Raw genomic sequence first — 106,268 nt, forward strand, 5'->3', positions numbered from 1 at the left:
TGTGTGTGTGTGTGTGTGTGTGGGATCGTATTTGGTTATTTCGTGAACAGCATTGTTTACGGTCCTTGCTTTCCCAACACACAGACCCGTCGCAGTGCCCAAAACATGCATGTAACCACAAGCCAACTTCAAGCTCGGCCAAAACTCAACGGCATGCAAAACCATCTGTGGGAATTCTTCACCGCAGCGTTTATCTGAGCAAACATTTCCGAATTTTGTAACCTTCATGTCGAGTTACAGGAAATATATTTTCCATGATATCTTGTTCGTAGCTATTTTCTCATTTCGTTAAGCAGAGTTTTGATTGAGTGATATTCCACAAGGGAGCATTAAGCCCAGAGCCGTCAGAACATAAGATTAGTCCAAGGAATTAGCGAAACCTCATCAATTGTGTGCAGTTTTGGTCCCTTAATTTGAGGAAGGACATTCTTGCTATTGAGGGAGTGCAGCGTAGGTTTACAAGGTTAATTCCCGGGATGGCGGGACTGGTCATATGCTGAGAGAATGGAGCGGTTGGGCTTGTACACTCTGGAGTTTGGAAGGATGAGAGGGTATCTCATTGAAACATACAAGATTGTTAAGGGCTTGGACACACTAGAGGCAGGAAATATGGCCCCGATCTTGGGAGAGTCCAGAACCAGGGACCACAGTTTAAGAATAAGGAGTAAGCCATTTAGAATGGAGACGATGAAACACTTTTTCTCACAGAGAGTGGTGAGTCTGTGGAATTCTCTGCCTCAGAGGGCGGTGGAGGCAGGTTCTGTCATATGCTGCGAGAATGGAGCAGCTGGGCTTGTACACTCTGGAGTTTAGAAGGATGAGAGGGGATCTTATAGAAACATATAAAATTATAAAAGGACTGGACAAGCTAGATGCAGGAAAAATGTTCTCAATGTTGGACGAGTCCGGAACCAGGGGCCACAGTCTTAGAATAAAGGGGAGGCCATTTAAGACTGAGGTGAGAAAAAACTTTTTCATCCAGATGCTCCCAGATCCACAGATGCTTCCTCACCCACTGAGTTACTCCAGCATTTTTAGTTTTGTTTTTTATGTTTAGTGCAGAGATACAGCATGGAAACAGGCCCTTCGGCCCTCTAAGCCCGCGCCGACCAGCACACTAACATTTTCCTACACACTAGGAACAATTTACAATCATTACTGAGCCAATTGACCTACAAAGCTGTACGTCTTTGAAGTGTGGGAGGAAACCCACGTGGGTCACGGGGAGAACATACAAACTCTGTACAGACAGCACCCGTAGTCCAACTTCCTAGTCTTCCTGGTTTACGACATTTCATCAAGATAAATATGTAATTATTCAAAATTCACAGTTTCACAATCTCATGTACATAGCAAGAACAGCTTCTAGAGGATAGACACAAAATGCTGGAGTAACTCAGTGGGACAGGCAGCATCTCTGGAGAGAAGGAATGGGTGACGTTTCAGGTCGAGACCCTTCTTCAGACTTGACCTGAAACGTCACCTATTCGGAGTGGGAGATTGCAACCTTCACGTGGTCTGCCCTGCTTCGCCAAATACAATCAACCTGGCGTGCACAATCAAATAAGATAAAATAGAACAAGTTGTCCTACAACTTTAAGCTGTGCACGGCATACGCAAGAAGAAGAAGTCGCCTATTCCTTTTCTCCAGAGATGCTGCCTGACCTGCTACTCCAGCATTATGTATCTATCTTCGGTTTAAACCAGCATGTGCAGTCCCTTTCGACATGTTCTATGTTGTCCCACTCTCTCATCCATATTGACACACTACGAGCAATTTACAGAGGACAATCGACCTATAAACCTGCACGTCTTTGGGGCGTGGGAGGAAACCCACGCGGTCACAGGGAGAATGTGCAAACTCCGTGCAGACAGCACCCAAGGTCAGGATCGAACCTGGGTCTCCGGCGCTGTGAGGCAGCAACTCTACCAACTGCGCCACCGTGCCGCCCTTTCATGCTCAAGGTGCAGTGGTAATATTGAAATAATTCAGATAAAATTGTCGGTAAATACAAACTGTGGGTCAAACCCGGAGGCTTGAATTATAATTCAGGAGCAATTATAATACATTTCAGGAGCACTTTCATTTTATTGTGTTGCAACAGATTGATTAGCTCCCTGCCTGGTCTTACAGCAAACTGTGAGCAGGGGGATGGAGGGTCAAGTGTTTAACGGAGCAAATTTAGTGAATTGTGGAACCTCTCCATCCTCACCATCAGCTGACTGGATTTTTTTGTATTCAATTTACAAACCTATAAAAGAAAAATGTCAGTGTTTTTTTTTTGTTTTGTTTGCCTTGAAGCTGGGAAAGAAAATTGTGACGAAGTTTCGAGAATCAGCTGAGCCCAAGAGTTGCTGCGTTGCAGAATGATGACATGAATTCACTGCAAGAGACTTCACAGTTTCAAATCTCCTCCCGCACAGATGATCCCATGGCGTTGATGGTCATAGCAGGGAGGTGTCGGCTAGGAGCCACTGTCAAATGAGGCTGAAACGAAAGAAAGACATCCTGGATGAGTAACACTGACAACAGGAAGCCATTAATGTCCACTTAACTCTAAGCGTAGATTTGCCAAGCAGAAAATCGGATGCATTTTGTGATGCCACAGCCGAGGGAAATAATTGATTACCTGATGATCACCTTTTGATTGATTACCTGATGATCACCTCCAACTTCGAGACTTCTAGACAGGGAGCGGGGCCGTAAATCGCCCGGCACGGCCTAAAATGTCCGTGGGACTTATCATCGCCCGCCTGGGGCTTCGACATCGGGAGAGACATGGAGAACAGGGGAGAGAAAAGACTTTGCCTTCCATCACAGTGGGTCCACTGTGATGGATGTTTGTGTGAACTAAATTGTGTGTATGTCTAGGAATTGTCTTTGTTTGTATGGCTGTGGAAACAGAATTTCGTTTGAGCCTCACTGAGGCTCAAATGACAATAAATTGTATTGTATTGTATTGTATTGTATTGATAATATTGCATCCAGTCATCTTGCTTTTAGTTACAGTGGAGTGATTTATTGTGGAGTTCAAGTCAAGGTCAGGTCAAGTCACTTTTATTTCTATAGCACATTTAAAAAACAACTCTCGTTGGCCAAAGTGCTTTACATTGGTGGAGGTACTAACGTTATACAACAGTGGTTCATAGATTAAGTACATACATCACTACATACATATAGCCCTCGCTCAGAGGACGTCAAGAAAGGCTTGAGAGTAAAGATGAATTTTAAGTCTCGACTTAAAGGAGTCGATGGAGGGGGCAGTTCTGATGGGAAGAGGGATGCTGTTCCACAGTCTAGGAGCTGCAACCGCAAAGGCGTGGTTGCCCCTGAGCTTATGCCTAGACTGCGGGATGTTCAGTAACTCCAAGTCGGCCGATCTGAGGGACCTGGAGGTGGTGTGGTGGGTAAGCAGACTTTTGATGTAGGTGGGGGCAAGGCCTGTTAAGGGCTTTGTAGACATAAAGGAGGAGCCACGTCAAGAGAGTTTATTGTCATGTGTCGCTGATAGGACAATTAAATTCTTGCTTTGATTCAGCACAGCGGAACATAGTAGGCATGAATACAGAACAGATCAGTGTGTCCATATGCCATTATATAAATATATACACATATGATTAAATAAACTGATAAAGTGCAAATAAACAGATAATGGGCTATTAATGTTCAGAGTTTTGTCTGAGCTGAGTTTAATAGCCTGATGGCTATTTATTTATAAAGGACACAAAGTGCTGGAGTAACTCAGTTGGTCAGGCAGCATCTCAGGAGAACATTGTTAGGTGATGTTTAAGTCAAAAATCTTACTGTCCCTAATATCAGTTTAGTTTAGAAATACAGCATGGAAACGTGCCCTTTGGTCCACTGCCCGCGCCGACCAATGATCACACATACACTAGTTCTGTCCTACACTCTAGGGACAATTTACAGAAGCCAATTAACCTACAACCCTGCACGTCTTTGGAATGTGGGAGGAAACCGGAGCACCCGGAGAAAACCCACGCGGTCACGGGGAGAACGTACAAACTCCGTACAGACAGCACCCGTAGTCAGGATCGATCCCAGGTCTCTGGCGCTGTGTGGCAGCAACTCTACCGCTGCGCACTTTTGACACTGGCTGGCGAATTACCAGTAAACTCAGACAGAAGGAACCAAACTTCACCAAACAATCACACTCAGCATGGAGTTCACATTTCCACGCTGGGAACAAGGTTCTGTCCACCCTATTTACGTCTCCGCTCAGCCACTGATGCTCCAGAGACTCTTTCCCAGTCATTCTTAATTTTTATCAAATGTATCAATTTCAAAATCAACTCATAAATAGTTGTTATTAAGCCTTTCTGATAAGGGTTTAAATGTAAAGAAATTTCCAAGATTTTGGTTTGATGTGGTAACGGAAAAGAGAGTAGCCTTCAAAAAATGTCTAATTTGTGAATATCTAAAAAAGTGTGTTAATAAATTATATTTATTGGAGAGTTGTTCAAAAAACAACCTTCCAAAAACAAATCACGAAAAGCTACTAATCCCTTCCTCTTCCATAACAGAAAGGCTTGGTAGGAAGAAAAAATTAGATATGATAGGACTTGATAAGATTCAATCCAAAAAACTTACGAAATTGACACCATATTCGGAATGTATGTCTTATAATTGGATTAATCATATATTTATTCAATCTCGTAATTGTAAGAGGTAACGAGGCCCCTAGAATAGAAGCCAATGATAGCCCTTGCATAGAATCACGTTCAAGATTTATCCATCCTGGGCATTGGGTATCTTCTAAATCGTTTGTCCAAAATGTTAAATAACGAGCATTAACTGCCCAATAGTAGAATCTAAGGTTCGGCAGTGCCAAACCACCGTCTTTTTTTGATTTCTGTAAGTATTTTTTACTTAGTCTGGAATTTTTATTGTCATATATATGAAGACATTTTGGAGTCAATAATATCGAAGAAAGATTTAGCAATATAAATTGGTATCGTCTGAAATAAATACAAACATTTCGGTAAGATAAACATTTTAATAGCATTGATTCGGCCGATTAAAGATAAGGACATTGGTGACCATTTAGTAAACTGTTGTTTGATATGGTCAATTAGAGGCGTAAAATTAGCTTTAAATAAATCCTTGTGTTTCTTGGTAATCTTAATACCTAAATAAGTAAAACATTTGGTAGTCAATCTAAAATTGTTAGAAATTGTTCGGCGCGGACTTGTAGGGCCGAGATGGCCTGTTTCCGTGCTGTAATTGTTATATGGTTGTTATAAATGGAAACTGTCCATAATTCGAAACTAGATTGTTTAATGGAAAAAGCTCACTCTTACTAAGATTTAGTTTATAACCAGAAAAACTAAAATTGATTAAGTAATGTTAGTATTGCCGGAATAGATTTCTCAGGGTTAGAAATGAATAATAACAGATCATCTGCATAAAGAGATAGTTTATGTGTCTTATTCCCGCGGACAATACCAAATATTTTAGGGGATTCCCTAATAGCGGTGGCCAAAGGTTCCAAACGATATCAAACAGTAAAAGACTTAAAGGACAGCCCTGTCTAGTACCTTGAAAGAGCCTGAAAAAAAGGGGATCTCCGATTATTGGTAAGTACAGAAGCCTGAGGTATATGATATATCAGCTTAATCCAAGAAATACATTTTGGACCAATTTTAAATATTTCAAGTGTATTGAATAAGTATTCCCATCCTACTCTATCAAACGCCTTCTCGGCATCCAGTGAAATGACACATTCTGGAGTTTTATTTGATGCTGTATATACGATATTCAACTTTTTATTTCACACAGAGTGTGGTGGGTGCCTGGAACGTGCTGCCAGGGGTTGTGGTGGACACAGATACAATCGTGGTATTTAAGAGGCTTTTGGACAGGCACATGGATATAAAGAGGGGATTAGTTTAACTTGGCATCATGCTCGGCTGGGACATTGTGGGCCGAAGGGCCTGTTCCTGTGCTGTACCGTTGTGTGTTCTAACTGTGCAAATTCTACATTCACATAGAAGTCCTAAAGTCAATCTTGGTTTAGTTTAAGTTTAGAGATACAGCGGGAAACAGGCCCTTCGGCCCACCGAGTCCACACCGAACAGCGATCCCCGCACACTAATACTATCCCGCACACACTGGGTACAATTTACAGTTATGCCAAGCGAATTAACCTACAAACCTGTGCGTTTCTGGAGTGCGGGAGGAAACCGGAGAAAACCCACACAGGTCATGGGGTGAACGTACAAACTCCGTACAGACAGCACCCACAGTCACAGTGTGTAAAAAGGAGCTGCAGATGCCTAAACCGAAGATAGACACAAAAAGCTGGAGTAACTCAGCGGGCCAGGCAGCATCTCTGCAGAGAAGGAATGGGTTGGCGTTTCGGGTCGAGACCCTTCTTCAGACTCTCAGTCACCTACAGACATGATCGAACCCGGGTCTCTGGCGCTGCAAGGCAGCAACTCTACCACTGCGCCACCCTGCCGCCCGATGAAGCATGGAAATATCATCAGTTACACACAAGCCAGGTGGGTTACAGGTCAGTGTACAACCAGTAACATTATACCCCCCACAAACTTCCCATCTCATTTATGACTTTAACAGTTTATGGAACAGTGCGAAGATTTTAGCCAAGGAAAAATAGTGAATGAAAGTAAGTGCAGTGCAGCTGTTCACCTTACAGCTGTGCTAAAGCAGCTCTGTGCGTGCCCAGAGTGTCATTACTGAGATGATGAGAGTTTTGAGCAAATGATTCCAGATTCTGGAAATGCTGGCACCTAGTCCACGGTGGAAAGGGGTAATTACATTGAATTCCTGGCATACAAACCCATTTTAGAGCTTGACGTTCACTTCATAATGATTGGACATGGAGAACTGATGCCGACCCCAGCACACAGATGTTTTTCTGTGCAATAATCTGCAGTCAGAGGGTGGTGAATCTGTGGAATTCTTTGCCACAGAAGGCCACTGTGGAGGCCAAGTCAGTGGATATTTTTAAGGCAGAGATAGACAGATTCTTGATTAGTACGGTAGTCTGGGGTTGTGGGGAGAAGGCAGGAGAATGGGGTTGAGAGGGAAAGATAGAACAGCCAGGTTTGAATGGCGGAGTAGACTCGATGGGCTGAATGGCCTGATTCTGCTCCTATGACATGAAGTAATGAACATAGGTATACCATCTTGTTCCACCACCACTCGGGCCAATTCCATCTCTCCTGCTCCCTTTTATTCCCTTCACCTCTCCTGCGTTTCTCTGAAAACTCTCTAAGGTTTCCCACATCCGATGTCAAGGCTTTGACCTGAAACGTCCCTTCTTCTTCACTCTCTCTCTCTCTCTCTCTCTACTGCTATCCTGCAGTTCCCTTCTCTCTCAAGGCGAGTATGGACAGGAGAAGTTGTAGCCACAAGGAACTGCAGACGTTGGTTCACAAAAAAAAGACACAGAATGCTGGAGTAACTAAGTGAGCCGTTTGGGGAACATGGATAGGTGACGTTTTGGGTCAGGACCCTTCTTCAGACTCTCCAGGAGAGTAGAGCTAAGCATAGTCTAAGTGGGGCTCTTAGAGATAGCGGAGTCAGGGGATATGGGGAGAAGGCAGGAACGGGGTACTGATTGGGGATGATCAGCCATGATCACATTGAATGGCGGTGCTGGCCCGAAGGGCCGAATGGCCTACTCCTGCACCTACTGCCTATGGTCATATAGATCCCTCCTGGAAACACGTGAAACTGCAGATGCTGGAATCTTGAGCAAAGCACAAAGTGCTGGAGGAAGGAACACAGTGGGTCAGGCAGCATCAGTGGAGGCAATGAAGAAGGGTCCCACCCCGAAACGTCACCTATCCATCCCGCCTGACCCATTGAGTTAACCCAGCACTCCATGTTAGAATGCCTGATACACTGCTTCCATTTTCTTCATTTCTTAATTCCGTTGCGTCGCATGTAATTCTTTACCATTTATATTTTTTGACACTTAAATTATTGGAAGCGAGCAGCTATAAAAACACATTCAGGCACAGTGTCAAAGGCAGTGTGTGAATCCCGCGGCAGAATAATTGCTGTGGCCAGCCGCAAAGCTATCAGTTTTTCTGGCAGCTCAATATCATTTGCCCAATATTTCAAAGTGGAGGCTGCTGGAGTTATTTCCTTTGTGCGTTAGTTACAGCTGTAAATTACATAATAATTTCAAACAGTTCTCACTGGAGCATGAATGTGGCATTTCCAGTAGGAGTTACAGAAACAAAATGTCATGTCATTTTTATGGGGTGACACTTTGCTGTTTCTCATTTACATCTCACATCTGCATTAACTGGGAAAGTAAACAGGGTGTGTGCGAAAGGAACTGCAGATGCCGGTTTGTGCCGAAAATAGGCGCAAAGTGCTGGAGTAACTCAGCGGGTCAGGCAGCGCCTCTGAAGAAAAAAGGACGGGTGACGTTTCAACTCGGAAATCTTCTTCAGACAGAGGAGGAGAGCAGACGTTGGAATCTGACCAGAGGACTATGTGTCCTTCAGAGAGGACTTGTTGAAAGTTCCTCTTGTTCATTTAAATAGTTGAATGAAACTGATTTATGCAAATTTATGATGATTTATGCTGCTAATTAGGTGGAGAAACAATCAGAATGGTGGACAGTATGAAGTAATTGGAAGCATTTAAAAGGATGAGGCCAATTAAAAAGGTGAGTTTTAATTAGGAAATGAGTCTGTAGAATATGAATTGATTTTAATGTCAGTTCTTCCTCAAGTTGGGATGTCATTGTGTTGCAGCAGTAGAGTTGCTGCCTTGCAGTGCCAGAGACCCGAGTTTGATCCTGACCTTGGGTGCTGTCTGTATGGAGTTTGCAGGTTCCACATTGATTTTGTTCGGTTTCCTCCCACACTACAGGTTTGTAGGTTAATTGGCATTGGTAAGTTGTAGACTAGTCCCCAGTGTGTACATGAGTGTTAGTGTACAGGGTGATGATCACTGATCGGTGCGGACTCGGTGGGCCGAAGGGCCTGTTTCCGCAATGTGTTTCTAGTCAAAAGTCAACCATTCCTTCTATCCAGCCGCCGCCTGTCCCACTGAGCTGCCCCAGCATTTTGTGTCTACCTTAAGTCTACCATGTGGATCCAGAGCCAGGCAGCAGTGGTAAGAACGTTCAGACGAAAGTGAAAATGGTGCAAGTAGTGTAAGTGTTGCCCTTCTGCCCTTGTGTCTGAGGAGCAGCAAGAATTGGCTGGAGCAAAGTGATGTATTAGATGGGAGTGTAGGAGCGACAATCCCAGTCTAATCCCAGGGAAGGATCCGATCTTTGGGTGTCAGATGCTTCCTATGTTGCTGTTCATAGAGTCACAGAGCCATACAGCATGGAAACAGGCCCTTTGACCCAACTGACCCTCACCAGCCAACATGCCCCATCTACACTAGTCGCACCTGCCTGCATTTGGCCTACATCCCTCTAAACCTGTCCTATCAATGCACCAAAGGTAGACACAAATTGCTGGAGTAACTCAGCAGGACAGGCAACATCTCTGGATAGAAGGAATGAAGGACATGCGTGATGATGTCAGGGGAGAGGAAGACAAATAGAGATATGGAAGGGTAAGGTGTGAAAACGAGAGATCAAAGGGGACAAAGGGTTTTTCTCTTCTGTCAGCGCGTACAGCCATCACTCGTTGTGGGTTGGTTGCATGTTTACCAAGAAGATCTGGAATGCCACACCCAGTGGTCTTGGTCAAGGTTCATCCCAAGCTGCTGCAGGATGCAGGAATCAAGCTCTTCCAGCTGGTCCCGGGGATGTATAATGAGACAAACATTGACTGCTGCTGGAAGATCATCAACTGAGTGAAAGATGCAATTTGCTCTGCCTGGATCTTTCTTCTGGATCCAGTTCAGTTTACAATGGAGTACTGATGCCTGGGGCATTCCCAGCAGCTGTAGAACGTGTTCTGGAGCGCAGTGAAGCACGCTACACAAAGGCTGTCGGGTAAAGCCATGGGAAAGGGACCACCAGACTCAGGAACACTTTCCCGTCCGTTATCAGGCTTCTGAACGGCATTCCTTCAATAAGCTGGGTACTGTCCGATTCACCTCTACCCCATTCATAAGGTCACAAGGAATCGGAGTCGAATCAGGCCATTCGGCCCATCAAGTCTACTCTGCCATTCAATCATGGCTGACCTATCTCTCCCTCCTAATTCTCCCACCTTCTCCCCATTCATGACATTGGCCTTAGTCTATGGAACTGGTGTTCTACCATGCTGAGAACTATATTCTGCACTCACTATCTTCCCTGTTTGCTCTATCTATTGTACTTGAGTTAGAACTGATTGTAACCAAGTATGGTTAATATTTGATCTGTTGGACAGCATGCCAAGCAAACTCTTTCAATGTACCTCGATACATGAGACGATGACAAGCCGAGAGCTGAATCTTCCTTACGGTGCTGACCCAAAATGCAACCTATCCATGTTTCCCAGAGATGCTGTCTGACCCAAGTCAAGTCAAGTCAAGTCAACTTTATATGTCACTTACACATACAAGATGTACAGTGAAATGAAAGTGGCAATGCCTGCGGATTGTGAAAAAACAACAGAACAGAATAGAACAGAATAGTAATATTAAACGAGAACTTACCAGTTTGAAGTTTGATCTTGATTTTATGAGGAGTTACGATGAGCGATTACGTGAAGAAGGGCCGTCCGTCTGCGTGCGCGTCAATCTTCAAAGCAGCGGTGTTAAATCACAGATAAAAAGAAGACCTGAGAATAGTAAGATTGAAGAAACTAGAACTTCCATGTGACCTTGATAGCATGAGGGTGGGAGCGGTGGGCACGTAATCGCTCATCGTAACTCCTCATAAAATCAAGATCAAACTTCAAACTGGTAAGTTCTCGTTTAATCTTACTATTTTACTTCGGAGTCACGTGAGTGACTACGTGAAGATTTCAAAGCTCTGTGATTTTACGCCGGTTACGAATCCAGGCGTCACACACTGAATGGATTGACCATGGATGCGTGTAATCATTAAAGCATCCAGACATTACGTAGTTAAGTAAGGACACTGATGCTTTAAATGAAAGAAAAGTTTTTTAAAAAACTAGTTTCCCCTCCCAACTTTGGGGGTAAACTATGGGACAGAACTTAAAATGGTACGTGCAAACACCCCCAGTCCGTTAATAGATTTGTTATAAAACCGGTGGACCGTTATTTCATTCGTCCATCCTGCAGCCACTAGGATGTTTGTCAAGAGGCACGTCCATTGCTCTTGCTGCCGACGTAGATGCAGCCCTGGTGGAGTGAGATTTAACCATATGAACGTTCACTCTGTTACCGCCATTACCCCCTTTGACCATCTGGAGATGGTTTGTGTTGACACCTTCTAGTCTGTTCTGAGCCTCTGCGGTTCTCCGTAACTCTCAGATAGAGGTGTTAGTATGTTACCACACACACAACCGTAGGTACTCTGGATATGCCAAGAACTGGATCTCCATCCCTGGCATTCCTGGCCTGCTATGTTTATATCAGGTTCCTGATTACGAATGTTGTGTTGTTCATATTGGTGGTCATGTGGTCCAACCGTAGCTTTTGCAGTGTCTGGATTCTTTGTCAGCATACCACCTTCAGGGTTAGTTATAGGCGGTCCCCACTGTCAAAGTAGGGTTAGTACCACGCTCACATCCCATGTGTCCGTGTACCTTGGTCTTAGTGTATTAGATTGTAAATTCTCTTCATGAATTTTGTTGTAAAGGGGTGCGTTCCTATCGACCCGTGCCCATGCTCGCAGCATCAGATAGGAGGAAAGTGCGCCTCTGGCACTATTGATTGCACTATAACTTTGTTTATAGTTATAGTACTGAGTTGATAGGAAACTCCAAGACATCTGTTATCCGAACTGTGTTATATTTGTTCAGACAGTCCTATGCCTTGAAATGGCCTCCTCAGAATCTGCAGACCAACAAGTTAATACGTTCGTGTAGTGGATGATTACTCCCTGTAACTGGGTTCACTAGGAGGTCCCTGCTCTTGGGTACAGCCATAACTGGCTGGACGATAGTTCCCAAAATGTTTGGGGACCAGGCTTGAGTAGGCCAATCTGGCACTACCAATATGCCTGTGGCTTAGTCTTGCTTGATTTTGGTCAAGCATCGGTTTGTGGGACAAATTTGTGGAAAGCATGCATAAACAATCCTCCCCAATTGAGGGAGAAAGCATCCACTGCCTTTGTTCCTGGATCCTGCTTGCAGGACACATATCTGGGTAACTGATGGTTTAGTCTAGATGCAAATAGATCAAAATCTGGTATGCCAAATCGTGGTTATTTCGTTAAATACTGCATGATTCAACATCCATTCTGGGTTGTTATTAAACATCCGTGATCCAGCATCTGTCAACGTGTTATATCTACCTCGTAGATTTCCCAAATATTCCTCTTGATACACCAGTGCCAAATGAGGTTCGACAATCTATCGTAAGATACAGATTTTACACCACCCTTGTTAGTGGATATGTGCCACCGCAGTGGTGTTATCAATCTGAATTTGAACAAGCACCGGTTGCATATTGCTACAGAACCCCTTGAGTCCAAATTGTGCCCCCAACAATTCTGGGTAATTGATTCCATGTGTTGGGGAATTACAGACGCCTGCTCATTCCATCTGCCCCCACAGCTCTAGACTGTGTTAGTGGCTCCCCATCCTTAGCCGCTAGCATAGGTCTGAAGAACCCTCGATGGCTTTCAAGCAAATTTACTTTGAGCTTTCTCACGTTCGTTATCCACCGTAGTTATTCAACAAAGGCCTCTGCTGGCAATCCATAGTTTTGCCAATTTTGCCTGCATGGAATCTGAGTGTTCGTTCCTTTGCTCGTTGTAATTCTGGTAATGCAAAGGCCCGTACGTACTGCTGGAAATGCGGCTACTATTTGCCAATTACACTCGCTGTTTGCCTGATAGATGGCTAGTATTTGACTATCAGGTCATAGCAGGCTTGATTAATATTTACTGTTTTTGATAGTAAATTCTAGGTAATCAATTACCCTTGTAGGTGTCAATTTTGATTTAACTGGATGGATGAGGTAACCAATTCTATCAAACAGGGTTTTGGTTTGCTTTGACTGATGCTTCTGCCAATTCTTGGTGACTCCAAAATGAAATTGTCCAAATAGGCCATTACAATGTGGTTCTGAGACCTTTGTAGGCCCAGAATTGGTTTCCGTAGTTTAGTCAATGGTCTAGGAGCTGATGTCAACCCATTTGGCAGATCCATACCATCCAGTTAAACTTCAAATATCTCCTGTTCTTAGTGAATAGACACCGAATAGTATGCATCTTTGAGGTCGATGCATGCCATGTGACCATTTTATAGGAAGCTCCTATAAAACAGTAGTTAAACCGTAACAAAATTACTGTTTCTAAAAGTCTATACTGCACAAATGAGTTACACCTGGATGAAGTGACATCCTCCATCTGTCACATGTCCTGAATGGCAATCCTGCCCAAAAATACTGGGCCTGCCTCGAAGACAATTCCAGTCCGAGTTCCAAGTCTGCTTGGAACCTGTGTATGCTTGGAGCCTGTGCTGTCCCCTCCCCTTCCTTCACCCTCTAGCTGTCTCCTCCCACCCTCCCATCCGCCCGCCCTCGGGCTCCTCCTCCTCCCTTTTTCCTTCTTTCTTTCCCCACCCCCCATCAGTCTGAAGAAGGGTTTCGGCCCGAAACGTCGCCTATTTTCTTCGCTCCATAGATGCTGCTGCACCCGCTGAGTTCCTCCAGCAATTTTGTGTACCTTGGAACCTGTGTATGTTGTGCAGTAGAATTATCACGTTATTATCTGTTTTTAAAAACCCAGTTCTGAAATTTCTTGTTATTGTCATTTTGAACAAGAACACAAGAGTAAATTACCAACATGTAACTGCTCCACAATCCCTTGTTTCAGTAAACCCAGACCCACCTACCTCCATGGCTACCGGTGGTCTTGTGGTAAGCCCAAAGGCCCCTGATGCGGATTCCTTTTCTCTCCTTGATTGGGAGTAGGACTGGTAAGGAGTGTGGATTCTATGTTTCTCCCGACCTCTGCTTGGGTCTGGTCTGAAACCTCATCATACTGAGCCTGCCTTGTAGGACAATTCTGGCCATTATTTTGAGTCTGCCTTGAAAGACGACTCTGATCATATTTCCGTGCCCAGCTTTCAAGCTACTACCGGATTCAGTGAACCGCTTACCCCCTATGGAGGCGTGGGGTGTGTTGTCGCCTACTGATGATTTGCTTATCGTTGTACGGATATTCTGCCAACTGCTGGCTCTTGAGGCCATATGCATGTGCTTCAGTATGTTCATACTTTAAATTAGAGATCAGTTACCTACTGATCATTCACACTCCCCTCCACTGAGAGTGAGGTTCGTAGGCAGCCCTGAAAACAGGTGCTGCCGCAGGCCCCTGAGGATACCTGTGCTGACATGGCCCTTCCAGTGGACCTAAGTGAGATTCTAGCTTTGGTCAGACTGAAAAGGACCATGAATGCTCCTCTCCTTAGAGCAGGAGACATTTGTGCAGCCCTGAAAACAGGTGCTGCTGCCTGCGGGTTCTCCATAATACCTGGGCTGTTAAGAGCTAGATTCCATCCAGGGAAGCACCCAGTGGAACCTGGATGATTGCAGAAGTACTTTTTTCTGTTTGTTTGTATGGAAGCATATTATTCCTTTTATGTAAAGCATTTTGGTGTTGACTTAAACAGTGCAATATAAGTAAAACTTACTTACTTACTTCCTTTCTTCCACATGTAGTTCCCCCTCCAATGGGGAAGACATTGGGCTGCCCCATGTGCGAGGCTCCCGGCCCCGGCACTGCTGTAGAGGCCCGTGCTGATACTGCTCCCTCCCTTGGAGCAGATTATTGTTGGAGCAACTTCTCCATAAGTTGCTCCATGTGGGAGAAGTCGTCCTCAGACGCTCTCCGTTGAGGGAGGGTATCCCTCTTCCCCGGACTCATCTGAGTCAACGGGTTTGTTTAGACTTGCGGGTGGCATTATGTCCCGCAGGACAACCACGGAGCTCCTGCTCCTGCGCAAAGTCTCCTGCCGATTCTGCTGTCGGCGCTAATGTCGGGAACAAGACCGTCGCCCGCTATTTGGAAAGCTGCGGTCTTCGGCAGCCGACATCCCCGCGGGCCGTCTCCTCGACATCTGACGCGCACGCAGACGGACGGCCCTTCTTCACGTAGTCACTCACGTGACTCCGAAGTAAAATCAGTATTTACATGTTAGATAAAAACCCAACAATTTTAAAAAGACACAACACAACAGTAAATGAGTCCCTGGTAAGATCAGAGTTTACAGTCCTGGTGGCCTGTGGGAAGAAACTCCGTCTCATCCTCTCTGTTTTCACGGCATGACAGCGGAGGCGTTTGCCTGACCGTAGCAGCTGGAACAGTCCGTTGCTGGGGTGGTAGGGGTCCCCCATAATGTTGCTGGCTCTGGATCTGCACCTCCTGGTGTATAGGTCCTGCAGGGGGGTGAGTGTATTTCCCATAGTGCGTTCGGCCGAACTCACTGCTCTCTGCAGAGCCTTCTTGTCCTGGGCAGGGCAGTTCCCAAACCAGATTGTGATGTTGCCGGATAAGATGCTTTCTACAGCCCCTGAGTAGAAGCACTGGAGGATCCTCAGAGACACTCTAAATTTCCTCAGCTGCCTGAGGTGGTAAAGGCGCTGCCTTGCCTTACTCACGAGTGCTGCAGCGTGTGATGTCCATGTCAGATCCTGTGTGATGTGAATTCCCAGGTGTTTAAAGCAGCTCATCCTATCCACATTTATCTCCAGTGGCGTGTACGTCCTCGGATGTTGTGCCCTTCTAAAGTCCACAATCAGCTCCCGCTGAGTTACTCCAGCATTTTGTGTCTTTCTAAATAAAGCTAGCCCTGATCTTGAGAGCCGCTCTAACAAGATGACTTGCCTGGTGCTTTTGACCAGGAGCCAGCAGAATTATAAGCAACTGTAAATCTACAAACTTTCATCAGTAACGGTAATTAGTCTCCATTTGGCTTCATCATGTGTCTACTCACAATGATGAGGCGAGAGGACAGGCAAGATTAAACACATTTTTTAAAGTGGAATTTGCATTACAAAGTACACACTACTGTCATTAAAATGCAGTCAATCTTCAAGCCTACTGTGGAGAATATACTGGGGATCCTTTATTGCAAGAGAGAGTTAGATAGGCCTCTGAAAGATAGCAGAGGCAGGCCATATGGGGAGAAGGCAGGAACGGGGTACTGATTGTGGATGATCAGCCATGATCACATTGAATGGTGGTGCTGGCTCGAAGGGCCAAATGGCCTACTCCTGCACCTATTGTCTATTGTCTATTTATTAGATTTAAAACTCTGACGACAACTCTTAATGATAACCTCGAAATAAAGGTTAAAGCAAGTGGGGTCACACAGTGGCTCAGCGGTAGAGTTGCTGCCTCACAGCGCCAAAGACCGGGGTTCGATCCTGACCACAGGTGCTGTCTCTACGTTCCATGTGACCGTGTGGGTTTTCTCCGGGTGCTCCGGTTTCCTCCCAGAAAACGTGCAAAAATGTATGTAGGTTAATTGGCTTCGGTGAAATTGTAAATTGTCCCTAGTGTGTAGGATGGTGCTAGTGTACGGGGGGATCGCTGATCGGCAGGGTGGATCGTAGGGCATGTTCCCGTGCTGCATCTCCAAAATAAACTAAACTAAAGTGAGGCAGAGGTTCACTTGCACCTCCTCAAACCTCATCTACTGTATCCGCTGTTCCAGATGCCAACTTCCTGACATCGGCGAGACCAAGCGCAGGCTCGGAGATCGTTTCGTTGAACACCTCCGCTCAGTCCGTCTTAACCTACCTGATCTCCCGGTTGCTCAGCACTTTAACTCCCCGTCCCATTCCCAATCTGGCCTTTCTGTCCTGGGCCTCCTCCATTGTCAGAGTGGGGCCCAGCGCAAATTGGAGGAACAGCACCTCATATTTCGCTTGTGTAGTTTACACCCCAGCGGTATGAACACTGACTTCTCTAACTTCAGATAGCCCTTGCTTTCCCTCTCTCTCCATCCCCTTTCCCTTCCCAGTTCTCCCACTAGTCTTCCCGTCTCTGCCTACATTCTATTTTTGTCCCGCCCCCTCCCCTGACATTAGCTGAAGAAGGGTTTCGACCAGAAACGTCGGCCATTCCTTCTCTCCAGAGATGCTGCCTCACCCACTGAGTTACTCCAGCATTTTGTGTCTATCTTCACGCAAGCTCCATGTTATCCCACCTTTGCATCCACTCCCTGCACGCCAGGGGCAATTTACAGCGCGCAATTAACCTACAAACCTGCATGTCCTTGGGATGTGGGAGTAAACCTGAGCACCCGGAGGAGACTCAGGCGGTCACAGGGTAAACGAGCAAACTCCACACAGACAGCACACATGGTCAGGATCGATCCCACATCTTTAATAATAATAATAATAATAATAATAATGGATGGGATTTATATAGCGCCTTTCTAATACTCAAGGCGCTTTACATCGCATTATTCATTCACTCCTCAGTCACACTCGGTGGTGGTAAGCTACTTCTGTAGCCACAGCTGCCCTGGGGCAGACTGATGGAAGCGTGGCTGCCAATCTGCGCCTACGGCCCCTCCGACCACCACCAATCACTCACACACATTCACACACATTCACACACATTCACACACAGGCAAAGGTGGGTGAAGTGTCTTGCCCAAGGACACAACGACAGTATGCACTCCAAGCGGGATTCGAACCGGCTACCTTCCGGTTGCCAGCCGAACACTTAGCCCATTGTGCCATCTGTCGTCCCAATCTTTGGCGCTGTGAGGCAGCAACTCCACCATTGCTCCACCGTGCCACCCAAATAATTAATCTAAAATAACTAGAATTACGCCTGTTCTCTGTCTGCATAGCTCTTAATTAAGTTGCTATAAATATTCTATCTTTAAATTACTTTAGAATTTACTTCACTGGTAATAGAGTGAGATGGGCATTAAGGCTCTTGAGGCAGTTTCACATTACAATGCAACAGCAGTTTATCTCAATTATATTCAAGGAAGTAGGCTCCATAATCCTTCATATTCTTGTCCAACGAAAAGATATATTGATTTCAGATGTAAAATGAGCAATAGAGCTTGTACTCACTCGGTAGTTCTGGGAGTTTCATCGCCCTTGGCACAAAGGAGAGTTTATGTAGGTTAAGGGTTATTAATTTAAGGATACAACATGGAAACAGGCCCTTTGCCCCACCAAGTCCACGTCAGCGGTACACAAAAAAATCTGAAGAAGGGTTTTGGCCCGAAACGTTGCCTATTTCCTTCACTCCATAGATGCTGCTGCACCCGCTGAGTTTCTCCAGCACTTCTGTCTACCTTCGATTTTCCAACATCTGCAGTTCCTTCTTAAACACTTTAAACTATAAACTAAATGTCAGGCAGGGTGGTGCCCTGGTGGGCCCATTGTTGGTTAGGGAAGGTGTGAAATCAAGATGGGTACAGTGCGGAGAGCTGAGTATGTGGTTTCAAGCACACTCCTTTTAGGAAGTATAGAATAAGGGGCAGGGATAATGCATGGTTCATGTCAGAGTTATCCATTTTACTCCATGAGCGCAATGTGGCATGGTCTAAAGCCAGGAGTACTGGTCTTGGATCAGACTGGTTGCTCTTTAGGCAGCTGCGAAATGCAAGCACAGTTGCAATTAGAAAAGCTGATCATTTCCTTACTAAAACTTCAAATAACCTAAACAATCCGTTGAAATTCTGGAAAACCATTAAATCAATAACTGGAAATAAAAATGTTATTGAGCTACCTCCATGCATTGTCAAAGACTCTACCCAAATTTATGAAAAGGCTGACATGCTTGGTTGTTTTAATGAGCATTTCATTGCCTCTGGTTCACTTTTCAACTCTCAAAACACAGCTCAAGGCTCCTCTGCTTGCTCTGATAGTAGTTGTTTTTTTGAGGGACAAGCCTTTACTTTTGACGCTGTTACACTTTCAGAGGTGCATAAGGCCCTGAGATGTTTAGACACAAAAAAATCGGCAGGTCCAGACAACCTTGAGCCTTACTTCCTAAAGTTAGCCGCTGATTTTATTGCATTGCCTCTGACTTATCTTTTTAATGCTATCCCTGGAGACAAACTAAATTCCCCTTATTTGGAAATCTGCCTTTGTTCTCCCACTGTTAAAAGGGGGGGGGGGGGGGGGGGGGACCCCACTGTGCTAAACAACTATAGGACCCATCTCCAAACTGTCTGTTTTAATTAAGGTGCTGGAATCCATTGTAAACCAACAACTGAAGGACTTTTTTATCAACTAACAGTATTTTATCTGAATTTCAATCTGGTTTTAGGAAAAAATATAGTACGTCAACAGCTGCTTTAAAAGTAGTAAATGATTTTATTGAATTTTTAGACAATAAGCAACACTGTGCAGCCCTTTTCGTTGACCTATCAAAGGCTTTCGATACTGTGGATCATGCCTTATTGTTACAAAGACTATGCAGCATCGGTTTGTCTGATCAAGCTGTCTGTTGGTTTAAAAACTATCTATCAGGCAGATCCCAGTGTGTGCGAGCAGAATGTTTAAACCTTGTTTTAAATGCTGACAAGACAAAGCTCATGCTGTTCACTAAAGCTAAATCAAAGCCCTCGGACCTCCCTCCTATCACCACTTTGCAGGGCTCTGTGATTGAATCTGTGTCTCAATATAAATATCTGGGAATTATAATTGACGATTCTCTCTCTTTTAAACCTCATATCCAGCAACTTGTGAAAAAACTAAAGATAAAATTAGGTTTTTACTTTAGAAACAAATTTTGTTGCTGCAACGTTTATGTCTGTGTTGGACTATGGTGATGTTTTATATATGAATGCATCTTCAAAATGCCTACAGTCTTTGGACACGGTCTACCACGGAGCACTGAGATTTGTTACTAATTTTAAAACCCTCACGCACCACTGCTCTTTGTATGCTCAAGTTGGATGGTTTGCCCTGTCCACCCGCAGACTCCATCATTGGCATATCCTTATTTATAAGACTATCTTCGGTGTTCTTCCTTCATGCCTGCAGAAGTATGTAATTCGAAAAAGCACAGGAACTTATCAGCTCCGCTCTGAGGACTTGTTCTTACTAACTGTACCTAAAGTCCGTACTGAACTGGGGAAAAGGGCATTTAGTTATGCTGCTCCCTTCGCATGGAACCAGCTGCAGAATGAACTGAAACTTAAGGAGCTGGTTTCTATAAACAGATTTAAATCCCTTCTTAATGATGTTGAAGCGGCTCTTCTGTCTGTACATGCTTTGTTTGATGATGTTCTGACTGTGACTCTATTTATATGTTCTCTGTTGTTTTTAAATTATTGTCTGTAACTGTGGAACTGTGCTGCTGCCTGTCTTGGCCAGGACTCTCTTGTAAAAGAGATTTTTAATCTCAATGAGACTTCTCCTGGTTAAATAAAGGTTAAATAAATTTTTTTTAAAAAGGGGCTATGGGGAGAAGGCAGGAGAAGGGGGTTAGGAGGGAGAGATAGATCAGCCATAATTGAATGGCGGAGTAGACTTGATGGGCCGAATAGCCTAATTCTGCTCCTATCACTTATGACCTTATGACTCAGCCGCCCTCGTGATTTAACCAGTTCCTTAGCTCTTTACATTGTATCCTTGAGTTGAAGAAGAAGGGTCCCAACATGAAACGTCACATATACATTTTCTCCAAAGATGTAGCCTGACCCGCTGAGTTAAGTACCTGTTCCACGAGCATGCGACTGCATGCGACAAGCGCGACCAAATCGGAAGCGGGGGCCGCGCGGAGGTCGAGTGATCCCGTACGAGTTGACGTGAAGTTCGAGCGAAGGCATACGCCGTCAAGGCGCTGCGTACAGCGTCGAGACGCTGCGCACGCCCGTCGAGGCGGTGCGTACGGCCTCAATGCGGCTGCGGGACGGCAGGCCGTTGCCGCGAGGGATTTTTGGACAGTGTCAGTTTTGCGGAGCCCCGCGCGATGTCGGGACCAGCTCCGCACAACTCCATATGGCTCCGGCGATCGAAGTGGGACCGGCCCCGCGAGGCCGTACGACTCAAGCGACCACGTTAGGTCGCGCTTGCCGCATGCAGTCACATGCCCGTGGAACAGGCCCTTTACTCCAGCACTTTGTGTCTATCTTTGGTATTATCTAGCACCTGCAGTTCTTCGTTTCTACAAATTAATGACGCCAGTTGATTTAACCTAAGATTACGGCTGTAGTTTTTAATCCTAGCCTGTTTAGACTTTCACTTCTTTTGCTCTCATACAAAACCAATCCAAATTGTAGACAGACACAAAAAGCTGGAGTAACTCAGCGGGTCAGACAGCATCTCTGGAGAAAAGGAATTGGTGATGTTTCTGGTCGAGACCCTTCTTTAGACCCGAAACATCACCTATTCCTTTTCCTGTCTGACCTGCTGAGTTACTCCAGCTTTTTGTGTCTACGTTTGGTTTAAACCAGCATCTGCAGTTCCTTCCTACACCATCGATGTATTCAAGAGAGAGTTAGATTTTGCCCTTCGGGGTAATGAAATCGAGGGATATGGGGAGAAAGCAGGAACGGGGTACTGACTTTGGAGGATCAGCCATGATCATATTGAATGATGGTGTTGGCTCGAAGGGCCGATTGGCCTTACTCCTGCATCTATTTTCTATGTTTCTATGTTTAATCCAAATTGCAAATTGAAATAGATAGAATAGGGTAAATATTGCAGATTGAAATGGAATGAAGCCAGGAGAGCTACTTAAGTGGCATCACACTTCCTAAGTAACAAGGGTTGAAAGCCAACTTCAAGTGCCAGTTGACTTTTGTCACATCCACAGGATCAAATAAGATACTTTAGCACAACTAATAATTATCTGCATGCACTTTCATATTTAGTTTGAATTATCATGTCTATGCCATTTCTTTCTGCTCCACAAACTCGACAAAATAGACCGATAGGTAACGACAGAATAATAGACAATTGTAACATTCATCTGAACGCAAATTAAAAATTCTGGAATACAATGAAATAAAAGAGAATTTAACATTCACTTTAAGACCGTAACCTTAGTGTTCTTATATGAATCATTTAACCCTTTGACACCATATCCATTGCTGTAGGAAATCTATTTTATATTATTACATTTCAATTATTGCTTCTGTATTGAAAAGGCCTGGAATCTCATCAGGATTCTTTGCCATGGAAAAATGGCACGGCACGGTGGCGCAGCGGTAGAGTTGATGCCTAACAGCGCCAGAGACCCGGGTTCGACCCCGACCACGGGTGCTGCCTGTATGGAGTTTCTACATTCTCCCCATGGCCTGCATGGGTTTTCTCCGAGTGCTCCGGTTTCCTCCCGCACTCCAAAGACGTACGGGTTTGTTGGTCAATTGGCTTGGTAAATAAAAAGTAAATTGTCTGTAGTTTGTGAAGGATAATGTTAGTGTGCGGGGATTGCTGACTGGCATGGATTCGATGGGCCGAAGGGCCTGTTTCCACGCTGTATCTCTAAACCAAACTAAAAGTTGGATATGGCCAATCTTGAAGTGATTATTTTATGCAAATGCTCACCATAGGGACATAGTAACTTGATAGTTTCTTGCCGACATTCAAGTTGGTGGGCAGAGAGTGATGATATGTATGGAGATAGACAGTCATAGAGAAATATAGCAAGGTAACAGGCCCTCCGGCCCACCTTGTCCATGGCGACCAAGATGCTCCATGCATGCTGGTCATGCAAGCCTGAAGAAGGGTCCTGACCGAAACGTCACTTATCCATGTTCTCCAGAGCCATTCGACCCTTCCAACCAGCACCAACATTCAATATGATCATGGCTAATCATCCAAAATCAGTACCACGTTCCTGCTTTTTTGCCATATCCCTTGATTCCGTTAGCCCTCAGAGCTAAATCTAAAGGGCCTGTCCCACTTTGACGAGTTATTCACGAATTCTCCCGAGTTTTCCCCTTATTTCAAACTCGCAGAATGTTCGTAATGAGTCCGTAGGAGGTCATAGGAGTTCATAGCGGCTCATAGCGCCGGCCGTAGGTACTCGTGGCATCAGGTAAGTCGGGACGTTTCTTCCAGCCCGATAAAAAATGCCCACGAGTAAAATAATGATCGGGATGAAAGAAATTGTAACTTTTTACTCGAAAGGAGGGCGTCGAAATAGTCGTGGGAATTCGTAGACATACTCGTAGGAGTTCGTAGGAGTTTGTGAACATAGTCGTGGAAGGTCATAAGAGTTCGTAGATTAACACGATCGTGATTTTTTTTTTAGATGTTTTAAACTCGGCAGAGGTTTTGAATTAAGTCGTGAAAGTGGGACAGGCCCTTAACTCTCTCTTGAAAACATCCAGTGAATTGGCCTCCTAGGGCAGAGAATTCCACAGATTCACAACTTTCTGGGCGAAGAAATATTTCCTCATCTCAGTCCTAAATTGCCTACCCCTTATTCTTAAACTGTGAAATCAGGAACATTTTTCCTGCATGAGTCTACATCTTTAGCTGCGTATTTCAGGAGCAACGTGTATGAAGCTCGTAAAAAACGCCCTCACACACACACACACGAGCCACACTCGAAGTGGTTATAAACTGACCCAGAAATACATGGTTAAAGATGTAGACTGAAGTTTTGTCTAAACTGGCCTTAGACTACATAGAACAATTCAGCACAGAACAGGCCCTTCGGCCCACAATGTTCGTGCCAAACATGTTGCCAAGTTAAACTGGTCTCAATTGGCTGTACATGATCCATACGCCTCTATTCCTTGCACTTCAATGTGTCTATCTGAAAGCCTCTTCAACGCCACTATCGCGTCTGCGTCCACCCCAGGCAGTGCGTTCCAGGCTCCCACTACACTCTGTGCAAAAAAAAACTTGCCCTGCACATCTCCATTAAACTTTCCCCCTCTCACCTTATAGCTGTGCCCTCTAATGTTGGTCATTTCCACCCTGGGGGAAAAAAAGGTTCTGACTATCTACCTCTTTTTATGCATCTCATAATCTTTTGACAATGGTCAAAATAATTAAGTATTTATGTTTAGCAATTTATATCGCAAAGCGGCCACTGTTCAATTTTTAATATTGAAAATTGAAATAAAAACTCACTATGTAGAATGTTCTTTTAAATTGTCAGCGACAATGATTGATAGATGTATGGAATGATTTACGCGATCGAGTAAGAGTTAGAACGCACTCCTTCCATTTATTTTGTTGAATATGTGCAACGACAGGTTTACAATTAACCGTAAATGGATTTGAAAACCCATTCATGAACATTTTAGACTTAATGTATCTCTGGGATGTGGTTGTAATATGACTGATTGGTATGAAATTGTTCTGTTACTTTTTAATGAAGGCAATGAGGAAGAAAATCATACAAATTCATTAATTACTGACACATTTCCCACCCAGCTGATATGTACCCATTACTAGATTCAAGTTATTATTCATTACTAAATGATCTTAGTTTACAATTGTGGATATGTCTCTCAAGATATATGAACTATAATGAAAATAAATGATTCAATTTTCTTGTCACTTCTTCCTCCACTGATGCCTATATTTCAAGTTCAAGTTCAAGTGAGTTTATTGTCATGTGTCCCTGTATAGGACAATGAAATTCTTGCTTTGCTTAAGCACACAGAAAATAGTAGGCATTTACTACAAAACAGATAAATGTGTCCATATACCATGATATAAATATATACACACATGAATAAATAAACTGGTAAAGTGCAAATAACAGAAAGTGGTTATTAATAATCAGAGAAGAAGAAGAGAAGAAGAAGAAGAAGGAGGAGGAGGAGGAGGAGGAGGAGGAGGAGGAGGATGAGGATGCGGAGAAGTCGTCTTCTTCTCTTCTTCTGGGTCTTCTCTTCTCTTCCTCTCCTCCTTCTTCTCTTATTCTTCGTCTTCTCTTCTTATTCTTCTTCTCTTCTTCTTCTATCTTCTCGTCTTCTTCTCCTTCTCCTTCTTCTTCTCTCTTCTTCTTCTCTTCTTCTCCTTCGTCCTCTCCTCTCCTCTCCTTCTCCTTCTCCTTCTCCTCTCCCTCCCCTCCTCCTCCTCCTCCTCTCCTCCTCCTCCCTCCTCCTCTCTCTCCTCCTCCCTCCTCCCCTCCCTCCTCCTCCTCCTGCCCCTGCTCCTCCTCCTCCTCCTCCTCCTCCGCCTCCTCCTCCTCCTCCTCTCCTCCTCCTCCCTCCTCCTTCCTCCTCCTCCTCCTCCTCCTCCTCCTCCTCCTCCTCCTCTCCTCCTCCCCTCCTCCTCTCCTCCTCGAAGCAGCAGCAGCAGCAGCAGCTTATTATTAAGTTGATTTTTTTAAATAATAGTGTCCATTAAATGTTTTGGGGGTTGGGAATTACAAATGTCACATGAACAACATGCATAAAATGAGGCAATATCAAGGTTTTGGTCTCCTAATCTGAGGAAAGACATTCTTGCCATAGAGGGAGTACAGAGAAGGTTCACCAGACTGATTCCTGGGATGGCAGGACTTTCATATGAAGAAAGACTGGATAGACTCGGCTTGTACTCGCTAGAATTTAGAAGATTGAGGGGGGGTCTTATAGAAACTTACAAAATTCTTAAGAGGATGGACAGGCTAGATGCAGGAAGATTATTCCCGATGTTGGGGAAGTCCAGAGCTAGGGGTCACAGTTTAAGGATAAGGGGGAAGTCTTTTAGGACCGAGATGAGAAAATCATTTTTTACACAGAGAGTGGTGAATCTGTGGAATTCTCTGCCACAGAATGTAGTTGAGGCCAGTTCATTGGCTATATTTAAGAGGGAGTTAGATGTGGCCCTTGTGGCTAAAGGGATCAGGGGGTATGGAGAGAAGGCAGGGATGGGATACTGAGTTGGATGATCAGCCATGATCATATCGAATGGCGGTGCAGGCTCGAAGGGCCGAATGGCCTACTCCTGCACCTATTTTCTATGTTCTATGTGCTGGAGGAACTCAGTGGGTCAAGGCAGCATCTGTTGAGGGAAATGGACAGACGACGTTTCGGATCAAGATCCTTCTTCATTGTCCTGCTTCCTCCACAGATGCCGCTCGACCTGCTGAGTTCCTCCAGCACTATTTTGTGCCCAAGGTTATGTAAGAAAATAGATGGGGTTTATTGACGAGTTAAAACTTAAAGGCATGGCTGTTATTTGGATGCAGCTGCAAATCTTGTGCAAAGGATGCTGAGTTTTCGTTAAAGAATATAGCATGGAAGGGCTTCGGCCTGAAACGTTGCCTATTTCCTTCACTCCATAGATGCTGCTGCACCCGCTGAGTTTCTCCAGCATTTTTGTCTACCTAGCTTGGAACAAGGCCATTTGGCACACCACGTCCACGCTGACCATCGATCACCCGTTCACACTTGTTTACTTTAGTTTAGAGATACAGTGTGGAAACAGGCCCTTCGGCCCACCGCGTCTATGCCGACCAATGATCACCGTAGACTAAAGATAGACACATAAAGCTGGTAGACAAAAATGCTGGTGAGGCAGCATCTATGGAGCGAAGGAAATAGACAGTTTCAGGTCTAGGCCCTTCTTCAGACTCGAAAAGTCACCTGTTTCCTTCGCTCCATAGATGCTGCCTCACCCGCTGAGTTTCTCCAGCATTTTTGTCTACCTTCGATTTACCGGCATCTGCAGTTCCTTGTTAAACACAAAAAGCCGGAGTAACTCAGCGGGTCAGACGGCATCTCTGGAGAAAAGGAATAGGTGACGTTTTGGGTCGCGACCCTTCTTCAGGATCACCGTACACTAGTTTTATGTTATCTCACTTTTGTATCCGCTTTCTACCCAGGAGGGGCAATTTTACAGAGGCCAATTAACCTGCAATGATCTCCCCTGGTCCAAGCTCTCCCGACCTATGTCCAAGATACCTCACACGCCCTTTGTCTCCTTAATGACTTCCGCTTTCCGAACCTCTACTCCCTCATCTTTACTATTTAAAAAATTACTACCGCCATGGAACCTACAAACCCGCACGTGTTGGTGATGTGGGAGGAAACCCTCGCGGTCACAGGGAGAATGTGCTAACATTGCTAAACACTTTAACCCCCCTCCCATTCGCACACTGACCTTTCTGTCCTGGGCCTCCTCCATTGTCAGAGTGAGGCTCACACAAATTGGAGGAACAGCATCTCATATTTCGCTTGGGTAGTTTACACCCCAGCGATATGAACATTGACCTCTAACTTGCTTTCCCTCTCTCTCCATCCCTCCCCTTTCCCAGTTCCCCGACCAGTCTGACTGGCTCCGACCACATTTTATCTCCGTTTGCTTTGTTGTGAACTTCTCCCTGCTAACAATGATCTATTCTACATTTTCCATGGTTTCCAGTCCCTTTGTCCTGTTTTCACACCTTCACACTTCCTTATCTCTGTATCTCCCTCTCCCCGACGTCAGCCCGAAGAAGGGTCTCGACCCGAAACGTCACCTATTCCTTCTCTCCAGAGATGCTGCCTGTCCCGCTGAGTTAAGGGTCTGTCCCACTTGGGCGTCATTTACGCGACATCCTAAAAATTGGTTGGCGCATGGTGACACGCGCATGGCGCGCGGCGAGGCGTGGTTGCGTATGAGGTGACGCGTAGTAACAGACGGCGCCCCAGGATTTTGGAATGCTCAAGATCCTCGCGTGCCACCTGCGTGACGTATCCCTTGCGCACGCTGACGTACTGACGGCGTACGTGTAGCGTGTGGTGACGCATGGTTACGCACGGTGACGCACGAACATAGCCTATGCTGATTTATTATGCGTCACTGAGCGTCAACGCCCGTAACCATGCGCCGTCCGTACACAGTCTGCACGCCATTTACACGTCATTTGAACGCCGCACCACGTGACCACCCGGGTATAAAGCGCGCGTAGTTTTTGAAAAATTTTCACTGGGAAAATCCTTGCCACGGAGATCGAACTAAGTACGAACGACATCGCAAATGGCTCCCAAAAGAAGCAGGGCCCTCTTGAGCACTTGGTGCGCGAATGTCGTACTGCTAGACAATTTTCACGCGTCAGTCACTACCGGCCTGTCGCGTAAATGACACGCAAATGACACCCAAGTGGGACAGGCCCTTTACTCCAGTATTTTGTGTCCATGCACTTACAACAACTGGGACTTGAAAATGCCGCCAAGACTGGCGACTCTGTATACCAAGGGTTCCCAACCTGGGGTAAATTTACCCCCAGGGGTTAACTTTTGCCTACCCAAGGGGTAAATTTGTTGATTCTAGATTTGTACATGTTTTTTTCTCATTGACTGGACTGTGTTTGGTTCTGGTATATCAGTATCTGTTCATCGTTAGTTGTTCATAAATAAGTGAAATAACATTGTTATGTGCTATTAAAGTTGCCAGGGGTAAACGGGACGATAAAGGTTGGGAACGCCTGCTGTGTTCTATCTCAGTGTCGCACTATTGTGTACTAATACAGTGCACTACTATCCCAATGTCTACAGATCCTTGTGTCTCCATGCATCTCACCATGGTTGTTGCAAAGACCCACTGTGAAAGTGCAGAGACCCTAGCTTCTAGTCGAGTCTCTAGCTTCCAGTCGAGTGCTGAATTTACCTTGTCTAAGTAGTTGTAGGTTCCTCACTTCCTCTCGTACCTGCAGCTGAAGAACCTGTTGAAGTACCTCTTGCCGTTGCCCGTCTTGCATTATTCCCATCCGTTCCAGCTTCTCACCATTGAGCCGAAGGAGGGCCCGACCTGGGGAGAGAAGAGGTTTTCTTTTAGAACTAAGATTTTACTGAACACTCATAATGTAAGCAGAAAGCACAAAAAGGGCTGGACTTACTCAGTAGATCAGATCATAAGTGATAGGAGTAGAATTAGGCCATTCGGCCCATCAAGTCTACTCCGCCATTCAATCATGGCTGAGCTATCTCTCCATTCTTCTGCCTTTTCCCCATAACCTCTGACAACCGTACTAATCATAATTCTATCTATCTCTGCCTTAAATATATCGACTGACTTTGCCTCCACAGCCTTCTGTGGCAAAGAAATCCGCCGATTCACCACACTCTGACAAAATAAATTTTCCTCATCTCTTTCCTAAAAGAACGTCCTTTAATTCTGAGGCTGCGACCTCTAGTCCTAGACTCTCCCACATCCACTCTATCCAAGCCTCTCATTATTCTGTACGTTTCAATGAGGTCCCCCCTTGGTCAGGCAGGAAACACAGTGCTGGATTAGCTCAGCAGGTCAGGCAGCATCTGTGGAGGAACAAGAATGTTGGAGTAACTCAACAGGCCAGGCAGCATCTCAGGAGATCACTGCGACCATTCCCGACTGTAAAATATCACCTACCCATGTTCTCCTAGGATGCTGCATGGTCTACTGAGCTACTCCAGCACTCTGTATCTTCTTTTGTAAGCCAGCTTCTGCAGTTCCTTGTTTCGGCAACTCTCGAGGACACGGAGAGGCGATTCTTCCTGACCGAAAAGTCACCTACCCACGTCCCCCAGAGATGCTGCCTGACCCGCTGAGTTACTCCAGCACTTTGTGTTTTTTTGCTCAAGATTCCATCATCGGCAGTTCTACATAAGCTTTTCCCTGAAGTAAAATTAAGATGCAATAATATCTGTGGAAATAAGTGTGTGTAATTAGTTAGAAAATGTCATAGTGACATTGAAATATGTTTTCCCTTTATGTTCACTACAGTATTAAGAACTCCCACTACAATGTGAATTCTGAAAACAAAAGCCATTAATTCATCTTGATTGCACTAAGGTCTTTGTTTGTTCTTTGTACCGGTATTACGGTTATCAGTTTATTTAATTTAAAAATATTATTATATTTTATTTGCACGCATGCCTGTAAAGCTGCTGCAAGTAAGAATTCCATTGTTCCATCATTACTACATTTGACAGTAAAATCCCTTAATTTTATTGCTAAATGCTTTCAAGAGAGAGCTAGATAGGGCTCTTAAAAATAGCGGAGTCAGGGGATATGGGGAGAAGGCAGGAACGGGGTACTGATTGGGAATGATCACATTGAATGGCGCTGCTGGCTCGAAGGGCCGAATGGCCTACTCCTGCACCTATTGTCTATTGACTCTTTTGAATTACCATCACTGCCCAATGAGGGATTGCTCCATGTTCTGGGCTAAATGAGGGTCGATGAAAAAGCGTTCACATCGCGGCCCTGTTTCCACCACCACGCACAAGAAGCACAAGAAGCGACAAGACAGACACCATTGTATGCGGAGGCCGAGAAGTGCGTTCAGCTCTGGCTGAACAACTTCTAATCTCGTGTGTGGACTCGATAAGGAGAAGACATTTCTAACTCGTTTTTTCTTCAAGACAGCAAGGGATTGGAATACCCTACCAGCCAGCATCAGAGATCTACAAAACATCGACACATACAAAGATGCAACTCCAAAAGCATCTCCACTCTGACTAGATCGTCCCCCACCATCAGAGTGCTGAGTGATGCTCTCGTTAGAGTTTTTCAGCATACTACATCCAGATCCTGATCCAGATCTAAATGAAGCAATTATTCAATGTGCGTAAAATCATCATGGATTATAGTTCCACCGTGAGCAAGTGTTCTGTTGGTCTTCATTCGCTACTCGTTCATTCAGACACACCACCCTTGCCTCGTGGCATTTTCAATTCAGTAAATGAAACAGGGATCAATTCGATCAAGTCGATTTCTTTCAGAACGACAGGACATGCCTTGTGGTAACTTCTACCAACACCGCACACTCATTTCAGTACAAGCTGACGAATGAATGAGTCCTGGAATATATTGAAATCATTCTAGAATGCAGAAATATGTCACATCTGTCAAGAGTCAAGAGTGTTTAAATGTCATATACACACACAACGGAACAATTAATTTCTTACTTGGAGCAGCATTATTGTAGAAGTTGGTGAGAGTTCTTGGGAACATGCCGAACTTCCTGAGGGAGTACTAAGCCTTCTAAGGAAGTATCCACGTTCACCAGAGATGCTGCCTGATCTGCCGAGTTACCCCAGCACTTTCTGCAAACCAGCATCTGCAGTTCCATGCTTGTACTCTCTAGGCATTGTGTTTACAGGCCTGTTATGGGCCTGTCACACATAATCGACTTTTTCGGCGACTGCCGGCACCCGACATAGGTCGTTACAGATCGCCGAAATTTTTTAACATGTTGAAAATCGAGCGGCAACCAGAACAAGGTACGACTCTATGGGCGACTACTCATGACCATACAGGCTTCACCCCGCGACATGTCGTCAAGGTGTCGCCTGTATGGTCGTGAGTCGTCTTCTCAGTCGCCCAAAGAGTCGTAGCGTCTTTCTGATCGCCGCTGAATTCTCAACATGTTGAAAATTTTCGCCGACCTGCAACGACCTATGACGGGTGCCGGCAGTCACCGAAAAAGTTGCGTAAGTGGGACAGGGCCATAACAGGCGTGTAAACACAATGTATAGAGAGTACAAGCATGGAACTTCAGATGCTGGTTTACAGAAAGTGCTGGAGTAACTTGGCAGATCAGGCAGCACATCTGGAGATCCTGGATACTTCCTTAGAAGGCTTAGTACTTCCTCAGGAAGTTTGGCATTTCCCCAACAACGCTCACCAGCTTCTACAGATGCGCCGTGGAAAGCATTTTATCAGGCTGTATCACAGCCTGGTTTGGAATTCATAAGTTCACAGCTTAGAATTCGCAAGTTCATAAGAGATAGGAGCGGAATTAGGCCATTCGGTGTATCAAGCCTACTCTGCCATTCAATCTTGGCTGATCTATCTTTCCCTCCTAACCCCATTCTCCTGCCTTCTCCCCATAACCCCTGACACCCGTACTAATCAAGAATCTATCTATCTCTGCCTTAAAAATATCCATCATCTGTGGCAATGAATTCCACATCCATGAATTGTGGACGCAGTAGGAAAGAGGTACAGAAGTGTGAAAACGCACACCTCCAGATTCAGGGACAGTTTCTTCCCAGTTGTCATCAGGCATCTGAACCATCCTATGACCAACCAGAGAGCGATCCTGACCTACCATCTTCCTCATTGAAGACTCTCATCAGACTATCTTTAATCAGACTTTACTGGACTTAATCTCACACTAACCATTATCCCTATTATCCTGCACGTGCACAAGGCCTAATTGTAATCATGTATCTGTAAGCAAGACAAAAGCTTTTCACTGTACTTCGGTACACGTGACAATACTAAACTAGGTGATGTTTCAGGATGGGACCATTCTTCAGACTATTGGGTAAACACAATAAACAATAGACAATAGGTGCAGGAGTAGGTCGTTCGGCCCTTCGAGCCAGCACCGCCATTCAATGTGATCATGGCTAATCATCCCCAATCAGTACCCCGTTCCTGCCTTCTCCCCATATCCCCTGACTCCGCTATTTTTAAGAGCCCTATCTAGCTCTCTCTTGAAAGCATCCAGATAACCTGCCTCCACCGCCCTCTGAGGCAGAGAATTCCACAGACTCACCACTCTCTGTGAGAAAAAGCGTTTCCTCGTCTCCGTTCTAAATGGCTTACTCCTTATTCTTAAACTGTGGCCCCTGGTTCTGGACTCCCCCAACATCGGGAACAGTGCCGGATTTAGATGAAGAGAGGCCCTAAGCTGTTCCACTTGTGAGGCCCCCAACGACCGGACAGCCATGGCGGCCAAATCTCCCACAATTCAAAGCGAGGGAGAAAGTGCCCAGCGCCGACCAGTTGCCTTTGCAGTGCGCATGCGCAGGGCGACCGATGATGCGCTGGCTGTGGGTGTGCGCATGTGCAAGGCGGCCGGCCGCGCTGGCGGATGAGGAGCGAGTGGAGCCCGGCGGCCCGGACACGGATAGCGGGGGGAGATGGAGAGAGAGAGATAGAGAGGGGGGCCGCCTAGAGTTGAACGGTAGGTGTTCTGCCTTGGCCGGAGGCCCCCCTAGACCTCGAGGCCCATCAATTTTTTCGGGGGGCCCCCTAGAAAGTGGGGGCCCTAAGCTATAGCTTGTTTAGCTTATACGTAAATCCAGCACTGATCGGGAACATGTTTCCTGCCTCTAGCGTGTCCAAGCCCTTAACAATCTTATACGTTTCAATGAGATACCCTCTCATCCTTCTAAACTCCAGAGTGTACAAGCCCAGCTGCTCCATTCTCTCAGCATATGACAGTCCCGCCATCCCGGGAATTAACCTTGTAAACCTACGCTGCACTCCCTCAATAACAAGAATGTCCTTGCTCAAATTAGGGGACCAAAACTGCACACAATACTCCAGGATATACATAGAAATACATAGATAAGATATTGTTCGATCGTGTGTCAAGACGATGTAGCTCGCTGTTGGCTTCTTTCGTCTTCCAACATGTTGACAGAATAGTCGCCCGACGCGTCACAGAGTGCGTCGTGTCGTCGCTTCCAGGGATCGCCACCAGGAGGCGTCTGCCATGATCCCCAAGATATATAATAAAATTACTGAAGATTCCCTGTGAGCTTCAAGATATATAATAAAATAAAACTGAATAAATAACCACAATACTAGTGCAAAACCCCCCCCCCAAGGCCACAGCGCCACGAAAGACAGTCTATAGTTCACGGTTGAAGTTAGTGTTGTGTGACACCGGGAGCCCGCGGGTCCCCGGTGGGAGACTGCTTTGCGGGGCACCGGCAACGGCGACTTCTCCCGCTCGAATTGCGGGGTTCAGAGTGACCTGGAGCGGGGCCTTACAACGCCCGGCGCGGCTTTAAATTGCCGCGGACTTGCTAGCGCCAGCCGGGGGCTCCAACATCAAGACCCGGGGCAGGGCCTTACATCGCCCGGCGTGGCTTTCAGTGGCCGCGGACATGCTAGCGCCCCTTCGGGGCCTTTAACCTCGACTTCGGGAGAGGAATGGAGAGCAGGGGAGAGACAAGACTTTGCCTTCCATCACAGTGAGGAGGAGACTCACTGTGATGGATGTTTGTGTGAATTGTGTTGGTGTGTGTCTTGGTTCTTTTCTTGTATGGCTGCAGAAACCAAATTTCATTTGAACCTCATGTGAGGTTCAAATGACAAATAAAATGTGTTGTATTGTGGTGTTTAAAAGCCTGATGGTTGTTGGGAAGAAGCTGTTCTTGAAGTTGGTGGTCACGTTTGTTTTGTTTGTTGTCATTGTCTCTTTATATCCAGTCCTAAAAAAGTAACTTTCAATAACGTTTCAATCCCTCGTTCAATATCGCCAACTAGACATGGAACTCAATAAAGCAACAGTACTTGCTGTAACTGGAGAGGTTTTATTACTAATATTTTACAGCGAGTTGGCAACAGGATGATACATTCAGAAACTAGATATTCCAAAGTAATACCAGGACAACTCAATTAGTCATGCTGGAACATATCCTCCAAGTAAGGGCTGAGCTCACGGAGAATCTTCAGTAAATTAAATGGAGCTGGAAGATCAAAGTGAGAGTGAGGTTGTCGGCCTGGTATCATGGCTGCCTAATGATTCCATTAGATTATTCTCCAGCTAACCTTGGAATGCTGCAAAAGGACCGAGTTCCAGCAAAGTTCAAATGTGGAAAAATGATCTGTGTCTTATGTAGAAAGTCTGATCGATGGAATGGAAGATAAAATCAAAACAAAGACATTCAAAATATATTTGCTAAAATGGCAAGTGTACAAAATCATGCGAGGAATAGATCGGGCCAATAGACAGAGTATTTTGCCCAGAGTAGGGGAATCGAGAATCAGAGGAAAGTTGTGTAAGGAGAGGGGGGAAAAGATTTAGTCGGATATCTATTCCCCCTCCTGATTTTGTACTCCTGGACAAGATCACCTCTCAGCCTCTTGCGCTCCACGGAATAAAGTCCTAGTCTGCCCAACCGCTCATGAAAGCTCATCGCTTCAATAGACAATAGACAATAGGTGCAGGAGTAGGCCCTTCGAGCCAGCACCGCCATTCAATGTGATCATGGCTGATCATCCACACTCAGTATCCCGCTCCTGCCTACGCACCATATCCCCTGACTCGGCTATCTTTAAGAGCTCTATCTAACTCACTCTTGAAAGCATTCAGAGAATTGGCCTCCACTGCCTTTTGAGGCAGAGGATTCCACAGATTCACAACTCTCTGGGTGAAATAGTTTTTCCTCATCTCCTGGAAACCTCCTCGTAAATCATCTCCAAACTCTTTCCAGCTTAATGGCATCCAGCGTAGTTTAGAGAGAGCGTACGCCTTAACAAAATTCACAATTCTAATTACTGCTGCAACGGCTCATTAAGTGCTGGCATCGATTTCTTGGCTGCTATCACCCTATGAATGAAGCAGTGTGGTGCCTGCGAACCCTGTGTTACAGTTCAGTTTAGTTTATTGTCACGTGTACCGAGGTACAGTGAAAAGCTTTTGCTGCCTGCTAACCAGTCAGCAGAAAGACAATGCGCAATTACAAACTATCCATTACAGTGTATAGATACATGATAGTGATAAGGGAATAACATTTAGTGCAGGTAAATCCAATCAAGGATAGTCCTAGGGTCATCAAAGAGGTGGATAGTAGTTCAGTACTGCTCTCTGGTTGTGATAGGATGGTCCAGTTGCCTGATAACAGCTAGGAAGAAACTATCCCTGAATTTGGAGGTGTGCGTTTTTAATTTCTATTCCTTTAGCCGGATGGGAGAGGGGAGAAGAGAGAGTGGCCAGGCTGCGACTCGTCCTTGATTATGCTGCTGGCCTTGCCGAGGCAACGTGAGGTATAAATGGAGTCAATAGAAGGGAGGTTGTTTTGTGTGATGGTCTGGGCTGCGTCCACAATTCGCTGCAATTTCTTACGGCCTTGGATGGAGCTGTTCCCAAACCAAGCCGTGATGCATCCTGATAAAATGCTTTCTATGGTGAAACTTTCTTCACTCTGCCCACTGTATGAATGCCACCCTGTAGCTCTCAAGGCAGGGGCAGAGTCACAGCATTACAAGTGCCAGCTGACTTATCAAACTACCAGAGAGAAAGAAAATTCAGAGAAAGGCCTGGATAGAGTGGATGTGGAGAGGATGTTTCCACTAGTGGGAGAGTCGAGGACCAGAGAGTCAATTCCACAGATTCACCACCCTCTGTCTAAACAAATTCTTCCTCATCTCCTTCCTAAAGGACGTTCCTTTAGGAAGGAGATGAGGAAGAATTTGTTTGGACAGAGGGTGGTGAATCTGTGGAATTCATTGCCACAGACGGCTGTGGAAGCCAAGTCAATGGTTAATTTTTAGGAAGATTCTTGATTAATAAACATGTCAGGGGTTATGGGGAGAAGGCAGGAGAATGGGGTTAGGAGGGAAAGATAAATCAGTCATGATTGAATGGCAGAGTAGACTTGATAGGCTGTATGGCCTAATTCTGCTCCTATCACTTATGAACTGATGAACAATATTGGAAAAGTCATTTGCATTTTGCAGAGTCATCTTAGGACATTGGGAAGGGTAAGTGACTGTAAAAGGTGCTCATGTTGATATGAGAAAGATCTGTATGGACGAGAGCCTAAAAAAAAGTAATTACAATACTTAGAGACTGCAGGTGCTGAAATCTTGAGCAAAACACAAAGTGCGGGAGGAATTCAATGGGACAGGCAGCACATGTGGAGGGTATGGACTGATGATGTTTCTGGTCGGGACACTTCTTCAGAGTCTGGAATGTCGTCTGTCCATTCCCTCCACAGATGCTGCCCGACCCATTGAGTTCCTCCAGCACTTTGTGTTTTGCTCACGAAAATAATGACAATGGCTTTAAGAGATATTATATTAAATGTCAGCCTCCACAGTCCCACAAAGCTGAATTGAATTGAATTGAATTGAATACCTTTATTGTCATTCAGACCTTACGGTCTGAACGAAATTTCGTGCCTGCAGTCATACATACAATCATACAATAATAAACAACAATAAACACAAATTAACACCACCACAGTGTATCTCCAAGCACCTCCTCACTGTGGTGGAGGCAAAAATCTTAGGGTGCCTCACAGCGCCAGAGACCCTGGTTCAATCCTGACTACGGGTGCTGTCTATACAAGGTTTGTACGTTCTAAATGTGACCACATGGGTTTTCTCCGGGTGCTCTGGTTTCCTCCCACACTCCAAATACGTACAGGTTTGTAGGTCAATTGACTACAAGTTGTTAAAAGTTGTAACGATTTTCCTAGTGTGTGGGATAGTGTTAGTGTACGGGGTGATCACTGGTCGGCATGGACTGGGTGGGCCGAAGGGCCTGTTTCTGCCCTGTATCTCCAAAGTCTAATCTGGTTTAAAATGTGCCCAAGGGAAGAGGAATCGTCTGGGAACACCAGAACATGTTTGAACACTGGCTCAGAATTTAGCGAAATGTTTAGTAAGTGTAGGAATGTTGCCCAGACTCCGAAACACTTAGATTTTATTGCATGAGAACCCAAATATGCTCATGAATTGATCATACACAAAGCACTCTCATGAGGAGAAGAAAGTAGTTCTAAGCAGAATGCAGTAGAAATGAAATTGCAGAGATCTATGTTGACTATTATTAGATTTGTGCCGCTGAGCCTTTGATTTCACATAAAGAGGACATGCTAATTGAATGTAAAATGACCACCAAGCGAACAGCAAAATGAATTTCTCAGCATTTATTATCTCCTGGAAGCAAGCAATATTACATATAACCTTTTGTCCTCAAAACCCCACTACATCTTGTCCTTAGTATCGTTTTTCACAAGAAGGTTTAGAAATACATTGGTTTGTAACGTCCGCTTTGCAATTCATGAAAGTCACATAAATTATAGATCCACCTTCTTCTAAAAGCAGAGAACTTTGTGTTATTTATTTCATCAGCAATAATAATGGAAAGTATTTTTTTTAAGTTCATTTTATTAATATCCGCTTCTGTTATAAAATTAGTGACCAGCAGTTCCTGTGGCTATGATGAATATTCGAAGAGCAACCTGCACATTTTGCATTAAGTAGTAGCATTTCAAGTGCGCAAAAATAAATTTTCAATTTCAATTTGCGGAAGGAATGCTGTGAGGTTCCGGTCTATATACATTTAAAGAAGAATCCATCAAACTCTGCAGTAGTTTTAACAGCTTTAAAGAATTACTGATCAGGCACTCTGATGAGGAAAGTCACCATTGCATTACTGGCCTTTGCAAAATTAGCTGGAGTAAGATAGCTAGCTGGCTTTCGTGTCCCCATGATAACAAAGGCATGTTCTCAAAGCAAATTTAGTTTGGTTTAGAGAAAAAGTGCTGAAACAGGCTCTCCGGCCCCCCCCCCCCCCCGAGTACACACCGACCAGCGATCACCCGTACTCAAGTTCTACCCCACACACGAGGGAGTTCTATCCTACAGAAAATTTACAGAAGCCAAGTTGGAATGTGGGAGCAAACCGGAGCACCTGGAGAAATACCACATGGTCGTAGGGAGAACGTACAAACTCCACACAGACAGCGTCCGTAGTCAGGTTCGAACCCGGGGTCTCTGGCGCTGCACCACTTTTTGCCAAGGTTGCAGCCAATAACCTTCTTAGCTGATCGGACAATTTGCTGCAGCCTCCGGATGTCGTGCTTGGTGGCTGAGCCAAACCAGTCAAACCAAAAAAGCAACCAGACACACAACTACACAAAAGTTAACATAAACATCCACCACAGCGGCTCCCCAACATTTCCCACTGTGATGGAAGGCAACAGTCTTATCTTCTTTCCTCTTCATTCTCCCGCGCGGACTGGGCAGTCGAACCATGCGGAATCGATTATTGTTGATAATATGACAATATATTATATTATTGTTCATTATTATACTTAACAATATGACATTATAATATTATATGATATTGTCATGTTGTTAAGAATAATGATTGAAGATGATCATTATTAATAATTAATGTAAATTATAATATTGATTACAATTATATTATATTTACATTATAATATTTAATTCTTCATATAAATGAATATAACTCTTCCTCTATATAAATAATCACATGATTTATTATTTATATAATGTTACATTGTATAACGAATAATTTAATATCTAAGAAGGGTCTCGACCCGAAACGTCACCAATCCCTTCTCTCCAGAGATGCTGCCTGTCCCGTTGAGTCACTCCAGCATTTTGTGTCTACCTTCGATTTAAACCAGCATCCGCAGTTCTTTCCTACACAATTTAATATCTATAATATCCTTTATATGGAAAGAATATATAAATAATAATATTTTATTCGTGAGGATAACAGGATATTTGTAAAGATCAGTCAATTAGCTTGCTCAAAGGAAGGGGATTAGCCTAACAAGTAGAAAATGTCACTCGTATTAAAGTCTGAGTTGGAACTAAATGGCCAATTAGGAAGAAATGCTCAAGTTCGACCACAAATGCTGCGATGATTTATTATATTTCTCTGCTATGCGGTGTAAATTGAATTTAATGAATGAAACGAGATTCAATTATGTTCAATAATTTGTAAACAAATTAATTTCCATAAAATTATGCAGTTTGATAACTTGCATCCGGCCTCATCTCACTGAATTGTTATGGTTTACCACTGGACAATTGGGATGTGGTGCATAACAGCTACTAACCCTGGTAAAAGTTTTTATCACGAGCATCGAGGTACACTCTTGCCGTAAGTCAAATCTAATCCCTGCCCACCCAAAATATGGGAAAGAAATCTGGTTCACAAAGGGAAACTATTGGCCTAGGTTAGTGATTAATTATCTTTTTGTTCAGGGAACACTCCTGAGTTCCATATAATTAGATCGTTTAATAGACTGATCAGCACTGGAGCCAAAACTATATCAATGTGATGCCAAATTTGTGGCAACTATCTTTATGAAACCACAATTTTAGACCCATCTTCCAAGATATTAATGACACTGTGAAGACATGCTTCCTACACTATTTCAGACTTGCTTCATATTGTTTTATCACATGCTGATCCCTGAAGAAGGGCCTCGACTCGAATCGTCGCCTATTCCTTCCCTCCATAGATGCTGCCTCACCCGCTAGTTTCTCCAGCTTTTTTGTCTACCTCCCAATCCGTTAGATCGGCAAAGAAGGAACTACGTATTTCTTCAGTTTAGTTTAATTCAGAGAAATTGAGTGGAGGCAGGCCCTTCGGCCCACTCAGTCCATGCCGACCAACGATCACCCGTGGACTAGTTCTATCCAACACGCGAGGGGCAATTTAAGGAAGCCAATTAACCTACAAACCTGCATGTCTTTGGAATGTGGAAGGAAACCAGAGCACCCGGAGAAAACACACGACATCACAGAGAGAACGTGCAAACTCCGTATAGACAGCACCTGTAGTCAGGATCGAAATCGGGTCTCTGGCGCTCTAAGGCAGCGACTTTACCGCTGCACCATCTTCAAAGGATTGTTAAATATTACTTAATAACACTTTTTATTACATTTATTATTTAAATAATCTTTCATAACATAGCATAAACAATAGCTGGAGTCTCATAAAGATCAAATTGATTGAAAGATACAGCGTGGAAACTGGCTCTTCCGCCCACCAATGCCACGACAACCATCGATCACTCGTTCACACTAGTGCTATGTTACCCCTTTCCTCACCCACCCCCGACACACTAGAGACAATTTACAGAGGCCTACAAACCCGCACGTCTCTGGGATGTGGGAGGAAGCCGGAGCATCCGGAGGAAACCCACGTTGTCACAGGAGGAACGCGCAAACTCCACACAGAGAGCACCCGAGGCCAGGATTGAACTCGTGTCTCTGGCGTTGAGAGGCAGCGGCTCACCGGCTGTGCCCCTTGTGCCGCCCTGAATATCATAGAAACGAGAGAATTTGAGAAAGAACAGGGGGTGCAGAGCGGAGGTGAACATATTTGAGACCGAACCTGGAGCGATGGTTATTAAAATGCAGAAGAGTTTAACCAGAACCAGCAAAGAGCAGTAAACCCTCTGTAAACATTTGATTCCAATTGCAGAGTTTTATTTTTCATGACTTGTTGCTCAGCAGGTTGCACTGAATTTATACCACAGATATAACTGACAATTTCACATTGGCAGCAGCTTGTACATGTTCATTCTTTGCTGCCAAGTGGTAAGTTTATCTCGAGTGAATACAAGAGAAGGATTCAGTCATGTTTACTTCAGTTGAAGGAGTGGGTCTCCAGGCACAAGGATGAAGGACATTTCACAGCTCAGCTCTGTGCATCTTGTGAATCCCTTAAGTGTTTAAATGGAAGACTTGAAACGTGGAGCCTAAGCCGATGGCTTTATTTACCATTTTACTTCGGAGTAGCGCGCAAACCTGCTTTGATCTGCTGTTTCTTGTCCAATCCTGCCATCCTGGAGCAGGAGAAGCCAGGGTTGGCTGTGGCCACAACTGAACAGCCCGAGCAAGGGGTGGATGACAATAAACAATAGACAATAGGTGCCGGAGTAGGCCATTCGGCCCTTCTGATGAGAAAGCAGATGGGGAGTTAAGACGTCCAAAGACGTACAGGTTTGTAGGTTAATTGGCTTGGTATAAATGTACACTGTCCCTTGTGTGTGTGTGTGTGTGTGTAGGATAGTGTCAATGTGCGGGGATCGCTGGTCGGCGTGGGCTCTGGTCACCCGAAGGTCCTGTTACCGTCCTGTGTCTCCAAAACTAAAAAAACTAAATCTAAAAACTTTTGTGGCTGGGTTATTGTGGTGTCGTTCAAGCACTGATTGGTGCTGCCACACATGTGGACTGGAGTGCAAAGGATGGAGAGATAGGAAGCCAACGGATGGATGCCCTGTGACGTTCTGCAGTTGCGTCTTCTGCAGTTGTGTAGGGCTCTGGTGAGACAACATCTGGAGTATTGTGTACAGTTTTGGTCTCCTAATTTGAGGAAGGACATCCTTGTGATTGAGGCAGTGCAGCGTAGGTTCACGAGATTGATCCCTGGGATGGTGGGACTGTCATATGAGGAAAGATTGAAAAGACTAGGCTTGTATTCACTGGAGTTTAGAAGGATGAGGGGAAATCTCATAGAATTATAAAAGGACTGGACAAGCTAGATGCAGTAAAAATGTTCCCAATATTGGGCGAGTCCAGAACCAGGGGCCACAGTCTTAGAATAAAGGGGAGGTAATTTAAGACTGAGGTGAGAAAAAACGTTTTCACCCAGAGAGTTATGAATTTATGGAATTCCCTGCCACAGAGGGCAGTGGAGGACAAGTCACTGGATGGATTTAAGAGAGAGTTAGATAGAGCTCTAGGGGCTAGTGGAGTCAAGGGATATGGGGAGAAGGCAGGCACGGGTTATTGATAGGGGACGATCAGCCATGATCACAATGAATGGTGGTGCTGTCTCGAAGGGCTGAATGGCCTCCTCCTGCACCTATTTTCTATGTTTCTATGTTTCTATGTTCCAACCCATTGATGGAAAGTTTTTTTTTTTGCCTGGGTAGTTTCTTCTGTCAGGGAGTGTTGCCAACTGGCCCGCTCCAGACTGCGGGAGTACGTGCTGAGGGACGCACTGAAGCTCGGTGCAGCCAACGGCAAGGCTCTGTGGGGGAGGACTGAGATGACTGAGATGGCAGAGATGTCCCTGCTGTACTTGGACACGGTGTGACCTCCAGTGGTGCTGCGATGTTTAGTTTTGGATACAGCATGGAAACAGGTCCTTCGGCCCTCCGAGCCCTGGCTAACCGTCGATCACCCATTCACGCTAGTGCTACGTCATCCAGCTTCCTCACCCACTTCCGACCCACTGGAGGCAATTTGCAGAAGCCAATTTACCTACAAATCTGCACATCCTCAGATGTGGGAGGAAACCGGAGCACCCGGAGGAAACCCACGTGGTCAACGGGAGAACGTGCAAACTTCACGCAGACAGCACTCAAGGTCAGGATCGAACCTGGGTCTCTGGCGCTGTGAGGCAGTGACTCTACCAGCTACGCCACTGTGCTGCCCACGACCAAAACTATCCAGCAGAAGCAACAAGCATGTTAATTAAATCAGCCATGACTTCCATAAGTTCTTGGAGCAGAATTAGGCCATTCGGCCCATCACGTATACTCTGCCCATTCAATCATGGCTGATCTATCTTCGAAAGGTACGTCTTTTTAGTCTAGGGCTATGGCCTCTGATCCTGGTCTCTACCACTTGTGGAAACATTCCCTCTATACATTCACTCTATCCAGGCTGTTCTGTACATTGCAATGAGGTCCCCCCTCATTCTTCTAAACTCCAGCGAGTACAGGCCCAGTGCTTTCAAACACTGATCATAAGTTAACCCACTCATTCCTGGGATCATTCTCGTAAACCTTCCCTGAACCCTCTCCAGAGCCAGCACATCCTTCCTCACATATGGTGCCCAAAACTGCTAACAAAACTCCAAATGGTCTGACCAGTGCCTTATAATTAAGTGCCTTATATTTCAGGAAAGGATAGGTTCCAGGCAAAGGCTGTTGCAGTGTGTGTAGGAAGGAACTGCAAATGCTGGTTTATACCGAAGATAGGCACAAATTGCTGGAGTAACCCAGCGGGTCAGGCAGCATCTCTGGAGAAAAGGAACATCAGACAATAGACAATAGGTGCAGGAGTAGGCCATTCGGCCCTTCGAGCCAGCACTGCCATTCAATGTGATCACGGCAGATCATCCCCAATCAGTACCCTGTTCCTGCCTTCTCCCCATATCCCCTGACTCTGCTATCTTCAAGAGCCCTATCAAGCTCCCTCTTGAAAGTATCCAGAGAACCGCCCTCTGAGGCAGATAATTCCACAGACTCACAACTATCAGGTGATGTTTCAGCACAGAACCCTTCTGGAGAAAAGAAAAGGAATCGGTTCCAACCCGAAGCATCACCTATTCCTTTTCTCCACAGATGCCGCCTGACCCGCTGAGTTACTCTAGAATGTAATGGTTAGAACGGGACTCAACGCGTTTTTTTCAACTGTACATAGCTTTCCACACTTTCAATGTTAGTGCAGCATAAAACATTTTTGAAAAGTCTCATTATATAAGTCTCCATGTACATTCGTCAAATCCAAATTTAATTTGGTGGCTTGGAAAATGCGCTTAAAACAAATGGATTCATTGCGTTAGCACCTCCTGTGCTGAGTTCTGAGCGTGTACCTGTTATTGCATGGTGAGAGAATGCCTCCACGTAGGTCAGGTAATTGTGCGGACAGTGTTTCTTCAGCCATTTACAGACATCCTGCTGTGTCCACAGTACTACAGGCTTGGTGTGTCTTGTGAAGTTTGGACTTGTGTGAAAACTATAATATCCATCACTCGATCCGATCTGCAAAATAAAAGATTTGATTGTCTTATTTCACATTTTGTTTTGTTTTTGGCTCTTTGATTCCCATGCAATGCCCATGCTCAGCTTTGACAACAGACAATAGGTGCAGGAGTAGGCCATTCTGCCCTTCGAGCCAGCACTGCCATTCACTATGGCTGATCATCCACAATCAGTACCCCGTTCCTGCCTTCTCCCCATATCCCCTGACTCCACTACCTTTAAGAGCTCTATCTAACTCTCTCTTGAAAGCATCCAGAGAATTGGCCTCCACTGTCTTCTGAGGCAGATAATTCCACAGATTCACAACTCTCTGGGTGAAAAAGTGTTTCCTCATCTCTGTTCTAAATGGCTTACCCCTTATTCTTAAATAAGAATTTTTGTGATTCTAGGGCATCATAAGAAACGACTATGAATAGTCAGAAATCATTTAGTCTCTAAAAATCGCATTTCCATCTGCAATATAATCAGTGACAATGCTGCCTTTGAAGAACGACATTTGACATAACCACTATGCATCTCCCACAAACAAATCAAAAGATCATCCGCAGCGCAGCGGGAGAGTTGCTGCCTTACATCGCTTGTAGCGACTGGAGAACCTGGGTTCGATCCTGGCTATGGATGCTGTATGGTGTTTCTACGTTCTCCCCATGACCGCGTGGGTTTCCTCCAATGATCTCCCACACTACAAAGATGTACAGGTTTGTAGGTTAATTTGCTTTGGTATACAGTGAGTGTAAATTGTCCCTAGTATGTGTAGGAGAGTGTTAATGTGCAGGGATCGCTGGTTGGTGCGGGCTTGGTAGGCCGAAGGACCTGTTTCAAGTTCAAGTCAAATTGATTGTCACATGTACCAATAGACAATAGACAATAGGTGCAGGAGGAGGCCATTCGGCCCTTCGAGCCAGCACCGCCATTCAATGTGATCATCCACAATAAGTACCCTGTTCCTGTCTTCTCCCCATATCCCTTGACTCCGCTATTTTTATGAGCCCTATCTAGCTCTCTCTTGAAAGCATCCAGAGAACCAGCCTCCACCGCCCTCTGAGGCAGAGAATTCCACAGACTCACCACTCTCTGTGAGAAAAAGTGTTTCCTCGTCTCCGTTCCAAATAGCTTACCCCTTATTCTTAAACTGTGGCCCCTGGTTCTGGACTCCCCCAACATCGGGAGCATGTTTCCTGTCTCTAGTGTGTCCAAGCCCTTAACAATCTTATATGTTTCAATTAAGGCACAGTGATAGTTGAGTTACCATACAGCCATACTCAGTGAAAAGCAACGAGACACACAGCCACATGCAATAAAATAAAATAAAATAAAATAAAATTCCACGCTGTATCACTAATCTAAAACACTAAATCATCGTGCACAATTAATAATCAATACCTTTTTAAACTCAATGGGAACCAGAAACCATGTCATGAAAGTGTGGCTAAATTATGCAATTGTGTAAGCTGAGGGTGCAGTATTTAACATGCGGAGATTTCAAATAATGTTAAGTGAACTGCGACCACTTGAATCAGAAAACAGAGCCCTCATCCAAAATGTAGTACCTCAGGCAAAAGAGTTCTCTTTTGATTTTGCAAAGTAGTAGTTCTGACTGTGGACTCTGGTAAATTGGGAGTGAGTTATACGAGGGTTGGCATTGAGAGCATAGAACATAGAAAAGTACAGCACAGCAACAGGCCCTTCAGCCCACAATGTCTGTGCTGCTGAACATAAAGCTTCTTTTTCTTATCGAGTCCACGCACAAGATTACAAGTTGTTCAGCCAGAGATGAACACACTTCTCGGCCTCTGCATACAATGGTGTCTGTCTTGTCGCTTCCTGTGCGTGGCGGTGGGAGCAGGGCCGCGACGTGAACGCTCTTTCCTTGGCCCCATTATGTGTCTATCTTTGGTGTAAACCAGCATCTGCAGTTCCTTCCTGCACATGCTGCCTGAGCAGCTGAGTTACTCCAGCACTTTGTGTTTGCAGCGCTATTTGTAGTTCTCCAACACTGACACGACTGTGGGCTTACTGATAAGGTTTGCTCTGCCCCTGCAGATATACATGACCCATTGTTCCATATACCAAATTGTTTGCAGGATAAGAAGCTTGCATTTAAATCCCTTGATTCAGCACTCCAATTCTCATCTGTTTCACAGGATTAACAACCTGACAATTTGGAGTTTGCCTTATCCCTTTGCATCCATTCCATGAATCAATTGGTGAAAGACAATGACTCTGCATTTCAAAGCTCCCCTGAGATTAGGTTTATAAATTTGCCACATCAAACTTCAGAGGGGAATGGACGCAGGAGAATTGCGTTTACAAGTCGCTGGTGGATCCCTCTCCAGTATCCATTCAGTTGCATTATTATGATCAATGATGAGCAAAGGACTCGAGACTAAGGTGTAGGAAACAATACACACAACTAAAGTAAAGATAAAGATTAGGAAGTCAAGCCAAGATCCAGCGCGTGCAAAGTACTGATAACCCAAGTCCCAGAGACCCCAAAGTCAGCATTTGGGGAGATTGAGTTTCTCCTCGGGAAATAATAACAAGGGGAATGAAACAGGAACTCGGTGCCTGTGAGAGAGAGAGAGGAAGAATTGTGTAGGAAGTGTAGATTAGTATGTCTCTACCATATATATATATACATCACCACACAGATTATGCATGGTACACATTCCTTATGTAGTCCAGTCCAGATCTTCATCCCTACCCGCCCTCTAAACCCTCTCCCTCTCTCTCTCAGATTAGATGTGGACCGTGGAGATGAAAGCACTTTGTGTTTCCTCCGTTGTACTTCAATAAAAAAAACTATGAGTTCTAACCTCTGTGTGTGAGTCTGATCATTTCAACAGAAAGGAACTGCAGATGCCAGTTGAAACCGAAGAATATTCGGTTTCAACCGAATATATTTTTTGATTAATAAAAAAAAAGATCAGCACGAAGGAGGGTCCCAAATCGAAACGTCACCTATCTTTAATCTCCAGAGATGCTGCCCACACGGCTGAGTTACTCCAGCACTTTGTGACTTTTTTTCACTCATCAGTTTGATTGTTAAACTTACTGTGCTTTGCAAATCTTAGAGTCTTTTTATATTTGCCTTGTTAGATGCACTGGGAAAGGACAATATAGAGTCGGGGCCACAGAGAGTGGCACAAAGGGCATTCTTATTAACGGAATAAAATGGAATAAAACCCGTTTCACTGAAAGATCTTTGACTTGAAACATTTAACTCTTTCTCTTTCTACATTCTGCAGTTGTACAGAGCCCTAGTGAGACCACACCTGGAGTATTGTGTGCAGTTTTGGTCTCCAAATGTCAGGAAGGACATTCTTGCTATCGGCGGAGTGCAGGGTAGGTTCACAAGGTTAATTCCCGGGATGGCGGGAGTGTCATATGCTGAGAGAATGGAGCGGCTGGGCTTGTGCACTCTGGAATTTAGAAGGATGAGAGGATATCTTATTGAGAACATATAAGATTATTAAGGGTTTGGACACGCTAGAGGCAGGAAACATGTTCCCGATGTTGGGGCAGTCCAGAACCAGGGGCCACAGTTTAAGAATAAGGGGTAAGCCATTTAGAAAGGAGACGAGGAAACACTTTTCCACCCAGAGAGTTGTGAGTGTGTGGAATTCTCTGCCTCAGAGGGCGGTGAAGGCCGGTTCTCTGAATACTTTCAAGAGAGAGCTAGATAGGGTTGAAGATAGCGGAATCAAGGGATATGGGGAGAAGGCAGGAACGGAGTACTGATTGTGGATGATCAGCCATGATCACATTGAATGGCGGTGCTGGCTTGAAGTGCCGAATGGCCTACTCCTGCACCTATATTCTATTAAATCACTGTATTTTTCCAGCAATTTCTATTTTTATTTCTCAAATTTTCAGCATCAGTCGTTTTGCCTTATTTTCACTTTTGTGATGAATTCCTGCTCTCAGATTTGTTCCCATTTCATGATTTAAATCGTCTGGATTTTGGGGGAAATAATATTGATCGCACCTAAATTTCTAAGAATTAGATTGGAAAACTACAATGAGCTTTATCTTAAGTGAATGGGTGGATTTAAGTCATTGTAGGGAACATGCAAAGGAGATTTAGATGAGGATTTAAAGTAATTGCTGGCGCTTAGGCAATGCGGCTGGGACGTGGGCATTTCATTGTGATCCAGAAGAAATAGTTCAGTGTGTGTGAGGTATCAGAGGTTTGCTGAGCTCGTTTGGATATGCTTCGCAATTGTTGGCACTGAAACAGCACACCTTTGCCAGCTGGTTATTTGATACGTGACTTCAGAGATTCCACCCACTTCAAGGGCATCAATTCCATTTGTTGCCCTGCATCAAATGAAACAGTTGCCTTGTAGATGTGCCCTCCTGTACATCGGCGAGACCAAGCACCGTGTAGCCCAACACGTGCGCTCGGTCTGCCAATGCCTACTGGATCTCCTAATTCTTATTTTAATGTGTAGGATAATGTGTTAATCTATCAAGCGGGTTTAAACAACCGATAGCGGATAAACTTAGCTGCCCATGATACTAACTAAACTGCGTAGGAAGGAACAGCAGATGCTGGTTTACACCGAAGATGGACAGAAAATGCTGGAGTAACTCAGCGGGACAGGCAGCATCTCTGGAGAGAAGGAATGAAACCCGACTATCTCGGGTACCGTTTTGGGTCGAGACCCTTCAGACAGTCTGAAGAAGTGTCTCGACCCGAAACGTCACCCGAGATGGTCCAGCATTTTTTGTCTATCTTCTTTTAAATGTCTGTTCATTATATTATCAATTGAGTGCTGTGTTTACAAACCTGTTGTGTTGCTGCAAGTAAGAATGTAATTGTTCCGTGTTGGTACGTATGACATTAAAAATAATCCCAACTCTCGAATTCAGATTTCTTGTGTTAATCTTAGCAAATCTCTGTGCCTGATTCAATATTAGACACAAATTATTAAACTCCTCCGTTGCTGTGCATAATGAGGCCAAGAAATCATCAGCTTATCTAGCCAGCATTTAGACTTTAGACATACAGAACGGAAACGGGCCTTTCGGCCCACTGAGTCCATGCTGACCAGCGATCACCCCAAACACTAACCTACACACACTAGGGACAATTTCACAACTTACCAAAGCCAATTATCGAGCAAACCTGTACGTCTTTGGATTGTGGGAGGAAACCACGGCACCCGTAGAAAACCCACGCAGTCACAGGGCGAACGTAAAAACTCTGTACAAACAGCACCCGTAGTCAGGATCAAACCCGGGTCTCTGGTACTGTAAGGCAGCAACTCTACCGCTGCACCACCATGCCACCCAAAGATCCTTGGATTTACAAGATTAAACATCCCAAAGATATTTGTAAAATAAACTTGAGTTGTCTTTGATATCTTGTTTAGGTTTATCTTAATATTCTATGTTAGTAGTTTGGACTCATTTGTCCAGTTGAGCAAGCAGAGTTGTTGTACTGTCATCTACAGGTCACCCCAGCCCATATTGATAGTCTGTGACCTGTTTTGTATTTCTCCTTTCTCCCTTCAAACACTATGTTGATCTCAGTCACATTATTACTATTAAACTGGCATGCACATTCTATTAAGCTAACTAAGTCTGGCTCATTAACATTCTAAATATAAAATAATTTGATGGCCTGGAAAGACACAAAGTGTTGGAGTAACTCAGCGGGTCAAGCAGCATCCCTGGAGAACATGGATAGGTGACGTTTTGGGGCGGGACCCTCCTTCAGACTGAATCAGTACGAGGCCGGCACTCTTCCGGCTTTCTTTCCCTCCACTCCTGCAGTTCATCTGAAGAAGGGTCCCGCCCCAAAACGTCACCTATCCATGTTCTCCAGGGATGCTGCTTGACCCGCTGAGCTACTCCAGCATTTTGTGATTTTCTTTAGTAAACCAGCATCTGCAGATACTTGCTTCTAGCTTGCAGCACTGTTGGATCTAATGCATTTTATTGCAGAATACAATCCTGTACACATCCCAGTAAAGGTCCTGACCCGATATGTCGCCTATTCGCAATGGTGAATCTGTGGGACTCATTGCCACAGGAGGCTGTGGAGGCCAAGTCAGTAGATATTTTTAAGGCAGAGATTGTCGGATTTTTGATTAGTAAGGATGTTAGTGGTTGTGGGGCGAATGGGGTTGAGAGGGAAAGATAGATCAGCCGTGATTGAATGTGGAGGAAGTAACTGCAGATGCTGACTTACACTGAAGGTGGACACAAAATATTGGAGTAACTCAGCGGGACAGGCAGCATCTTGGAAGAGAAGGAATGGGTGACATTTCAGGTCGAGACCTGAAGTCTGAAGAAGGGTCTCGACCCAAAACGTCACCCATTCCTTCTCTCCAGAAATGCTGCCTGTCCTGCTGAATTACTCCAGCATTTTGTGTCTATTTTAGCTAAGATTGACTGGCGGAGTAGACTTTATGGTCCAAATGGCCTAATTCTGCTCCTAAAGCTTAATTAATGAACTACCTGACCTGCTGAGTTACTCCAGCACTTTGTGTCTCTTTTTTTGTAAACCAGCAGCTGCAGTTCCCTTGTTTCACCAGTAATATATTGCCTCTTGAGCTATGTTGTTGTTTGATTTTTTTCCCCCAAATGTGAAAATTATAATCGCCTATTAAAACTCTCCTGAGGCATTGAGTTACTCTAGCACTTTGTGTTTAGCTCAAGGTTCCAGCTTCTGCAGTTTCTTGTATCTTGACAAATGATCACAAGTCCTCATGATGCCTGGCACAATATCTAAGATGGTGGTGAAAGCAGATTTAAGTAATGAATATAATGTTAACATTCATAAATGAAACGGACGTGGACTTGAATAGTTGACATTGGCTTAGCAAAAAGGGAAAAAATCAAGAGAATGGAACTAATTTGCTCGATTGTTCAGTGTCAGTAATTATAATTTAAGGCGGTAAGGTGCACATTATAGGAAAGATAAGGGAAATAGTAGAGAGAATAGAACAAATATTGAGCATGTTATGGAGGTATAATGAGATATAAGCATACAGCCATGCTTACATGTGTCGAATTAAGTATCGGGAAGGATTTAAAAACTCTAGTGGGAGTTGTGCACCCTTTGCTGCTTCTGTGAAGTCGTTGAATACAAATTCGGAGGTTAGGTCAAGACTTATAAAAGGCAAGAAATTGTAGTTTTAGTTTAGTTTAGAGGTACTGCGAGGAAACAGGCCCTTCGGCCCACTGAGTCAGTGCCGACCAGCGATCACCCCGTACACTAGCACTATCCTACACACACACACTAGGGACAATTTACAATTTTATCGAAGCCAATTAACCTGCAAACCTGTACGTCTTTGGAATGTGGGAGGAAACCAGAGGTGCTGGCGAAAACCCACACAGTCACGGGGAGAGCGTACAAACTCCGTAGAGGCAGAGTGTTTATTTTCGGAGGGAGGGTTTCGGCCCGAAACATTGCCTATTTCCTTCGATCCATAGATGTTGCTCCACCCGCTGAGTTTCTCCAGCACTTTTGTCTACCTCCGTAGAGACAGCACCCCTAGTCAGGATCGAACCCGGGTCTCTGGCGCTGTAAGGCAGCAACTCCACCGCTGCGCCACCGTGCCGCCCAAATGGACAGATGATTTGTGATGGACAGATTTCTGAAGGTCCCGACCTGAAATGTCACCTCTCCATTCCTTCCACAGAAGCTGCCTGATCCGTTGAGTTCCTCCAGCACTTCACGTTTTGACCGTGATTATTCCTCATCTTCTCACTCTGGCTCTTGGTTTCGCAAGTTCAGTCACTGCGGGGAAGTTGACAGCATTGCATTGCATTGCTTGGCTTATTCATGCAGCAGAAATGGTGCAAGATCAGATATAAGGCATGCTCCAAAATTACTCTTGGAACATTCATACCTGCTCTCAAGCGCTTTTCATGATTGCCTCTGTTGCTATATCTACCTTTGGTAAAGAAAACCTAAACGTGTGGATTGACAAACTGAAGATATCATAACTACCACTGAGAAACTGATGCAGACACGAGTTACACTTTTCATTCACAAGGACAAGAAAAATTCAAGCAGGAACGATGTAAGTGCACTGAAGCTTAGGAGCATGAGTGTAAGAAGGCTGTTTTGAGTTTAAAGATACAGCGCGGAAACAGGCCCTTCCGCCCACCGGGTCCGCGCCGACCAGCGATCCCAGCACATTAACACTATCCTACACCCACGAGGGGCAATTTTTACATTTACCAAGCCAATTAACGTACAAACCTGTTTTTCTTTGGAGTGTGGGGGGGAAACTGAAGATCTCGGAGAAAACCCACGCAGGTCACGGGGGGAACGTCAACACTCCGTACAGACAGCACCCGTAGTCGGAATCGAACCCGGGTCTCCGGCGCTGCATTCGCTGTAAGGCAGAAACTCTAACACTGCGCAAACGTGCCGCCCTGTCTGTACGGAGTTTGTACGTTCTCCCCAGGACCGCGTGGGTTTTCTCCAAGATCTTCGGTTTCCTCCCACACTCCAAAGACGTACAGGCATGTAGGATAGTTGGCTTAGTAAATGTAAGAATTGTCTCTGGTGTGTGTAGGTAGTGTTAATGCGCGGGGCTCGCTGGTCGGCACGGACCTTGTGGGCCGAAGGGCCTGTTTCTGCGCTGTATCTCTAAACTAAACACTAAGAAAAATTGGTATATTGAGTCTATCGTGCATTGTTATAGGCTAAAGATAGATAGAAAATGCTGGAGTAACTCAGCAGGTCAGGCAGCATTTCAGGAGAAAAGGAATAGGTGACGTTTCAGGTCGGAACCCTTCATCAGACTCAGTTATACAGGAGCTACCTCTCACTTCAACCTTCCTGTCACTCCCGTACATCGACCCCACAATCTTCAACAACAAAAACGGAAGAATGTGCAGGAAGGAACTGCAGATGCTGGTTTACACCGATCTAAGACACAAAACGTTGGAGGAACTCAACGGGACAGACAGCATCTCTGGAGAGAAGAAATGGGTGACGTTTCGGGTCAATAGACAATATACAATAGACATTAGGTGCAGGAGTAGGCCATTCGGCCCTTCGAGCCAGCACCGCCATTCAATGTGATCATGGCTGATCATCCCCAATCAGTACCCCGTTCCTGCCTTCTCCCCATATCTCCTGACTCCGCTATTTTTAAGAGCCCTCTCTGGCTCTCTCTTGAAAGCATCCAGAGAACCTGCCTCCACCGCCCTCTGAGGCATAGAATTCCACAGACTCACCACTCTCTGTGAGAAAAAGTGTTTCCTCGTCTCCGTTCTAAATGGCTTACTCCTTATTCTTAAACTGTGGCTCCTGGTTCTGGACTCCCCCAACATCGGGAACATGTTTCCTGCCTCTAGCGTGTCCAAGCCCTTAAAAATCTTATATGTTTCAATGAGGTACCCTCTCATCCTTCTAAACTCCAGAGTGTACAAACCCAGCTGCTCCATTCTCTCAGCATATGACAGCCCCGCCATCCCGGGAATTAACCTTGTAAACCTACGCTGCACTCCCTCAATAGCAAGAATATTCTTCTCCCTCGAGAAGAAGTCTGAAGAAGGGTCTCGACCCGAGACGTCACCCATTCCTTCTCTCCAGAGACGCTGCCTGCCCCGCTGAGTTACTCCAGCCTTTGAAAATTGAAGAATGGTCATCGAAGAATCGTGACTTGCAAAATTATACAAGCCCTAATATTATTTTTCTGGTCATTCTTTGGGGAAAATGATACAATCATTTTTTCTCTGGCATAGTGTGTGAATTTGATTAATATTACTGAATTCCTCTGTGGAAATACCAATATATCCACAGCCTGTCAGCGTCCAGTTCTCATTGATTTGTTGATAACTTGTAATTTATTTAAGATGCATGCTGACAAATGTTACCACATGATGAAAGACAGGATGTAAAAACAATATTCAAGAAAATGTTTTTATGGCATATCTTGCGTCTGTGTAACAATTTATTATTCACAGATAAAGGCACAAAGTGCTGGAGTATCTCAGTTACAGATTGGTGCTAGAAATATTATGCAAACACACTCAGATTCCTCTGCGGTTTATCACTATTTAGATAATGTGCTTTTTGAAACGTTTTATAGGTGCAGGAGTGGGCCATTCGATCCTTCGAGCCAGCACCGCCATTCACTATGATCATGGCCGATCATCCACAATCAGTACCCCGTTCCTGCCTTTTCCCCATATCCCCTGACTCCGCAATCTCTAAGAGCTCTATCCAACTCTCTCTTGAAAGCATACAGAGAATTGGCCTCCACTGCCTTCTGAGGCAGGGAATTCCACAGATTCACAACCCTCTGTGTGAAAAAGTGTTTCCTCGTCTCCGTTCTAAATGGCTTACCCCTTATTCTTAAACTGTGGCCCCTGGTTCTGGACTCCCCCAACATCGGGAACATGTTTCCTGCCTCTAGCGTGTCCAAACCCTTATTCATCTTATATGTTTCAATAAGATTCCCTCTCATCCTTCTATATTCCAGAGTATATAAGCCCAGCCGCTCCTTTCTATTAACATATGACAGTCCCGCCATCCTGGGAATTCTTGCCTTCATTTCTGGGATGCACTTAAATAGATCACAGCCAAATGAGATAATTGTGGAAAATTGTCTATAGTGAAGATTGTCTATGTGGTCTCAATCCAGGCAAAGCAACATCCATTCACAAGGTGCATATGTCACATTATCCGTTGTCACTCTCTAAGATTTGTTTGTTAATGGAAGCAGGCTCACCAAGTCCACGCCGATCATTGATCACCCGTTCGCACTCATTTACCTTATCCCACTTTCTCTTTCAATCCCTGCACATTAGGGGCAATTTTACCCTGGCCAAAGTGAGGGCGGAAAGATTTAATAGGAACCCAGAAGGCAATTGTTTTTCTGGGTATATGGTATGAGCTGTCAGAGAGGATAGTTGAGGCAGATTCTATCACATCGTTTAAAAGATGTTTGGGCAGGTACATGGATAGGAGAGGTTTAGAATGATATGGGCCAAAAGTAGGCAGGTGTATTTGGGGCATACGATACATTACGATAGATCTTTATTTATCCCAGGAAGGAAATTGATCTGCCAACTGTCCAAAAGAACACAAAATACATTAAACATGAAATTAAAGTGACGAGTGGAAAGGCTTGTGGGATGTGCAAAGATTGGGGAGCGGGAGGTGAGGGGGTGGGGGGAATCAGTCTCAGTCTCAGTCTACCCCATGACAGAAGGGGGAGGAGTTGTACAGTTTGATAGGGAAGAAGGATCTCCTGTGGCGTTCTGTGCTGCATCTTGGTGGAACCAGTCTGTTGCTGGAGGTGCTCCTCAGGTTGACCAGTGTGTCACGGAGGGGGTGAGCTGTAATTTCCAGGATGCTCCGCAGTTTGAGGAGCATCCTTCCCTCCAAGGGTCTCGGCCCGAAACATCGCCCATTCCTTCTCTCCAGAGATGCTGCCTGACACGCTGAGTTACTCCAGCATTTTGTGTTTACCATACCCTTTATCCTATACCTGCACACTGGAGGCAGCTTGATTGTAATCATGTACAGTCTTTTCACTGCCTGGTTAACACGCAATCAAAAAGGTTTTTCACTGTACCTCAGTACAAGCGACAATAATAAACAAAACTAAACTACTGTTTCTGGTCGATAACAACTCCACAGGATCCAAAAGTAAGCAATTGACTGTCAAGGTAGGTGGTAGATTCTTTCTTCAGGAGAGATCCTTGCCTGGGGCTTACGGTCTCTGCATGTTATTTACCACTTATCAGGCTACACCTAAATATTGCCTAGGCCTGGTGAGACTCTTTCATTTTCAGAAGTGTTTTGTCTGTGGAATTCTCTGCATCTGAGGGCGGTGGAGGTCGGTTCTCTGGATGCTTTCAAGGGAGAGCTAGATAGGGCTCTTAAAAATAGCGGAGTCAGGGGATATGGGGAGAAGGCAGGAACGGGGTACTGATTGGGGATGATCAGCCATGATCACATTGAATGGCGGTGCTGGCTCGAAGGGCCGAATGGCCTGCTCCTGCACCTATTGTCTATTGTCTGGAGTTAATCATGTGAGGAAACCGAGTGCCGAAACTGAAGACAATAACTTAATGATAGGCATAAAATGTTGGAGTAACTCAGTGGGAGCCGAGAAATCACCCATTCCTTCCCTCCAGAGATGCTGCCTGTCCAGCTGAGTTACTCCAGCATTTTGTGTCTATCTTCGGTTTAAACCAGCATTTATTACGCAGTGAATGGTAGGCCTCTGGGGAGTGTTGTAGAACAGAGGGAAACTAGGAGTGCAGGTGCATGGTCCCTTGAAGGTCGAGTCGCAGGTAGATAAGGTGGTCAAAAAGACTTTTGGCACATTGGCCTTCATCGGTCAGAGTAGAAGGATCTCGACCCGAAACATCACCCATTTCTTCTCTCCAGAGATGCTGCCTGTCCCGCTGAGATAGTCCAGCTTTTTGTGTCTATATTGTGTATAGAAATTGAGAGGTCATGTTGCAATTGTATAAGACGTTGATGAGACCACATTTAGAATATTGTGTTCATTATTGGGCACCATGTTATAGGAAAGATATTGTTCAGAGAAGATTTACAAGGATGTTGCCAGGACTAGAGGGTCTGAGCTATAGGGAGAGGATGAGTAGGCTGGGTCTCTATTCCTTGGAGCGCAGGATGATGAGGGTGATCTTATAGAGGTGTGTAAAATCATGAAAGGAATAAATCGGGTAGACGCACAGAATCTCTTGCCCAGAGTAGGGGAACCGAGGACCAGAGAACATAGGTTCAAGGTGAAGGGGAAAATAAATCTGAGGGTAACTTTTCCCCACAAAGGGTGGTGGGTGTATGGAACAAGCAGCCAGAGAGGGTAGTTGAGGTTGGGACCATCACAACGTTTAAGAATCGGTTAGATAGGTACATGGATAGGACAAGTTTGGGGGGATATGGACCAAACGCGGGCAGGTGGGACTGGTGTAGCTGGGACATGTTGGACGGTGTGGGCAAGTTGGGCCGAAGGGCCTGTCTCAATGACTCTATCTGCAGTTCCTTCCTACACAATAAGTTCATGACCATGCTGCGGTGTACTTGGAGGTGGCCAGTTAATCAGCTTTGCCGTGTTTGTAAGTTAAAACCACAATAATGTTAGGAGGATGCCAGAAACTTGTGAAAAGGGCTGCACGCTTGGCTGCACGCTTGGCTGCACGCGTGGCTGCACACTTGGCTGCACACTAACAAAGTGACATGAAAGTTTCGATCACATGTACCGAGGTTGTCAGTGCGTTACATACTCATGATTTATTTATGAACTCGCACTCAATCATATCGCACTGCTTTTCCTCTGGAGTGAAAAACATACACATTCAATCTGTGATCTGGTCCTTCCAGAGTCTTAGGCCTTCTTAACTATGTTCTGTCATTGTCATTACGCCTCGATTTGAAGAATGTGCGATCTTGTCTCAACTCACTGTCAACGTGTGTTTCCTCTTCAGTGTTTGATACACCACACCACTTCTGAGATAAAATTTTCATCGCACTTTTCTTCACTGTGTTCAGATATGTCTCCCTCCGCAATTACTTGGTCAACATGGGCACGTATAACCTCGCCTCCACGATATTGCGTTTGACAACATATTATACAGTTCCACCAATGTCCCAGTATTTTGTGTCATACTGGCATTACAATTCTTTACAGTCACTTGTGTAGGAAGAAGGGTCTCGACCCGAAATGTCACCCATACCTTCTCTCCAGAGATGCTGCCTGGCCTGCTGAGTTACTCCAGCGTTTTGTGTCCACAATTACAGTCACTTGTTCACTGTCTGAATTGCTTCTCTTTTCACTTCCCGCTAACTTTTGTTTCAACTGCCCCCTTTTTACTCTCTCCTCCATGAAGACCATCCCAAAATCAAGAAGTCTACTATGCTTTATCCCAGGAATGAATGGGTATGATGAGCGTTTGACGACACTGGGCCTCTGCTCGTTGGAGTTTCGATGGATGAGGGGTGGACCTCATTGAAACTTACCAAATAGTGAAAGGCATGGTAAGAGTGATGTGGAGAGGATGTCTCCACTAGTGGGAGAGTCTAGGAGCAGAGGGGCATAGCCTCAGAATTTAAGGACATTCCTTTAGGAAGGAGATAAGGAGGAATTTCTTTAGTCAGAGGGTGGTGAATCTGTGGAATTCATTGCCACAGAAGGCGGTGGAGGCCAAGTCAATGGATATTTTTAAGGCCATGCAGAAACATGGAACCTCAGATGCTGGTTGACAAAAAAAGGCACTATGTGCTGCAGTAACTCAGTGGGTCAGGCAGCATCCCTGGATAACATGGATAGGTGATGTTTTGGTTCCTGACATTTGGACAGGTACATGAATAGGAAAGATTCAGAGGGACATGGACCAACTGCAGGCCAATGTAACCAGCTCAGATGGACATCTTGATTGGCTGAGGAACCTGTTGCCCTGCTGGACGCCTCAATTAATAATTCCAGCAAGCATTTTAAGATTTAAACACATCTTTGGAGTATGTGTTAGTAGGTTTTCTTTTGAATTGATTCAGAATATTGATAAAATATTCAAGCCTACTGTCTCCCCCTCTTCCTTTTCTTTTCCCCACCCCCCACCCCCTCCCCCGACATCAGTCTGAAGAAGGGTCTCGACCCGAACCTCGCCTATTCCTTCGCTCCATAGATGCTGCCTCACCCTCTGAGTTTCTCCAGCATTTTTGCCTACCATCGATTTTTCCAGCATCCGCAGTTCTTCCTTAAACAGAATATTGAGACATCGGCCAGTGTTGGTGTTCCAAGTAAAACTCGAGGTTAATTTAACTCAAATTGGGTAACAATGTAACATTTGATAATATTGCACACCACCTTTCCTTTGAACAGTCAGTCATTTCCACCAGAGAGACGAATTACAGGGGCTAATTTAAATGGGTTTTCTGTTTGTAGATCGTAGCAGAATTAGGATCAGAGAACCTTGCGCTGAGAAGTCACGGTAACTGCTGTCTGAGCTAATATTCTCCCCACTTTGGATGTGAATGAGCTGCGGGATTAAACAGAAACCATGCTGCGATTGTGTCCGCGTGATTTAATCTAAAATACACGGCAGCAAAATTACCAATTAGAAACTTATATTGACATCATTTTCACTGCTTTGCCCTGAAGACCCAGGTCCATCGCTTGGTAATTATGGCAGCAATTGAGGGCTTGTGATTTATTCGGCTTGCAAGGAAGCAGCATACTAATGTTTGCCAAACCCAAAGCTGATTTGAAACACTTAATTTGGCAGCACTGCCTCCACTCCGAGTTGATTGAATTCTACTTCAGATCCTGATCAGCGACAGGGTTCAGGCACCTCTCCAATCCTGTATGCTTGGTGCAAAAGTGCCAAGATGCCACATGGACAAGTACCAATGGGTGAATATCCAGAAAATCAGAATATATGTGTGAGTGCGCGAGCGTGTGTATATATATTCAGTCTGAAGAAGGATTTTGACCTGAAACATCACCCATTTCTTCTCCCCAGAGATGATGCCTGGCCCTCTGAGTTACTCCAGCATTTCGGTTTAAACCAGCATCTGCAGTTCCTATACTACATATATACTACGTCTTTTAATCGGTTCAATCAATCAAAACTGTTTTTGCAACAAACTCCGCAAACCAAACCAAAGAGCTCCGACCGCCGGCCTGCAGCCCATAACATCCTGAAGCCGCGGTCTCCGGTAGGAAAGTGCCGATTCGGGCACGCCAAGCCGCGGAGTGTGTTCGACTGTCCCGACGTCGGAATTTGGATCATCCCGACGAGAGGGCCTGTTCATCGGGCTGTCCATAGCGGCAACTACGGAGGGTTCATGGCCCCGACCACGGGTGAACAAAGGAGGAGGACTGGCTGAACCTTGTTGCCTTCCTCCACATAACAGTGATGAACTGCTGTGGTGGATGTTTGTGTTAAATTCTATTGTGTATTGTGTGTTCTTTTTTTGAGTGTGTCGCTGCTGGCAAATTCATTTCATTGCACCCTCGGGTGCATGTGACGAATAAAATTGACTTTGGCTTTGACTTTGAATTAGATCCCTCAATTGGACCAGGTGGTAGAGCTGCTGCCACACAGCACCAGATACTAGGTTGCCCAAAGTGAATGAGAACAGGGTTGTTACGGGGAAATTGGAATCAAAATATTGGAATATTGTCGTCATATGTACCCAGATACAGTGAAAATCATTGTTCTGCATGCTATCCAGGCCATGCATGCACCTTACATGTAAGGAAATAGACAAGAGAACACAGTATTACAACTACAGAGGAAGTACAGACAATAAAATTGCAAGGGTCGCTATAAGGTGGATTGGGAGATGATGAAGTCATTCGTTCAAGTTCAAGTTCAAAGATATTTGTCACATGCACCGTAAGGTGCAGTGAAATGTAATTCACCATGCAGCGATACAATTACAAAAGGACACAATATACAACACCCACAGACATCCACCACAGCATTCTTCACTGTTATGTGGAGGAAGGCAATACAGTTCAGACAGTCGTCCTCCTCCTCCTCCCTTGTTCACCCTTGGTCGGGGCCCTGACCCTCCGTATGGACGGTCCGATGTGAGAGGTCCGTGTAAGAAACCGATGACAGCGGGGAAGAAGCTATTCTGGAGTCTGGTGCTTCTGCCCAGATGGAGAGGAGAGAGAATGACCGACAAGTGCGTGGTCCTTGATAATGTTGGTCGCGTTCCTGAGCCAGTGTGAAGTATACATGGAGTCAATGGGGGAATGGCTGGTTTGGACATAAGGTCATCAGGTCATAAGGGATAGGAGTAGAATTAGGCCATTCGGCCCATCAAGTCTACTCCACCATTCAATCATGGCTGATCTATCTCTCCCGCCTAACCCCATTCTCCTGCCTTCTCCCCAAAACCCCTGACACCCGTACCAATCAAAAATCTATCTATCGCTGCCTTAAAAATATCCGCTGACTTGGCCTTCACAGCCTTCTGTGGCAAAGAATTCCACAGATTCACCCCCTTCTGACTAAAGACATTTCTCCTCATCTCCTTCCTAAAAGAACATCCTTTGATTCTGATGCTATGACCTCTAGTCCTAGACTCTCCCACTTGTGGAAACATCCTCTCCACATCCACTCTATCCAAGCTTTCACTATTTGGACTATTTCAATGAGATCCCCCCTCATTCTTTTTAAACTCCAGCGAGTACAGGCCCAGCGCCGACAAACGCTCATCATATGTTAACCTACTTATTCCTGGGATCATTCTTGTAAACATCCTCTGAATCCTCTCCAGAGCGTGCACAAATCCTTCTTCAGATACGGTGCCCAAAATTGCTCACAATATTCCAAATACGGCCTTATAATAATAATGATGGATGGGATTTATATAGCGCCTTTCTAATACTCAAGGCGCTTTACATCGCATTATTCATTCACTCCTCAGTCACACTCGGTGGTGGTAAGCTACTTCTGTAGCCACAGCTGCCCTGGGGCAGACTGACGGAAGCGTGGCTGCCATTCTGCGCCTACGGCCCCTCCGACCACCACCAATCACTCACACACATTCACACACAGGCAAAGGTGGGTGAAGTGTCTTGCCCAAGGACACAACGACAGTATGCACTCCAAGCGGGATTCGAACCGGCCACCTTCCGGTCGCCAGCCGAACACTTAGCCCATTGTGCCATCTGTCGTCCCGATAGAGCCTCAGCATTACATCCCTGTTTTTGTATGCAAGCCCTCTTGAAATAAATGCTAGCGTTGAGTTTGCTTTCTTTACTACTCATTCAATTTCACCCAGTTTGGTGATGGACTGGGCCGCATTCACAACTCCGCAATATCGAGCCGTCTCGAACAGAGCAGTTGCCACACTAGTGGATGATGGAGATGCAACCAGATCTGATGCTTTCTCTGGTGCATCTGTAATGCATCACCGAAGGCATCCAAATCATGGCATGTTATAAAGAACAGCAGTGAAACTTGGTGTACCATTGTTTCATAACCCAATACTTGAGTTTAACCTTCGAAACTCAATTTACACCCCTGCATTTTTGAGTAATGACATTTTTCCATGGAGGCACTGCTAATGCAAGATCACACTCAAAGAAAATCTCTGCAGAAACATAATGTTTACCACTTAACATAATGTGAATGCTAAAAATAAAAATGGAACACACAGCACGGAAACAGGTTGCACAGAGTCCACACGAATCATCAAGTACACATCTACGACGTTATAGAGAGATACAAGATGAGTTATAGAGTGGGTGAAGATGGCCCTTCAGTCCATTCCATCTCCTTTGCTTTCTCTCTCCATCCCCTCCCCCTTCCCAGTTCTCCCACTAGTCTTACTGTCTCCGCCTACATTCTATCTTTGTCCTGCCCCCTCCCCTGACATCAGTCTGAAGAAGGGTCTCGACCCGAAACGTCGCCCATTCCTTCCCTTCAGAGATGCTGCCTGTCCCGCTGAGTTACTCCAGAATTTTGTGTCTACCTTCGATTTTAACCAGCGTCTGCTTGGTCTGGACAAGCTAGATGCAAGAAAAATGTTCCCAATGTTGGGCGAGTCCAGAACCAGGGGCCACAGTCTTAGAATAAAGGGGAGGCCATTTAAGACTGAGGTGAGAAAAAACGTTTTCACCCAGAGAGTTGTGAATTTGTGGAATTCCCTGCCACAGAGGGCAGTGGAGGCCAAATCACTGGATGAATTTAAGAGTTAGATAGAGCTCCAGGGGCTAGTGGAATCAAGGGATATGGGGAGAAGGCAGGCACGGGTTATTGATTGGGGACGATCAGCCATGATCGCAATGAATTGCGGTGCTGGGTTGAAGGGCCGAATGGCCTCACCTGCACCTATTTTCTATGTGGTTCTTCCTTATACATTCTATCTACCAAATACCTATTTCGACTCATCCTACATTATTTTTTTTTTCTCTACACATTTCCATCAATATATAGAACACAGAATACTAAATCACAGGAGCAGGCCATTTGACCCATAATGTCAGTGCTGAACATAATAGCACGCATCCATATCCATCCATTCTCTGCATATCCATGAGCCTATCTAAAAACCTTTCAAATGTGGCTGGTGTATCTGTCTCCACCACCATCACTGGAAGCATGTATCAAGTACCTGTGTAAACAAAAACTTACCCGCACATCTCCTTTAAATTTTAGACTTTAGAGATACAGTGCGGAAACAGGCCCTTCGGCCCACCGGGTCCGCGCTGAGCAGCGACCACGCCATATACTAACACTTTCCTACGCACTACGGACAATTCACAATTTCACCTACAAACCTGTATCCCTTTGGAGTGTGGGAGGAAACCAGAGGTCTTGGAGAAAGGCCACGTGGTCACAGCGAGAATGTACCAACTCTGTCCATACAGACTTTAAATTTTGCCCCTTCTCACCTTAACCCATGCCCTCTAGCTTTGGGCTTTTCCACCCTGTGAAAAAGGTTTTGACTATCTACCCTACCCTGACTATCATTCCTCCCAGATTCTCCCATTTACCTACACACTGGGGACAAGGACCTCCACATCTCTGGGACGCGGGAGGAAACAGGAGCTGACGGATAAAATCTACATGGTCATTGGGAGAACACACTTGAATAGACAACACCAGGATTGAACATGGTCACTGAAGCAGTGAACTGCCAGTTGTGGTATTGTGCCACCCACAGTAGTAGCAGCAGAGGTATGGTACATCCTAAACTACCTTGGTTGCAAGCGAAGATAATCTATTTTCAAGAAAGAACTGCAGATGCTGGAAGGTGTGGGAGATTGCAACCTTCACGTGGTCCACCCTGTTTCAACCAATGCAACCAACCAGGCGTGCACAATCAAAATAAGATCAAATAGAACAAGTTGTCCTACAACTTTAGGATATGGACCCCATACGCAAGAAGAAGAAGTTGCTGGAAAAATCGAAGGTAGACAAAAAATGCTGGAGGAACTCAGCGGGTGACCCACATCAGTCTGAAGAAGGGTCTCGACCCAAAACGTCACCTATTCCTTCGCTCCATTGATGCTGCCTCACCCGCTGAGTTTCTCCAGCATTTTTGTCTACCGATAATCTATTTTCAATTTATTTATTTACGTTGCCTTTGATAAGAAAGGCTTCACGCAGCAGGTATTAATTTTATCTTTCAAGGTAGCCTGTTTTATTGTTCAGATTCCCGATAACACCAGTCTTCATGCATCAGACCAAGCCATCAGATTCTGTTGCTAAAATGCATCATTGTTTAGTGGTAAGACAATAGACAAGAGACAATAGGTGCAGGAGTCGGTCATTCGGCCCTCCGAGCCAGCACCGCCATTCAATGTGATCATGACAGATCATCCCCAATCAGAACCCCGTTCCCCATATCCAATGACTCCGCTATTTTTAAGTGCCCTATCTAGCTCTCTCTTGAAAGTATCCAGAGAACCTGCCTCCACCGCCCTCTGAGGCAGAGAATTCCACAGACTCACCACTCTCTGCGAGAAAAAGTGTTTCCTCATCTCCATTTTAAATGGCTTACTCCTTATTCTTAAACTATGGCCCCTGGTTCTGGACTCCCCCAACATCGGGAACATGTTTCCTGCCTCCAGCGTGTCCAAGCCCTTAACAATCTTATATGTTTCAATGAGATCCCCTCTCATCCCTCTAATCTCCAGGGTGCGCAAGCCCAGCTGCTCCATTCTCTCAGCATATGACAGTCCCGCCATCCCGGGAATTAACCTTGTAAACCTACGCTGCACTCCCGCAATAGCAAGAATGTCCTTCCTCAAATTAGGGGACCAATGGTAGAGTCATACAATACAGAAACAAACTCTAATTCCAGGTTGTAATGTCTAACATTCCACAGACAATAACTCAATGGGATAATTTAAATGTTGTTCTTTTAATATGAGAAGAGTTTAAATGTTTTTCTCTCCAGAAATTGCACAAATGGCCACAATTAATGCAAGTACGCACTGCCTGCGGGCTTTCGTAAACTGAAATAATTGTTGAGCGCACCAAGCACTTGTGGAATTACAACAATTGGAGAAGAAAATTGATCAGCAAATAACTTGGATGTAGCTGAATGTTGAGATTCTGCTGAAATTGCAATCCTGGGAAAACTCCCGATTCTGTAACGAATAAGCCTCCATCACAATGGGTCAGCTTGTCACAGCCATCTCCTCTCTTAGATCTAGTTTAGTTTAGTGTAGAGATACAGCACAGAAACAGGCCCTTCGGCCCACCCAGTCTGTAACGACCAGTAGTAGGCCCCTCTCAGTCATGACTGACCATGGGTGATGCCTCCTGGTCGGATGCAAGACTGGGCGATCGATGTCATATGGAGGACAGGCTGTTGCCCATGCAGCACGTCCCCCCTCTCCACGTCGCTGATCGATCCAAAGGAACAGCAGGGCCGTTACAGTTTGGCACCAGCGCCGTCGCAGGAGCTGCCAGAGCGAGGTTGTAGACAACGACAAACTGCCTTAGGGGCTCCGACTCTGAATTTTCTTGAGGTTTACTCCTGGAGCCTTTTCCATGACTGGACATGGCCACAAGGCAGTGGAGGTTTTAAATCAGAGTTTTCCCTCTCCTAGATGGACTGCCTTCCCAGGCTGACGAGCCCCATCTGCCCGAAACCCGTGGGGGCGGGAGCGTCTACCTTCCCGTGCAGGTCTATAGCACCTGCCCACTGCCCTAACGACCAGTGATCCCTCGCATATTAACACTTTCTACACACACTAGGGATAATTTTTTTTTACATTTACATATTTATACCAATCCAATTAACCTACAAACCTGTACGTCTTTGGAGTGTGGGAGGAAACTGAAGATCTCGGAGAAAACCCACACAGGTCACGGGGAGAATGGCCAAACTCTGTACAAACAGCGCCCAGAGCCAGGATCGAACCCGGGTCTCTGGTGCTGTAAGGCAGTTGCTCTACCCGTTACACCATCGTGCCTTCCGGAGGTCTGTGACCTCCATATCTGCTGCACTTAGGTCTCTAATCTCGCTCTTGAACACTTGAACAAGCCTGGGACTTGTCATCGCTTACTCCATCTCTGAACTCAAAATGCGGCACAGAGGCGCAGTTGGGAGGCTTCTGCCGCACAGCACCAGAGACCCGGGCTCGATCTTGACCTCAGGTGCTGTCTATGTGGTGTTTGTACGCTCTGCCTGTGATCACGTGGGTTTCCTCGGGGTGCTCCGGTTTCCTCCCGCACGCCAAAGACGAGCAGGTTTGTAGGTTAATTGGCCTCCGAGTATGTAGGGAGCCGATGAGAAAGTGGGATAACATAGAACACGTGTCAACGGGTGATCAATGGTCATAGCAAGATCTGTGTCTAGTTCTATCCTGCACACTAGGGACAATTCACAGAAGCCAATTATGTTCCCGATGTTGGGGCAGTCTAAAACCAGGGGCCACAGTTTAAGAATAAGGGGTTGGCCGTTTAAAACGGAGATGAGGAAAAATCATTTCAACAGAGAGTTGTGAATCTGTGAAATTCTCTGCCTTAGAAGGCAGTGGAGGCCAATTCTCTGGATGCTTTCAAGAGAGAGTTAGACAGAGCTCTTAAAGATAGCAGAGTCATGGAATATGGGGAAAAGGCAGGAACGGGGTACTGATTGTGGATGATCACATTGAATGGCGGTGCTGGCTCGAAGGGCCGAATGGCCTAATCCAGCACCTATTGTCTATTGTCTATTGAAGCGATGAGCTTTCGGGAGAGGTTGGGCTGACTAGGACTTTATTCGTTGGAGCGCAGGAGGCTGAGAGGTGATCTTGTCAAGGAGTACAAAATCAGGAGGGGAATGGATAAAAAAGTTATCTTTTGTCTATTGTCAAACCAGCGCGTCTTTGGAATGTGGGAGGAAACCCACGAGGTCACATGGAGAATGTGCAAACTCCGCATAGACAGCACCCAAGATCAGGATCGAACCCGGGTCTCTGGCGCTAAAAGGCAGCAACTCCACCGCTGTGCCACTGTGCTGCCCAGTGTACATTTCTGTAATGTATTGTGAAATTAGCAACACAAAAATGCAGTGAAATTAACAACCACACAAAAAGCATAATTTTAACCAAAGTCCACGTGAGATTTTGTCCAAAAATATTTTTTTTTCTTCTGTTTATTACCTTATTCTGAATTGTTAGATTAATTGAATTCTAGTTAGGGGGATTGTAAAATCCCGTCCAGTAACATAGACCTTTATTAAGTAGATCTGCTTGGCCTGAACATTTATTGAAAACAATCTATGGGAGATAAAACTATGGCTAAGGCGGATTGCCCAGTTTTTTTTCCTCCCCAGTGTAAATAGAATTTAAATCTAAAGTGCAATGGTTTAAAGTGAGAGAAAAAAGATTTAAAGGGGTGTTTAGAAGAATGAGGGGGGACGGACCTCTTTGAAATGTAAATAGTGAAAGGCTTGGATAGAGTGGATGTGGAGAAGATGTTTCCACTAGTGGGAGAGTGTAGGACTAGTGGTCGTAGCCTCACAATTAAAGGATGTTCATTTAGGAAGGAGATGAAGATGGATCTCTGTAGTCAGAGTGTGGTGAATCTGTGGAATTCTTTGCCACAGGAGGCTGTGGAGGCCAAGTCAATGGATAGTTTTAAGGCAGAGATAGATAGATTCTTGATTAGTACAGGTGTCGGGGGTTATGGGGAGAAGGCAGGAGAAGGGGGTTAAGAGGGAGAGATAGATCAGCCACGTTTTGAATGGCGGAGTAGACTTGATGGGCCGAGTGGCCTGATTTTGCTCTTATCACTCCTCATGACCTTATGACCAAGGGGCAGGTTTTTCACACATGAAGTGGTGAGTGTAGTGTGAGAGTGGTGTGTCTATGAAAGCCAGTTAGATAGGTACCAAGACATTTGGGCAGGTATGTGGATAGGAATGGTTTAGAGGGATATCAGTCAAATGCAAAAAAAAAATGGGACCAGTTCTGGAAGACACCATGGCTGGCATGAATGATGCTGATAGGCCTGTTTCCGCTCAAAGCTAACTCAAATTCCACTGTACCTCAAGACAAGTCAAGAGTCAAGAGTGTTTTATTGTCATATGTCCTGGACGGGACAATGAAATTCTTACTTGCTGCAACACAACAGAATATATGAATATGTAAACATATAAATCAATAAATAACAAATACAGTGCAAATAACAAATAATAATATAGTCTTTTGCAGTTCAGAGCTCATAGCTTATTCGTCGTGTTTAATAGCCTGATGGCTGTGGGGAAGAAGCTGTTCCTGAACCTGGACGTTACAGTCTTCAGGCTCCTGTACCTTCTTCCTGATGGCAGTGGTGAGATGAGTGTGTGGCCAGGATGGTATGGGTCCTTGATGGTTTTGGCTGCCTTTTTGAGGCAGCGACTACGATAGATCCCTTCGACGGGGGGAGGTCAAAGCCGGTGATGGACCTTAATTGGTACATGTGACAAAAAAATTACCTTGACCTTGAAACCTTGAAACAACTCTATGACTCTCCAGGGATAAGTGTTACCCGCATGGAAATAGATAGAAGTCGAGCCATCCTGCACTAAAATAGGAAAGTCCATTATATCGCAAACAGTAAGAGGTCAAGAAGGACTGCAGTAACTTGGCATCTAAGTACAAACTTTGACAGGGGAAAAAAATGAATCAATGTAGAAGGGTCCAAGCAGGATATGGTGGAAAAGATCATCATGAAGATTGCTGATGTTGACATGTACAAGGGCTGGAGACCAAAAAAAAACAGCTTTATCATCAGTTCTTTTGAAGGGCGGGAGTTGAGAAATGTGGTGCTGACAATCTCGCTGACACATCAGCGCAGGAGAGATGGTGTGGAAAGGGAGAGAAATGGGGAAAAAAAAACGAGTAGAATCTTGTAATCTTGCCGTGCGAGAATAAGCCATAGTGGAGAGTGGATAATAGTGGGAAATAAATGTAGCAATCTCCACAAGATTTCTGAAATGTCAAAAATGATCAACATTCTTCATAAATAAAAATTTTACTCAATGTGCAATTGCAATTAGCAAGGAAAGGAACTGTCTTTCTGCAAAATAAATCACTGCTTATTTTGCCTTTGAAAACGGTGGATATTTTCCAGAGAATAGGATTATTTTCCACTTGTGGAGCAATGGCAAAAATTTTAAGAAAAGGGTTCTAAAAATAAAAATTGTAATATAAATTACAAATTTACTTCGAAGCTGCCATAATACATTTTCCTAGTTTCATTGTTACTAATTGAATCTTACTGTTATTCTGGATTTGCATTTGATATTCAAATATTAAATAAAAGAATAAAGTATATCAAATTCTACAGAATTTGATATACTTTATTCTTTTATTTAATATTTGAATATCAAATGCAAATCCAGAATAACAGTAAGATTGTGAGATGGGATAGACAGCCAGAGCCTTTTTCCCCAAGATGGAAAAATCAAATGCTAGAGGGCAAGTCAAGATTAAAGACATCTATACTCCCAAGCCTTTCCTGACGTCCTCTGAGGGAGGGCTACATGTATATATGTATGTAGTCGGTTTATGTTGTGCTATTCTTATAACAAATGTAAAGCACTTTGGCCAACGAGAGTTGTTTTTTAAATGTGCTATATAAATAAATGTGACTTGACTTGACTTGACAGAGGTTTCAGGTGAGAGGGACAAAGTTTAAGGGAGATGTGCGGAGCAAGATTGTTTTAACCACAGAGGCTGGTTAGTGCCTGGAACATGCTCCCAGGGGTTGTGGTGGAGGCAATTACGAAAGTAACCATATAACCATATTGTATTATAGAAAGTAGCATTAGAGACTTTAGAAGAGGAAAAAGCAGGAACGGGATACTGATTTTGGATGATCACCCATGATCATATTGAATGGCGGTGTTGGCTCGAAGGGCCGAATAGCCTACTCCTGCACCTATTTCCTGTTTCTATTTAAGAGCCACATGGAATGGAAGGGAATGGAAGGATATATGAGGTTATCCACTTTGGCAGCAAGAACAAAGAGACAGATTATTATCTCAATGGTGTCACATTGGGGGAAAAAGGAAGTACAACGAGACCTGGGTGTCCTTGTACACCAGTCACTGAAAGTAAACATGCAGGTACAGCAGGCAGTGAAGAAAGCTAATGGCATGTTGGCCCTCATAACGAGACCAGTTGAGTATAGGAGTAAAGAGGGTTGTTCTGCAGTTGTACAGGTCCCCGGTGAGACCACATCTGGAGTATTGTGTGCAGTTTTGGTCTCCTAATTTGAGGAAGGACATCATTGCTATTGAGGCAGTGCAGCGTAGGCTCACAAGGTTAATCCCCGGGATGGTGGGACTGTCATATGAGGAAAGATTGGAAAGGCTGGGCTTGTATTCATTGGAGTTTAGAAGGATGAGAGGCGATGTTATAGAAACGTATAAAATTATTAAAGGACTGGACAAGCTAGATGCAGGAAAAATGTTCCCAATGATGGGGGAGTCCAGAACCAGGGGCCATAGTCAAAGAATAAAGGGGGGGGGGGGCATTTTAAACTGAGATGTGAATCTGTGGAATTCTCTGCCACGAATGGCAGTAGAGGCCAATTCACTGGATGAATTTAAAAGAGAGTTAGATAGAGCTCTAGGGGCTAGCGGAATCAAGCGATATGGGGAGAAATCAGGCACGGGTTACTGATTGTGGATGATCAGTCGTGATCACAATGAATGGCGGCGCAGGCTCGAAGGGCCAAATGGCCTCCTCCTGCACCTATTGTCTATGTTTTCTATGATTTATGTGCAGGCAGATATGTATGTGTGGCACAGACATTGTGGGCTGATGGGCCTGATCCTGTGCCTTACTGCTCCACATTCTAAGAAAGGCATGCAGCAAATTACACTGTTCCACAACACCTACATTCTTATATTCTTCCTATCGAGGCTGAGATCTGAGACTCGTTTTCCGTTCAGCCAGTGTTGCTGAGTCGGCCTCAGTATTGACTTTCAATTAGAATCTATGACAAATATGCAATTCAAAAAAGCCTTGTGTTCAACGTGAAATGCCTCACGAGTAGCGATCTTACTGGACACACAAAAGAACAGAAAAATACAAAATATAAAAAATGGAATTTAGTCACAGAAAAAGGACACAAGGTGCTAGAGTAACTCAGCGGGTCAGGCATCATCTCAGGAGAACATGGATGGTGACTTTTCGGACCCTTCTTCAGTCTGAAACGTCACCTCTCCATGTACTCCAGAGATGATGCCTGACCTGCTGAGTTACTCCGGCACTTTGTGTCAGTCTTTAATAAATCAGCATCTGCAGTTCCTTGTGTCTCCGATTATGTCACGAAACTGATTGTAAAATGTAGATAGTCTTTTTGAGTTATTTATTGCAGCATTTTTAAGAAAAAATAAAGTGAAATCATTATAACTGATTCATAAAGTCACACTCTAAGAATACTCCTTACGTATGTAGAATTTTACTTGTGTGTCTTTTTAGATTTCATATTCAGACTAATAAGCAATAAGTTTGAACTTGGATGCTTTTCCAGTATGTCTCAAATTTCAACTCCCTCTTGATTTTATGGATATGGTATGAAGGTTACTACATCTTCAGATTTTATTAAACACATATTGGTTTCATCTTAGATAGACACAAAAAGCTGTAGTAACTCAGCGGGTCAGACATCATCTCTGGAGAAAAGGGAAAAGGTTCCGTTTCGGGCTGAGACCCTTATTCAGACTTCAGTCGTCAGTCTGAAGAAGGGTCTCGACCCGAAATGTCACCTATTCCTTTTCTCCAGAGATGCTGCCTGTCCCGCTGAGTTACTCCAGCTTTTTGTGTCTATCTTTGGTTTATACCAGCATCTGCAATTCCTTCCTTCACATCTTGGTTTCATCTTTCTCTGTACAATTATGCTCACAGTCTTTATCCCAGAGTAGAGGATTCAACAATTAACGGGCCTGTCCCACTGTACGAGCTAATTCAAGAGTTCTCCCAAGTTTCCCCTGATTCGAACTCGGAGAATTACGGTAATAGCCGCTCATAGGTACACGGGGCTCTCGTGGACATTTTTCAACGTGTTGAAAAATCTTCACGAGTCTTCACGAGCTTACCGCGTTTCCCGAGTACCTGCCTTTCGGGTTTCGGGCCGAAATGTTGCCTATTTCCTTCGCTCCATAGATGCTGCTGCACCCGCTGAGTTTCTCCAGCATTTTTGTGTACCCACAACAGTTCCCTTGACAAACACGGTGAAGATATAACTTGGCCATAAAGAGACAATGGAGAGATAATAAAATATATTTATGAAGAGAATTTTAATTGCAGAATTCTCAGTCACAGAAATATAAGTTGAAGCAGAGTCCGTAAATTGTTTATAAATGGAATTAGTTCAAAGCATAAAAAGCACTGAAGAGAACATGAAGAGAAAAAGAAAGATTGTAAGAAATAGCTTGTGAATAAAAATATTAGCAACCAAATAAATGCTGTACGATTCTATGAATGTTCTGGCCAATTCTGAGAAAAATGGGAGAATTTAATATGAGCAGCAGAATATTTTTTGCTGTTTTATTTAAACATGGGAGTGACAAGAGTAAATATTGCAATAGGATTTTATACATTTTCAGTCTAATTTAAAAATATAAAAATGTCTGGGGTATTCTGGTTTTGTTCAGAATCTAAAATTGTTTGTGATATAACACGTTATTTATAATAGCTTCTGATGATTCATAAATTAAATATATTGATTGGTGAAGTCAGAATCCAAGTATCAATGTGGATTGTGGCCTTGCCATGCTTGTAGTAATCTCCAGTCAACATGGTAGTGAGATATTCGGAAATAAACTGCACTACTCTCATGGAAGACTTAAGAATGACCTGGATTACTGGTGTCTGTGAGAAGCAGAATATCTCAGGTAGTTCAGTTGTGGCAGATATTAGAGATAACCCAAGCAAGGGAAAGAAAAGTCTGAAGAAGGGTCTCGACCTGAATTGTCACCCATTCCTTCTCTCCAGAGATGCTGCCTGTTCCGCTCAGTTACTCCAGCATTTTGTGTCTGTCTAAGAGAAAGAAAATCTGTTCTTTCATGGAGTACCTGTATCTACTGGCTCATTGTATAAAGTCAAGTGTTTAATTGTCCCACAGCGACAGAGACCCACACCACCCTGGCCACGCAGTCATTTCACCCCTGCCATCGGGAAGGAGGTGCAGGAGCCTGGATACTGCCTCTTCCCTACAGCCATTCGGCTATTAAACACCACAACCTCAATAAGCTCTGAACTACAATTTATCATAACTCTCATTTATTATATTGTTTACAGTAAGAATGTCATTGTTCCATCTGGGACATGTGACATTAAAACACTCTTGACTCTTGTCATATGTTCTGGAAGTGGAACAATGAAATACTTGCAGCAGTATATCAGGCCTCGAAGCACAGTCTGAAGAAGTGTCTCGACCCGAAACGTCACCCATTCCTTTTCTCCAGAGATGCTGCCTGTCCCGCTGAGTTACTCCAGCATTTTCTGTCTACCCTCGAAACACAGTCCTTGTAGATAACATAATAAACACAACATTCAACATGAAATTGAACGTGAAATTCAACAAAGCTGTGCAGGCAATAACTAATAAACAGCAAAAACCCCGACTGCTGGAGAAAGTGTCTAATGGCACGACTCATTAATTGCATTGGTGTGTATGTTTAGGTCTTAATTTCGATGAACTTTGAAACTGGAAGTACATGCCTGGAAGAGAACGAGGGGAGCTATAATATAACTGAACCTTGATACACAAAAGGAAAACGATGTGATTAAAGGATTGCAGGAGGGGGAATGTGTTAGGAAGGAACTGCAGATGCCGGTTTACACCGGTGATAGACACACAAAGCTGGAGTAACTCAGCGGGACAGGCAGCATCTCTGGAGAGAAGGAATGGGTGATGTTTCGGGTCGAGACCCTTCTTCAGACAAAGACCTTCGTCAGTCTCTCAGTCTATCCAGAGATGCTGCCTGTCCCGCCAATACTTTGTTACTCCAATATTTTGTGTCTATTTGCAGGAGGGGGAGATGGACTAAAAAGAGAATGAATTAGAACTTGTGAATCAAATATATTGTGCAGAAGGAGAAATAGAGAGACAGAACTTGTGTGTGTGAGTGTGTGTGTGTGTGTGTGTGTGTGTGTGTGTGTGTGTGTGTGTGTGTGTGTGTGTGTGTGTGTGTGTGTGTGTGTGTGTGTATATGTGTGTATGTGAGTAAGTGTGTATGTGTGTGTGAGTGTGTATGTGTATATGTTTGTGAGTGTGTATGCGTATATGTGTGTGTGTGTATGAGTATATGTGTGTATGAGTGTGTATGTGTATATGTGTATGTGAGTATGTATGCGTATATGCGTGTATGTGTGTGTATACGTGTGTATGTGAGTAAATGTGTATGTGTATATGTGTGCATGTGTGTGTGAGTGTGTGCGTGTGTATGAGTGTGTGTGATGTGCGTATGAGTGTATATGTGTATGTGAGTATGTGCACGCATGTAAGAATAGTCTCAGAAACAGAAAATAAAAATAAGTCACATTAGGTATTTTTAAACATCCTAAAACTATTTACAAGCTAAAGTAATGAGATATAGAATTGTTCCCTCCATGGGCTACAGATGTTCGCTGGTAATCATTGGCACATGTATTGTTCGAAAGGCGTTTTGGTGCTGATCATTAAACTTAATTTTCTGTGATCTCTTTAAATACTGAATCAACTGAACCACCTACTTTGGTACTAGACCACCAGACAGTGGTCCTCAGCTGCTATCTACCTCATTGGAGACCCTCGGACTACTTTCAATAGTACTGAATTTATCTTGCACTCAATGTTATTGCCTTTATCAGATATCTGTACACTGTGGACGGCTCGATTGCATTTTCTTTCAACTGACTGGTTAGCATGCACCGAAAAGCGTTTCACTGTACTTTGGTACACGTGACAATATGCTAAACTAAACTAAACCAGAGGTGATAGAGTGGTAATGCACTAACCTCAAGAACATGACAGAGTGGCGTATGTCAGTCAGCAACTTGTTGCAGCCACTATTCCATCATTGCCACATTTACTGGATGATTTTTGATTAATAATGCCATGCAATATTTGGATTTCCTTGCTTTGCTTCATCAAAGTTAGGGTCATTACATATAGATAACCTGCTGTGCTCATACGCAAGGCAACACAGCTGCATTCACAAAACACTGCTACAAATAAACTTGGGTCTTATACAGCAGTTTTTGTGCTGAATAGAAATCTGGTAAACGATAATGTGTCTAACATGAATCCCTGAGGCCTTCAGTTATGTATTGTGCTCAATGACCCACAGGCATTACTTCAAAACGTGTGTGGGAAGGAACTGCTGATGCTGGTTTATACCGAAGATAGACACAAAATGCTGGAGCAACTCGGCGGGTCAGGCAGCAGCTCTGGAGAAAAGGAATAGGCGACGTCTCGGGTCGGGACAACATCTTCAGGCTGAAAGAGGTTGGCGGGGAAGGGTGGGGGGGATAAACTGGGGGCAAGAAAAGGCCAGAACAAATCAGGGGCAGCAACAGCAACAGATGACCTCAGGAAGGGTGGAGCCCACAATGGTCCATTGTTGGCTGGGGAAGGTGTGATGACAAGATGGAGACAAGGATGAGAACAGTGGATCTGGCAGGACGGCGAGGGCGAAAGAGGGGGAAAGAGAGGGGAGGGGAAGGAATGCAGGAGTTACTTAACATTTAGAGAAATCAGCATTCATGCCCAAGAGAAATATGTGGTGCTGTTCCTCTGATTTGCATGTGGCCTCTTTCTCTGAGGATGATCAGCTATGCTCACATTGAATGGCGGTGCTGGCTCGAAGGGCCGAATGACCTACTCCTGCAACCTATTGTCTATTGTCTATTGGAACCCTTCTTCAGTTTCCAGCACTTTGTCTTTTTTATTGTTGCTCCAGCATTTTGTGTATATTTCTATGGTTACACCTCCATTTTGTGTATTTTGTATGCTCCAGAGATGCTGTCTGACCGGCTGAGTTACTCCAGCACTTTCTGCCTTTCTTCCTCTGAAGAAGACAACCTAAAACATCACCTATTCATGTCCGCTTGTGATAGACAATAGACAATAGGTGCAGGAGTAGGCCATTCGGCCCTTCTGTCTGAACCGCTGAGTTACTCCAGCACTTTGTGTTTTACCTTCCATTCATACCTGTCTGAATTATAGAGCCATTCCAGTCTAATTGATGGAGGAAGAAATACAGTACATATAATCTTTGTAATTTGACTGCCACAAGTCAGACAGTGTATGTAATGAATGTCATTTAAACAGCTCCAAGTAGGAGAAAATGTGCACTGTTCTGGTAAAAACAAAGACATAGTAATTTAACTGCTGCTCAATAAATCAATTGAGTTTGATCTTGACATTAACTACATGACACACATTCCATAGTTTCCTCTGTATAATAAGTTTCATTATAGGATTTTAAAACAAGTAATTAAACAGACATCTGATTGACACTGATGCACTTGCACAATGTTAGGTATCATATAGTTTTTTGTCTAACAAAATCTTTATCCATCACTTAAGATCTGTAAAGAATCCAACTGCAGTACAATCTGTTGTGTCTTAATTAGTACCTTGATTTGCTGAGAACACAAAGTGCTGGAGTAACTCAGCAGGACAGGCGGTATCCCTGGAGAAGATGGATGGGCAATGGTTAGGTTTGGGTCATCAAAATGGCCTATTCCTTCGCTCCATAAATGCTGCCTCACCCGCTGAGTTGCTCTCTCAAGATGCTGCCTGACCCACTGAGTCACCCTCTCAAGATGCTGCCTGACCCACTGAGTTACTCCAGCACTTTGTGTTCTTCACTAAATTCCAGCATCTGCAGTTCATTGTGTCTCCGCCTTGGTTTGCTTGCCTTATACAATAGAATGCCCTCTTAGAGCCCAAGAGACATACAGCACAGGAGCAGGTCCTTCAGCCCAACTTACACATGCCAACCATGATTGCCTCGTCTACGCGAATCCCACCTGCCTGCGTTTGTCCAACATCCCTCTAACCTTTTCCTGTCCAATCATTTTTAAATTGTGGAACACTGCTGGGCACAAATTAGCCTCCATATTTCCCATACACCAACAATGACTACTTTGCAAACATGCCTACATGACGGCCTCTGAGTAAAAAAGTTGCTCCTCATAGACAATAAACAATAGACAATAGGTGCAGGAGGAGGCCAATCGACACTTCGAGCCAGCACCACCATTCAATATGATCATGGCTGATCATCCACAATCAGTACCCCCCCCCCCCCCGTTCCTGCCTTCTCCCCATACCCCCTGACTCCGCTATCATTAAGAGCTCTATCCAACTCTCTCTTGAAAGCATCCAGAGAATTGGCCTCCACTCCATTCCAATGTTCTTATTAAATCTCTCCACTCTCACCTTAAATCTATGTCCTCTGGTTCATGATTCCCTTGCCCTGCGTAAATTATTCTGCTGTAATTTCCCCTTATGATTTTATACATGTTTAATATGTTTTGCTAAGATGTTGTTCCACATAGACTAGGGCAGTGATTCCCAACCTGGGGCCATGGCAAATTTCAGGGGGGGCACAGAAACATTTTGGGATTTAGGGGGCCACAGGTTCAATGAAGGGGGCCACAGAGCTACCACCCTGTTGCCTCCTAAATTTCAGTTCTAATAAATTTAAATCTATGTAGTTGAAATATTTTTGATGTTTGTGGAATAGAATAAAAGAGAATATGTGTGCAATTAATAGACACTGATATTTTTATGGAAGGTATTATAATATTGAAGTACTTTTTTTCCACTAATAATGTCAGGGGGGGGGGGGGGGGGGCACAGAAAAATTAAAAGATCCCAAGGGGGCCATGAGCTAAAAGAGGTTGGGAACCTCTGGACTAGGGAACCATGAATAGCTAAAATTGAATGGCAAGTAGAATTGGACGGGACACAAAGAGGTGCTGCTCTAATCTCATCAATCGCAAAGTGAGCAGATTCGTTAAAACTGAATGAAATTATATATTTCAATATGCATGCCTGGATAGCTTCAGAGGTAGTCCCATTTGCCTTAATTTGGACCATCTTCCATGAAACCATTGCTATCCATGTACTTGTTTTGTTTAGTTTAGAGATACGGCACGGGAACAGGCCCTCCGGTCCACCGGGTCCGCGCCGACCAGCGATCCCTGCATATTAACATTATCCTACACCCACTAGGGACAATTTTTACATTTACCAAGCCAATTCACCCACAAACCTGTACTTCTTTGGAGTGTGGGAGGAAAGCGAAGATCTCAGAGAAAACCCACGCAGGTCATGGGGAGAACGTACGTACTCCGTACAGACAGCACCCGCAGTCGGGATCGAACCCGGGTCTCCGGGGCTTCATTCGCCGTAAAGCAGCAACTCTACCGCTGCGCCACCGTGACCCCTCCACCCCCACCCCACCCCCCTCCTGCTACTTTCCTCCATCTGGCTTCACAATCCACAAATCTTTAAACCTGGCTCACACCTTCTGTTCTTTTCACTGAGCTTTGTTCCACCCATCTGCTTATTAACCCCCCCCCCCCCTACCAATGTTGATCTATTGTCTGCCACACTTTGTCCTGCCTCTCCTGTTTTCCAGCTTTCTTCTCCCTCCCCCACAACCAGTGTGAAGAAGGGTCTCGAGCTGAGGCAACACCCATCCATTTTTCTCCAGGAGCTGCCTGACCTCTGCTGCCTGAGTTACACCAGCACTAGGTGTCCTTGTGTGTCTTCACCATCCTGTCTATGTGTCGCTATTTCCAGGGAACTGTGTCCTTGTCACTCAAGGTCTCTCTGCTCTATGGCACTCTAGGGCCACGGCCATTTCCCATGCAAGTCCTGCCTTGGTTTAATTTACTAATATGCGTCACCTGAATTTGTAATTTCAATGCTTCGAATCATTTATCTAACACATAAAGGATTTTGACCATTTCATTTACAAGGTTAAGCGCTGAATTATTGAAAGCAGGCTCACAATCCTTCATGAACCTTATTACATTAAGATAAAGTTCTAAGGTTTAGCAAGAAAAAAAGCCACTTGCCAGAAGGATTTTATGCTTCACCGCTTTCATTATCACTCCTGCATGGGACTTCTTCATCATGGTTAATTAAAATTTGTCTGGATTCATTGTGTGATGTTACTGATCAGTAGTTCCTGGTGACTGATGATGGTTGGACTGCTGAAAATTAGGATAACTAGAGGAATTCTTTTGTGGGTTTTTTTCAGACGTTTTAATAAATTCAAGGCACGGCAATCCAGATACTTTACTTACAACATTTTCTTTAGATTAAATATTTAGATTAAGCTACCTTTATTTACACGAGAAGCCTTTTACATATTTGCGCAGATTATCTTACTCGATTCTTTGGACAGACCTTAGTGGTGTTGTAGAGACAGAGAGTAGTTTAGATTAGATTAGAGATACAGCGTGGAAACAGGCCCTTCGGCCCACCGAGTCCTTACCGACCAGCGACCCCCTGCACAGTGACAGTATCTACACACACTAGGGGCAATTTACATTTATACCAAGCCAATTAACGTACAAAACTGTACGTCTTTGGAGTGTGGGAGGAAACCGAAGATCTCGGAGAAATCCCATGCAGGCAACAGGGAGAACGAACTAACTTCTACAGACAGCACCCACAGTCAGGATCGAACCCGGGTCTCTGGCGCTGTAAGGCAGCAACTCTACCGCTGCACGAATGTGCCGCCACAATACAGCACAGAAACAGGCCCTTCGCCCCCAACTCGTCCATGTTGACCAAGATGCCAGATCCAAGCTAGTCCCATTTGCCCTTATCCCCCTAAACTTTCCTATCCAGGTATCTGTCCAAATATCTTAAAGTCCTAGGCTGCCCAACCTCCCGCTGTAACTTATGCCCTCAAGTCCTTCATTGTAACATCCTTCTCTGCACTCTTTCCGACTTAATGGTATATTTCCTATAGCAGGGTGACCAAAGCTGAACGCACTACTTCAAGTGCGTCTGCACCATCGGCTTGTACAACTGTAAACATCACGTTCCAATCTCTAATTCAACGAACGATGAAGGTCAGTGAGCCAAAAGCCTTCTTCACCACCTGCTCTATCCTTCTTTTGAAAGCACGATTAACTTTTGTGAATTTGTCGGTATGAAGTTACTGGTAAGCATTGTTATCTGAACCAGGGTGACCAGTGAGAAAGCTGGACGTTGCATCACATAATATCATTACGCAGCAAGGATGCTAATCTTATCCCCTGGCTTAGCCAGTGAACAAGTTTCTCAGGCCATGTCTTGACTATTTCTGAATACTCTTGCCACTTGGCAACATTGAAAAACGTCTAAAAACTGCACAAAGTCCATTAAACTATTGAAAATCTGTTTAAAAATTGAAACAGAATGAAACTAATGCATTTAAAATGACATAACTTGCCTGTTGACAGATCAACATGTGTTGCGTGTTTCTATCGAGAGCAGTTAGTCTGGGAACAAAACCTCATTGTAGTTCTCTTAGAGTCAAAGGCCATGGCATTTTCGCTACTACAACAGCATGAATACAGAGTGAGTACAGCCTTTTGATCTACTGTTAAAAAAGTTCAATGGATTTCATCCTGCAATTAAGGAATTCATTACATTCTAACTCCATGCATCTGGCAAACAGTATAAATAAAATCAATTGACAGTCTGACATACTCCACATAAAGGCCACATAGACTCATTCTTGTATCTCAAAAGCCCTTTTGTCTCCTGCTGAGAAAAACAAATGCCTTCTACAAATGTGAATTACTTTTTGGTGAAGAGTTTGGGACATTGGAGAAAACAATGAAATTATTATCAGCCTCTAGAACATTCCCAAATGGGTCGTTGATATTCTCCATGACCTGTGTTCATTCATGTCGCCAAAGCAAAAGGAGATATAACCTACAATTCGTGGTGCGTTTGTGAATCTTAAGCATGATACCAAACATGCTGTTCGTGACGATACAATGATCTGTAAATTCTGGTTCATAAAAAGAGAAACAAAGTACTTGACTAACTCAGCGGCTTCCACCAGCACTTTGTTATTTTTTTTGCTCCCAGATTCCAGAATCGGCAGTCTCTTGCCCATGTCATCCAACATTCCCCATCCATATTCGGCCCACTCACCTGTGTTTGATCCCTATCCCTCTAAACCTATAATTTCCAAGTGCCTACCCAAGTGTTTCTTAAATGTTGTGATAGTATCTGCCTCATCTACCTCCTCCGGCAGCTCGTACCACCGTTTGTGTAAAAAAAAGTTGCCCCTTGGGTTACCATTAAATCTTTCCCCCCCCTCACCTTGAATCTGTGTCTTCTGGCTCTCAATTCCCCTACTCTGAGTACAAGATTCTGTGCATTTACCCTATCTATTCCTCTCATGATCTTGTACACCTCTGTAAGATCACCACTCATCCTCCTGCACTCCAAGGAATAAAGTCCTAGCCTGCTCAAAGTCTTCCGATACCTACGTCCTGGTAACATCTTCGTAAATCTTCTCTGTACCTTTTCCAGCTTAGCAACGTTTTCCCTATAACAGGGTGACCAAAACTGAAGCCAATGTCTTATACTGTAACATGACCTCCCAACTTCTCCCATTTTTGTCCATAGATGCTGCCGCACCCGCTGAGTTTCTCCAGCATTTTTGTCCACCTTCGATTTTCCAGCATCTGCAGTTCCTTCTTGAACATTTTATCTACTCCACTGCGATATCTCCTCAAGGTATGTCTACTTTGAAGAAGTTGCCTATTTCCTTCGCTCAATAGATGCTGCCGCACCCGCTGAGTTTCTCCAGCGTTTTTGTCTACCTTTGATTTTCCAGCATTTGCAGTTCCTTCTTGAACTCAATACTCTGACTGATGAAGGCCAACGTTTAGTTTATTTTAGTTTGGAGATACAGCGCGGAAACAGGCCCTTCGGCTCACTGGTCCGTGCCGACCAGCGATCCCTGCACATTAACACTATCCTACACCCACAAGGGACATTTTGTACATCTACCAAGCCAATTGACCTTCAAACCTGTACGTCTTTGGAGTGTGGGAGGAAACCGAAGATCTCTGAGAAAATACACGCAGATCACAGGGAGAACGTACAAACTCCGTACAGACAGCACCCGTAGTCAGGATCGAACCCGGGTCTCCGGCGCTGCATTCGGTGTAAGGCAGCGACTCTACCGCTGCACCACCATGACCGCCCTATCTGCAGGTACTTTGGCTTTGTTGAACTCAACAAAGGATTGGTCAGAAGTAAGACTGGAAGGTCAAAGAAAAAATAAGTGATTTCAACAACCTTTAGAGGCTGCTATCTTTCAGATATTAATGGAGTTACATTAACTGAAAGATAAGAGACAAAAAAAGGGATAAATGAAAAGAAATGACAAAAGCATAAATTCACCAAACAGTTAAGTAATAATATAGCTAAAACCAGCACAACAAAGAAAGGGCCAAGAACATAATAGTTTAAAGATATTGAGAGTTAAAATGAACTGACAGAAAATGTGTAAATAAAATAATAGGTAAGAGATAAAAATAGGAAATTGGATTAAGTTTTTAATAATGTAAAAAATGGGGAAAGAGTGATGGATAATGGAAATAGATCGTTTAAATGACAGAGAAAGAGGACAATGGCATTTTTAAGCAGTATTTTATCAGATTTTTCATTATTTTGGGTATAAAATAAAATCTATATTTCAGCTGACGGTTGGGCAACTGCAGAACTAACTATTAGATGCTGTAAAGTGTCAAACAAGAATGATACAAATCACTCCGGCTACCTGGAAATGTTCTGTTCCTGGCTGTTGTAGGAGTTTTATGTTCCTAGTTCCCAATGACCGTTGACCACCTCCGCCATTCCAGGCGGAGTTATCGGAATCGTCTTGCAAGCCGCAGTTTAAATCATCGGTTGGCACGTTTTGACCCAGGGCATTTCGGCAAAAGCTGAAATGGGAAGCCGCTGAAAATGGAAGGGAAAGTGAGCGGGTGAGTTGCTGAGGAGGAACGCTATAACCTTATCCACATTCGTCTACACAACAAGAAGAACTGTATCACAATCAACAACTTATTAATTGAACACTTCAAATTCCAACATTGTAATGAAGCAAAGACACTATCAGCCTGCCAAAGAGGACAACTGAGGCATGAGCCTGCCCTGGAGCTCCTGTGCTATCGATTCCAAGAAGAAAGATATTTCGCGATTTCTAAATGATTGTGTGTATATGTCAAGTGAGAACTAAATTAGCTTTGACTCCAGTCTCAGATGGCTTGCTGACTCTCGTCATTTTGATTCACATCTGGCTACTTGGGTGATGCACTGGAGGGGAAGAGCGACAGAGAAACTATACAATTAGAGGTTATACCAAGCAAGTGTGAGATGTTGCACATTTGGAGGTTGGATGTAAGGGGAAAGTAGACAGTTAATGGCAAGACCATTAAGAGCATTGATGCATGGAGACAATAGAGAATTGGTGTGGGAGTAGGCCATTCGGCCCTTCGAGCCAGCACCGCCATTCAATGTGATCATGGCTGATCATCCCCATATCTTGGGGACCAAGTCCACAGATCCCTGAAAGTGGCAACACAAGTACTTAAGGTGGTCATTGATCGGGGCATTGGGTATAAGAGTCAGGAAGGCATGATGCAGGTTTACAGGACTTTGGTTAGACCACATTTACAGTATTGCGCATTCCCTGGTCACCCAATTATAGGAAGGATGTAGGGGTTTAGGCGATGTACAGAAGAGATGCAATAGAATCTGCCTGGATAAGAAGGCATTAGCTTTCAGGAAAATCTGAACGTACTTGGATTGTTTACTCTGAGGCTTTAAAGATTGAGGAGAGACCTGATGGAAGTGTATAAAATTATGAGGCATAGATAGGGTAGACAATCAGAACCTTTCTCCCAGGGTGGAAATATAAGGATTACAGGAGAGAGCTTAAAGGTGAGAGGGGTTTAATTTAAAGGCGATGTGTGGGTCAAACATTTTTAACACAAAGATGGGTGGGTGCCTGGAACACACTGTCAGCGGCAAAGATCCTATAGCGGAGCAAGATAGACCACTCCTGCTAAAATCAATGGGCTGACGTGTAGTACGCAACGGAACGGAACGCGGGCCTTTTTTTCATCCATTTCCGTAACCGGACCCGACCCGACTCGACGCGCAGTGTAATCAACGTTGCGGGGGAACAGTTTGTGTTAATAAATTTAAATTCTGAAAATGAGGAGAAGATTTTTACCAAATAACTTTTATTTTTACGAGGATGTTTCCGTAACCGGCTTCCGTCTCCGCACTAGTATCTTTGCTCCTCTATGGGATCTTTGGAGCGGAGACGGAAGCCGGTTACGGAAATGGGGCCTTAAATTGCCCATGAATCTGCCCATGACTGTACTACGTCTTTTTCGTCGAGTGGACTATCTTGCTCGCTATAGGATCTTTGGTCAGCGGTGGTGGTGGAGGCAAAGAGGACAGTGGCATGTAAGAGACCTTTGGATAGGCACGTGCATATGCAGGATATGGAGGGATAAGGATCATGTCCAGGCAGGGATTAACTAGGTATCATGTTCGGCATGGACATGGTGGGCCAGCGAGCCTGTTCTTGCATTATCCTGTTCTATGTTCAGGTAAGACGAAAACCACAATGATGGAAATCTAAAATTATAAATATGTACGAACATATTTCTCTAACATCCACAGAGCAAACTGAAGGGGAACTGAAGAGTAAAATTGTGGGACCTGTCAAAACAATGGAAGTTCTACATCAGCATTACAGTTCACAAATACAGGGTACTTCCAGAGAAAATAGTCCCAAGACTTTAGATTACTTTACCTTGTCCCTTTGTACCTTCCGAAGAGTCCACCAGGGACCACACTGGAAGTTGGACAATTTTATACCGGACAATTTTTACATTTTTATCAAGCGAATTAATCAAGCCAATTAAGCTCCAAACCTGTATGAATTAAGCTACAAACCTCATCAATACTCTGACTGATGAAGGCCGATGTTTAGTTTAGTTTAGAGATACAGCGCAGAAACAGGCCCACCGGGTCCGCGCCGACCAGCGATCCCTGCACATTAACACTATCCTACATCCACTAGGGACAATTTATCCATTTACCAGGCCAATTAACCTACAAACCTGTACGTCTTTGGAATGTGGGAGGAAACCAAAGAAAACCCACGCAGGTCACGGGGAGAACGTAAAAACTCCGCACAGACAGCACCCCTAGTCAGGATCGAACCCGGGTCTCCGGGGCTGCATTTTGCTGTAAGGCAGCGACTCTACTGCTGCGCCACCGTGAAACCATACAGCAGTACAAGCATTGGTGAGATGGAGTACTGCGTGCAATTCTGGTTGCCCTGTTGGTAGAAAGGAGGTAATTAAGCTGGAAATGGTGCAGAGAAGATTTACCAGAATGAAACCAGGACTCAAGAGCTAAAGTTATGAATAAGGAGGGGTGGATAGGCTGGGACGTTATTGCCCCGTGGAATGTAGGAGGCTGAGAGGTAATCTTATAGAGGCTTAGAGAATCGTGAGAAGCATACATAAATCAAATGGTCATAGTCTTTTTCCCAGGTAGTGGAGTCGAGAATGAGAGGGCGTAGGCTTAAGGTAGGAGGGGAAATATTCAAGAGATCATGAGAAGAATAGATCGGGTAGATGCACAAAGTCTTTTACCCAGAGTACGGGAATCGAGGACCAGAGGACATAGGTTCAAGGTGAAGGGGAAAAGACTTAATAGGAATCCGAGGGGTAACTTCTTCACACAGAGGGTGGTGGGTGTATGGAACAAGCTGCCGAGGAGGTAGTTGAGGCTGGGACTATCCCATCGCTTAAGAAACAGTTGGACAGGTACATGGGTAGGATAGGTTTGGAGGGTTATGGACCAAGCGCAGGCAAGTGGGACTAGTGTAGCTAGAACATATTGGCCTGTGTGGGCGAGTTGGGCCGAAGGGACCTGTTACCACACTATATCACTCTATGACCATGACTCTAGGGACCTGACGGGCAATTTCTTCACACTGAGGATGGTGCCGGTCTGGAATGAGCTGTCTGAGAAAGCTGTAGAGGCATAAACAATGCAATCTTAGACAGGTAACTGTTTTGGAAAGATTTTGTGGGAAATGGGCCAAATGCAGGCAAATGGGACCAGCTCAGTAATAAAACCTGTTTAGCTTCAGCAAGTTGGGCCACAAGGCCTGTTTCGATGCTATGACTCTACTTGCGTTACTTAAAAACTCAGGAAAGTTGCATTGAATATTTAGTGAATGACGTATGACTCAATTAGTGATGGAGGACCAGTTATTCGCAAGTGTAGGATATTCCCCATTCAGAACAAAAGTCATGACAGTCTCAGGAGTTAATTTATTTTTGACAAGGAACAATTTGCCTTAAGATTGGAGGGAAAGGTCCAATATACTCTGTAATCTGATTCTGTTTTCCATGAACATCATTATTAGAAAGGTGTGAAAAAAATAACTCCCTAGAGTATAATGCAGGCATTAAAAATGAGCTGAAGTAAAATATTGAACTTGTAAAGGCTGGGTTAGGTTTGGAGCTGTGTAAATTCTTCTCACAATAGCACAGATCCATTAGTTGCAATACACTGCTATCAATCAGATGAAAAGAGGCCTGGAGAGAATTATAAAATCAATGCATCCCTACCATAGTACCATTATGCATCATATGCATGGCAATTCACAATGATTTTTATGTTCAAAACATTGTTAAGATTGCCGTCTGAAATAAATGGATTGGTTATTCCTTATGCGATAAATGCTTTTTTCAAAATACTAATAGCATTCTCCTGTGGAAATTAGGCAGTTTGAAGTCAGAGCAAACATACATATAATATATATACAGTTCTATTTCATTTCTGAATGGGAAAACAAAATTGATATATTTTTCTTAAGCTTTTATATCTATGTGATCTGCCTTGTTTGATTTTTTTCCTTCTTCACTTAGCAATGCCATTCCCTCACAATGCATTCAATCTGCCACTCATTCTTTTTTATACCCAAGGAAACTGCAGGAGCTGGGTTGTTTTTTTTTTTTAAGTGCTGGAGTGACTCAATGGGTCAGGCAGCATCTCTGGAGGACATGGATAGTTGATGGTTTTGGTCAGATTTTAAATTGGTCCTGATGCCAAAATATTTCCCATCCATTCCCTCCACAGATGCTGCCTGACCCACTGAGTTACTCCAGCACTTTGCATCTTGCTCAAGATTTCAACATCTGCAGTTCCCTATGTCTCCATTTAACTTTCTAGATTCTAATCATGTACAAATAGTCTAAGAAAGAACTGCAGCTGGAAAAATCGAAGGTAGATAAAAATGCTGGAGAAACTCAGCAGGTGAGGCGGCATCTATGGAGCGAAGGAATAGGTGACGTTTCGGGTCAAGACCCTTCTTCAGACTGATGTGGGGGTGGGGGGCGAGTAGAAGAAAGGAAGAGGCAGAGACAGTGGGTTGTGGGAGAGCTGGGAAGGGGAGGGAAGGAGGGAGAAAGCAAGGACTACCTGAAATAGTCAATCATTTGAGAAATTTAAAGATGCAAATTTTTATTTACTACATGTGCAAGAGAAAATAACCAAATGCAAAATTATAATTGTTCTTTGTATAATTAGGTTTCCTAATATTTGAAAAATATCAAAGCCTGCATTTTCTTTACATAGTGAAATGTGTTGAGAAATGTTATCTGCATTTAGTAAAATTAAGTATAACCAAGTAAAGCTTAAGAATGATTCGTTGATAGACCCTAATGACTTTGTTTAATAGACAATAATCATTTTGCTCCGTGTAGCATGCTTCTTAACTACAACTAATTACCAACGGGAATATCTCCAACCTATTCATGAACAGGATAGTTTTTACCTTCCTAATTGCGCCATTTATTAAAATTCCAACAGCTTTTACGTGCAATGCTAAAACTAAAAACTGCAAAGTACATTTCTCAGTCTGAAAATTGCCACTGTTTAACATTGAGATGACACAAGCCTGTGACTGGCTTGGCAGAAATTCAATGTGGCACAAGGAAAAAGTCCATTAACTCTTCATATTAGTTATATGAAGTCATGAACAGGCAATGGCAGTTGCTAAATCTTTGCAATTAGCATTTTTTAAACAAAGGAGCAATTATTTATGATTAATTTATTTTTCATTATTATTGATGATTTTCTCATTATCATTTTAACTTTGAAGCCCATTGTTACATTGTTAAACTATGTGATCATCTTTATAAATATCTTGCAATCAGCTGCCTCGCAGCACCAGAGACCCAGGTTCCATCCTGACCTCGGGTGCTGTCTTCGTGGAGTATGCACGTTCTCCCTATGTGTGGATTTCCTCCGAGTGCTTCCAAAGATGTGTGGACTTGTAGGTTAATTGCACCCTCTGTAAATTGCCCCTAGTGTGTAGGGAGTGGATGCGAAAGTGGGATAATATGGAACAGGTGATCGATGGTCAGCATGGAGTTGGTGGGCCGAAGGGTCTGTTTCCATACTGTATCTTTCTTTCAATCGACCATTTATTCAATCATTCAATCGGCCATTCAACCAATCAATCAACCAATCACTCATACATTCAATCAATCAACCAATCGCTCCCAAACCATCCCCCTTGAATGATTATAGAATTGTTTAATATAAAGTATTTTACTAAATGCTGACTGATCATAAAATGTGAAAACTACAATTACAGAATGAGGTGGGTGATAAGTCTGGCATTTTCTGAGCCCAGAAAGACGTGATTGAGTTTAAGGACATTTTCTCCATAACTGTTTAAAAGGTTACAAACAAAAAGACAGCAACTTGATTGCTGATATTGACAAGCTTAAGATGGGTGAGATTCTTTGTACTCTTCACACAAAGTCTAAATTTGTTGCATTCATTCAAAGTCAGCAGCAATGCTGATTTTAGAAACAGAGCAAGAATACCTGGGAAATAGAGAAAAAAAAAGATGAGGCTGGATAATTCATGACGAGTTTGTACAATCAGATGTCAAGCTGTTTTATGAAGCATCTAGAGAGGCTTTTAGATCACTGGTGATTAGGAAATAAGGTCTCTCCTACCTGTTGAAGGCTTTAATATTGAATTGCTACATGCTCTGTAAGCACTCATATGCATTACACACTGCTGGATACAGTAACTGGGAGTGCAAATAAGATCATAGCACATCGAAGAGTACACTGCAACAACAGGCCCATTTGCCCAATGTCCGTGCCAAACATGATGCCAGGTTAAACTAATCTCCGCAGCCTACATGGGATCCATAACCCCTCATTATTTTGCATATGCATGCGCCTCATATTGTCACGTGTACCAGTAGACAATAGACAATAGGTGCAGGAGGAGGCCATTCGGCCCTTCGAGCCAGCACCGCCATTCAATGTGATCATGGCTGATCATCCCCAATCAGTACCCCGTTCCTGTCTTCTCCCCATATCCCCTGACTCTGCTATTTTTAAGAGCCCTATCTAGCTCTCTCTTGAAAGCATCCAGAGAACTGGCCTCCACCGCCCTCTGAGGCAGAGAATTCCACAGAAATACAGTGAAAATCTTTTGTTGCGTGCTATCCAGTCAGCAGAAAGACAATACATGATTATAATCGAGCCATTTACAGTGTACTGTATAGATACATGATGAGGGAATAACATTTAGTGCAAGGTAAAGCCATCAAAGTCTGAAATATTGCTGAAGGGATTTTAAAAGTGTGGGGCAATGGGAATATGTGATAGTAGATCTGTGGCTAGTCGCCTGGGTTGGGCACCTTCTTGGAAATCCATGATCATATATGCCTCCACCATCACCCCATGTAACACATTCCAGGCACCCGCCACTAAAGACTTTACTCCTGTCACCTTGAAACTCTGCCCTCCAGTATTTGACATTTCTGCCCTGCAGTAAGGGATCTCACTGTCTGTGCCTCTCATCATTCAATATGCTTTTGTCTGGTCTGCCTTCATCCTCTGGGGATACCGGAGAAAACAATCCAAGCCTTTCCAACCTCTTGCGGCACGGTGGCGCAGCGGTAGAGTTGCTGCCTCACAGCGCCAGACACCCGGGTTCGACCCTGACAACAGGTGCTGACTGTGCGGAGTTTGCACGTTCTCCCTGTGACCGCGTAGGTTTTCTCCAGGTGCTCCGGTTTCCTCCCCCACTCCAAAGATATACAGGTTTGTCGGTTAATTTAGCTTCAGCAAAAAATTGTAAATTGTGTGTACGATGGGGCTACTGTATGAGGATCGCTGGTCGGCGTGGTCGGTGAGACGAAGGGCTCGTTTTCGCGCTGTTTCTTGATTAGAACGGGCGTCAAGGGTTATGGGGAGAAGGCAGGGAAATGGGATTTGGAGGCAGAGATCAGCCATGATTGAATGACGGAGTGGACTCGATTGGCCAAATTGCCTAATTCTACTCCTATAACTTGTGTACTTGTGAACTGGTATCACTAAACTAAACTAAACTAAACTAAACACTCCTTCTTGGAATTCACTTCTATTTTCTCTTTGCACTGGTGATTTATTGGTGATTTAATTCCCTCCCTTCTTCCCAGAAAAAGTGCGCTGCACGTCGAAGGAGAAGAGCATGTTTCCAGGTTACAAACATGTGTCTGATTGTTCCATAATTTAAATGTATTAACTGGCATGTCAAGTAGGACTTTAATATTCATATTCCATCCTCAAAGGAAATGGTCTGAATATGTATTCTCTGTCTGTGCTACGGTAATAGCCATCAGAGATTGACTTCTAATTGTAGCCATTGATTTGGTTACATTTACAATGCAGCAGAGTTTGCTTTCTGATTTCATGGTAAGTATCTGCAAACTGCAGATTATGAAATATTATTGATATCTCCGTGCCTTAAGCAAGTGGTTAAGCAGCTCCAACATATCACACATATTACATCCTCATTTGCAGAATGACATTATTCTTGTAAAACTGAGTATAACATTTGAACACCGAGAGAAAGCTATAATAATTTGTGTGAAAGCACCCACTTAATAAAATAAATATGCACTTCACCTTTTGAAAATTTGCCATATGAGCTATTTTAATCATTGTTCCAAACACCATTGAAGGAATGATGAAGCTGCCCATTTATGTCAATCTTTCCAAATGTTGAAATACTGCAATGTAGAAACATTGAATGTTCTTGGAATATTTTATGTCAATATTTAATTTTTATTATTTAGAAATAATTGGATCAATCAATATTAATCAATAATTATTTTATCAATTATTTGTAAATCAATTATCTTTTGCTTTGTTAATAGAGAGTTACAGCAGGGATCTAGACCCTTCGGCCCGTCAAGTCTGTGCTGGCTACCAACCGCTCATTCACACTCATCTCATTGTATTCTCTCCAACTCCCCCCATATCTCAACTACACGGCAGGGGGGGCAATGTACAGAGGCCAAATAACCTGGGGACTGGCATGTCTTTGGGACGTAGGAGGATACTGCAGCGTTTGGAGGAAACCCATGTGGTCACAGGGAGAACGTGCAAACACCACAAAAGGTACCAGTGGAGGTCGGGATCAAACCCTGGTCACTGGAGTTGTGAGGCGACGGTTCTGCCAGGTATGTGGAAGGAACTGCTGATGCTGGTTTAACCCGAAGACAGACACAAAATGCTGGAGTAACTCAGCGGGACAGGCAGCATCTCTGGGTTGAAGGAATGGGTGACAATAGACAATAGACAATAGGTGCAGGAGTAGGCCATTCGGCCCTTCGAGCCAGCACCGCCATTCAATATGATCTTGGCTGATCATCCCCAATCAGAACCCCATTCCTGCCTTCTCCCCATATCCCCTGACTCCGCTATTTTTAAGAGCCCTATCTAGCTCTCTCTTGAAAGCATCCAGATAACTTGCCTCCACCACCCTCTGAGACAGACTCACCACACTCTGTGAGAAAAAGTGTTTCCTCATCTCCATTCTAAAACTCCTTATTCTTAAACTGTGGCCCCTGGTTCTGGACTCCCCCAAAACATTGGGAACGTGTTTCCTGCCTCAAGCGTGTCCAAACCCTTAACAATCTTATATGTTTCAATGAGATCCCCCTCCAGTCTGAAGAAGGGTCTCGACCCGAAACGTCACCCATTCCTTCAACCCAGAGATGCTGCTTGACCCGCTGAGTTACTCCAGCATTTTGTGTCTGTCTTCAGCTCTGCCAGGGTGTGTCACTGTAATTCTGCTTTAATGCCTTGAATTGATTATTTTCACATTCTAAAATGTTGTGTTGACCCTGACTAATTCACCAGTGTGTAACGTGATTGAAGAATTTTAAACTGCACACATCTCCACCCACACTCCCCCACCAGTCAATCTCTTCCTCTCAAACCCACTCAAAACCAACAGCTTGGGGGATAAATAATATCCAAGTGTTTATAGCGTGCTCACTGTTCACCTTGGCCTTTGATTTGTCTATTCCAGCTGTGTGTGAGTGATTGCGAAACCTGCACGTCCCTTTTAATATAATTAATTTCATTGACATTTGTTTTAGCTTTGCTTTCTGGCAGGGGCTTACACTCAGCAAATTAACAATGAGAATCCAACAAGCATTTTCCAATCAAGTCACGCCTCCACTTCAGTACATCCATTCACCAAGTTCAATTATATTTCTTGAGCAATCTCTCTCTATTACATTAGCCTCATTTACTGCCTTTATTTCTGAATGCTGAGAAGACAAATGACTTCATTAAATTTCTCCATGTCAACAACTGCAGATTACTAAGTAATTTTATCCCGGAAAGCCATATTTTATATTCAATTATTGCATTTTTCCAGAAATTTAAATGTCATTTATTTTCAAACATTAGAAAGCTAACACAGCTGAAGAAGGGTTTTGGCCTGAAACGTTGCCTATTTCCTTCACTCCATAGATGCTGCCTCACCTGCTGAGTTTCTCCAGCATTTTTGTCTACCTTCAGTAATAATTCTTTTTTTTCAATTGGCTGGGCAGTTTATTCACAAAATACTGGGATTCAACTCTGAACGGTGGTAGAGGTTTTATTTCAAATACTCAATGTATTTTAATAAAATGCAATAAGCTAAAAATGTATGTTACACTTAAAGCAATATATCCATATTCACATTAATAACACAGTGTTCATGGCTCGTTAACTGTATCTGTAGCTCACACAGAATTCATTATTGATCTGTTCTCTCATCCAAATCATAGTAAGCCTTGGGGTAGAGTGAAAAGAGAAATGAGTTGATCTATTGCAGACGGATACTTCTCTGTGAATTAATTAGTTTGTTTGTCTAGCGATATCCTATGAAGTTTGCACAAGTCGTCCCTGAATTCCTCTTTTATTCTAAAACCAGTTTAAGCACGAGATATAACACATCAAAATGCAATAACAATATCCCTCCGTTGTCCTCAGTCTCATTGCCTACAGGACCTTGAACTGCAAAGTTGTCCTCAAATTTAAGAACTTGTCCTCAAATAAACGAGAAATGTAATTTGAAGAAAATACTGAGATGATGTGGGGGGATTAAAACATTTTTTTTTCTAATATTCAAAATAATTTGGGTACAGGTTGGGTCTTTATAAACACAGGTGATGGCTAGACATACATTGCGGTTTTCAATGTGTTCAGCGCTGACCAAAACAATTAGTTCATCATGGAAAGACACCAAATGCTGGAGTAACTCAGCTGGTCAGGGAGCATCCCTGGGGGACATGGAATGGTGATGTTTTGGGTTTTGATCCTTCTTCAGACTGATTGCTGGGGTGAAAGAAATCTAGAGTGCAGGGCAGAACAAAGTCTGGCAGGTCTTAGATGAAGATAGACACAAAGTGCTGGAGTAACTCAGCGGGTCAGGCAGCATCTCTGGAGAAAAAGGATGGGTGATGTTTCGAGTCGGGACCTTCTTCAGACCCACACAGTGCTGGAGTAACTCAGCGGGTCAGGCATCATCTCTGAAGAAAAAGGATCGGTCTTGTCCTGACCTGAAACGTCACCTATCCTTTTTCTCCAGAGATGCTGCCTGACCCACAACTGAGTTACTCCAGCACTTTTTGTCTATCTTCGGTGTAGACCAACATCTGCAGTTCCTTTTTCTACATGGTCATGGAAGAACTGGGGCAAGGGGTTAGGGAGGATTGATATGCAGATGGTCGGCCAAAGACCAGAGAAGGTATAAGACCAAAGGATCAGAGAGTTGCGATTTGTCTCGTTAGAGGATTGACATAGAAACATAGAAAATAGGTGCAGGAGTAGGCCATTCGGCCCTTCGAGCCTGCACCGCCATTCAATATGATCATGGCTGATCACCCAACTCAGTATCCTGTACCTGCCTTCTCTCCATACCCCTTGATCTCTTTGCCACAAGGGCCACAACTAACTCCCTCTTAAATATACCCAATGAACTGGCCTCATCCACCTTCTGTGGCAGAGAATTCCACCACTCTCTGTGTGAAAAATGTTTTTCTCATCTCGGTCCTAAAAGACTTCCCCCTTATCCTTAAACTGTGACCCCGTGTTCTGGACTTCCCCAACATCGGGAACAATCTTCCTGCATCTAGCCTGTCCAACCCCTTAAGAATTTTGTAAGTTTCTATAAGATCCCCCCTCAATCTTCTAAATTCTACACATATTGACGAGATGGGAATGTTGAGGTCTATTTTCAAGAAATATTTGACAAGTCAACTTTGCCTCCAAAGAACTGAAGTGGCAGCAACTTGTATATGTAACACCACCCTTTATCCCAATGCAGCAAGGCATTCTAATGGCACATCACGCATGATGGGCAGAGAGAATCTGGGAGCCGAGGTACTAAATGCCCTTGGGTTTAATATTACTTTGTTAATCCATTATATTTACATTTAAGATCCTTCAGTTAACTATATTTGGAGATGATGGAGACAGAAGAAATATTTTTTTCTTCACTAGGACATGAAACCGTTTGAAACACGATTACATGCATTCCTCTACACAATTGTGGTAAATCTAGTAATTGCAATGTAGTTGTTAGTCCTATCTAAATTAACAAATAAATCAATACAAATTAACAAAAAGGAACGATTTTAATCGACTACCAAGCAAGGCGAGGTCGGTCCACAAACCGAGGCGGACGAATTAACAAATAGCCACCTATAAGTTTTAAACTGCATTTTAAAAAAGTGTTCTTTGGTCAGATAAATCACTGCAGACTCGTATCCATACACAGCAGCGACAAGCGAAAAGAGATCCCAGATTAAAGCTCCCCAACCGCGGAATACAAGGGAAGAAAAGACAAATCCGCGTCGTGGGTGAATATCGATCAATTGGGATCATCACTTTGTCACAGAATCTTTTACCCACATTTGCTTATGTTAAAAAAAAAAACTACGTTAAGGGACCTGATGAATCGCCGTCGGCAACAGCTGGAAGCCTCCGGATACTTTAGTCTCCAGCTATGATCTGTGCACCAGAATAAAAATCAACGACAATATAGCGGGTTACCCTTATGTTCGGATTAACATTGCAATGAATGTCTTCAGCGAGCACTGTCTGTCACGCTGTGAGAAATGCTCAGCCTCCACAAAGCACACAGTGCCTCGTCTCTCTTTGTGCCTTGCCTGACTTACCGTCCACAGCCATTGCCTCGGATGCTGACAGTTCACAAGCTTGCCATCCTGGTCTGTGCGGGCGGGCGGGCGGCGGCTGCAGGGATAGCGGCGGCTGCTGCTGCTGATGCTGCTGCTGCTGCTGGGCTGGTATCTGGATGTTTTTCAGGTCATGCACACACACACACCCCTTTCCCTGATCGCCTTTCAGGCCACCGGAAATACACCCGGTGCCTCCTCTCAAAACTGCTGGGTTTGTGACAATCTGCACACACACACACACAGACACTAAATCCCCAAACGTCACGTCGCCAGTGATGTGAAATGGTTCTTTTGTGTGTGTGTGTGTGTGACAGAGACACAGTCTTCCAGCCAGGCGGCGGTTCAGCACACGAGGAATGGGATGCCGATGGTCCTTAAAATGCAGGTCACAACTTGTATATATCCCTGGAAGAGAAAAGGATCCAGGCGTTCCCCACCTGAGCTTCAGTCCAGGAGAACAAATATACAACGGCGATCACATACCGATTATTGATGCCTGCCTGTGTGTGTGTGTGCGCGGAATCCGGCCAACTTTCAAAGGCACCGTCTGACTGCAGAAAGTTATTTTTTTTAAATCGCAATCGTCAAAATATTATACACAGTTCCAGCCGATTAAGGCAAAAATATTAGCATGCATGCGCTTCTTTTATACAGTCAGGTAGCGTTCATAACATTTAGACCATTCGTTTTGCACCACTGGTTCTTGCTACCTCGATATTCATACCAGGGTTTCAATGGAGCTGTGATTTCCTGATTACACTGACTGGGAATCGATAGATCCTCGCCCCATCCCCTTCATGGCTAGGTTGAAGTTTCTCATTGTCATGTCTCACCGAGGTACAGTGAAAAGCTTTGCTTTGCATGCTATCCAAACGGAGCAGGTATACCATACATAACTACAGTCCAGTCAAACTCACATACAAAAACCAAGGGGAAGATGCAGAGTTACTCTAGCACTTTGTGTCTTTTTTTTTGTAAACCAGCATCTGCAGTTCATTGTTTCTACGACTAGCGTGAATGGTCGATAGGTGCTCGGCATGGACTTGGTGGGCCAAAGAGCTTGTTTCTAAGCTCTATTACTTTGGTTTGGTCTAGAGACGCACCAAGTCCGCGCCGATCAACGATCCCCGCACACTATTGGGCCTGTCCCACTTAGGCGTATTTTATGGGCGCCTACAGACGACTGCCGCAAAATTTTCAACATGTTGAAAAATATTCGGCAACAGTGGCGACAATTTTTGCTGTCGTAGGTTGTCGTCAGGTGTCGTAGGCGAATTCCATTAAAACTAGTCCCTGGCAGTCGCCTAAAGAGTGGGACAGGCCCATGACACGATCCTACACACTAAGGACAATTGTAGGGGGGGGCACAGTGGTGCAGCAGTAGTGTTGCTGTTTTACAGGGCCAGAGACCTGGAATCAATCCTAACTACCCACAGGTGCTATACAGGGTTTTGCGTTCTCTCGCTGATCGTGTGGATTTTCTCCAGGTGTTCTGGTTTCCTCCCACAATCCAAAGACAGACAGGTTTGTAGATTAATTGGCTTCGGAAAAGTTGTAAATTGTCCCTCATGTGTAGGATAGTGCTTGTGTGAGGGATAATCACTGGTTGGCACGGACTGTTTTCCGTGCTGTTTCTCTAAACTAAAAACTAATCTCCAGATGCTGGTTTATACCAAAGATAGTCACAAAGTGCTGAAGTACCTCAGCGGGTCAAGCAGCATCTCTGGAGGAAAAGGACCGGTGACATTTTGGGTCGGAACCCTTCTTCATGTTTAGCATTTGTATCACCTTGTCTAGATGGTACAAGGTAATAAATTAATAATGAGATATTTTGATTCCACATTATTAATGTGTCTGTGCTATTGAAATTCCTTAATTACACACTAGATATATTATTTTGCAATATATATGACAGAGAGCATTTCACGCCCAATGCCAGCTTTTAGGCAGTAAACAAAAATCTTCACTGGGACTTTTTTTTTAATTATAGGGAACAGCATGGTTATTCTGAATTTAACAACCAGTTGTGGTAAGTGTGAAGCTTTGATGCATTCCCATAACATTGAGAGCAATGGTGGAGAAGAATGGAGCTAGGAATGATCAAAGAAGCTTGCAGGGAGGTTAATTACAATTGCGTTTTCCTGACTGTCGACTCCCTTCCATTCAAACCTTTCCTCAGGTAATAAGCTTTTGTCTTTTGAAATTGTGCTTGGTTAAACAAAGATCCAAAGTGCTGTAGTAAGGAGAGAAGGCAGGAGTCTGGGGCTAAGAGGAAATGATAGATCAGCCACGATTGAATGACGGAGTAGACACGACGGGCTGAATGGCGTTTGTTCTCTAAGTACCTTTTATATCTCTATTTTCCCTTCCCCCTGACTCTCAGTCTGAAGAAGAGTCTTGACCCAAAACGTCATCGATTCTCCAGAGATGCTGCCTGACCCATTGAGTCACTCCAGCTTTTTGTATCTAATTTTGCTCCAATGACTTCTGAACTTATGAACTCAGCAGGTCAGGCAGCATCCTAGGACAAGATGGATAGGTAGAGTTTTGGGTCGGGACCCTTCTTCAGATCTGAAATGTACCCTATCCATATTTGGTCTGAAGAAGGGTCCCAACCCGAAACGTCACCCATTCCTTCTCTCCAGATGCTGCCTGAGAGACGAGTTACTCCAGTTTTTTGTGGCTTTCTCCAGACATGCTACCTGACCTGCCTGACCTGCTGAGTTACACTTTGCAGTACACAGCACTTTGAATCTTTATTTGTAAACCAGGACATGCAGTTCCTTGTATCTACAAGTTTGGCTTTTTAAAATTCACTGTATTTTTCTTTTTTTGGTTTACTTTCCCATTGTAGGTTTAGTTATCAAGTCTTGTAGCTTTACTGGTAGACACAAAATGCTGGAGTAACTCAGCGGGTGAGGCAGCATCTATGGTGACGTTTCGGGTCGAGACCCTTCTACTTTGTAGCTTTACTCTCGAGTTTCAAAATGGAACCTGTTAGCAGTGCACCACCATATTCTGTTACACACAACTTGACAATTATGTTGCTTTCCAGTTAACTTTACATAGAGACATAGAGTCATACATCATGGAAACAGGCCCATTGGCCCAACGTCCATTCCAACAAGATACCCCATCTAAACTAGTCCCATTTGCCCGCGTGTGGCCCATATCCCGCTAAACCTGTCGTATGCATAAAGCTAAGAACTAAAAAGCATAAAATCAACAAATGTTGCCAATTTAAATGCTAAAAATGTGAAAATACAGCTTTTAACTGTTCCGAGGTGCTGGTTTGGTGTACTAATGCGTACCGTCACAGAAACAGCTCTGTTAGAAATAGATGTTTAAGAAGGAACTGCAGATGCTGGAAAATCGAAGGTTGACAAAAATGCTGGAGAAACTCAGCGGGTGAGGCAGCATCTATGGAGCGAAGGAAATAGGCAACGTTTCGGGTCGCAACCCTTCTTCAGACGTGAGGGTGGGGTGGGAAGAAGCATAGATGCTTCTTCATAGATGCTGCCTCATCCGCTAAGTTTCTCCAGCATTTTTGTCTATCTGTTATAAATAGAGTTATGTTAACATTTTTTATAAATATCTAACTACTTACTTTTATAATTTCTAACTACTTGCTTAATATGTACAAAGCATTAAATAGCCAGAGCTTATGATTTGTGTAATCAGTTTTTGGCAGCTTAGAGAAACCATCTCTTACCTTTCTACAGCCCTTGATGTTTAAAGGGTTATTATTACTAGCCTATGGAACCGCAGTCGATGTGCCACAATGCAGAGAACTATATTCTGTTTAAGAAGGAACTGCAGATGCTGGAAAATCGAAGGTTGACAAAAGTGCTGGAGAAACTCAGTGGGTGAGGCTCCATAGATGCTGCCTCACCCGCTGAACTATATTCTGTGCTCTGTATCTTCCCCTTTGCTCTGTCTATTGTACTTGAGTTTGATTTCATGGTATATATTTATGGTACGTCTGATCTGACAAAAAGTGTTGGAGAAACTCAGGTCAGGCCGTCTGTCCATTCCCTCCACAGTTGCTGCCTGACCTGCTGAGTTCTTCTGGCACTTTGTGTTTTGATTCCTGTCAATCATTCGCCTTCTGCAACAGCATGATAATTATAATAATGGATGGGATTTATATAGCGCCTTTCTAATACTCAAGGCGCTTTCTAATACTCAATTCAATCCTGCAGGTCAACTCAGGACAAGGCGAATCGACTGCCATGGAAGTAAAATGACATGTCAGCAATGACAGCCAAAGTATTTACTTATGGTAGATTTAATATTGTATCAGATCATTGAAAAAAATAAGCTTCAAAATTGGTGTTGCCATTGGTGTAGCACTTAACATAGTCATTTCTGATGCTTCAGTCTGCTGTTTATCCATTCATTTTATTCTATTAAAATAATCATCAAAAAAATGTCAGTCAATTTATTTGTGCATTTAGCTGGTAATTTTTGTGCTATTATACTATGAAATGCTTGTTACATTCTATACTTAATAGAAATAGCTTGCATTTTTAGCAACTGCATTACAAGGCTTTAATTTAGCCTTTTTAAAGCTTTTTTTTAACATCAGCATCTGGCATAGCATTGTGTTTAGAAGTCTATTATGTCACAGGGCTGTTTGCAAGAATGCAAAAAGAAATGAAATATTCATAAATCTTCCTGGAGCTAGAACGGGGCTTTCATCTTTTGAAGTATTGGTATCAAAACAATTACAAACTGTGTGCTTTCTGGTTATTCTTTTGGCTTGGGAGCTTCGCTTCACCTTTCCCGTCGTTAATCCTAAGGCACAGATACAAGATTATAGCTTCTGTCAAATCTTGAAGAAAGAGTGCCGTTAACTGGAAAAGCACACACATGAGATCTGTAAGTTAATGTCCTCAGAGCAGCCATGCACAGCTTATTTCTCCTTCCCTAAGTTTGTTTGGTGCAGAACGGCACAAGGATAAAAGATTCATAGGATTTGCTTGGATAATTGCCACATATGCAAACTACAGTTATGTGGAATGAATGACAGTCAGAGGCTTCAAGCCTATTGGCATGATATTAACGGCAGTTCTTTGTCGGTAACATTAATGGCAGCATGAATTTGGGGGAAAGTAGCAAGGAGAGGTGAATTTATATTAGACTATGCTGAATCAAATTCCAGTATTATAATGAACGAAAATGTCAAAGGTGTCTGTCAAATATATTGTAAACAATGTAATTATATTCACTGCCAGCAAGAAGGTATAAATGAATAATATATACTACATTCCAAATTTAAATCTTCAATTAATTAAAAAAATGTTTTAAATCTGAAATGTTTTGAAAACTGCTCTTTTATTAATATTTATGTTGGTTTCACCAATACTTTATCATCAAAGTATTAATTAACTAATTGATGTTATCACCATCTGTACTGTGCAATATCAGATCTACCTCTTCAGATTATAGTGAAGCTATATTGGTTTATTTTTGTCACGTGCACTGAGATACAGTGAAAAGTTTTTTTATTGTTGTGTTATTCCATCAAATCAATAGAAGAGTACATGAATAAAATCAAGCCAACTGCAAGTACAGGAAGATTAGATACATTCGCACATTTTCTATCCTTATCTCACATCATTTCATCTTTGGCCTTTGTCCAACCATTTCAATCTCAACCCCTCCTCACCTGTATCCACCTATCACTCGCCATGGTTTGTTCTGCCTCCACCTCTTCCAGCTTTCCTCCCCACCCCACCACAATTAATCTGAAGGGTCCCTACCTGAAATGTCGCCTGTCCATGTTCTCCAGAAATGCTGCCTGACTGGCTGAGTTACTCCAGCACTTTGTGCCCTTTTATGTAAACCAGCATCTGCAGTTCCTTGGTTCTGTGTCACCTATCCATGTTCTCCAGAGATGCTGCTGGCCCGCTGAGTTACTCCAGCACTTTATGTCCTTTTGTGCAAACCAGCATCTGTAGTTCCCTGTTGCTATATCACCTATCCATGATCTTCAGAGATGCTGTCTCTCCAGCTGAGTTACTCCAACACTTGTGTCTTCTTTCCTAAACCAGCATCTGCAGTTCATTCTGTCTCTAAATGATAAACATGGTGGGTTTGGAGTATGTATTGACATTGTCTATATGGATTTACAGAAAGTTATTGGCAAGAGACTATTCGACAGCTTATTAATCATAGCAAGAGAACGTGGAATTGCCAGTAACCTTTGCAAAATTTGGAACTGAAATAGGTCACATGGGATTCTACAGAAGTGCCTCACCCTGCACATAAGGTCATAAGTTCATGTGATAGGAGCAGAATTAGGCCATTCGGCCCATCAAGTCTACTCTGCCATTCAATCATGGCTGATCTATCTATCCCTCCTGACCCCATTCTCCTGCCTTCTCCCCATAACCCTTGACACCCGTACTAATCAAGAATCTATCTATCTCTGCCTTAAATCTCTGCTGAAGAATGTGCATCATCAAAACAATATTAATCCTATTTTAATTTTAAAAACAGTTAAAATGATTAGGAAATTGAGACAGTGTTAGGATCACAGGTGCTCAGCTAAGTTGGTCAATTTCATCTTGGTCAGGCAGAAAAAGGATGGGTGATATTTCAGGTCGGAACCCTTCTTCAATCTGAAGAAGGGTCCTGACCCGAAACATCACCCATTCTTTTCCTCCAGAGATGCTGCCTGACCCGCTGAGTTACTCCAGCACTTTGTGTCTATTTTTGATATAACCAGTATCTACAGTTCTTTGGTTCTACAATTTCATCTAGATTTGGCCCAGAAATCCAAAGTAAATCACTACATACAAAAAGGAAGATGTTGCTAATAATGTTTCAATGTTTCACTCCTTGGCTAGGTGAGAATTCTTTATCCATGAAATAATTCATATTTAATGTCTTTTCAATTCAAAAGGGCGCCAACAATTGCACAGCAGTAGAGTTGCTGCTGTACAGCGCCAGAGATTCATCCGGTTCAATCCTGACTATGGGTGCTGACTGTACGGAGTTCGTACGTTCTCCCTGTGACCTCGTAGGTTTGCTCCGGGTGCTCCGGTTTCCCCCACATCCCAAAGACATGCAGGTTTGTGGATTGGTTGTTCCTCTGCAAAATTGCCCCTAAATGTGCGGGAAGTGGATGAAAACGGAGGATAACATAGAGCTCGTGCAAGCGGTTGATCGATGGTTAGGGCCTAAACTGAGCATAAATATATGAATACTTTCACTGTCGCCTCAATGGATTCCACTATATTGTAGCATGTACTCCTCATGTCTTCGATTTCGAAGCTTCTTCTAATTAGTTCTAGCGTTGCAGGCTTCTTCATATTCAGTTTTCTCTCTATAAGATACTTCCCACCCCAAAGCTATGTTCAACAGGCTTCCAGATCTAGTTTCCTGCAAGATTCATTGTCTGCCCTCAGGCTATTTGCTTCATTCGTGTTGCTGCTCTGATAAATGCATTATTATTCCTAACATCCTCCTAATTAATTACCAGAAACACCTATTGACTTACCAAAAGTTTTGAAAAACCCTTAACACCCACATCTAGGATAGATTTTTTTTCTCAGAAGTAATTGAAAGCAGACCCCTGGTTCACACTTGATTCTCTTTGCTTGCGCATTTAGTAAACATCTAACCGAAGTCTGAAGATGGGTCCTGATCCAAAACATCACCTATTCATGTTCTCCAGAGACACTATCTAACTCACTCTGAGTTACTTCAGCATTATTTGTTTAAAAAAATATATTTAACATTATTTATAACACACACACACATCAATATTACCAATATCCAGAGCAATAGGATATTAATGTTTAGGAAAGCACTGCAGATGCTGGAAAAATCGAAGGTAGACAAAAATGCTGAGGAAACTCAGCGGGTGAGGCAGCATCTATGGAACGAAGGAATGTATTAATGGATCATTCTCCTAGATTTTTACTATAGCGTCTCATTTATTTTCCCCTTAAATTCACTCTAGACCTTCTTGTAATTTGTATGCCTGATTATTATCACTTTTATATTCATTGACTTTGCGTACTTTCTCGAAACATTAACACTTCAATGCATTCGTTGTCCCCTTTCTGAATTGTGAAGTTCACCTCTGTATTCTCATTCATCCTCTTAATCATCAGATCCTCTTGTTCCAGTGCTGCTGCTGTTCACAGCTTCCCCTGTGAGTATTTAGTCCTGCATTTCGTGTCTCTGCTTGTCCAGCAGGCTGCTTCAGCGACTGAGCCAAAATCATCAGCAAACTACTGGGCTCCATTTCTTTAAACAGGTCTAGCTCCTCCACTGGCAGCAGAGACCTCCAGAAGGAATCCATCTTTGTCGTCAATGTGGAGCACTACACTCATTTTGCACTCACACCGTGCAACACTACACACTGTCAATCACTTAGATTGGGATCAAAGAAATCAAGGGAGGCCATTTATTGTTGCAGTTGATACACAGCAGAACTGAAGCATACAATATTGCCATGGCTAAACTACAAGACACCCAAACTAAAGGTAATAGCAACCTCACCAACAATGAGTCTACCAGGCACCACCCTGCCTGAGGTCATTTGTGGCTTCATTGGTCCTGATTTTTTCTCGCCTCCAGCTCTTAAACCCCCCCCCCCCCCCCAATTTAAGTCTGAAGAAGGGTCCCATCCCGAAACGCCATGCAACCATTTTCTTCAGAGATGCCGCATGATCCACTGAGTTACTCCAGCACTTTGGTATAAAGCAGCATCTGCACTTCTTTTGTTTATACACGTTCACATTATTAGTGGTCCCTAATGTCAAAGGAATATGAACCACAAGCCCAAACCAATATACAGCAATGTGCTCTCCTTTCAATATATCCTTAGCACATTAATGGATTGTGTTACTCGGCAGATACTGAAAGCACAACGCTACTGGTGGAATTTTGGGATTGCATATTATTTAGTTTAGTTTAGAGATACAGTGAGGAAACAGGCCCTTCGGCCCATAGAATCCATGACCTTTGATCACCCGTCAACATCAGTTCTATGTTATCTCACTGCCTCCACCTTAGGTGTAGTGTATCTGGACTTTCAAAAAGCCTTTGACAAGGTCCCACACAAGAGATTAGTGTGAAAAATTAGAGCACATGATATTAGGGGTAGGGTATTGACATGGATAGAGAACTGGTTGGCAGACAGGAACCAAAGAGTAGGAATTTACGGGTCCTTTTCAGAATGGCAGGAAGTGACTAGTGGGGTGCCGCAAGGCTCGGTGCTGGGACCGGAGCTATTTACAATATATATTAACGATTTAGACGAGGAAATTAAATGTGACATCTCTAAGTTTGCGGATGACACAAAGCTGGGTGGCAGGGCGAGCTGCGATGAAGACGCTATGAGGTCGCAGGGTGACTTGGATAGGTTGGGTGAGTGGACAGATGCAGGGCAGATGCAGCATAATGTTGATAAATGCGAGGTTGTCCTCTTTAGTGGCAAGAACAGGAAGGCAGATTATTATCTGAATGGTGTCAGATTAGGAAAAGGGGAGGTGCAACGAGACCTGAGTGTGCTTGTACATCAGTCACTGAAAGTAAGCATGCAGGTACAGCAGGCAGAGAAGAAAGCTAATGACATGTTGGCCTTCATTGCGAGAGAATTTGAGTTTAGGAGCAAGGAGGTCCTACTGCAGTTGTACAGGACCCTGGTGAGACCGCACCTGGAGTATTGTGTGCAATTTTGGTCTCCTAATTTGAGGAAGGACATTATTGCTATTGAGGGAGTACAGCGTAGGTTCGCCAGATTAATTCCCGGGATGGCGGGACTGACATATGATGAATGAATGAATGGGCATGTATTCACTGGAATTTAGAAGGATGAGAGGAGATCTTATAGAAACATATACAATTCTTAAAGGATTGGACAGTCTAGGTGCAGGAAAAATGTTCCCGATGTTGGGCGAGTCCAGAATAGGTCACTGTTTAAGAATAAGGGGTAGGCCATTTAGAACTGAGATGAGGAAAAAACGCTTCACCTAGAGAGTTGTGTATCTGGGTAATTCTCTGCCACAGAAGGCAGTGGAGGCCAATTCACTGGATGTTTTCAAGAGAGTTAGGGCTAAAGAAATCACGGGATATGGGGGAAAAGCAGGAATGGGTTACTGATTTTAGATGATCAGCCATGATCATATTGAATGGCGGTGCTGGCTCAAAGGGTGGAATGGCCTACTCCTGCACCTAATTTTCTATGTTTGTATGTTTCTATTACGGGCAATTTTACAGAGGCCAATTGACCTTCAAACCCACACACCTGTGGGATGAAATCGGAGCACCCAGACGAAAACCCACGCGGTCACAGGAAGAACGTGCAAACTCCACACAGACAGCAGCGGGGGCCAGGATCAAACCCGGGTCTCAGGCGTTGTCCAAATCCTCTTCATGAGCAGAGTCCCGCTAACAATCTACCACGTATATTCATAATAACTCGTTGCCCAAATAACTATGTTGAGATTGGAATAGATTCAGACATTTTCTGCGAGATGTCTGCTCAAGAACATCCCTCATCAGAACCTCATGGATCAGCAGAGTGGGCCGAATG

At 44.0% G+C, this 106,268-nt stretch overlaps 1 protein-coding gene across 1 annotated transcript; it reads right to left on the minus strand.

Moving 5' to 3' along the window:
- Positions 1-2,069: 2,069 nt before the first annotated feature.
- Positions 2,070-96,050, minus strand: samd10 (sterile alpha motif domain containing 10). Its single transcript, XM_033041410.1, has 5 exons — positions 95,693-96,050; positions 82,901-83,079; positions 44,013-44,181; positions 28,568-28,708; positions 2,070-2,488 (listed from the first exon to the last, which is right to left on the minus strand). Exons 1-5 carry the CDS (start codon positions 95,703-95,705, stop codon positions 2,466-2,468), a joined length of 525 nt encoding a protein of 174 aa, XP_032897301.1. The 5' UTR covers positions 95,706-96,050; the 3' UTR covers positions 2,070-2,465.
- Positions 96,051-106,268: the final 10,218 nt, after the last annotated feature.

Source organism: Amblyraja radiata, chromosome 23 (genome assembly GCF_010909765.2).
Source record: "Amblyraja radiata isolate CabotCenter1 chromosome 23, sAmbRad1.1.pri, whole genome shotgun sequence".
NCBI classification, from domain to species: domain Eukaryota; kingdom Metazoa; phylum Chordata; class Chondrichthyes; order Rajiformes; family Rajidae; genus Amblyraja; species Amblyraja radiata.

What these genes read in the sequence shown, in the direction of transcription:
- samd10 (XM_033041410.1), bottom strand. An exon ending in CTCTCACCATGCAATAACAG is followed by an intron (nt 28,709 to 44,012) that starts GTACACGCTCAG and finishes TTCTCTCCCCAG; the next exon opens with GTCGGGCCCTCCTTCGGCTC. An exon ending in CCTACAACTACTTAGACAAG is followed by an intron (nt 2,489 to 28,567) that starts GTAAATTCAGCA and finishes CTTTCGTTTCAG; the next exon opens with CCTCATTTGACAGTGGCTCC.